Source organism: Ovis aries, chromosome 12, assembly GCF_016772045.2.
Source record: "Ovis aries strain OAR_USU_Benz2616 breed Rambouillet chromosome 12, ARS-UI_Ramb_v3.0, whole genome shotgun sequence".
Lineage (NCBI taxonomy): Eukaryota > Metazoa > Chordata > Mammalia > Artiodactyla > Bovidae > Ovis > Ovis aries.
Window position 1 is genome coordinate 690,039 of NC_056065.1, and position 142,047 is coordinate 832,085.

A 142,047-nucleotide genomic window follows, 5' to 3' on the forward strand; every position below is an offset into this window, starting at 1 on the left:
TTTTATTTGGGGCAAACAAGAGGACCATAGCCTGGGAAACAGCTTCTCAGATAGCTCTGAGGAACTGCTTCAAAGAGGTGGGTGGGGGGAAGTCAGGGTATATGTGATTTTGGTGAACGGGGATATGTGCGAACAAGCACACATTTTGGTAGAGGGTTGCTGTTAGTTATAAGGAGCAAATGTCTCCATTAGTGATTTTAGTGATTTTCTAGATATGAGAAGATGCAAGAAACTGGGCTCATAGAATCTTCTTCTGAAAATATCTGACTATCTGTTTGGCCAGTTTTTCCCAGAGCACAGAGTACCATTCCTGATCTCTGTCTGAACTCCTGAGCTGAAGATCAGTGACTGCAGTGGCTAGTGACCTAATCTTTGTAGAGGCAGATGGCACGCAACAATTTTTAGTTGGCAGGGACTCCCTCATGGTTATAGATTCAGGCATGATTTCTGGAGGCTTGTCATGACCATTTTGCCCCATGGTGCTAGGTCAGGTGAGGACTTCATTGATAGGCCACTCGATGTGATATTACTGGACTATAGAGGACAGAAATTGTATGGAGCAAACAGAAGTAGGGCTTCCCTGGTGGCTCAGAGGGTGAAATGTCTGCCTGCAATGCGGGAGACCTGGGTTTGATCCCTGGAGAAGGAAAGATCCCCTGGAGAAGGAAATGGCAACCCACTCCAGTATTCTTGCCTAGAGAATCCCATGGACGGAGGAGCCTGGTACGCCACAGACTACTGGGTCGCAAAGAGTCGGACACGACTGAGCGACTTCACTTTCACTTTCCAACAGAAATAGAAGATATTAAGAAGAGGTGGAAAGACTACACAGAAGACCTACACAAAAGCGATCTTAATGACCTGTACCCATGCTTGCATGCTTGTACCTCTCATGCTTATCTCTCTCCCTCCTGTCTCCATCCTTGGCTGCATCTCTGAGTCCTGCCCGAGAGACCATGGCAAGATGGACCATTAACTTAAGTGGATTATGCAGATTTTCTTCAAATCCAATGACCAAGATTCACCACAAAGTTTCAAGAACTAGCTTCAAGGATTAGTATCTTGGAAAAATGTGTATGCTTAGTCGTTCAGTTGGACATCACTGAGCAACTGACTGGTGCCCAATAAGCTACTGGAGAAGAGTGGAAAAATTACTCCAGAAAGAATAAAGAGATGGAGCCAAAGCAAAAACAACACCCAGGAGTAGATGTGATGGGTGACGGAAGTAAAGTATGATTCTGTAAAGAACAATATTGCATAGGAACCTGGAATGTTAGGCTCATGAATCAAGGTAAATTGGAAGTGGTCAAACAGGAGATGGCAAGAATGAACACCAACATTTTAGGAATCAGTGAACTAAAATGGACTGGAATGGGCGAATTTAGTTCAAATGACCATTATATTTACTACTGTGGGCAAAAATCCCTTAGAAGAAATGGAGTAGCCTTCATAGTAAACAAAAGAGTCCAAAATGCAGTACTTGGGTGCAATCTCAAAAATGACAGAATGATCTCTGTTTGTTTCCAAGGCAAACCATTCAGTATCACAGTAATCCAAGTCTATGCCCCAATCACTAATGCCAAAGAAGCTGAAGTTGAATGGCTCTATAAAGACCTACAAGACCTTCTAGAACTAACAACCCAAAAGATGTCCTTTTCATCATAGGGGACTGGAATGCAAAAGTAGTAAGTCAAGAAATACCTGAAGCAACAGGCAAGTTTGGCCTTGGGGTACAAACTGAAGTAGGGAAAAGGCTAACAGAGTTTTATCAAGAGGACTTACTGGTCATAGCTAACACTCTCTTCTAACAACACAAGAGACAACTCTACACATGGACATCAACAGACGGTCAATACTGAAATCAGATTGATTATATTCTTTACAGCCGAAGATGGAGAAACTCTATACAGTCAGCACAAACAATACCAGGAGCTGACTGTGGCTCAGATCATGAACTCCTTATTGTAAAATTCAGACTTAAACTAAAGAAAGTAGGGAAAACCACTAGACCATTCCAGTATGACCTAAATCAAATCCCTTACAGTAATACATTGGAAGTGACAAATAGATTCAAGGGATTAGATCTGATAGAGTGCCTCAAGAACTATGGACACAGGCTCATAAAGTTGTACAGGAGGAAGTGATCAAGGCCATCCCCAAGAAAAAGAATGCAAAAAGGTAAAATGGTTGTCTGAGGAGGCCTTACAAATAGCTGAGAAAAGAAGGGAAGTTAAAGGCAAACAAGGAAACGAAAGATACACCAATCTGAATGCAAAGTTCCAAAGAATAGCATGGAGAGATAAGAAAGACATCCTCAGTCATCAATGCAAAAAAAAAAATTAGAGGAAAACAATAGAATGGGAAAGACTAGAAATCTCCTCATGAAAATTAGAGATACCAAAGGAATATTTCATGCAAAGATGGGCACAATAAAGGACAGAAATGGTATGACCTAACAGAAGCAAAAAATATTAAGAAAGAGTAGCAAGAATACACAGAAGAACTATACAAAAAAGATCTTAATGACCCAGATAACTTTGATGGTGTGATCACTCACCTAGAGCCAGACATCCTGGAATGTGAAATCAAGTAAGCCTTAGGAAGCATCACTACAAACAAAGCTATCAGAGGTGATGGAATTCCAGTTGAGCTATTTCAAATCCTGAAAGATGATGCTGTGAAAGTGCTGCACTCAATATGCCAGCAAATTTGGAAAACTCAGCAGTGGCCACAGGAGTGGAAAAGGTCAGTTTTCATTCCAGTCCCGAAGAAAGGCAATGCCAAAGAATGTTCAAACTACTACACGATTGCACTCATTTCACATGCTAACAAAGTAATGCTCAAAATTCTCCAAGTCAGGCTTCAACAGTACATGAACTGTGAACTTACAGATGTTCAAGCTGGATTTAGAAAAGACTGAGGAACCAGAAATCAAATTGCCAACATCCGCTGGATCATCGAAAAAGCAAGAGAGTTCCAGAAAAACACCTATTTCCGCTTTATTGACTAGGAAAATCTTTGAGTGTGTGGATCACAACAAACTATGGAAAATTCTTAAAGAGATAGGTATACCGGACCACCTGACGTGCTTCCTGAGAAATCTGTATGCAGGTCAAAAAGCAACAGTTAGGACTCGACATGGAACAAAAGACTTGTTCCAATTGGAAAGGAGTACGTCAAGGCTGTATATTGTCACCCTGCTTAATTAACATATGCAGAAGGCTGGATGGCTTCAAGCTGGAATCAAGATCGCCAGGAGAAATATCAGTTACCTTAGATACGCAGACGACACCACCCTTATGACAGGAAAGAGTGAAAGTGAAAATGAAGTCACTCAGTTGTGTCTCTTTACGACCCCATGGACTGCAGCCTACCAGGCTCCTCCATCCATGGGATTTTCCAGGCAAGAGTACTAGATGTGGGTTGCCATTTCCTTCTTCGGGGGATGTTCCAGAACCAGGGACTGAACCCAGGTCTCCTGCACTGCAGAGAGATGCCTTACCGTTGGAGCCACCAGGGAAGCCCTTATGACAAAGTGAAGAAGAACTCAAGAGCCTCTTGATGGAAGTGAGAGAGGAGAGTGAACAAGCTGGCTTAAGACTCAACAGTCAAAAAGCTAAAGTTATGGCATCTGGTTCCATCACTTCATGGCAAATAGATGGGGAAACAGTGGAAACAGTGAAAGACTATTTTATCGGGCTCCAAAATCACTGCAGATGGTGACTGCAACTATGAAATTAAAAGACCCTTACTCCTTGGAAGAAAAGTTATAACCAACCTAGACAGCATATTAAAAAGCAGAGACATTACTTTCCCAACAACGTCTCTCTAGTCAAAACTATGGTTTTTCCAGTAGTCATGTACAGATGTGAGAGTTGGACCACAGAGAAAGCTTAGCACCGAAGAAATGGTGCTTTTGAATTGTGATGTTGGAGAAGACTCTTTAGAATCCCTTGGACTGCAAGGAGATCCAACCAGTCCATCCGAAAGGAGATCAGTCCTGAATATTCATTGGAAGGACTGATGCCGAAGGTGAAACTCCAATACTTTGGTCACCTAATGTGAAGAACTGACTCATTGGAAAAAACCCTGATGCTGGGAAAGATTGAAGCTGGGAGGAGAAGGGGATGACAGAGGAAGAGATGGTTGGATGGCATCACTGACTGGATAGACATGAGTCTGAGCAAGCTCCAGGAGTTGCTAATGGACAGGGAGGCCTGGCATCCATGTGGTCACAAAGAATTGGACATGACTGAGCGACAGAACTGAACTGAGACCTTATTAATGGTAGCCAAAAATCTCTGGACAATTTGTCTTACTAGTCTGTTATGGTCCAGGAGCCGATTCCCTGTTGCTTTTTTTCCATATTAAAGTTACACTATTACAATCATTCATATATTACTACATAAGTGGTGAACTGCTTCATCTAGTCATTATTTTTCAGAGGCTCAGCCATACATCTGGTAGTGCAGGAAACAACAATTTTGTAAATCAGGGAAAATACAAATGCCAAGAACTTCCATTAGGTGTAGCCTAGTATATCCCTAGGTCATCTGACTTATTCTATTCTGTACCAGTCGTATCTTTAACAGAAATTATGTATTATCATTATTCATAAGGCACCCAACCCAATGTCCTACTGTTAGGACTATACTCTTTAATCCTTCAGTTCTGTTCAGTTGCTCAATCATGTCCAACTCTTTGCGACCCCATGAACCACAGCATGCCAGTCCTCCCTGTCCACCACCAACTCCAGGAGTTTACCCAAACTCATGTCTTTGTGTCGGTGATGCCATCCAACCATCTCATTCTCTATCGTCCCCTTCTCCTCCTGCCCTCAATCTTTCCAAGCATCAGGGTCTTTTCAAATGAGTCAGTACTCTGCATCAGGTGGCCAAAGTATTGGAATTTCAGCTTCAACGTCAGTCCCTCCAATGAACACCCAGGACTGATCTTCTTTAGGATGGACTGATTGAATCTCCTTGCAGTCCAAGCGACTCTCAAGAGTCTTCTCCAACACCACAGTTCAAAAGCATCAATTCTTCTGCACTCAGCTTTCTTTATAGTCCAACTCTCACATCCGTACATGACCTCTGGAAAAACCATAGCCTTGACTAGACAGACCTTGTTGGCAAAGCAATGTCTCTGTTTTTTAATTTGCTGTCTAGGTTGGTCATAACTTTCCTTCCAAGAAGCAAGCATCTTTTAATTTCATGGCTGCAATCACCAACCACAGTGATTTTGGAGCCCAGAAAAATAAAGTCAGCCACTGTTTCCCCATCTATTTGCCATGAGTGGTGGGACCAGATGCCATGATCTTAGTTTTCTGAATGTTGAGCTTTAAGCCAACTTTTTCACTCTCCTCTTTCACTTTTATCAAGAGGCTCTTTAGTTCTTCTTCACTTTTAATCTTTAGTATGGCTTAATTGTTCCCAACTTAAAGAGGACCTTGAACTTAAATGATTATATCTTGATGTTAGTCATATAAATCTATTCCACAACTGAGGGAGGTTACATTCCTTGGCTAAAATTTTACTCTGACAAGTTTGACTTTAGAAGAAAATTCCTATTTATGGTCAGAGTCAGAGCAGGTATTATTAAATAGCCAGGTGAGAGGAACCTACCTAATAATATGAATACTGGCTTGAACGGAACTATGATTTCTTTCTTGTAGAATAACTTTCTAAAGGCCTTCCAATTAGAGCCTTGGGGTAGAGAAATCAACAAATGCCACCCAGTTGTAGGTAACTTACCATAAACCTAATAATTGGATGAACTTTAACTCTGCATAAGATTGTGATAGACATTTGGTTCATAAGCAAAGGTGTGAGCAATTATCAAAGTAATTGGTATACAGGCCTGGTCCAGCATCTTGGGTCAGCTGTCTACTTCAGATGTTGTCTTCCTCTTATCCTGATCTGGTAGTTTCTTCTCTGTATGAACATTGATTTAATGTAATTTTAAGGTCAGAAGTCCTCTCTATAGGCCAGTCCAATGCAGGGGCACTTTCTAAGAGGAAATAGTAATCCTAGAGTCAATTCTCTTCAATTTCCTGTGTATGAGCTAGTTAAGAGTACCTGATAAGGGTCCTTCCTTCTGATTGGAGATAGTCTTTTAAATGACATCTTTTCAAGTGTGCATACTCCCCTAGTTTCAGGTCACAGGGCCTCTGATCTTAATCCAAAGACGGATTAATGAGATAACCTTCAGAAACAAACCTAGAGTGTCATTTTAATAATTCAATTAAACTTTACAAGAATATAACATAATAGCAAAGAGCTGCGTGTGAAGTGAGTCTTAGGCAGTAAATACAGACCTCAATTAACAAATCTAGAATTTAATATCGACTGAAACACTATCTTTCTCTAGAATTACCCTCATTTCTAACAAATACTACAAAATTGACTATTTGCAAAATAAATCTGGTTTCAATAAACTTGGCCTGATTACTTATATAATTGATCATATAGGCTTTTTAAAAATTTGGCTTTGCTGGTACTTGTCAAAAAGTTCTTGCTAGGGACTTCCCTGATGATCAGTGGTTAAGAATCCACTTTCTAACCCAGGGGACTAAGATCCCACATGTCACACTAAGACCTGATACAGTCAATAAATAACTAGATAAATATTTTTTAAAGTTATTGCTATGAGTCTTCTTGAAGAGGAAACATTTTTGCAAAGGCATAAGTGTAAAACAATGACTATCAATGAGTGACAAAAGAGACTTGAGAAGGTACAGTTAAGTGCCTGATTATACAATGCTATTGACAAAGAAACTCGGTTACTGCTGTGACATTCAATGTTTTAAGATAATAACTAGAATTATGACTGATAATAGTTTATCAGAACATACCATATTTTTAGAAATTCCATATAATTTTTAAAATATCTATATTAAAAACAGTAACCCAGGACTTCCCTGGTGGTCCACCAGTTGAGAATCTGCCTGCCCATTCAGGGTACATGTGCTTGCTCCCTTGTCCAGGAGGATTCCTTGTCCATGGAGGCAACTAGGCCCATGTGCCGGATCTACTGAGCCCATTCTTCCAGAGCCTGTGCTCCACAACAAGAGCAGCCACCACCACGAGAAGCCCTTGAAACACAATTAGATAGTGACCCTCACTCATAGCTAGAGAAAGTCCACATGTAGCAACAAAGACTCAGCACAGCCAAAAAACTAAATAAATAAATTTTTTAAAAGATGAGGTTTCCCTCATTAAAAAAGGATTACCCATACCATATAACCTAAGAAGATTTACTACCCATTTGACAATCTTTCCCATTAATTAACATACCAAATGAACCTAGTTAGTTTAATATCTTTGGGATGTTTCAGGGCCCCTTAAAGCATACCAAAGTAAGCTAAATAAACTTCATTGCAATTTTATTTGGGGAGTCTGTCAAAAAATATCAAAGAAGTTTTAAAATTCTTGGTCAAATAGGATCATAGGTCACTGTGAAAAAATACTTATTCACTTAACCAATGTGACAATAAAATATATCAGAGGCAAATACAGAGGCAAATCACTTAAAAGGTAAAGAAACTTGAAATCTGTTATCAAAGCAGATCAACATTTTAAGAAAACTTTGTTCTCTTAACAGAGAGAAAAGCCAAATTTAAATTTCCACAGTTTACTTTTTAAATTGATTTACTCAAATTAATTCAAAATTTAGTCAATCCTAATCATGCACAAATCTCTTCTCAGGGCTCCTTATCCATCACTTTCTATGTCCATATTAGTTTATCCCTTATTTTCTCTATCCAGAAGCAACCAGCTCTAGGACAAAATTTCTTTCCCTTAATGAAATGCAATTCCATTCCTCATATCTTCTTTTATTGAAAACGTACATCCTACTTTCTTACTGCATACTGAAACTTTTATTATTTCCAGTAGCTTTAATGACATTTAAATTAGAATCCTCAACTCTAAAAACCTTAATTTCTAGTGAAAACTAAAAAGTAAGCAACTGTGAATTGTCTACTACATTAGCATTCTGTAGACTGGAACATATAAATACTGATAACAATTGCTGAGAACATGTACTTTTTTATATCAATTATCTCAGTATGGTACCAAATATATGCATTAATAGTACTGAATACCTTTGGTTTCTCTGAAAGGAGGCTGATGTTTAGTAATTAAAGTTTCAGTATCTTATTTTATTTGAGAATGATAAACTTCTATCATTTAACTTAACTTAGCACAACTCTACAATTTTAAGTTACCAAATACCTGGAGAGATTATTTTTAAGTAAACATTCCTGGGGGGGGGGGGGCTTTTCCGGTACTCAGCTGCTAAAGAACCTGCCTGCCAATGCAGGAGATGCAAGAGTTGTGGGTTCGATCCCTGGGTCACTTAGAGAAGGAAATGGCAACCTCCTCCAGTATTGTGCCTGGAAAATTCCATAGACAGAGGAGCCTAGCAGACTACAGTCATGACATGACTGAACACACATACACATGCACAGATATTTCTAAAATATAATTGCTCCAAAAGAGTTCACCCAGAAGCTCTTACCTTGTTTATATTTTACTTATAAAAATTTTATCATACCAAGTTACTTCTCTTGCTGACAAATTTGCAATAGATGTTAAGACCTTATTTGACTTCTATTAAGCGTAGGTACAATATGAGCAGTACACTAAAATATTGATGTCTCTAAAGACATGTCCATATTCATTAAATCAACAAGCTTTATTGTTCATTCACTCAGTTGTGTCCGAGTCTTTGCAACCTCCTGGACTACAGCATGCCTAGCCTCCCTGCCCCTCATCATCTCTCAGGATTTCCCCAAGTTCACGTCCATTGAGTCAGTGATGCCATCCGACCATCTCATCCTCTGTCATCTCCTTCTCCTCCTGCCTTTGTTCACAGCATCAGGGTCTTTTCCAATGAGTTGGCTCTTCACATCAGGTGGCCAAGGTATTGGAGCTTCAGCTTCAGCATCAGTCATTCTAATAACTATTCAGGGTTTAGTTCCTTTAGGATTGACTGGCTTGATCTCCTTGCTGTCCAAGGGACTCTCAAGAGTCTTCTCCAATACCTTAGTTCAAAACCATCAATTCTTTGGTGCTCAGCCTTTTTTATTGTCCAGCTCTCACATCCGTACATGACTGCTGGGAAAACCATAGCTTTGACTAGACAGACCTTTGTCAGCAAAGTCATGTCTCTGCTTTTTAATATGCTGCCTAGGTTGGTCAAGCTTTTCTTCCAAGGAGCAAGTATCTTTTAATTTCATGGCTGAAGCCATCATCTGCAGTGATTTTGGATGGTATTAATTTAATACTAGGTAACTCAGCTGGTAAAAAATCTGCCTACAATGCAGGAGACCCCGGTTGGATTCCTGGGTCTGGAAGGTTCCCTGGAGAAGGGATAGGATATCCACTCCAGTATTCTAGGGCTTTCCTGGTGGCTCAAAACTTTAATCAGTTCAGTTCAGTTCAGTTCAGTCACTCAGTCGTGTCCAACTCTTTGCAACCCCATGAATTGCAGCACGCCAGGCCTCCCTATCCATCACCAACTCCTGGAGTTCACTCAGACTCACGTCCATCGAGTCAGTGACGCCATCCAGCCATCTTATCCTCTGTCATCCCCTTCTTCTCCTACCCCCAATCCCTCCCAGCATCAAAGTCTTTTCCAATGAGTCAACTCTTCGCATGAGGTGGGCAAAGTATTGGAGTTTCAGCTTTAGCATCATTCCTTCCAAAGAAATCCCAGGGCTGATCTCCTTCAGAATGGAATGAGTTTTATATTGTAATACGTGATTCATGGCTAAGTGTTAAAATAAAGCTATGAGATCTCTGGTTGTATCTGTCTATATGTCTGTTAATATCATCTAACTTTGGATGATATTAGCTCTACTTAATTGGCTTAAAGAAAATTAAGAGCTTATATAAATTTCTCAGAATAAAAAACTGCCAGAATGAATTTTGTATTCCCATGAACTAGGAAAAAAAGAGATCCAACCAGTCCATTCTGAAGGAGATCATCCCTGGGATTTCTCTGGAGGGAATGATGCTGAAGCTGAAACTCCAATACTTTGCCCACCTCATGCGAAGAGTTGACTCATTGAAAAAGACTCTGATGCTGGGAGGGATTGGGCAGGAGAAGAAGGGGATGACAGAGGATGAGATGGCTGGATGGCGTCACTGACTCGATGGACATGAGTCTGAGTGAACTCTGAGAGTTGGTGATGGACAGGGAGGCCTGGCGTGCTGCAATTCATGAGGTCACAAAGAGTCGGACACGACTGAGCGACTGAACTGAACTGAGAGTGCCTTGTTCTTGATCTCTGCCCCGAACTCCTGTGTTGAAAGTCAGTGACTGCAGGGGCTAGTGACCTAACCCTCGTAGAGGCAGATGGCAAATGGCAGTCTTAGTAGGCACCCACCTCACAACAGAACCCCTCTCTTGACATCCTGAAACCCAACAAGAGTGTAGTGACCTCAGGGACTGGGGTGTGGCCAGGTGGTATTGGGCTCCCCCCACTTGACTCTTTGCCCTTCCAGAGCTCTTTTCCAATATCCACGAGCAAGGACTTCTCAGGTCAGGATCTTAGTAAGGCACCCGGTCTGAGTGAGCGTCTTCCTTGGGGTGGTCCTGAGGCAGTACCAGTGGCCCACCTAAACTGAAACTGTGGCAGGAGATCTTCAAGAGAGGGGTCAGGATGGAGGACAGTGGAGAGAGCACTGTGCGGGGAGTCAGCAGCCTGGCTTCTTACTCCGGTTCTATTAGGACTTGCTATGGTAACTTAAGAAAGTCTCTTTCTTCCCCGGCGGGCTTCTTTATCAACAGCACGTGGACATTGGACTGGATACCGGTGGTTTATGTACTGTGCTATGAAGAGGGAGATAGAGAAAAGAAAGGGGGCACAAGAGGAGGTGGCACTGATGGAAATGACCTTGTGAAGCCAGGTCACTTCTCTGGGTCTCAGTGCCCTCATCTGAAAAATGGGAATTGCTAACAGATTAAAAGGTGTTCTGAAAGATAGAGGTAAAGCGGACATGTTGACTCAGGATGGAGCCTTCAAAGCAACGTCTGCTGGAAGAACATTAGCGCCTGAGAAAATGCAGGGGCTGGTTTCATGGGAAAGGAGGGTTTCCGGGCTGAGGGGTAGGAGAGTGTGCCAGGGCTTCCAACTGACTGTTGAGGCAAATGGAGAAGGGGAGTCCTAGAGACTCGCAGGTGCCATGCCCTGCTGTGATCTGGATTCGCACATCAGACCCTACGGAAAGGTCACGTCTTCCAGCTTCTCTCACTCAGAATTACGGCCTTTGTTTAGAGGAGGGGATGAGGGAGGAGACAGAGGCCCAGGAGGGAGGGGCCGGGGCCGCCCCCGCCGCTCCGGCTGTGCGGAGCCGGGCAGCCTCGCTCCCGCGCCGGGGCGACGGAGGCGCCGGGCGCCAGAGTTGAGTCTCAGCCAGTTACTCTCCCTCTGGATTCTTCAAGCATCCCTGGAGCGAGCGGCTGCGCACGGCGTGGAGCTAGGAGGGCGCTTGGACAGAGCCGTTCAGGTGGCTCGGAGCTCTGCCAGCTTTGGTAAGTCTGTACCTGGTTCGCCTGCCGGTCATCCCCACTGGGGATGGAGGAAAGTGCTGACAGGGACTGCTAGAATCCCCCCTCCCCACCCGGGACCGAGTGTTTACGAGGGTCCCTGGCAGAGCCGGACCGGGACTGGGGACTGCTAGGAAGCAGGAGCCAGCCGTGTCTCAGGTAGAGGGCCGTATGGCATGCATGCGCGGCAAGGTGGGAGACGGGGATCCCCGCACCCTGGCCGCTGCTGGGCTTAGTTCTCCAGACCCGCGTCTGCCAGACCAGTCCCAGGTGCGAAACTGGAGCGCTACCTCTTTAAAAGCGTCCAGTCTGAGCCTCTGCTGCACCATGTGATTGCTTGAAAGGCAGGGCTGGGAGCCTGGAGGATGGGGAACCGCTGCGCGGGGGCCCAGAGCCCAGCCCTGTCTGGCGCAGCCTCTAGCCTCGGGAGGCACCAGGTGCCCAGAACTTTGGGCACCGCCTCTGGGACTCGCTGGCCACCAGCAGACAGGATCGTGAGCTCCCTGCATCCTGTTCTATGATCATGGGTAGGTAGAGCCAGGCACCGGGAGCCCTGTGGGTTGTGTGTGTGCTGGGAACTGCCTCACACCTGATAAAAAAAAAAAAGCCAGTGGAGGAGTGAGTGCTGCTATTTTAAGTTGCTGAATGAATCCTCTGGGGTTGACAAGGAGAGGGGACAGAGATTAGGCAGAGAAAGGGTTAGCGTATCCCGTCAGCTTGGGTAGGCACTACATGTGCCAAGTGGGGCACATCTCCAAAGGGCAACTGGAGTTCCAGAGCTGCCTGGTTCCCCTCCCCCCAGGCAGGCCTTCCCACCCTAGGCTTCCGTGACCACAGGTGCTTGCCTCCTGCCCCTTGGCGCCTGTCTGCTGATGTGCCCAGCCTGTGCCCACCATGCCGCCCTCCATCTCAGCCTTCCAGGCTGCGTATATTGGCATCGAGGTGCTCATCGCCCTGGTCTCTATACCTGGGAACGTGCTGGTGATCTGGGCGGTGAAGGTGAATCAGGCCTTGCGGGATGCCACCTTCTGCTTCATCGCGTCACTGGCTGTGGCTGATGTGGCGGTGGGCGCGCTGGTCATCCCGCTCGCCATCCTCATCAACATTGGGCCGCGGACCTCCTTCCACACCTGCCTCAAGGTCGCCTGCCCTGTCCTCATCCTCACTCAGAGCTCCATCCTGGCCCTGCTGGCAATTGCTGTTGACCGCTACCTCCGTGTCAAGATCCCACTGAGGTGAGTCTAGAGCAGCTGCAGGTACCCCATGCCGGGAGGCTCGAGGGCCATCTGAAGAGGCGAAAAGGTAGACCATAAAACCCCACGTGAGCCGGACTTTCCTTGGGCCGTTATGCCCCAGCCCTCACTCTGCAGCACCAAGCTGAACTGAAGCTGAAGCAGGAAGGGGCTGGGTGGTTGGAACAATGTGAACCTAGTAGCGCTTGGGCCCCCAGAGCTGAAGCTGCTGCTGCTCTCCTGATCCGGCCAGGGCACCTGAGGCTGCCTGTCTGGCCTGCTGAGGCGGTGGTGGGGAGGGGCTAGGTGGTGGAGCTGAGCTCCACCAGTTTGAGGCAACCAGTGAAGAAAGAGCAGAGCAGGGTGCTCGGGTGGGCTGAGGGTGATGCACAGCAGAGAGGGGTGCTGCTTCTCTAGCCAGACCTAAGAAGGCTTCCTAAAGATACTCCATAGCTCTCCTGTTCTCCAGATACCCCTGCACAAGCCAGCTCCAAGCTCCAGGGCTGTCCTGTTGAACCCAAGCAGTCTGATTATCTCTGCCCAACTCCCACTTACGGAATCTCTGTTGCAGGCAGGAGCAGACAAGCTCTTAATGATCCCATTCTGTTGTGAAACTGGTGTTCCTCCAGTCACAGCAGAGGTCCTTACACTGTGTCCAGGCAGCACCAGAGTGGGTGGCCCAATAACGGCCGTCCTCTCATGCAGGTGGCAAGCCCACACTGGGGTTCTGTCCCTGGGCCTGCCAGGCCATAGGCTCATCACCAGGCAGTGCCTGGGCCACCAAGTACCAGCAAATGCCTGGGCACACTGCCAGTGCTGCCTTGCTGGGACATTCTTGTGAGGCACGCTTGCCTCCTCCTTAAATCTTCTCACTGGTAGATTCCCTCTCTGCTGTGAAGTTCTAGCCATCTTTGTCACCAGCCATCCCTGGAGTAGCTCCCATACCTGGGATATGGTGCTCCTGGCCTCACTTGATAATTTGCCCAAGCAAGCCTAGACACCCACATTTGTCCTGTTTGTACATTCAATTTTTCAAAGCTTCTTTAATGCACCATTTTTTTCCCCTCTTTTCAACATGATTCTGTGAGGGAGGTGAAATAGAACCTGGCCAAGGGGAAGCAGATCCAGAGGCTCTCCTGGGGCTGGCTGGGAACGCAGCCTTAATCCCGCAGCCTCCTTTCCTTCCTGCCCCCGCTGTGTCCTGCCCCTCCATGCCGCGCTCTCTGCCTTGTTTACCCCCTCACAATACCCTTCCCAGGGAAGGTGAAGACTGCTGCTCAAGCGAGAAGGGAAGGCAGCCCAGAAGGCCTGTGAGCTGAGGGGCCTTCATGCTGTTATTAGCCCCAGGTCATGGCTGGCCTGTGCTGATGAACCTGGTTTCAGTCCATTAGAGTGGGCTGGGCCTCTGAGCCTGGCCATTACAACAAAGTGTTGCCATAATCGGAAAGTCATGCAGATTTGTGAATATAGGAAAGCTGCTTAAGAAATGTGGTCTACTGAGTGGGTGCCAAGGTGAGACAAAGGCCTCGCCATGATGTAGCAGTGATCACAGACTCACAGAATGTGCCCAACTTGTCCTGTGGGGGTGGGGGTGGCTGTGCTGGCAGGAACTGCAGGCTCATTCCTGCAGAAGGCAGCTTCTGTCACTCCTTGCTTCAGCCTTGAGGCGGCGGGGTGGCGGGTGAGGGTGAGTGGTCTTTCGAAGCTATCACTGGAGGGCCAAAGCAGAGGCTTTGGCATAGAGGTGAAGACTGCAGGCCTCGGTTCAAATCCTTGTTATGAATTCCTAGCTTTATGACTTTAAGAAAGTCACTTATTCGCCTCCTTCATTTTTAATTTCCATGTCAATAAAAGGAGACATTAAATAGTACCTTCCTTCTAGGGTGCTTGGAAGAATATAATAAATTCCTACATATAAAGCACTTAGTACTGTATATACTTACATTATATGCAGTCCTTAAGTGGTAGGTTTATTTTGTTGCTTTATTGTCATTATTAACATATGGGTCTGAATAGACAAGCCCTGTACTCCCATCCCCCACACTCATGCTTTTATATAATAACACATATGCCCACACACACATGGGCACACACACATGGGCACACACAACACACCACATTCCCCGGGAGGTGTCAAACTGCTATGAAATTATATTTATACATGTTTCTTCCCCCTTGCTAGATTGTTATGGCTCAAGGGTGGCAACCTAGCAGTGACCGCATTTTGTTAATTCTTACAGATTCTCTAAAATGCCTAGCATAGTGTCTGGCACATTGAAAATGTCTACTCAGTAAAAGTCGATTGAATTGGATGAGTATTCAGAGTCACACGGTGAAGCCTCAGGTAGGCCTCCCAGAGGTCTGACCTCTAACCATCCTGCTGTGGCCTGTCTTCCCGGCTTTCCAGCTCAGAGTCAGGATCACAGCTGCCCATACCAGCTCAGGCAGCTGCTTCAGAACCACGTATCGACAGTGCCTGTGAGAGAAAGACTGCCAGGCCTGGCTTCCGAAGCTGGGATCCCAGAGGCTGGGCTGAGGTGACAGACCCCTCCAGGTCCTTGCTGGTCACTGCCTGGGTCCCTCCTGCAGGAGGAATAGCATGCGTGGCTCCGCTCTGGGCAGCTGGAGTCAGCAGGCTACTGGGCTGGGAGAACACCTCTCAGCCAGAGGCCCCCAGGTGCCTGATTCCTTGCCCTGACAAGCCAGTCTGAGGTAGATTGGGCCCTGGGAGCCAGGGAGTAGCATTGCCCAAGCATTGGTGAAGCATGTATGGGGCATTCAGTGACAGGAGTTAGTTGGACCCCTCGCTAAGCAAGTATGATTGGACCAGTTAACCACAGCTTTCATTCCCTTCCATTTGGAAGTAACAGCAATTTTAGTTTATTTTATTTCTTTAATTTTTATTTTTACTTTATTTTACTTTACACTAGCGTATTGGTTTTGCCATACATTGACATGAATCCGCCGCAGGTGTACATGAGTTCCCAATCCTGAAACCCCCTCCCACCTCCCACCCCATATCATCTCTCTGGATCATCCTCGTGCACCAGCCCCAAGCATCCTGTATCCTGTATCGAACATAGACTGGCAATTCGTTTCTTATATGATAGTATACATGTTTCAATGCCATTCTCCCAAATCATTCCCCCCCTCCCTCTCCCTCAGAGTCCAAAAGTCCATTCTATACATCTGTGTCTCTTTTGCTGTCTCGCATACAGGGTTATCCTTACCATCTTTCTAAATTCCATATAGATGTGTTAGTATACTGTATTGGTGTTTTTCTTTCTGGCTTACTTCACTCTGTATAATTGGCTCCAGTTTCATCCACCTCATTAGAACTGATTCTAGTGTATTCTTTTTAATGGCTGAGTAATACTCCATTGTGTATATGTACCACAGGGAAGTAACAGCAATTTTAAAGTTTAAATTGTTGATTCATCAATAACCTGTGGTTATTTACATGTATTTTACAGGTTATTTGTGTAGTACCTCCACATGTTTGGCAATGGATACCCTATCCCCCTCATTACCTGCTTCTAGGGAACCCCTGGGTCTTCTTGGTGGTACTGTGTCATCTTGATACCTACACCAGGGGCTTGTTATGGTGAGGAGTGCCACTCCCCAGCCACCAAAGCCCTCTCTGTGGAAGGGGGATCTGAGCACGCTCTGTCTGTCATCAGATGGGTTGGTGTGGGGGGGAGGGGTGATGGGTATTATAAGAAATACAAGAGTTTGAACCTTGCTCTGTTACAAACTAGCTGTGCAACCTTTAACAAGCTATTTGATCTCTCTGAGCCTCCTCTTTGCCACCCCACCCCCTGCTACCTGCCTTCTGGATTTGAGGTCTCTGAGGTTCCTTTCTATGGATATTTCTTATCATGACTCCTCCCAATACTGTGTTGAAAGCCTAGGAAGATTGTGTTGTGTTTATTAGCTCCTAGTGGTGATGAGCTAGACACAATACTATATTTTTATGTGTGTGTGTGTGTGTGTGCATGTGTGTGCACTAAACCGCTCAGTCATGTCCAACTCTTTGCTGCCCCATGGACTGTAGCCTGCCTGGCTCCTCTGTCCATGGGATTTTTCAGGCAAGAATACTGGAGAATGTTGCCATTTTCCCCTCCAAGGGATCTTCTCAACCCAAGGATTGAACCTGCATCTCCTGCATTGGCAGGTAGATTCTTTACCACTGGCCCCCTGTGAAGTAGTCATATTTTTTTTTTGAAACAAACAAACAACTTTATTATATATATATATATATATATATATATATATATATATATATATATATCCATAAGGTTTTTTTAAATTCTTACTCTCTCTTTTTTTTTAACTTTACAATATTGTATTGGTTTTGCCATACATCAACATGAGATAAAGCATAATGCTCATAGTTTCCTGCTGATAGAGATTATTATCCCCATTCTAGATACTTCTATAGATAAACTAAAGTCTAAAGCTCAGAACATTTCAGTAATTTGCTCAAATGTCTTATTAGGAGCAGAGAAAGGATTTGAATCCAGGTCTAGTGCATGGATGCTAAGTTGCTTCAGTCGTGTCCAACTCTTTGTGACCCCGTGGACTGTAGCCCACCAGGCTCCTCTGTCCATGGGATTCTCCAGGCAAGAACACTGGAGTGGGTTGCCATTTCCTCCTCCAGGGGATCTTCCTGACCCAGCAATCCAACTTTTGTCTGTTATATCTCTTTCATTAGCAGGCCAATTCTTTACCACAAGTGCGACCTGGGAAGCCCTTAACTAGTGAGCCCATGTGTATTTTGAGTCAGCCTCTAGAAGCTGTAGGATTTATGGAGGAGTTGCCTCCAGGCTGTCAGTGGGGGTGATTTTTCTCCTCTTATTTTTGCCATGGACTCTACACTCTGCTCCAGCCCATGCTTGACGCCTCTCTCTGCCTCCTCACCTTCTCTCCAGTGCGCATTTGAGCCTCAGGCAGCCCTGCCTTTGTCCACAGCTGGAGGCCTGCCCAACTGGGCTGCTGACCAGGGAAGTACAGCAGAATGTGGGGGAGGCCAGATTACTGGACCAGAGCTCTGACAGGGAAAAAAATTTGATAGATTAAGGTATGTTTGCTCTTAGGCATCAATTTAGGCAACCCCAACTCTCCAGCTTCCCTGGGCTTTTCTGGACAGGTTATGTGCCTCCTGCTCTTGTACCAGCAGGCGCTCATCTGCGGCCTCAAGGTCCCAGAATAATTGCTCTTCAGTGGTGCCATCTGCTTTCAGGAGACATAGGTCACCTCTAGCTCCTCTGTCTAAGGAAGGATTAGTCATTGACTTAGAGTGTCTGAGACAGAAGAGGAGTGATAGCAAGCCCTGAAGCCCAACTCCTTCACATTTGGAGAAGAGGAAACAGAATTCCAGCGTTTTCAAGGTCACTCAGCCACAGGCTCTTTTCTCCTCCTAATTCCGACTGTTGCTCCCCAGCCTTTGATGTAAAAGGCAGTCATCCTCAAGGAACAGAACAGAGAAATTCAGCCTCTACAGCTTGCCAGCAAATTAATCATGGGTCTAGAAGGGAAATGTGATGGAGAGAAAGAAGTAGTTTCTTTGATTGGACTAAGGATAGCCTTCAGATGGGTTATGTTAAAGATCGTGCTAAGCACTCTGGATTAGATTCAGTGGTGAAAGCTTCCGCTAGCTGGCATTGGAATGGCATCTAGGAAGCCTCCAAGTGCTTTAGGAGTAAGATACCCTGGTGGAAGTGCTGCTTGGAAGCAAGAGAATGGCCAAGATACCTTCTGGAGAACCCCTCTACCCAGAGATCATGAGGTCGAGTTTTAGAGGCTGTGCCCTGACATATTTATTTCCAGGCATAAAAGCAATCCATATTTATTGTAAAAATTTTGAGAAATATAGAAAAGAATAAAGATGGTAAAGTGTTAGTAGCACAGTCATGTCTAACTCTTTGTGACTGTAGCCCACCAGGCTCCTCTGTCCATGAAGTTCTCTGGGTAAGGATACTGGAGTGGGTAACCATTCTCTCCTCCAGGGAATCTACTTAACCCAAGGATCAAACCTGGGTCTCCCACACTGTGGACAGATTCTTTACCATCTGAGCCACTCAGGTCTCCAAAATTACCAGTAATTCTGCCACCTGCACATCACTACTGTTAACTTTCTGGTGTTCCAGAAAATTTTCCCACATAGGTGATAGATGGATAGAAAGATAATTATTTTATTGTAGTTGAGTACATCAATGATTTTTATATCCTATTTTATTCACTTAATGTTATAAGCATTTCCCCCTATCAATAAAAATATTTTCTGAGGATTTTTATAATGATATAATATTGAATTGGCTTTTTACTCATCTTTTAGGTCTTAGCTAAAACAGCACCTTCATAGAGAGGCCTTCTCTGACCCCCTCCTCAGCTAAACCGGTTTTATTTTCTCTGTTATTTACTCAGGTTGGATATATTTTTCCTTCCCATCTCTCCTGGCCCAGGTAGTTCTTTCTGGACTTAGTAAGCACCGAAAGGGCAGGAACACATCTGCTCACATACTGATGTCTATCCCATGCCTGGCACAGAGTAGATATGCTGTAAACATTTTTTAATAAATGATTATCACATCTTATTGATTCATTCCTATCTTCCCTGGTGGCTCAGAGGTTAAAGCATCTGTCTCCAATGCGGGAGACCCGGGTTCGATACCTCGGTCAGAAAGATCCCCTGGAGAAGGAAATGGCAATCCACTCCAGTATTCTTGCCTGGAGAATCCCATGGAAGGAGAAGCCTAGTAGGTTACAGTCCATGGGGCCGCAACAGTCAGACACAACTGAACAACTTCACCTCACCTTATAATTTTGACTATTTAGATTATTACTGATTTTTAAATGTTTACGACTAACACTGCAGTGATATCCCCAGTTCAAACTGTTTGTAGGATCAGGGCCAAGCCTAGAACTCTGGATTGTGCCTCCTAGTAAATGGCACAGCTTCTATCTGTAAGAGATTTTACAACTTTAAATATTCCCCAACTCCTTGTCCTCCTACTCTCCCTGCTCCTCCTGCCCAGTTTCATGAAAACTGCAAATCTCCGTAGCTGCATCTGGCATTTCTCTGCTCATCTGCCCTTCTGGGCTAGGTAGGGCAGGAATGACTGGGCCCCAAGACCAGTCCACAGGAGGCCTGGGAATCCTGTTTCTTTGTGTCTTGGTGAGGAGAGCACCCCCTAGAGGAGAGAGCCTTGGAGTATGGTACTTCCTAGTTGGCCTCATCTGGCAGGGTGGGCACAGGACAGAGAGGAAGAAGGATACCTGACTCCATGAACTGCATGAATCACCTCTTCAGCCTCAGTCTCTTAACTCAAGCCCAGAGGAGGCTATCAGCTGCTGCAGAAGAAAGAAAAGGCTAGCAGCTGAAGGTGGGGTGGGATACAGAGAAGAGACAAGTAGGTGGGCCTTGGTATTCATTTCTCCTTGGAAACACTGGCTTGGGGGTGGGCAGAGAGAGTGGGGAAGCTGGCAGTGGGCTTCCCTGACCCCTTCCCCCAAAAATGGAGATCAGACATCTTATCTTGCAATATTCCTCACTTTGGAATTTTTTTCTTTACCAGGATCGCAGGGAGCTGTTCAGTTAGGGAGCTGGTTATATCCATTTATCTATTTCATAAACATACATTTTTGTACTGACCATTTATTGGGTACTTTGTGGGGCTTGGGGATACAGAGATGGGTGAGTTGGTTTGGTCTCTGTCTCTGTCTGGGGTGCTTAGACGCTGCTGAAGTTGTGGATTCCTATATACCAAGGGGGCCGAGTAGAAAATCCCAGCCCGTCTAGCTGGTGGGAGTAGGAGTGGCTGGAGAGCTGCAACCCAGCCCCTGACCCCTTGCAGTGCTTGGGCTGGGCGTCTGGGCTTGACTCCACATCCACTCTTTGCAGGCCTGGTCATGGTAGAGAGGGCCTTTGGAACTATCTTCCTACCACCTGCTTTCAGAACTCTGTTCTTTGGGAGAGGAGGGTAACTGATTTGTCTAACCCTAATTTGTCTCCACACAGGGCCATAATTTAGAGATATCTGTTCACTCATTCATAGGAGGCATCCTATGTGCCAGGCATTGTTATGGACACTTGAGATACATCCATTAATAGAACAAAGATTTTCATGGAGCTTGCAGGCTAGTTGGGTTGGTAGACAGATGCTACATAATAAACATAAAACCTAATATGTAAAGTGTTAGAAGGTAAAACACAGGGAGCCCAGCCTGGCACTCTGTCACAACCTAGAGGGGTGAGGGAGGGAGGCTCGAGAGGGAGGGGATGTGTATAGAGTTATGGCTGTTTCACGTTGCTGTATGGCAGAAACCAACACAACACTGCAAAGCAATTTTCCTCCAATTGAAACAGAAGAAAAGAGCAGGGCAAATGAAATTGGAAATGCCAGGATAGGGGTCAGTGGCGGTGGGGGAGGGTGGAGTTAGTTTTGCAATTATAAATGGAGTGGCAATTGAGGCTTTCTTGAGAAGGTGCTATTTGAACACAAGCTTGGGGCTGAGGAACTCTGCCATGCAGATATTGGGAGAATAATCCATGCTGAGGAAATAATTAGAGCAAAGTTTCTGGGGAAGAAATGTACCCAAAGTGGTAGCAAGGAAGTCTGTGCAGCTGAGATAAAAGGAGAGAGTGGTTGAAGATAAGGCTGAAAAGTTTATAAACTGCTGGCTTGGAAGCCACTGGAAGGACATTGGCTTTTACTCTGAGGGAAATGGGAAGCTATTGCAGGTTTAGAACAAGGAAGTGACATGATATTAATGACTTAGGTTTTCAATGCTCACTCTGACTGATGTGTGGAAATAGAGTGGAAAGCAGAAATTCAGGCAAGAGAAGAGGAAAGTGACGTGAATCAGAATGATAAAATAGCAAGCAGAGGAGATGGTAAGAAGTGATTAATTCTGGGTGTGCACTTTCAAATTTTAGCTTTTTCTATTGTTTTTACTGTATCCTTCCCTGGTTGGCAGAGATGGTAAATAATCTGCCTGCAATGAGGGAGACCTGGATTCAGTTCCTGGGTTGGGAAGATCTCCTGGAGGAGGGCATAGCAATCCACTCCAGTACTCCTGTCTAGAGAATCCCTATGGACAGAGAGCCTGATGGGCTGCAGTCCATACAGTCGCAGAGTCAGACATGACTGAGGCACTAAGCACATCCTTTTTATTGGGATAAAATATTCACACAATAAAGTACATAGTCTTACATGTACAGCTCAATAAACTATTTCACACATGGATGTATCTATGTAACTACCACCCAGATCAATATTTGGAACAGTTTCAGCATCCTAAAGGTACTTTCCAAAAGATAATCACTATTCTGTCTTTTATCTCCGTAGACTGATGTTGCCTGTTCTTGAAATTTCATAAAGGGAATTGAGTAGTATATCCTCCTTTCTGTCTGGCTTCTGAAGCTTAAAATTATGTCTGAGATTTATCTGTACTGTTGAATGAAATAGTAGGTTTTACTTGTTTTTTTTTTTTTTTCTCATTGTTATTAGAATTCCATTGAATGAATATGCCATGACCTGTTTAAATTCTGGATATATTTGGAAGAAAGGAAAATTTGTTTATGGCTTGAATGTGGAGTGTGAGAGAAAACAGAGTTGAGAATGACCAAGATTTTAGTTCTAAGCAACTGGAAGTATGGAATGTGCATTATCCAAGGTGGAAAAGGCTATAGGTGATACAAGTTGTGGGACCAATAAAAGGAGTTCAAATTTAGACATGTTGGATTGTCTGTATCTATTAAATACCTCAGTGAAATGTTGAGCAGGCAGCTGGATGGATATACGAGGATGGAGTTCAGGAGAGAGGTCTGGGCTGGGGATGTGAATGTGAGTGCCATTGGCATGTAGATAGTGGTTAAATTCATACGGCTAGATGAGATCACCAAGACAGAAAGTGGAAATAAAGAAGAGAGTGCAGATGATGTGATGCTATACATAGAAAATTCTAAAGACACTATCAGAGTTCATCAATGAACTTGGTAAAGTTGTAAGATACAAAATTGATATATAGAAATCGGCTGCATTTCTACACACTAACAATGAAATATCAGAAAGAGAAATTAAGAAAACAATCTCATTTACCATTGCACCCAAAAGAATACAATACCTGGGGATAAACCTACCTAAAAAACAAAAGATCTGTAGTCTGAAAACTATAAGACATCGATGAAAGAAACTGAAGATGATGCAAACAGATGGAAAGATATACCATGTTCTTGGATTGGAAGAATTGATATTGTTTAAATGACTATACTACCCAAGGCAATCTACAAATTCAGTGCAATCCCTGTCAAAATACCAATGTCACTTTTCACATTTGTATGGAAAGACAAAAGACACAGAATATAACCTTGACACAATCTTGAGAAAGAAGAACAGAGCTGGAGGAATCACATTCCTTGCCTTACGTAATCAAAACAGTATGGTACTCACACAAAAACACACACACAGATCAATGGAACAGGAAGAGATCCAAGAAATAAACCCATGCACATATGGTCAGTTAATCTGCGACAAAGAAGGCAAGAGTACATAATGGAGAAAAGATGATCTTTTCACAAGTGGTTCTGGGAAAAGTGGACAGTTACATGTTAAAGAATGAAATTACAACATTCTCTAATACTGCATACAAAAATAAAGTCAAATGTAAGACTGGATACTATGAAACTGCTAGAGGAAAAACATAGGTGGAACACTCTTTGCCATAAATTGCAGCAATATATTTTTGGATCCATCTTCTAGAGTAATAAAACAAAAAACAAAAACAACAAATGGGACCTAATTAAAGTCTTTTGCACAGCAAGAGAAACCATAGGCAAAATAAAAAAGCAACCTACTGAATGGGAGAAAATATTTATAAATAGTGTGAAACAATATGGGATTAATATTCCACATATATAAACAGCTCACATGACTCAACGTTAAAAAAAAAAGGTAAAAAAGTTGGCAGAAGAACTGAATACACATTTTTCTAGAGAGGAAATGCAGATGCCCAAAAGGCACATAAAAAGATGCTCAACATCACTAATCATCAGGGAAATGCAAATCAAAACCACAATGACACAGCAACTCACACCTGTCCCGAATGTTGTTGTTGTTGTTCAGTTGCTAAGTCAAGTCTGACTCTTTGTGACCCATGGACTGCAGCATGCCAGGTTTCCTTGTCCTTCGCTGTTGCCTGGAATTTGTTTAAATTCATGTCCACTGAGTCAGTGATGCCATCCAAACATCCCATCATCTGTTGCTCATCCTCCTCCTGCCCTCAGGCTCTCTCAGCAGCAGGGTCTTTTCCAGTGAGTCAGCTCTTCCAACAGATAGCCGAAGTATTGGAGTTTCAGCTTCAGCATTAGTCCCTCCAATGAATATTCAGGGTTGATTTCTTTCAGGATTGACTGGTTTTAATCTCCTGTTGTCCAAGAGACTTTCAAGACTCTTCTCCAGCACAGCAGTTTAAAAGCATCAATTCTTTGGTGCTCAGCCTTCTTTATGGTACAGCTCTCACATCCATACATGACTCCTGGAAAAACCGTAGCTTCGACTATACAGACCTTTGTCAGCAAAGTGATGTATCTGCTTTTTAATATGCTGTCTAGGTTTGTCATATCTTTACTTCCAAGGAGCAAGTGCCTTTTCATTTTGTGCCTTCAGTCACCTTCCACAGTGATTTTGGAGCCTAAGAAAGTAAAATGAGTTACTGTTTTTACTTTTTCCTCATCTATTTTCCATGAAGTGATGGGACTGGAGGCCATGATCTTTGTTTTTTTAATGTTGAGTTTTAAGCCAGCTTTTTCACTCTCTTCTTTCACCCTCATCAAGAGGCTCTTTAGTTCCTCTTCACCTTCTGCCATTAGAGTGGCATCATCTGCATATCTGAGGTTGTTAATATTTCTCCCAGCAGTCTTGATTCCAGCTTGTGATTCATCCAGCCTGATATTTCACATGATGTACTCTGCATATTAGTTAAATAAACAGGGTGACAATATACAGCTTGTTGTACTCCTTTCCCAATTTTGAACCAGTACATTGTTCCAAGTGCGGTTCTAACTGTTGCTTCTTGCCCTGCATACAGGTTTTTCAGGAAACAGGTAAGGTGGTCTGGTATGCCTAATCTCTTTAATAATTATATACAGTTTGCTGTGATCCACACTCAAAGGCTTTAGTGTAGTCAATGAAACAGAAGTAAATATTTTTATAGAATTCCCTTGCTTTTCCTATGATCCAGTGGATGTTGGCAATTTTATCTTTGTTTCCTCTGCCTTTTCTAAATCCAGCTTGTACATCTGTAAGTTCTCTATTCATGTACTGTTGAAGCCTAGCTTGAAGGATTTTGAGTTTGCCACCATGTGAAATGAGCACAGTTGTACAGTAATTTGAGCATTCTTTGCCATTGTCTTTCTTTGGGATTAGAATGAAAACCGACCTTTTCCAGTCCTGTGGCCACTGCTGAGTTTTCCAACTTTGCTGGCATATTGAGTGCAGCACTTTCACAGCATCACCTTTTAGGATTTGAAGTAGCTCAACTGGAATTCCATCACCTCCACTAGCTTAGTTCGTAGCAATACTCCTAAGCCCCCTTGACTTCACACTCCAGGATGCCTGGCTCTAGGTGAGTGATCACACCATCATGGTTATCTGGGTCGTGAAGATCCTTTTTGTTTTGTCCTTCTGTGCATTCTTGCGACCTCTTCTTTAGGTCTATACCATGTCTGTCCTTTATCGAGCCCATCTGTGCATGAAATATTCCCTTGGTATCTCTAATTTTCTTGAAGAAATCTCTAGTCTTTCCCACTCTATTGTTTTCCTCTATTTCTTTGCCTTGATCAGTGAAGAAGGCTTTCTTATCTCTCCTTGCTTTTCTCTGGAACTCTGCATTCAAATGGATTTATCTTTCCTTTTCTCCTTTGCCTTTTGCTTCTCTTCTTTTCTCAACTATTTGTAAGGCCTCCTCAGACAACCATTTTGCCTTCTTGCATTTCTTTTTCTCGGGGATGGCTGTTACAAACTTCCATCCATAGTTCTTCGGGCTCTCTGTCTACCACTTCTAATCCCTTCAATCTATTCATCACCTCCACTGTATAATCATAAGGGATTTGATTTAGGTCATACCTGAATGGTTTAGTGGTTTTCACTACTTTCTTCATTTTAAACCTGAATTTTCCAATAAGGAGTGGATGATCTGAGCCAGTCAGCTCCAAGTCTTATTTTTGCTGACTATATAGAGCTTCTCCATCTTTGGCTGCAAAGACTATAATCCATCTGATTTTGGTGTTGACCATCTGGTGATGTCCATATGTAGAGCCATCTCTTTTGTTGTTGGAAAAGCATGTTTGCTATGATTAGTGCATTCTCTTGGCAAACTCTGTTAGCTTTGCCCTGCTTCATTTTGTACTCCAAGGCCAAACTTTCCTGTTACTCCAGATATCTCTGGACTTCCTAATTTTACATTTTAGTCCCCTATGATGAGAAGGATATCTTTTTTGGTGTTAGTTCTAGAAGGTCTTGTAGGTCTTCATAGAACCATTCAACTTCAGCTTCTTTGGCATTAGTGGTTGGGGCCTAGACTTGGATTACTGTGATGCTGAATCCTTTGCCTGTAAGAATGGATTTCATCAAAAAAAGCCATTGTTGATGTTGATTTTCACATGTTGGAAAGGATGTGAAGAAAAGAGAATCCTCCTACATTTTGGTAGGAAGGCAAATTGATGAAACCACTGCGGAAAACAGTATGGAGGTTTCTTAAAAAACTAAAAATAGAACTACCATTTGAACCAGCAAATATACTACTATATTATTTCAGAGTATATATCTGAAAAAAACAAAAACACTAATTCAGAAAGATACATGCATCCCAGTATTCATAGAAGCATTATTTACAGTTGCCAAGATATGGAAATAACCTGTGTCCATTAACAGATATGGATAAAGATGTGGGGTGTGTGTGTGTGTGTGTGTGTGTGTGTGTGTGTGTGTATGTGTACATATATATATATATATATATATATATATATATGCAATAGAATACTGAAAGTGTTAGTCACTGTTGTGTCTGACTCTTTGTGACCTCATGGACTGTAGCCCGACAGGCTCCTCTGTCCATGGAAATCTCCAGGGAAGAATACTGGAGTGGGTTGCCCTTTCCTTGTCCAGGGTAACTTCCTGACTCAGGGATCAAACCTGGGTCTCCTGCGTTACAGGCAGATTCTTTTGTCAGAGCCACCAGGGAAACCCAATGCAATACTACTGAAACATAAAAGAGAAACACAATTTTGCCATTTGCAGCAACTTAGATGGATTTGGAAGGCATTATGCTGAGTGAAATAAATCAGAGAAAGTCAAATACTGTATATCACTTATACATGGAATCTAAAAAATACGAGAAACAAGTGAACATGACAAAAAAGAAGCAGACTCGTAGATACAGAGAACAAACTGGTGGTTTCTAGTGTGGGGAGCGGGAAGGGTGAGGGCAACATGGGGGTGGGGGAGTGGGATGTACAACCTATTGGGTAAAACATAGGCTTAAGGGTGTATATCACAGCATGGGGGAATATAGCCAATATTTTGTAATAACTGTAAATAGAAAGCAACCTTTCAAAAGTGTATATTTTTTTAATTTAAAAAAGGAGAGGAAAGGACCAAGGACTGAGCATCAAGAGGTTGGGAGATGAGACACCAGCAACCGAGACTAAAGGAGAGCCACAGATATAGGAAGAAACCCCAAGTCCCTAGCGTGGTGTCCCAAAAGCCAGCTAGGGAAGGGGGTGAAGGGGGACCAAGAGGCTGGCCACCACATGCTGCCAGGGTGGCAAGGGAGGCGAAGACTAAGAATTACTGTCAGCAGGAGCAATGCTAATTGACGGTGGGAGAAAAATGTCTGATTGAAGAGGACTCAGCAGAGAAGACAAACGGAATCGAAGGCAGCTGGCATAGGTTACTCCTTTGAGGAATTTTGTTGCAGAGCGCAAAGGCAGGAGGCAGGAGCTGCCAGGGGAAATGGGAGCGAGGCGTTTTGCTCTGTTTTTGCTGAGGAGGGACATTGGTATGTCTGTGTACTTACTGAGACAATTTAGTAGACAGTGCAAAACTAACAATAGGGCAAAGAAGAGAATTTCTGGATTGATGTTGTTGTTTAGACCAACAGAGCAGGGGCCCGGGCAAACTCAGAGGGGTTGGCTTTAGAGGAGCATGGAGGTCATCTACCAGGCAGGAAGGCAGGCTGTGGGTGCTGGCAGGTGAAGTTCTCTTCTGAGTGTTTCAGTTTTCTTAGCAGTGGGAAGCAAGGTCATCACCTGAGAGGAAGGAGGTGATGGAGAGAGTAGAAAGTGTGAAATAATTCTTTAGGAAATGGGAAAATGACTAGATTCAGAAAATCTAGTACAGTTGGAGGCAGTGTTAAGGGCCCACCTGAAGTTCATGGTGATCAGTATGAGTGTTCAGCTGCATGGGCACAGGCATAGAGCCGGTGAACAATTCATTCTTTCACTTAATCAGAAGTGCCAGATTCCTTGCCAGGCATTGTGTATCTTACAATGGCCAAGAAGTCAGCCCTGATCCGTGCCCTTGTGGAATTTAGAGGCTAGTGGGAGTGAACCAAGACCCAGATAGTATTAACGCATATATATGGAATCTAGAAAAATGGTACAGATGAACCTATTTGCAGGAATAGAGACACAGATGTGTAGAACAGCCTTGTGGACATAGGGTATGGGTGGGGGAAGGAGAGGGTGGGACGAATTGAGGAGTAGCTTTGACATATATATACTACCATGTGTAAAATAGATAGCTAGTGGAAAGCTGCTGTATGACCCGGGAAGCTCAGCTCGGTGCTCTGACAAACTAGAGGGATGGGGTGGGATGGGGTGGGATGGGGTGGGATGGGGTGGGGTGGGAGCCAGATTCAAGGGGGATATATGTATATATATAGCTGATTCACCTTTCCTGGTAGCTCAGTTGGTAAAGAATACACCTGGAATGCAGGAGACCCTGGTTCAATTCCTGGGTTGGGAAGATCCCCTGGAGAAGGGATAGGCTGCCCACTCCAGTATTCTCGGGCTTTGCTTGTGGCTCAGCTGGTAAAGAATCCGCCTGCAGTGCGGGAGGCCTGGGTTCAAGCCCTGGGTTGGGAGGATCCCCTGGAGAAGGGAAAGGCTACCCACCCCAGGGTTCTGTCCTGGAGGATTCCGTGGACGGTATAGTCCAGGGGTCACAAAGAGCTGGACACGCCTGAGCGCCGTGCACTGGCATGGCTGACCCGCTTTGTTGTGCAGCAGGAACGAATACGGCATTGTGAAGCAATCGCGCGCCAATAAAAAGTTTCAAAAGCAAAAACAAGCAGATAGCTACAGTTGCGACTTCAAAGAATTTGAGGAAGGAAGCCATCCTGGGATTCACTGTAGCTGCACTTGACTTTGGCTTCTGCAGACTCTGTGTCAGTCCAGCTCGCTTGGGGTCCAAGGACTAAGGCAGGACCTTGGAGGCCCCAGGTGGTTCATGGTCAAGAGTTTGGTTTGGATTCTAGGTACACAGTGAAGCCTTTGAGTGCTTTAAGCAGGGAATGACATAATCCAGATTACATTTTTTAAATGTCAAGTCCTTAACAAAAGAGAAGCAAATCAAATTCAGTGATACATAAAAAGGGTAACATATCACAGCCAAACAGGTTTTATCCCAAGTATTCAGGTATGGTTTAACATTTGAAAAAAATGAATATCTTTACCACAGTAATGTAAGGTCACTCTGCCTGGTGTGTGGAGAATGGCTTAGAGCGGATAAGAGGAGACAGTAAGAGAGCTTGGCTCAGGCAGGGGTTGGGGCCAGCAGACTGCAGGCATGTTAGCGTTAGAACCAGCTGGTAAAGAGCTGGATGTGCAAAGTAGGAGAGGGATCAGGTGTGACTCCCCAAGATGAAGGCTGAAGCCACGGGGTAGATGGTGGTGCCGCTTCTGGAGACAGGGAATGGTGAGGAAGCGAGGAGTTGGGGAGGGGGTGATTCAGATCCTAGTAGGTATTCAAGTGGAACTGATGCAATGGCGGGTCTAGTGGTCGTCTCTCTCTTGCTGGTTCACCAGCTTCTGTCCTTTTCATGTGGTCCAACAAACAGCCTTTTGGCCTCAAACCGCCTTCTTTAAGGAGTCCCTCAAACATCAAGCAAGCTTCCCGGGTGCCTCCAGCTACTGCGTCTATTGTTCCCACCTCAATTCTCAGGGGGAGACTGGCTTTCTTAGGCTGAAACCCCAGAAATAAGGACATGCGAGAAGGAGATGGCAGAGTTGGGGGTTTGTCCTTCTTGCCAGGCTTTACTTAGAATGATGCACAGTGGCTTCTGTGATAGCGAAGGCCACCTCGAGTCTCTGCCCATCCTCAGTCAGCCAGGCACTCTCCATAGATGCTCTGCGTCCACGGCCTCATTTCCCACCCTCATCGCCGGAACCCGACAGTGACCGGGCATTGCGCTGCCGCTGCTCACTCAGTCGTGTCCAACTCTTTGCGACCCCAGGGACAGTAGCCCGCCGGGCTCCTCTGTCCATGGGATTCTCCAGGCAAGAATACCAGAGTAGGTTGTCGTTTTCTTCTCCAGGTCTAGCAGTGTGGACTGTGTTAATCCTCTGCACAATGGGTGTTCCTCTCCCACTCCACAGCAGGGTCCTCTCACAGCTGCTATCTTGGGCCCTGGGGGCCTGGTTTTAGCTAACACAGTAAAGGAGATGGTCAACCAGTAAGGAGGCAGTTATCAGCTCCAGACTAGCCCTAGTGGGCAGAGCAGGAGGGCTGGGGAAAGCCCCAGGCTGGCATGGGTCACACAGGGACAGGGTCTCTGTCGCCATGGACTGCTTGGTGGAGCACTATTAACTCTTCCATGCAGAAACAATCTCCTTTAGCCTTGTGTAGCAGAGAAAGCTTTGCAGTACAGTTTGTGGGATTGGCGCCGGCCATGCACTTGTTCTTAGAGTTCACAGGCTTCTGGTTCTCTGCTTCCCACCCCTGGGAAAGCAGGGACAAAGACTATAGGAGGGCAAGAATTACTTCTTAGTCCTTGTTTTTCTAGCCCAGTGGAACCGAGTGCTCTGAAGCCTACCTACCAGTTGGAATGGGAATGTATCCGGCCATGATTCTCTTGGGGGCACCAGAGGGAAACGTTTCTTGGAAAAGAGCCTCTTACCCCAGATATATTTCATTTTTTATTGAAGTATAATTGATTTACAATATTATATTAGTTCCAGGTGTACAACATAGTATTTGATGTTTTTATACATCATAAAACAGTCACCAGGATAAGTCTAGTTGATTTTTTACCATACAAAATTATTACACTATTATTGATGATATTTCCTATGTTGTATATTACATTCCCATGGCTTATTTTATCCCCAGATATTTAAAATTTTTATTTATTTTTAATTGAAGGATAATTGCTTTATAATATTGTATTGTTTTAATTTTATTTATTTTTAGTTGGAGGATGATTGCTTTACAATATTGTGTTGGTTTCTGCTATATATCAACATGAACCAGCCATAAGTATATGTATATCCCCTCCCTCTTGAATCTCCCTCCTACCTCCCACCCCATCCCACCCCTCTAGGTTGTTACAGAGCCCCAGGTTGAGTTCTTTGAGTCCAATAGCAAATTCCCATTGGCTGTTTTATGTGTCATAGTGTGTATGTTTCCATGTTTCTCTCTCCATTCATCCCACTCTCCTCCCCTGCCCCCTACATGTCCATAAGTCTGTTCTCTGTCTGCATCTCCGCTGCTTCCCTGCAAATAGACTCATCAGTACCATCCTTCTAGATTCCACATGTGCACATTAATATACGATATTTGTTTTCCTCTTTCTGGCTTCACTCTGTATAATAGGCTCTAGGTTCTTCTACCTCAGAATGAACTCAAATGCATTTCTTTTTATGGCTGAGTGATATTCCATTGTATATATATACCACAGCTTCTATCTCAGATATTTTTAATGATCACCTTTTCAGAGAAACATCTCTCTGGTTCTGCTTTATGGAAGCACTCGAGTAGAATGAGGGGCAAAAGCAGTATCCCCAGACAGATAGTTCAGGTACTTAGAACTAGTCATCTTGGAGTAGCTACTTAACCTTTCTGATTAAGGTTACTTAACTTTAAGGTCAAAGCTAGTGGAGGTGATGGAATTCCAGTTGAGTTGTTTCAAATCCTGAAAGATGATGCTGTCAAAGTGCTGCACTCAATATGCCAGCAAATTTGGAAAACTCAGCAGTGGCCACAGGACTGGAAAAGGTCAGTTTTCATTCCAATTCCAAAGAAAGGCAATGCCAAAGAATGCTCAAACTACCGCACAATTGCAGTCATCTCACATGCTAGTAAAAGTAATGCTCAAAATTCTCCAAGCCAGGCTTCAGCAATACGTGAACCGTGAACTCCCTGATGTTCAAGCTGGTTTTAGAAAGCACAGAGGAACCAGAGATCAAATTGCCAACATCCACTGGATCATGGAAAAAGCAAGAGAGTTTCAAACAAACATCTACTTCTGCTTTATTGACTATTCCAAAGCCTTTGACTGTGTGGATCACAATAAACTGTGGAAAATTCTGAAAGAGATGGGAATACCAGACCACCTAACCTGCCTCTTGAGAAATCTGTATGCAGGTCAGGAAGCAACAGTTAGAACTGGACATGGAACAACAGACTGGTTCCAAATAGGAAAAGGAGTATGTCAAGGCTGTATATTGTCACCCTGCTTATTTCACTTCTATGCAGAGTACATCATGAGAAATGCTGGGCTGGAAGAAGCACAAGCTGGAATCAAGATTGCTGGAAGAAATATCAATAACCTCAGATAGGCAGATGACACCACCCTTACGGCAGAAAGTGAAGAGGAGCTAAAAGCCTCTTGATGAAAGTGAAAGAGGAGAGTGAAAAAGTTGGCTTAAAGCTCAGCATTCAGAAAACGAAGATCATGGCATCCGGTCCCATCACTTCATAGGAAATAGATGGGGACACAGTGGAAACAGTGTCAGACTTTATTTTTTTGGGCTCCAAAATCACTGCAGATGGTGACTGCAGCCATGAAATTAAAAGATGCTTACTCCTTGGAAGAAAAGTTATGACCAACCTAGATAGCATATTCAAAAGCAGAGACATTACTTTGCCGACTAAGGTCCGTCTAGTCAAGGCTATGGTTTGTCCTGTGGTCATGTATGGATGTGAGAGCTGGACTGTGAAGAAGGCTGAGCACTGAAGAATTGATGCTTTTGAACTGTGGTGTTGGAGAAGACTCTTGAGAGTCCCTTGGACTGCAAGGAGATCCAACCAGTCCATTCTGAAGGAGATCAGCCCTGGGATTTCTTTGGAAGGAATGATGCTAAAGCTGAAGCTCCAGTACTTTGGCCACCTCATGCAAAGAGTTAACTCATTGGAAAAGACTCTGATGCTGGGAGGGATTGGGGGCAGGAGGAGAAGGGGATGACAGAGGATAAGATGGCTGGATGGCATCACGGACTTGATGGACGAGAGTCTGAGTAAACTCAGGGAGATGGTGATGAACAGGGAGGTCTGGCGTGCTGCGATTCATGGGGTCGCAAAGAGTCGGACACGACTGAGTGACTGAACTGAACTGAAGGTTAACTGCTCAACCTTTCTGATTAATGGCGGCTATAACTATTGTCAAATAACCCAAACTTGGTTTCACTTACCACTTGCCCTTCTGTGGCCACTCTGGTCCCGCAGGGAGGAAGATCTTACTGAGACACGTTGCCTGCTCTCTGAGAGAAGGATGTGGATCTCTTCACCTGCCTCACTGACTGTATTCCAGGACCTAACAACGCGTGCCTGATTGGCACTTAGTAGGTGCCTGAATCAGTGTTAGGTGGGGGAAGGAAGCATTAGTGGGGCAGATTGAGTAGCTTGATTGAGAAGAAGTCAGTTGGATATTTTAAATTCACCTGCAGAGTGCAAACGCAGGTACTGGAGAGTGAAGTGTTATTTTATTAAAACATCCCCAGGAGATCAGAGGAATAAAGGGTCTCATCAAGCTTATCTGGCAAGTTAGGGGGAGTATTCTGGCCTCCTGATCCCTGGCTCAGCTTGCGTTGGTCTCCATGCTCCTGTTTCTATAAGGAAAGGGTGTGAAGAGTCCCTCCTGAGCTCTGTTTACCTTCCCAAGGCCTCATCCTTCCCTTTCTGGAGGGCTGGCCTCTGAGGGAGCTGCAGCAAGGGCTCCCTTGGGGGCTGGCAAGTCCATAAATCCTCTCTGGGGAGGAAAACATTCAGTGTGTTAGAGGCCCACTGTGCTCAGCAGATGCACCTGATGTGGTGCCCTGTCCTCTGCGAAGTAAACACAACTCCGCACCCCGTGTTACGGGCTGCTGGTGCCGCCTCGATGCGGACGGTCCAGCAGGGCTGGGGAGAGATACAGTCACCACTCAGGCCCTGGGGCTGACAGTCTGGGAGCAGCCAGCACGCCAGCGAAGGGTGTGAAGGCGTGACACCCCTTCCATCATCACCATTAGTCATGACAGGAGGCCCCGGTGCTTTTAGGCTCTTAGTGGTGTGTGTGTGTGTGTGTGTGTGTGTGTGTGTGTGTGTGTGTGTGTGTGTGTGTGTGTGTGTAAGGAGCTATAGCTTTTTATTTTTTAAGGTCAAGAAATCATATTCTGGATTTGCAGCCCTTTCATTCAATTCTGCTTGTTCACCCCTCCTCCCTCTGATTCCAGTCCTTCATTCAAGGCCTAGGGAAGAGGCCCAGCAAGCTAATCTCTTTTCTGTTTGTGCCCTCACCCAATCCTCATGCCTCACCCCCACCTTCCTGATGTGGAAATACAATGTGTTCAAGTCAAGAAATGTTTTTTTGACAGCACAAGTCCTGCCCTCAAGGGCACAGCCCCATCGTCCCATGGGTGAGCCTGGCAGTTTAGGCCGGAGCAGCCTGGTTCACACACGAGCACACAGGGCCAAGGCTGCTCCCTCAGCCTAGATACTCAGCCCCATCCCTCTTTTTACCTCAAAACTTTCTTTGCCTCCTTGCCAGTTACAGCTTAATCTGTCCAAGCCTTGGAGTTGAGGAGAAATATAACAGGATATTTAACATATAAGAACATGTCTTAAACAAATACACACACCCCTCAGAAAACTATCCCCTTCTCTTTTCTAATTCCTGCTCATTCCATAATAGTCAACTCAGACGACACCTCCTCCAGGAAGCCTTCCTTGTTTTGTCATGTTTACAGCTCCCCATGCTCCTCTGTTACACAGCCCTTGTCAGATTGCACTGAGGTAACCTCCTTAGTTGGCTAGTGAGCAGCTTGAGGGTGGGGCCCAAGCCTGTTCATCTCTCCTTCACAGTGTCCAGCATAGTTTCTGCCCATTTTTGGTATCCAATGCCTGATCAATAAATGAATGGTAATAGTAGCAAGTGACTCTTGAACACCTAATATTTGCTAGGCCCTGTGCTAAATGCTTTGTGTGGATTCTCTTATTTAAATCCTTACACAATTTTATGAAGAGGAGCTAATAGTATTTTATAGTAATAGTTATAATATGTTCCTCTTTTCCTCATTTTCTGGGGAAGCTGAGGCTCAGAGAGGTTAAACAGCTTGATATTAGTCACACAGCAGCAAAATGTAACTGGGGTTGTTGAATGAGCAGCAGAACAGATGAATGAAAAGACCTGTCTTTGAGCTTTGGCTCCACCGTTGGCACTGGGTGGTTTTGGATAAACCACTTACCTCTTTGGTTTCAGTTCCCACATTTATAGAATGGGTGCAATTGCCAACCATACTGCAGAGAGCTGTCTGTAGGACGGTGCTCTCAGAAGAGAAGAGGACAAGGCTCCTTGCTCAGGGGTCAGCTGGCTCTGGGTGTGTCTGGGGGGAGGCAGGACCCCCAGTGCTCCAGCCCGCCTGTCCTCTGGCCGCAGCACAGAGGAGGACCCGTGAGTTGGGTGGCCGAGCACACAGAAGGGGCGAAGGAGCTAACGCTGGCGGCAGGGCAGTGGCTGTGCGAGGGGACAGGAACGCGCGAGGCCAACACAGCTGCCACTGGGAGGCGAGAAGGCAGGAGGCAGGTGCTGCCACGCACCTGTCTGGGGCTTCGCGTGTCTCTGGAGCCGACGTTTAAAAAGAGCACCTCTTCCCTCTCAGGTGTCGTGCCGTGCTGTCTCCCCTCACCAGAGTGGACACAGCTTCTGGCTGCTGGGAGAGGGCCATCCACCTCCAGCACGGTGGACTGGCGGCTCCACACTAACAACTCCCTGACCACATGAGGTCAGCAGGCACCTTGGGGCTGGTGGGGGGAACTCAGCCACTGGACGTGCAGGCTAGCATTGAGCTTGAAGTCCTCAGTGTTGAGCAGCTCTAGAGCCTCAAGGGTCTGCAGAGGAGCGGTTGTCACCTCCCACTGCTGACATCCACAAAGGCAAGAAGGCGACACTCTTTGGGCTCTTGTCTTCCAGTCAGAACGTGGCCTGAGTCTGAGCTCAGTCTACTGTTGATTTGAAGAAAAGAAGGGAAACACTTGGGAGGAGAATCAAGGACAAGGGAACCCCTCCCCAACCAAGGAGACTTGATCCCTTCATTTTCCGAGGGCAGAGAGAGGCTGGGAGCCAGCAGTCCTGAGGCTGGAACTCAGACTGCACCCATCAGACTGCACCATCAGACTGTACCCACCATCAGACTGCACCATCAGACTGTACCATCAGACTGTACCCATCAGACTGCATCCATCATCAGACTGCACCCATCGTCAGACTGCACCCATCATCAGACTGCACCCATCAGACTGCACCCATCAGACTGTACCCATCATCAGACTGTACCCATCATCAGACTGTACCCACCATCAGACTGCACCATCAGACTGCACCCACCATCAGACTGCACCATCAGACTGTACCCATCATCAGACTGCACCCATCAGACTGCACCCATCATCAGACTGTACCCACCATCAGACTGCACCATCAGACTGCACCCACCATCAGACTGCACCACCAGACTGTACCCATCATCAGACTGCACCCATCAGACTGCACCCATCATCAGACTGTACCCACCATCACACTGCACCCATCAGACTGTACCCATCAGACTGCACCCATCACCAGACTGCACCCATCAGACTGTACCCATCATCAGACTGCACCCATCATCAGACTGTACCCACCATCAGACTGCACCATCAGACTGCACCCACCATCAGACTGCACCATCAGACTGCACCCACCATCAGACTGCACCCATCATCAGACTGCACCATCAGACTGCACCCACCATCAGACTGTACCCACCATCAGACTGCACCATCAGACTGAACCATCACACTGCACCCATCAGACTGTACCCATCAGAACAAGCCACCCCGCTTCTCTGGCCCCACATCCCCACCAGGAGCAGGGACTCGCAGCCCCTACTGACCTCGCAGAGTGGCTGCAGGGACCCAGGGGGCAGCTCGTGTGCTGAGTCCGAAAAAGGGAGGCAAGCTGGGAGGTGCAGAACTGCGTGTCTCGGGAGTCAGGCTGGCAGGGCTGGTTTCCTCGTCCTGACTCTGCGGCTCACTTGTTCTGGGATCTTGGCAGAACTCTCTGAGCCTCAGTTCCTACATCTGAAAAATGAACATAAGGATATCTACCTTACTGACCTGTTGAGAGGATTACATGTGAAAATAATGTAAACCCACCATCTTTCTCTACCACAGGGCTTGTTCTTCCCCTTTCCTGCTGTCTCATGGAAGGGAGGAGAATCGATGGATAGCAGCATGGGTGTGTGTATGTGTGTGTGTCTGTCTCTGTTGCAAACGGGGTGGACAGTTAGCACACGCCTGCACCACTGTGTCTTGAGGGCTCCTTCACAAGCTTCCCGTGTTTAGCTTGGGGAGGTGGTGCGGCAGGCTGGGAGGCGCGCTGAGTGTGAGGTGGCGCTCTGTCACTGCTCTGGGTACAGTGCCCGGGGCTCCTCCCTCTGCCTGAAGCTCCTCCGTGAGCCCCGAGCCTGTCTGACAAAGGGTCCCGAGGAAGGAGGCGTGTGGTCTCGAGGGGAGGGGAGGCAGCTGCGTGCTAAGTGTCTCCTCAATGTCAGGAGCAGCATTGAGGGACTTCTTTGGCAGCATATTTAATTTTATTTACCTGTGCAAGGCTGGTATAAACATCATTTCTACAAATAAAGAAACAGAGAACCAAGCAGGTAAAGGAACTTGAAAATTGCTATCCAACTAGTAATTAGCAAAAGTGGAGCTTGAACACCTGCCTGCCAGACGCCAAAGTGAATGCTGTTTGTGATACACCCATCACCCGGCCACTGTCCCCAGGGATTTCCAGGGGAACCGCAGTCCCTGTCCTCAGAGAGCTTCTAGGCAGAGACGGAGCTAGAACACAGAAGATTTTTCAGATAAGAGAAACCGGCTGAGAGGGCTGAGACTTCCGGGACAGGGGCTGATAGCAGCGGGTACAGGCCCGGCCTGACCCACCGCCTGGTTTCCTTTAGGCCCTGCCCGCTTTCTCTCAGGTCCCAGAGCCTGCGTGTGCTCATCTGCACAGCTCCTTTAATCACAAGTGCAAGGAAGCTAAATCAGGAGGTGTTGCTAGCCTCATGACAGCAGAAATAGTCCAGTGAGGTCTGTGGAAGTGAGAATGGAGGAGATGGGCTAAAGAGGCAGCCCAGCAGACGCTGGGCTTGGTCCTAGGGCTTAGTGTTATGAGAGATTCTGGGAAACTTTCTCTGCCACCCGCTGGTAGCAGGCAGCCTGCAAAGAGCACTGGGCCACAGTCAGAGGAACCTGGTTAAGTCTTTATTTGTCAAAATGATGTTTATACCAGCCTTGCATGGCTGAACCCTCTTAGGCCTCAGTTTCCCTAACTGTGAAATGTCAACAACAAAAGCTGTCATTTCTGTCAGGCAAGATAATGTGTGCAACAGGGAGGATCCTTGGTTGGAGGTGCTTTGTGAGAAGAAAGGTTCCACCCCACTGTCATTTCGCTGAGGTGGAAACCTCTTGCCCTTCTCCCGTTCTGGCTCCCTGCCTTTGCTCCCTCCATATGGTGGAGGTGGCTCTCCATAAAGAGAAGCAAGTCACGCAGGTGGTTTGCAGGGGACTTGGCATGGATTTGAGTTCCTATTTCCTACAGGATCCAAGACAATGCCTTTCTTTTTCCTGGGCTGCTCAGACAGGCTTTTGCGCAAACAAGGGTGGAAAGGGTTACTTTTGTGCCAACCATTCAGCTGAATGCCATTGGCCTTGCTCCTTCGACACACACTGAAGTCTGAGAAGCTTGGACAGTGAGGGACACTGGGGACGTAAGGCTACAGTCCCTGCTCTCAGGGTCTGCCCTGCCTCACGGGGCTATGACTGTGTGAGACACCAAACCCTGGTCTTGGAGGGAGCTGACCTGAGGTGCAATCCCAGTTCTGACCACCAGCTGTATGACTCTGAGAGAGTTACCCAGTCTCATCTGTGGAGACGCTGCCTTCTTCCCAGGAAGACTGTGAAAAGAGAAAGGAGAGACTGCACGAAGGCTCAGTGCCAAGTGGTTACTATGGAAACACTGGAAGGTGGGTGAGGCAGCTATCAGCTCCGTTTGATATCTGCCTCGCTAAGATTCTGAGAGGTGATGCAATCTGCTAACACAGCAAGTTTGAGTCTGATTCGAACCCAGGCCCTCTGATGCCTGTCACATGCCTGCCAGTGCTTTGTTATCTTGAGCTTCTTGCTTCCCTGGCCAACTGGTGTGACTCTATTGCAGATAGTGGTACCAGCTTCCCCAGGAGAGGGGGGTGGTCAGATCCCTTTGTGGAGCGCTTGAGTTGGATCTTCCAAATGGCCCAGATTGTTGGTATTAATATCAGCTGGGAGAGGAAAGCCACTTTGGTGTTCCCACCACGTGCCTGGTATGCCTTTCCTACCGAATTCTTGCCTGGTTGAGTCCCCAGGGTCCATTATTGCCCACAATCTGCCTTTTCTTTTTGCGGCTCTGAGCCCAGCACTTTGAAGTTTTTGTGAATGGTAGATGGGAAAAAAGGCTTTGATTTTTAATAAGCTTCCTCCTCTCCCACATACATCATAATGTGAGATTCCCTCATCCAGGGTTGTGGCAGATGTGATTTATTAGGCTTTGCAGAAGTGGCAAAAGTGACTGAAAATGAGGTCACTGATCAAGGCTCCGAGAAGCTGCCTCACCAGGTCCCTGCTCTGGGATGCTGCCAGTGGCTCCACGCTGCTCCATTATCCTGATGCAAGTCACGGGGATGTAGGCCAGCTTGCTGAGAACAGACTGTCCCCTACTTCCACCCAGGAGCAGCTGTGAGAAGAAAGTCTAGTCCTGCAGCAGGAGGAAGTGTAGTTAGACTCTAAATAGGCTAGAATCACCTGATTAAGTAGCTTAATGTATTAAGCTGGGTGACTTAGAATGGGAAGTGGGCTGGGTAACTGGCGCAGAAACGTAGGACTGGCAATCTCAAGGAGTCTATGGGAGGCTCCTCAGCTGGTGGGCTGGTGCATGCTCTGTTCTTCTTCCAGAAGGGATGTTGTGGCAAGAAGCAGAAAGCCTCAGAGCAGCTTCCTCTTCCTCTTCTTCTTGCTTTATTCCCATTTAAAATGGTCGGTGGTATCACTGGCCATCTTCCACGTTAGCACTGTTTTCTATTCATTGCATCTGTTGTTTCGCTCCCACCTTCTCTTTTTCTGACTTCTCTGGTTTTAATTGAGCATTCTATGTGACTCTGTTTTCCTTTCTAAAAATATTATTGTGTGCCCACTGAGTACCTGTACCATGGCAGGTGCTAGGAATACAACACTGAACCAGACCTGACTCCCGTCACTGGGGAACTTGCAGTTATATGCTTAGGGAGGAAAGCATAGTTTTAGTGATTGCCCCGCCTGGGGAAGAGGAGGGTATCCGCCTCCACCTTGATCCAGGTGAGTCAACTGTGAGAAGGCCTGGGAAGGGGACTCTATGCTTGGCCTGCGCCTACCTGGGCAATGCTGGGTGCTTCCCCTTCTCTCACTGCATCAGGACCCTCCTTCTCCTCAGCCCATCTCTGGAGGTGCTACAGGAAAGAGGAGAAAAGCCTCAAATCCAAGCAGTCGGAAAGGCAGGATGGGGCAGGGCTCAGGGCTGACGCCGTTGCTGAACTTTTCTGTGTGCTCCTGCCTGGGTGGCTGCGCTGGCTCCGGAACGGGGCCTGGCCTGCAGCTTCGTGTGAATGCGCTGCACACTGCAGGGATCAGTGAGTAGGCCTGGGTGGGGCTCAAGACAAAGGAAGCCTGAGAGGCACAAAGGAGGGACAATGGGAAGCTGCTAGGTGCTGGAGTTCTTACTGCTCTAATTGGGGCCCCACATTTCCACCAACCCGAATGTGAGGTGGGAGCAAGGGCAGGGCTTGGGAAAATATGACTGCAGCTTCTTCCAGGTCCTGAGAGCAGTACTTCCTTGGGTTGGGATACAGCAGGAGGGACTGAAGTTAGATCCTGGGTAGGACTTTCTGGTATAAAAGTACAAGCTATGGAATAGAGGCCTGCGGGTGAGATGGGCCTTCTCTTTGAAGAGATTTCCACAGAGGAGGGGTCTTCCTGTTCTCCTGCCCCTCTCCCACGTCTGTTGCGTCTTTCCTAGAGTAGAGGGCTGATGCTGTGACTTTAGGGAACCCTGAAAGCCCAAGCAGCTTTCCTGGTGGTTCACTGGTAAAGAATCACCTGCACTGCAGGAGACTTGGGTTCAATCCCTGGGTCGGCAAGATCCTCTGGACAAGGAAATGGCCACCCACTCCAGCATTTTTGCCCAGGAAGTCCCATGAACAGAGGATCCTAGTGGGCTACAGTCCATGGGGCCGCAAAAGAGCTGGACGTGGCTTAATGACTAAACAACAGCAATGAGGCCCAGGCGGCTAAAGCAGAGTAAGGACCCGAGTCCTCGAGAGCAGTGACCTCCGCAGGGCGAGCGCCCCCCGCCCCAGGCCAGGGGAGGGCTGGGGGCGCCCCTGTGACTCCATGCTCTGATCTGCTTTCTGGCCTCAGTGGGCTACCGCCTTCGGGCTGCTCTGGACTCTGCTCACTGTCTCTCTGCCCAGGGTGGGTCATGGCCCCTTGAGGGAAACAGGCCTTCGGGCGGATGTTGAGTACTCTACAGTTCCCAACAGACTAGAAGATGAGCAGAGAGGGGTGGGAGACAGCACTGGAGCCCCCCAAGACTGTCCCCCCATCTCCACTTTCTGCACTGGCTGCTACTCACAAGAGCTTTCCTGGACTTAGCCAGGAATTAAGGTTTCTCCAGGGCCCCGTGTGGGGTGCAGTGCTGGGCTCAGCAAGCTCCCCGTGCACGTCCGCCCCCCACCCAAAGAATCAGACACTAGTCAGATCAGGGGACACAGACTAGTTCTGTGCCAAGGCTGAATTCAGGAGGGGAGCTGAAGTGAAACAAGTAACTTTTTGTTTCTCTGAGTTGCTGCAACCTGTTTTGTTTCTCTTCAGGAGCTGACTGTGTTTTCTGGTAGAGCCAGGGGTGTCCTTGGGAGAGGGGTGGTGGTAACAGGAGGCACCAGTTGCTACTATTCACAGAGGGGCCTTGTGGTCACAGTGAGCTTGCCAAGTAGGTCCCCTCGTGCCAGTGTGCTGAGGACAAAGCAAGGCTCAAGGAATTGTTGCTTGGCCAAGGCTACAGATTATTAACTGGTAGAGCCAAAGCTTAAACTCAGATCTGACTCCATAGCATTCTTCATTCACTGGAGAAGAGTTTCACCAAGCTCACTCCCTCCTTCAAAGCCTGGACCAGAACTCAGCTCTGTTTTCCTATAACATCAGGTCTTTCCACTCTGTTGGAAAAGAATTTGACACCCTTTACCACTGTGGTCAAACCAGGAAGGCCTCACCGTGCCAACCACTCATAGGTCATTAAATCTATATGCAGACAGGATTTTTTTTTTCCATGCCACCAAATGAGTCAGAAAGTCTCCCACAGCAGGTGGGGTTATCTGGCCCTGATGTTTTCACCATCCTGGCCTCATCCCAAGAATTGGAGACAATCAAATCTGAGGGCAGGAAATGGCCAGGAATGCTGAGGTCTGGATCCTGTTCTCCTGAGTCTGCAGTTCAGGTGAGACACTCTCCTCCCTGAAGACCACCCTGCTCCTGGGATGCGGGGCTTCACTGGCCTCAGGAGTCAGAGTGCTGGGCTGGGGAGAAAGTGACGGCATCTCAAAGTCACCCAGGGGACTGTGTCAGAGCACCGTCCCCGGTCTCCTGTTGCCTGCGTGGGGACGTTCTGATATGCCCGGGGCTGCGGGAAAGGGTTGGGGATGTAGGCAAGGTTGGGGCTTCCCTGGGGGCTCAGACAGTAGAGAATCTGCCTGCACTGCAGGAGAACCAGGTTCAATCCCTGGGTCAGGAAGATTCCCGTGGAGAAGAGAATGGCAACCCACTCCAGTATTCTTGCCTGGAGAATCCCATGGAGAGGAGCCTCGTGGGCTACAGTTCCTAGGATTGCAAAGAGCAGGATACGACTTAGTGACTAACATTTTCACTTTCACACTTTGAGCGCATGCCCACCCTGAATCTGCGAACCTTCCTGCCTACATCCCACCCCCTGCAGCGTCCTCCGCATCAGATGCTCTGAACAAATCCCAACCCCTCTTTGTAAGGATGAGAGGACACAGCCAGAGAGGAAAGGGGCTTTGTCATAAGCTCATAGGCCTCTAGAGGCGCTTGTGATGTCAGTTACCTGGACTACTTTTGCGTCTGGGGTTGAGGCCAGGAACTTTGGCCTTGTAGGTTTTATTCAGCCTGGACTGCTCTTCCATCAGAGACGCAGGAGCTATACCTCCCCTGTCAGAAGGGGAGTTCCCTTGGGGCAGAGAATAGCATATATCTTCCACTCATTCCCAGATTCAAGGAAGCTCTGAATCTGAAGCAGAGAGGGTGGGGGAAGTTGTTTCAGAATAGAGGATGTTACTGGGTCACATACATAGATATGATTGTTTTTCCTACCAGTCTGTTGAATTGTTTGTCCTCAGAACATGACCAGGAGTTATTTCCAAGGTCCATTACACTGCTAGCATAATTAATTTCTCCAGCTTTGTTCTTTCAAGGAGTTTCGTGTCTCCCCCACTGTCTGTAGCTCTGCAAAGTTGCCCTGAGGGTGTCAGATGGATCCCCCTTTTGGGGATTGGTGACACTGACATTCAGAGGTGGTGGGTAATGCCACAGGGCCTAAAGCAAGCAATATTCAAGGCAAGATAATTAGGACCCAGACATCCTGGTCCTTCCCCAGGGCTTCTGATCCAGACTCCTGTGGGGAATGTTACTATTAAATATTTTGTCCCTGGAGTGTGCTTTTGATTGTATATGGTTTCCTGTTTCCTCTGAAAGGGAGAATTTCTCTGCAGGAAGTAGTTTAATAGTCTGAAAGTCTTACGTCCCTGATCTTGAGATCCAAGTTTCCATTTATAAGTAGCTGAGATCTGTGATAAGAAGGGAGGCAAGGAAAGAGGTAACCAGAGCTGCGGAATATCACTCCTTCTCAGACGGCAAGAAAGGGAAGGGAAGATGGAGGATTCAGCCTCAGACTGTCCAAACTGCCTGTTGCAGAAAGGTGTGGACCCCTCCAGTCCCTGCTCAGTCTGCATGCCCAGGGCCTTGGTGAGAGGAAGGTGGCGGTGGCCTGCAGACCCTGCCCCGGTCTCAGCAGTTCACAGGATACTTCATCACCCCTGCCTCCAAACAGAACCACGTGTAGCCTTTTCCACACTCATTCCTTGGATTATCTCTCTTCTTTTGAGTTCACACACATTTATTAAAAGTCTGGCCAGGTCTTTCGTCTCTCTAGCAGGGAGTTCTTTGTGATAATTCAATTGTTCCTGCTCCAGCTTCACCCCTGAACCACTGGGATCTAACCCGGAACACAGAAATTATTAGGTGTTTACAACTGAGGGCTTTTAATGCCCACATTAGGAACTGGTAACATAGGTCATGAAGCATCTGAAAAGTCAAAGAGGGGATAGTGAGGTAACTCAGACATTAGCAACAACAAGAAGCTACCCCTAGGCTGAAGGGCAAAAGAAGCAGGTGGTCCCAAAACCCAGGGGCTGTGGACAGTGAGTGGAAGCTGGAACCAGTGGGCCTGCTAGTGGGAGGTGGAGCCAAGGAAGAGATTTAACCACTACCTGAGACCCGCCTGTGACAGAGAGGTGGGTGGAAACATCCTTCTGTCTCCTTCCTCCAGCAGTCCAACGCCTTCGATGAACCCAGTGACCCAGGGCCTTGGGAGATGCAGGCTGCAGGAGTTAGACCCCATCCCCTGTGACTCAGAACAGGACAGGGTTGGCGGGGGGGGGGGGGGGGGGGGGGGGGGGCCGGGTAGGGTGCCCAGCTTGAGGACCAGCACTCCCAGTCTTGTCTGTGCAGGGATGGAGCAGCTTCTCTGAGGACCTGGCTCTGGTGGCCAGTTCTTTGTCCACCAAAGAGTTTCTGAGGATCTGTTTCCCTCCCTTCTCTTTTCTTTGTCCAGCGCATCTTTCCTGCCTAGGTCCCCCGGTCTCTTTATCACCTGGTGGCGTTCTGAGCTTTTCCTGTTCTAAGGAGCTTACTGTTCATGATCTCATAATCCGCCTAAAAATTAGCCCACAGCAGTGTACCTGAAGAGCTGTCCTACGACGCTATAGGCAGACAGAGGCCAGCCCTCTCTGCAGTCGGGTCTCCAACCCATGAAGAGGGCTTATTCATAATGCAAAGGGCCAATGCAGAGCTCAGGCATGCTCATAGCTCCTGCTGGAATTTAGCTTGAGATGGAAATGCCTCTGCTCTGGGAGACTCTGGGGAGGCTGGTTCTGGCTGGGGAAGCCTCTGCTGGTCTCACTGTGTGTTGGGAGCAGGGCTGCTGCGTGTGTGTTAGAGCCTGGCCGGTGGCCTGGTGGCACTCGCTCATACCGCTCAGAAGAGGCCCTCGTCCTCAATCAATCATGAATGGTCAAATGAATCATTTTTGTTTATCGCTGAATAAAATGTGGTTTCCATTGCATAAACCATAAAGATTGAATAAATGGATATATGGATTCATGTGTCCATTTTTGTGTGTATTTATTCATGTTGAGTTGTTGGGAAAGGAGAAGGGCCCCTGGTGAGAGAGGGGTCAGGCTGAAGGCAGGGTGCCTCTGTCCCCTCAGTGGTTGGGATCAGAAACTGAGCCTCAGCCTGATGGTGCTCTCTCTCACCTGGACATCCAAACTCAGCAGCAGGTCCTGTGGGCTCTACTCCCAACACCTCTGACAGCCGGGAGCTCCTCCTCACCCCCACCATCACCTACCCGAGGTCACCACCTCGCCTCTTGCCTTCATGCGTGTGTGTCACTTCAGTCATGTCTGACTCTTTGTGACCCCATAGACTGGAGCCCACCAGGCTCCTCTGTCCGTGGGATTCTCCAGGCAAGAGTACTGCAGTGGGTTCCATGCCCTCCAGGGGATCTTCCTGACCCAGGGATCAAAGCACGTCTCTCATGCCTCCTACATTGGCAGGTGACCTCTTTACCACTGAGCCGCCAGGGAATAGGGAAGCCCTGCCTCTTGCCTGGACAGCTGAAGTAGGCTCCCTGTGGTGTTCTTGCTTTCCCCGCTGCACACAGCACACTCCACACCACAGCCCGAGGTATCTTTTAAAAACAGAAACTGGATTATATTCTTTCTTTGCTTACAACGAACGGCTTTCCCTGCACAAGAACAAAACCTTGAAATCTTTCATGTGACCAGCCCAGCCCAGGGGGCCACCCCAGACCACAGCTCTGACTGCCCTGCCTGGTGTCTTGGCCTCACTAGGCTACAGGGGTGGGCAGGGCTCTCCCTGGTTCCTTCAGTGATGTCTTCGAACGGCTGCCCACCCCGCTCGCCCGCGGTGGGGCCCCACGTGGTGTTTCAGTGCCTTGATGCTATTGCTTCCCCATTGTCTGGGGCAGTCATCTCTCTGACTAGGTCTCAGCACAGCCCCAGGGGTGATGAGGCCTTAGACCGTGACTTGGCGGGGACAAGCACTTGTCCTGTTGAACATGCCCCACCCCACGTGCACCCCAGAACTTGCAGCCTCTGCCGTTCTTTCCCGCATGTAAGGAGAGGTGAGTTTTTCTCCCAGCCCTGGGAGGTAGCCCTTCCTGTGAATGCCTGCCCCTACCCCACCAAAGTTCTGAGTCTAACCCTTTCCCACTATGGAAAAAATAGCAAGAAAAACAGATGCGAACTGATACCCTAGGCTGCAGGGTCTGCTGGGACCTGGTCCTGGAGGAGCCCCAGGAAAGCTTTAACCCCAGGGCTCCAGGCAGTTGAGAAGGGTGTGGGGAGGAGGAAAGGGGGGCACCTCTTTAGCCAGAAGCTGCCTTCTCCTTGTCTCCCAGCTGGGACACTGTCAGAATTCATCTCCTCTCTTGGTGGGTCATCATTGCCCAGATGTGAGTCCTGGGCTAGGCACCCCCTCCTCCAGTCCTCAGGCTGGGTGGCAATACCAGAGCTCACCGTGTCTACCCTTCTTTCTCCAGGTAGTACCGCCTGTGGACAGGCATTTTAAAGCTTGTCAGAAAGGGATATTCTGAATCTGCTTATCATCCACAAGTAAACAACCCATAGTCAGCCTGCAGAGTGGTCGTGTGGATTACCGAGACGTGAATGTGAAAGCGCTTTATAAGTAATACACATGCTGTGAACACAGGGGTGATAGCTGTGACGGGATGCCCGCCTCCATCCTTCCTGCTGCAGCTGCAGCCCCGTTTGGCCCTGCTGAGGCGCACGCCAGCGCCCTGCCGCCTGCTTGTGACAGCCGTGACCGAGTGCCTTTCTCTTTTGTAGAATGATCTTCACTCCTTTAGTCACACCCCGTAGACTCTCCCAGAACTTCTTTCACCATGGGGTGCGTGGGAAAGCAGTTGGAGCTCATCGGAAACAAATCCTGAGCCAGATGATTGCAGACACGTTGGGCTACGTGTGCTGAACATCTAAAGATAGCAGGGTTTCCCAGGTGTGTGTGTGTTTTCAGGAGCTTTGGAGGGGTAGGAGCTCAGGCACAGGAATGTTGGTGGGGTGCTTACAGACTACTTCACATATATTAACTCATCTCAAGTAGGTCCCATAATCTCATTTTACAGAGGAAGAATTGACCAAGTAGGTTGCAGACCTGGGGCTCAGATATGGATCTATGACTCCAAAGTATGCACCAGGCTTGCTATTCTGCTGGGGATTCAAGAGGCGGAAATGGGCTTTAGTTATAGCAAGAATGCAAGGATTCAGTTCAGTTCGGTCGCTCAGTCGTGTCCGACTCCTTGTGACCCCATGAACTGCAGCACGCCAGGCCTACCCTGTCCATCACCAACTCCCAGAGCTTGCTCAAACTCATATCCATTGAGTCTGTGATGCCATCCAGCTATCTCATCCTCTGTTGTCCCCTTCCCCTCCCACCTTCAATCTTTCCCAGCATCAGGGTCTTTTCAAATCGGTCACTTCTTCCCATCAGGTGGCCACAAAGCATTGGAGTTTCAGCTTCAACATCAGTCCTTCCAATGAGCACCCAGGACTGATACTGATCTCCTTTAGGATGGACTGGTTGGATCTCCTTGCAATCCAAGGGACTCTCAAGAGTCTTCTCCAGCACCGCAGTTCAAAAGCATCAATTCTTCGATGCTCAGGTTTCTTTCTAGTCCAAGTTATTTCTCACATCCATACATGACTACTGGAAAAACCACAGCTTCAGATAGGCACAAGCAATCTGGGCAGCTTTCAAGACTCCTCGGAGCTCTGGGGACACAAGATTACAGAGTAGGGGAGGGTTACCACGCTGTGGTGTTGGAGTGTTCTAAGGGCCTCAGTTTCCCCACTGGGATGATGAGATTGGAAACGAGGTTCCCAAGGTCCCTTCTAGTGCTCAGTTTTTAGACGGGGTGGGAGTGGGTCCAGCTTCTTGCATCCCCCAAATCATTCCCCTTTCCACTCCAGTAAAGTAAATATGGAGGAGAAAGCTGCAGATTCTCCAGGCACAGGACAGAAGAAAACGGAGCTAGAAGGAGGCCTCCACCTTCACACCCGTGGGCTGCAGGAGCTGTTTACATGCTCAGGAGGCCAATCCATCCATTTCAGAAGCTGCATCGGAAAATAACAACTGGGCAAGCTGCTGGCCCAGAGCCAGGCAGGCCCCAGCCTTTGGCACTCATCCCAAGGCCAGTGCATGGGCCAAGGACATGCCGGCTGCTGGCTGAATTGGTTTAAAGGGAAGTGGGGAGCCCCTCTAGACTGCATCTCCTCAACCTTGGGGACAGCGGCAGAGAGAGGGGCATGGCCGGCGGGCAGCCGCGTCCATTCTCGGGGCCCTCCTAATGGTTTCATATCTGAAGAGGGTGTTACGGCCTGAAGAGGGTTGGGGGCTCTGCCCCTCAACATGGTCCGGCTTATTTTCTTCAAAGGACATATCACAACCTGTAGCTGCATTATTCCTCTCTTACTTTTATGTTTTCTGTTTCTTCACTCAAAATATGAGCTATGTAGAGGAAGGGGTTCTTTATCTTAGTCCCAGCACAGGGGCCAACGCCTGGCACGGAAAGCACTCAGAAAACGGATGACCACGCCCAGGCATGCAGGCCCGAACTGGGGTCCCCTGCATGCAGTCCTCAGTGACCGTCAGTCCTCTTTCTTGAGAATAATTCCCAATTAGTTTGGGGGAGGAGAGCTGGTTCTTGAGATGAACCCTTCAGGAGACAAGCATTGTACAATGGCTGAAAAAGGAGGGGAGGTTGGGATGGGGGTGGGGAGACAGGACGGAGCCATGGGAGGCAGGTGTGGGGGAGCTTTTTATGATAGTGAGTCAGCTGGCCCAAGGGGAGGGGTGGTTTGTTAATCATTTTGCTGTGCGGTCAGCTAGGAAGCACAGGATAGCCTGCACCCTCCACGTGGCCTCGGGAAGAACACTTGACTACCTTGAGCATCAGTCAGTGGGCCTTCATTCTGATGGTGCTTTTCCACCACATGGGGACTGTCATGAAGCCATGATGAGGTCACCAGTGGGGGTGTGCCAAGTGCATATGAACAATTTTTACTTTGGTAATTTTAGTAAAACTCCTAAAAGAGTTCGTCTGTTATTTTCTTCTAGATTTTTCCCACCCTCAGCAGGCGACATGAGCCAGTGCATTACAAGTTCTGGCCTAAATTTTAGATCCCAAAGACTTTGCCCTCTAGCCAAAGACATGCACCTCCCCACTTACTGGGCCCTGGCTGAGTAAGGAGCTCCTCTTAGAGACCCCCGGGGTTGGGTGAACCGAGGAGGGGGCCTCACACTCTGCCCTCCTCTCCCTCAGGTACAAGACAGTGGTGACTCCTCGAAGGGCTGTGGTGGCCATCACTGGCTGCTGGATTCTCTCCTTTGTGGTGGGCCTGACGCCCATGTTCGGCTGGAACAACCTGAGAGCCGTCGAGCGGGACTGGCTGGCCAACGGCAGCGTGGGCGAGCCTGTGATTGAGTGCCAGTTCGAGAAGGTCATCAGCATGGAGTACATGGTCTACTTCAACTTCTTCGTGTGGGTGCTGCCCCCGCTGCTGCTCATGGTCCTCATCTACATGGAGGTCTTCTATCTGATCCGCAAGCAGCTCAACAAGAAGGTGTCGGCCTCCTCCGGAGACCCACAGAAGTACTACGGGAAGGAGCTGAAGATCGCCAAGTCACTGGCCCTCATCCTCTTCCTCTTCGCCCTTAGCTGGCTGCCCTTGCACATCCTCAACTGCGTCACCCTCTTCTGCCCTTCCTGCCGCATGCCCAGGATCCTCATATACATCGCCATCTTCCTCTCGCATGGCAACTCGGCCATGAACCCCATCGTCTACGCCTTCCGCATCCAGAAGTTTCGAGTGACCTTCCTTAAGATCTGGAATGACCACTTCCGCTGCCAACCTGCGCCCCCCGTTGATGAGGATCCCCCAGCAGAGAGGCCTGATGACTAGACTCTGCCTCCTGCCCCCCCCCCCGGCCCGCATCTGGGGTGTCTCGGCCCAGGGCTCCCCTCCCTGCTATTTCACTTGTCTCCCTTGTCTCTCCCTGCTGTGGGCTATGGGCTGTGGGCTGTGGCTGAGACCCACCCCTCACGGTGCTGGGGGAGGTTTGGGAGGTCAGTCCACAGGGAGAGAACCAGGTAACCTGAGGGAAAGAGGAAAGTGGCTTGGGCCTCCCCATCTGCCTGATCAACCCAAGGCAGCCCAGTGCTGCAGCCTGAGTGGGCCTGAGACCCTGAGACTGCCGTGGGACCACACAGGCCAGAAAAGCAAGCTCAGCTCCCACAGCAGGCAGGACAGCGGCGTGTCTGACTTAGGTGCTGGGATTGCAGCCCTGGGACCCAGCTTAAGGAGAGAAGCACCCTGCCAAGATAGAGAGAAGGAGAGAAAGTGGATGTCCTGGCCTTGTTTTCTCTCCTGTTCTGCAGGAGAAGGTGGCCAGAGCCACCGACAGGCAGGAATCAAGGAGCCTTTGGTCCCCGCCTTCCACAACCCTGTGTCCCTGGCCATGATGCTTGCCAGGGTGCCTGCTCTTCTCACCCCAGGGATTCCAAGGTTATACTTGTGAGAGGCAGAAAGAACAGGTCCAGAAATCATTTCCACTATTTGCTTTGTTCTCCACTTGGGCCCTGAGTGGGAGCTCTGTGCTCCCTGGAACTAGAGTGGAATGGCAGGTGTGGGCCTCAAACAGCCACAGGGCAGACGCATTGAGCCCTGATTCTTGCCCTGAGCACCCCAAGTGAGAGAAGGAAGCGTCATGGCTTGTCATCTAGGCCACCAGCTCTATCCGCTCCACCCCTCCTCTGTGCTGGGCACCCTCCTAGGTGACACCCCTCTTTGCTGCTTCTGGGGAACTCCAGACCTGTCAACTCTTGGGAACACACTGCCTGCCTGGGGAGGAGATGAACAAGGGAAAGTGGGCTGCCATGGGCACCGTGGGATGAGTGTGCCAGGCTGCTCAGGCCGGAGCAGACGCCCCTCTGGAGCGTGTGGACAGGAAGGTCCTGCCAGATTTTAAGTGCCCTCAGCACCCCTGGCGCTAGCACTATATTCACGGGCTTTAGGCTCTGTTGCAGTGTCTAGGCCTTTAGACTAGACCCTTTGGGAAGGGTCTACTCTTGGCCCAAACCTAAGCTCCTTATACAGAGGAGTGAAGGGCCAGGTTCTAAGTGTGAACAGCAACTCCAGGGCGGATTCCAGGCCCTTCCCTCTCTCAGGTGGAATGTCCCCTCGCTCCCAGGGAGGTCACTTGAGTAATAAAAGACTGTCAACCCTCATGGATAATGCACCCCACCACTGAGGGCAAGAGGCAACCTCAGCAGATAGAAATTGGTAGTGGTGTCTGGGGAGAAATTGACGGAATGGGGAGGGCATGGAGGTGTCTGGAGCAAGGAGGGTCCAGAGAAGGGAGTGTTTGTTCCTGTAGTCATCCTCTAAGGGCAGCAAACTCTGAATGTGAAACGAGATCCTAAAAGATCTCATATCTGGAAAACCCCCATGAGATCACGAGACCCCTCCCACTGGACCTTCCTCACGGTGTCAGAGGTAGAGACTCCATCATGGGGACATATTCAGCCCACCCTCCTGGGGACACAGTGCCCATCACGCTGACTCTCACTGTCACAGAGGCACTGCACCATAACACCAAACACCTTTATTCAAGTGCTTCCCGCCCAGCATATGACTCTTTGCAGGAGGGCTCCGATCTTTGCACCTTCCAGGTCTCCTGGTGTCTAGAAGCCTGTCCAGAGGCCTGCTCGGCCCGCTCCCAGTGGAGGGACAGAGGCGAGGCAGGTACCGAGGAGCAAAGCCATCAGCTGTCGCTGTGGGGTGAATACCTCCGGCCTCTGAGGCGCTTGATTCTGGGCCTGGCAGCCCTGGCCCCTCAGGCCTGTGGCACCTGGCAGAGAACGTTTCACGAGTCCTGCTGGTAGGCAGAGCTGGGCAACGTGCGCCTGCTGAAGAGGTGATATGGGGGAAAAGTCCTCCCTTCCTGGCTCCCCTCCCCTCAGGCCCTAGACCCACAGCCCGGGCTCCAGCTCTGGCCCCCGCAGCTCTAGGATACACCCTCACCCATCCAGAACCTCAGATCCACCTGGGAAGGGCAGTCAGGGCACGGTTGTTTCTGCTACCTTTCTGGCTGAGGAAATTATCCCACGGGGATGCCCCAGCCTAAGGTCATTCAGAGTCGGGACTAGACCCTGTCCTGTGCCCGTCCCCTGGATGCCCATGCCTTCCAGGCCTTGCCAGCATCACACTACCGTGCTGGGTCTCCGGAGCACCACCGGGACTGTGCGGGTATCTTGCCTGTGGCTGCAGATTTATACTCAGAGCTGACTGCCACCCTCCCTTCTTAAGCCCACCCCTGCTCCAGGCCTCCACCCCCAGAGGCAGGAGAGAGGGTGCATGCAGTTACTTACCTTTCTCCTCTTCACAGCTTCCACCAGAGGCTCCTCAGTGTGTGGCTGAGGCTGGGAGAGACCTGAAGGTTAGAGCTCAGGGAGGGGGCAGGTGTCTGCTGGGGACCCAAGTGCAGGGTGGGAGATAGTGAGTCTCACACCCTCACCCCGTGAGCCGTGTGTCTGTGAGGCAGACTCCAGCCCTCCTTTTCCCACACTGGGCCACCCTCCCTCTTGGAAAGTCCTCCTGAGAGTCTGACCTCTATCTTTACTATCCTCATCTTGCCTTGATTTTCAGCGCTCAGCCTCATCTAGTCCAGCAGGAGAAAAGATGGCTTCTCCTGGTCTCCCATACATCAGAAGATTCCTAAAAAGCAACCTCTCTCAGTCCTCACCTTTCACCTCCAGCCGGCAGTCCACAGACGCCTCCCCCAGCACATTGATGGCCTTGCAGGTGTAAACTCCAGAATCAAAGGGGCTGGGTTTCCGGATCTCTAGGGTGCAGACACCTTGCTCAGAGAGAGCTCGGTATTTGGGGTCACCCTGGATGTCCATCTTGTTTTTCATCCAGATAATCTTGGCCTGGGGGGGCAAGGTCAGAGAGAGCTGGGAAGGGTGTGGGCCAGGATGAAGCCCCGGAAGGCCACCCTCAGGCTTAGGCAGAGTAGTCTGGAAAGATTCTTCACCTCACCTTGGGTGAAGCTCGGACACTGCAGGAGAGCTGTGTGCTGTAGCCAGGGGTGGAGGTGTGGTCAGCCAGGGGCTGAGTGAACGAGGGGGCTTCTGAGAAGTCTCGCTCGACAAAGCTTTTAGGTTTGGCAACAATATCTGGTTTCAGAGGAGAAAGACAGGATGAATTTGAGGTTACAGGAGGAGACCTCTTAAGACTGACCTCATCTGTTTTCCTGAAATAATCACTATAGCTTACACCTAGGTTTCCCATCTAATCTACACAGGATTCCTTTGGAAGGGTAGGTTTATCACCCCAGCTAACAGATGGAAAACTAAGACCCTTCATGGATGAGGGACTTGCCAATCTCACATAGTGAGTTTGTGGCTTAAGAGGTGGAAGGCCACATGCTGGTCGTGGCTCTTTGAGCAGAGAGCTGGTGGTCTGGAGGAAGACTGAGGGCAGGCGACAGTCCACTTCACCCCTGCCTCCACCGCTGGAGGCCCATGGCAGGACCCCAGGCTCCTGAGATCTCCGGGAAGCCAACGTGCAGGAGCAAAGACAGTATCTCAGGGAGGCAGAGGAAAGCCAAACCCATGGGAGGACGGTGATACTGACTGAGGGGCCCTCAGTGGAGACTAAAAACCCAGCAAGTCCACGCATTATTTCTCTTTGTCTTCAGAGACTTTACTGGCTTTCTATTTTTAAACAAAACCTTTTTCCTAATTCTGTGCAGCTTAGGCTGGTGTTTAAAAGAGTGTGCTTTCTGTGGCCCACACGGACTGTGTAGGGCCCTTCGGCTCAACGTCCAAGTGACAGACAACGTGACAGGGAGAAAGGACTGGGAATTTCACGTTTGACGCAAGAGGACCACGTGTCTGTGTGGAAACAGTGAATATCCACATCTCTGTCGTCCATCTATGTGGTGCTATATTAGAGTTGGGAGTTTGCTTTTGGCAAACTCGCCAGTCTACCTAACCACACACATTGTCCTTCAGAGTGGTGCTCTTGGGATGCTGTACATGAGACCCAGTGACTGCTATGATGCCGGCAGCCACGTGGCATCTTTAGCATAAGTGCAGTCTCCCAAGGGGTTCTGTTCATTTGCGTGGTTTACTCTGATGTGTTTGTTGCGATCAGTCAACCACATTCATCTTTTATAGTCCCTCTGTGAATTGTGTGCGCATAGCGGTGGCCTGGGTGTGGAGAAGCAAAAGTTCTGGCAAGTGGACTCCTGTGAGACGCACCCAGGGAGGGGTGCCAGCACTCCAAGGGACGGAAGAGACAGGCGTGGCGATGCCTGGCTTGGTTTCTGGTCTTAGGCCCAGACCCACCTGTCTTTACGATGTGGGCGAGCTCCTTGGTGACGGCTGCTGAGGCACTGAGTCCACACAGGTTTTCTGAGAAAACTCGGAAGGAGTAGGAGTTGCCCACGATGAGGTCAGAGACAGTGCAGGTGGTGGGGCGGCAGCGCTCGATCACCGTGAACCATTGCTGCAAGAGCCCGGGCCTGCCATCCTCACTCCCCATGCCCTCACCCTCCCTGCACCCCGGGGCCTCCTCCTCTGAGGGGCTTCTGGAAGAAGGCGACCTCTCTGGGGACCTCAGAGAATTCTAGAACCTTACTGATCCAAGAGTGGCCAGATGACCTGCAAAGTAAGAATCACCTGGGACCTTCAGAGATGTGTAGGATCTCAGTCCCCACCTCAGACCCACTGAATTAAGGCCTGCATTTTAGCAAAATTCCCAGGTAATTCACATGTACATTACATTTTCAGAAGCACTGCTTTAGAGCTTGAAGGGCCCCAGAGAACAGTCCTTGCAGTCTTCAGAAGGAAACTGAAGTCCAGAGATGAAAGAGATTTGCCAAAGGCCACATAGCAAGTCAGGATCACAGTGGGCAGACCAGAAGGCCTCAGTTCTGTACTCTCTGTGAATAGGCCTTCCCCACCGCCTCGGCCACTTCCTCTCCCCAGACCCACCTCTAGTCAGGCCCTCCTCCCCACGCCACGCTGCTCGAGCAGGCCTCACCCTTGTCTTTCTGTCTGCCTTCTGCACCGTGTAGCCCAGGAGCTCTGTGTTGCCTGTGTCCTGGGGCGGTGTCCACTGGAGGGTAGCGTTGCAGTTCCAGACATCCAGCAGTCTGATGCTGCTGGGGGGTCCAGGTTTCTCTGCAGGACAAGAGAGTAAGGAGGAGGGCTGGGCTCGCAGCAACCCCACCCTCAACACGATCAGGCTCCTATTGCTCTCTCTTGGCCTGACCCCTCTGACCATCAGTCCTGGGGTGGGGGAACCTCAGCCCTTGCCTCCCCTGGTCCCATACCAATCACCAGGATGTTGATGGCTGCTTTGGCCTCCAGGCCTTTCAGCTGCACAGTGAGCTCATAGCAGCCTGAATCGGAGCGCTGGGCTGAGCGGATGAAGAGGATGGAGTCCTGGTCCCCAGTGCGCACGCTCACCCGCTGGCTGTCCAGGGCATGACCGTTGTGTGTCCACAAAGCCTGAGGCTTGGGATTCCCCTGGGAGAGAGAAACTCTCTGAGTGGGAGCAGAAGGTACCAGGCCCCACCACCGCTCCAGGGTTCTCTGGAGCTGTGCTCAAGGGAGCTGGCTGCACCAGCCTTGTCTAGGAAGGGCAGCAGCGGCTAGAGCCACAGGCGCTTCCTAGAGCCTCATCGTCCGGTTGTCCAGCCGGCCCCAGGGCCACCTGTCCTATTCGCTGGCTGGAGAACTGACTGAGTCATGTGTATCTTGATGGGTGGGTCTCAGCAGACCTCCAACAGAACCCTGACATTTTCTGGGCTCGTCTGATACACCTCAGGTGGGGCCCTGTATTTCCACCCAAGCTCTTACCCTGGGAGGGAGGCATACCCACCTGGAAGGGGATTTGCAGGTTAATCGACTCTCCCACCTGGCGAATGTAGGTCTGACGAAGGTGCCGGGGAACACGGATCTTGGGGGCCTCTGCATTAGAACCAGAGTCTAGGCTTAGCACAGCAGTGGGGCTACTGAGAGGCTTCTGTGGCAGGGGACGGGACAAACAGTGAGGCTGCGCCCCGCAGGAAGGCTCCTGGGATGCTCTGAGACTGCCTCCTTGTGGGCAGGGCAAAGCTCACTCCCCAGATTCAGGGGCCAGAATCCCCTGAGGCCCTTGGGGAGTTGAGAAACAGGAGGTTCCAGGAGGGCAGGGCCTCCACGGTGTGAACCGGTAGGCATCCTAGGCACTCCCTTGGTGCCCCAACCATGCCAGGCTGGGATTTGCCCTGCAGCCCTGGCATTCCTGGACTCCAGATGGGCCCTGCTGGCTCCCCGGCTCCCCCTGGTGGGGAGTGCGTGCGCACCTGTCGCCTGCATTCCCAGGAAGTGTGGCCAACTCTGTCTCCTTCCTAATGCCTCTGCCCTTCTGCCTTGCATCAGTGCAGGCCTTCAGAGATGCCCCTGTGAGACCCATTTGCACATTGCTCTGTCCCCAATCAAGTAAGAGAACTGGGGTCTTTCCCCTGCTAAAGGGAGCAAGAGCAGGCATACCCCCTTCCTTCTCTTTTCCCTCCCATTACCTTTCAGTCTGCAGTTGGGAGGTCCTTCCTGACACCTTACTTCCGACCTGTGCTGTAGTGGAGAACCACCTTCCTGACCATCACCTCATTGAGTGCAACCACTGAAGCTGTTGGGTGTTCCACGGGGAGCTGTCACACCCTCACAACTCTGCCTAGGCGGGATTGGGGTGGGGGTGGCCGAGGCCCCTCAGTGGCAAACAGGTGGCAGCAGTTGGTTTGCGGCGTGCAGGGTGGAGAGGGAGGAGACAGTGAGAAGGAACACGGTGTCTCTGAGGATTAGCTGTGCAGGCACTTGGCCCTGGGAGCACCAGGGGTGGAATGTTCCAGAGGCAGCTGCAGGGGGCCAGGAATGCTTGGCAGCTCCAGGTGGCTGAAGAGGGACAGCTGAGCAGCTAAGGACTCTAGACAGGGTCCCCACCCTGCCCTGCCCCTGAGAAGGGCCTGGCTGCTCCCTGTTTATTCACTATCTCCTCCTGCCCTCTTCTCTCCAGGAAATCCCCTTCTTTCCTGCCAGAGGAATTTAATGGAGTAGTGGGTGCTGAGTCAAGCTGACTCCTCCAATGTTAGGCCTTGAGGTCGAAGGTCCTGGCCCCAGCAAGCTCTCAGAGTCCGAGCTCCCTGTGCCATCAGGGAGGGTCCAGGGTGCCTGCTAACGCCCCCTTCCCAGCCAGGATGGCTCCCACCGCTTCCAGGCTAGAATCATACCGAGCTGCCAGGTGGGACCATGTCTCACCCAGACTCAAAGGATGGGCATGTACTCTGGTTTCGAAATTCACCAGAAAAGATTGCTTGCCACCTGGTGGGACAGGAATGGTCCTGTGTGGGAGTCAGTTCTGGAACTGCCACTAATAGTCTGGGTGACCTCAAGGGAGTCCTGGGGTGCCTTGGCTTGGCTGGACCAGCCATGACAGTCTATAATTCTATATTTCCTAGCCCTGTGGTTCCCACCTCTCTCAGGCCTTAAAGCTGAAAACTATCTCCTTGAAATATTCCTTCAATATTTCCCTCTTTCTGGAGGCCTGTCCGGGCTGCAGGGTGCCCCTCTGCCTCCGAGAGAGAGGAGGGCAGGACAAGCAGGAAGGTGGAGGCGGCCTCGGGCCACCTGCTGGCCCATGTCTCTTGTCACTCTGGGGCTCTGGGCTGTCCCCAGAGACCTTGGATCAGACCAAATGACTCACTGCCATTAACAGACTGAAACCTGAGCAGCCTTGGGAGGGGAGCAAGGGTAGGCTTGAGGCTAATGCACCCTACAAATAGAAATCTTAGCAAGGAGACAGCAGCTGGCCTCCTGGGTTTCCAGTTCAGCACTGGCCTCTGGGGATGGAGAAACTTTCACAGGTCTTTTGCAGGGTGTTTGTCTTCTTTCCACTAGGGACGTGGTACAGTAAGAGGCAAACAAAGACTTTTCTCTGTTCCAAAACCTTTGGGAGAATCTGGAACCCAGGTCATATGAAATGAGCAGAAAGTGAGCTTCTATGGCTGCTGAAGGGATTACGATTAGATAGGAAGAATGAAATGACTCTAAGCGTTGGGACTCTTGAGGCAGGTGACCAGGGCAGCGTGAGCTTTCGTTTCTGGGGGTGGGGAAGCCCTTCCTCCAATGCTTGAGAGCCGGACCAACCAGAAAATTGGCCTCTTTGACCTCCAGAGACTCCTTGCTGCCGAGGAACCTGGAACTTTCTTAAGGCAAGATGGCGCTAGCAGGTGGCTTGTGCACGTGAGTGTCGGGAAGCAAGTCTACCCATTGGCCTCCTTTTCTCCATCCACTAGCTACGGTGCCTGGGAAGGGCTGGGGAGCAGGGATAGGCTTTACCGATGGTCTCCTGGATGTGGACAAGCTGCTCCAGCACCGCTGGTGGGCCAGCCCCTGCAGAGCTCACTGCAGCCACGCGCACGAAGAACTTGTCACCTACAGCCAGGTTCCGCAAGGTCTGCTGGGTCACCATCATGGGCCGGGCATTCACAGGCACCCAGTCCAAGGCTGAGAGGAATGAAGACAACACAAGGCCCTGGCCCCATGGCCGCAGGCACCCTTTCTCAGTGGGGCTTCCCTTCTCACTGATGGTCTGAGGAAGCTAGCCTCCCTTTCCGGGCCTTATATTCCTTTTGCTCTCCCTCCTGGACTTCTCATGTGCCAAATGGCATCAAAGACACCTTGTGTCAGAACCCTTGAGTGGTGGCCAGAGATGGGGTTGCTGAAGCCCAGAGAGGCTTGGACACGTTTGCCAAGTCACACAGTAAGGTGGGGGCAAAGGCAGGAGCCACACTGAACTTGCGTGTCCCCGAGGTGGACAAGATGGCGGGGGGCAAGATGGCGGCATCAGGAGCTTGGCCACAGCCCCGCTCCTTCTCCTCACTGTTTCTTGTTCTAACTTAGGCCTCTCCCTCAGCTCTACAAGCAGGGTCCTCTGAGACTCAGCACCTCCTTAATTCTTACAGAGGAGAACCGCAGTGTCACCGACCCTTTTATCCTTGTTGCTCAGAGGCTTCCTGAAGCTGGAGGACAAGGCACCTGCTGAGGCCCGTTGGATGCCCTCCTGCTTTCAGAGATGTGTAGGTGAACCAGACGCTGTCTTGAGGCTTAAGCAGACTGCCTCCACTCCCGCTCTGCGTCTCCCTCTGGTCTGACTCAACTGCAGCGTCTGGGGGCTTGACCCTACTGCCCCCCAGGCCCACCTCCCCTCCGCATATGAGGGCTTAACCCGGAGCTCACCTCCCTCTCGACGGAGTTCCAGCACATAGCCCTGAAGCCCCAGCCTCCCCAGCCTCTCTGGAGGCTCCCAGCTCACAGTCACCGAGCTCTCACTCACATCCTCCACGGCCAGCAGCAGCGGGGCACTGGGGACATCTGAGAGAGAAGCAGGGGGTGGTGAAGGGGTTTGCAGCCGAGACCTCGCCCCCCACCGCTCCCTGCCATGGCTGCCTCCCCCCTCCGCCCGCCCCAGCTCTCATCACCTTCACGTGGAAGTGCAGGGTCAGTGGCTGTGGGGGCTGCGGGGGCTGCAGAGGCTGTGGGGTCAGGAGGCTGATGGGCAGACTCCTGTGGCTCAGAAGCCTGCTGCCCCCCGGGAGCCTGCTCCCCCCCAGGAGCCTGCAGAGCTGCCGTGTCTCCAGAGGGCTCTGTAGGGGGCACACGGGCAGACTCAGAGGCGGTCTCCTCCAGACCACAGGCAGGGGCCTCCAAGGTGGCTTTTTCTGTCATTGCGGTGCCTGATGGAGGGTCAAGCTGGAGTGTGCAGGGGTTTGCACTGGAGGAGCTGTGCTTCCAGGGTGCCTGGGACTACCTAGGTCCAGTCTTATATAGTCAGGGGGCTGCCCCACCCCCAAGCAAATGTTCCCAGCTGTGGGGTCAGGTCAGGCAGGGGGACCGAAGGGAGAGGGAGGCGCCTAGGCCAGGAATAGCTCTGGGGGAGGAACTTCAAGGGTCCCTTGAGGAACGCACAACCTCGTCCATCATCCCGATTGAATCTTAGAGACAGGGTTCTTGTGCCCAGATGGGAGGAGGGCACAGATCAGTGAGATGGGACGTTGCCGGGAGCCTATGCCAGGGGTCAGGGCATTGGGAACAAGAGATTCTATCTGGATAATGAACCCAGATCAGGCTCTGTGTGTTTGGCCTCTGTGGGGCCACTTGTGCTCAGGGCTTCTCGGCTTAGGTGCACACAGCTTGAAGCAGGCTTCTCTTAGAGCACTCCCAGCTTTGTTCCTGGGCTCCCACACTCCCCTAGTCCTTACAATCCCCGGGAATTTTCACTTGGGCTGTATGAGGCTGAGGGCCTAGAGAGGGAGGGAGCTGAGATGCCCAAAGTGGGCTGGATTGCAGGAAGTCTTCTAACAATGGGATCCCAGGAAGGGAGTCCAAGGCTCCAGGTTACCCAGTCTCTCAAATTCCTGCTCTGGACCTCAGTTTCCTCATCTGTTACAGAGGGCACTATGACAATCCCCTAGCCCTTGGGGTGAAATCAAGTCGTAAGACAGATCTGGAAGAGATCTTGGAGGAGGACAGCACTCAGAGACCTCTAGAGTCCTCGAAGCAGAACATGGCACGGACATTGGCATGCCACGGGGAAAATGAGGCAGGTATGGCCAGATTCCCAGTCACTCAGTCATTCATCCAATAAAACATTAAGATTTGTTGCTGGCGGGACTGTAGATAGGAGCACTCTCTTTGAAAAAAGTGAGATGGTATCCAGCCGAACTGAAAACATGTGACCCAGCAGTTACAGTCCCAGGAACATGCATGTAAACATTCACAGCAGCATTGTTGATAACATTAAACTTGGAGAACACAGCTCTGCCTCAGCAGAGGAATGCATAAATAAGTGGCGTATATGTGCACCTATAAACCAAAAATGAAATAAAATGAGCAAACTTCAGCTACACGGTTGATCAAACAGACATAACAGGGAGCGAAAGAAGCTGGGCACAGAGAGTGATGCGACCCCATTCATACTCAATTCAAACTCGGGCAGCACCAGCTCTCTTCTTCAAGGGGCATCTTTAGGTGATAAGACCACAAAAGAAGGCAAAGAAGATTAGGATAATGCTTGCCTCTGGGTGGAGGGACAGAGATATGGAGTTTCAGAGGCATGAATGAGGTCTTGTTTCCTGTCCTGGGTAGTAGTTTTACAGGCTTTCACTATATAGTAATTCTTTAAATTTAAAAAAAAATACATTTTGTGTGCTCTTCAGCATGTATGATATATGCTACCATTTTAAAATCAATGCCCGTGTAATTTATTTCAAGCCATCAGTCGCGTTCACACTCTGCCCCTTCCCCAGGGCTGAGGAGTGTGGCCACGTCCCACAGTGGCTGTCCTTGTTGGGAAGGGCAGTGGAGGGCCTCAGGAGCCTCTCGATCCTGCCCTGCTTGTGTGCCCGGGCCCTCTGCTGGGTGAGTCAGAGTCCTGCTGGGCGGGATTCAGGTGCTCGAGACCCAATCCCCATCCCTGGCCTCTGACTCTGCAGCTATAAGTGAATGTGACTAACTCTGCGGGACCCTGAGTCAGCCCTGCAGAGCCTGTCCCAGGATGGGGGAAGGGTGGCCGGGGGAGGTGGGGAGGGGGTTAGCTGCACTGGAGGACTCACAGCTCCTGGGATTTCAAAGACCCCCATGTGGTGGGAGGGCCGCAGGCACAGATTTGGAATGCTGGGCCCACTGGCCAGCAGTGAAATGCCAGGCAACCTTGAAGCTCTGGCCAAGTTCTCACTCTCTTTGCCTTTAGCTTGGCAGTGACCTTGGGATTAGTTGCTTCTGTCCTGCTCCAGCTAGTTCAGGTTTCAGGGAGGCCGATAGGTATTTCCTTTCCCCACACCTCAAACTAGTGCCACAAGCCACTGGGCCAAGTCACAGATAATTCAAACATCCAGGAATCCACAAATAAATTCTCTTTGATTTGGGACCATGCAGATGAACCCTCTTTGGATACAAGGCTCTTGGAGTGTGCAGGAACTGTTAAGAACATTTCTACTTCATGAAGGCTAGAACCCTGGCTGATCTTCTGAGCTCATCCTGTCTGACCCACACTGTCTTATCTGGCCCCCACTTCATGTCCCAGGCTGGGCCAAGGAGCCTTGATTTCTGCATGGGCTGAGGGCTGAGTGTGTCCTGAGAGGAGAGAGACAGAGGGCTAGGCTACAGCCCTATGACATCTGACCAATTTCAGTCCAGCAATGAAAAGGGCTCTTCTAAGGTGATGAGCAACTGGTCACTGAGAGTGGGGAGCTTGGAAGGCCAGCTCTCAAGATCTGCAGAGACTCTAGACCTGGGATTGTGGGACAATGTGTGAGGTAACGTTGGTGTCTCCTTCTAACCCTGAGTCCAGGGTCACGGCTCTCTCTAACCTGGCCCTATATTGGCTCCTTCCCCTCCCCAGGGTGAGAAGAGATGAAGGGCTGGGATTAAAGGGTTTCCTTCCTAGTGTCTGCTAGCCCCTGGAAAAGGCTTCTTTCAACAAAGAATCGTATAGAGAAGTCTGGATGACAATGACTTTAAGATCTAGAAGGCCTCCAGCACTCTCGGGTTAAGTCCACAACTGATGAATCTGGTGATGCTTGCCGCTTTGGGGGATGCCCTGGAGGCAGCAGAGGACAGGGTGGTCTCACTCTCTGCACCTAGGGGCTCCCAAGTCTGAGAGAAAGGAATCCAGAAGAGAGATGGGAGGTGAGCCCAGTGGGGCCACAGATACTGAAGCAAGCGCCAACAACAGGTGAGCCTTGGTGCTTTATTGAGCAGGTGCAGAACCAGCAAGGGGAAGTGGGATGGAGACACAGTTATGTTCCCGGGAAAAGGTTTCAAGCTAGGCTTTGCAGACGGTGTAATTAGTGTGGTTGCTGCTTCTTGTAAGGCTGCGTGGCCGCAGAGCTTGCCAAAATGGCGTCCTTGGGCATCAGGCCCCAGGAGTAAGCAAGGGGAAGAAATCTCCTGGTGTCGGGCTTGGCGCTGCTGAGCATTCTCGTTCGTCAGCAGGTACGCGCTGACCCTGCACCGTGCGCTGTGCTGGCCCCGCAGCCCCACCCTGGCCTGCCCCTGAACCAGAGCTGAGCTCAGACTGCGGAGCCGTGGCCCTCACATGGGCCCAAAGAAGGGAGGCTGAGGCTCAGCGGGGCCCCGGCAGGGCAGGAGATCAGGCTTCTGGTCAGTCAGAGCCAAGTGTGAGCGGCATCTCTGCCCCACTGTGAGCCCAAGGGCAGAAGGCTACCCCTCAGCAAGCACATCCTTGACGGCACTCGTGAGAGGAAAGGTCAGGTTCTGCCCACAGAAGGTGCCCCGGAAGTCATCCAAGTCCAGGGCCCACACCATGGCGCCAGCCAGCTGCCTGTTCTTCAGGTACCGCGCCTGGTGGGGAGACCCAAGGCGGGCGTGGCTGGGTTCCCTGTGCCAGGGTGCACACGGGGGCATGCTATCTAGACTCCTCCGCAGAGGAGAGAAAAGCAGACGCTGGGACCCGAAACACCCCTGTAGCCAAGCCCCACCCTCAGTGCAGGGGGCGTCCCTCTGGCTTTTTATCTGGTGGGTGTGGCCTTGTGAACATACCTTGTTTTTGACGCTCTCCTGATCGTCATATGCCACCCACTGGTTGCCCTTGGTGGCATAGGGGACCTGCTGGTCACGGAATCTGTGGGTGGTGGCTCCGTGGAGGAAATCACAGATCTGAGCAGAGAGAGAACAGGGCAGTGGTGGCTGGAGAGCTGTGCTGAGACGTTGCCGGTCTCTGTGGGGATGTTACCCCACCCCCCAAATCTATTGCAGCCCCTTGCTTCATCCTGCAGCTTGCACCTGCCCCTAGAACCTGCAGATTTCAGGCAACTTTATTTAAAATAGATGCAAATATCCCGGGGTTCTGTGGCTGTTCTGCACTGACACTGAGGATTGGCCAAGGCAACTCAGAGCAGCAGAGGTTGGGTCAAAACAAAAGAACTTACCTCTTGGCCGTTGCTTTATCCTGGGCTAAAAGGAAAGCCTCAATTTGGTGGCCAGAGGGGATGAAGATGTGATGTGCCTGCCCTCCTCCTCCCTCCTCTCTACAGTGCTAGGTCTGCTGGAATTTATTTATTTATTTATTTTAATTTTCAAAGGAGTAAAGTGGGGGTGATTTGGAGGGTCACCTTCCCCAGGGCTGCTGATGCTGTGGGAAATCTTACCTTCTCCCTAGCTCATACCTCATAATAGGCAAGAATCCCTTTCTCCTTGGTGAACCGGCCTGGTATTCCTGGCCCTGAGATGGGGGCTCCCACATCTGTCTTGGAAGAGGCCAGAGTGAAGCTCCTCCCGAAAGTGGGGATGCCCATCACCAGCTTGTTGGCTGGAGCCCCCAGCCTCAGCATGTAGCTCACCGCGTAGTCCTGGGTGTGGGCAGGGCAGGACAGTTTGAGCAGTTAGTCTCGGAGGGAGAAGGTTGTGCAGTTCCCACTGCTGCCTTGAAAGGAGTTCCAGGTCTAGATGCATCTGGAATTCCCTTCCTTCTGGGAACTTATAATGTCAGTCTAAAAAGCACTGTACAGTTTCCATCCCAAAGGAATCCTCTTAGGTGTAGGAAGAGATGCTGTTTCGTAGTTGCAGAAACCAGGTGACCGGCTCACATTTCACAGCAAGCAAGTGGCAGGGCTAGACTAGACGCGTGGCTTCTCGGCCCCCAGCCCTCGTTTGCTCTCTCCCATCTGCCCTGTGCCTCCACCCTATAGGCCTGTCAGGAGATATCCTGATTCTTTATTTAAGTATCACCTCCTCAGTTCCCAGAGCTATGGAGAATGAATGAACTTCGTGCCTCAGATTCCTCATCTGTGAAATGGGCCCCTAACCCCTCCCTTACAGGATTACCAAGGAATGGAGAGGTTGGTGTGTGAGCTCCAGCAGGTGGCAGGTCTTTGTGGCCCCCTCTCAGCCTTCCCTCCTTCGGGACACTCACAGCATTACTGAATCTGTCAGAACTTGCATCTTCCTGGCCTCGAAACAGGGGGCTATGATGTCCTACTGTCTGGCGCCAGGCTCCATGAAAGTCATAGGTCAAAAGGCTGATGAAGTCCAAGTGTCTATAGAAGAGCGGATGTAGGGCAAGGAGAAAAGTTTAAAAGCACACCACCCCAACAGAATGTGAGCAAGAAAAACAGGCAGTCATTAATCTAAAATCTGGTAGAACCCAGTGACCAGAAATAGGCTGCTGGATACAGGCTCTCACTCAGGGCCCCACAGGAGCATTCAAAGCAAGAACAGGGCTCTTCCTATCTGCTCGCAGGACACAACCAGGAGCTGCCCTCCAGCACATCTCAATCCCTACTCTCCAACCACATTCATCTTTGAGAAAGCAGATTAATATCATCAGTAACTAGCCTTGTGGGGAAAGAGCAGGACCAAAGGATGGCCTGAAACTATGATTCCTTGTAATAGGGAGTAAGCTTTCTATACACACAGATTAGGGGTCTCCAGATGGATTGCATGAATATGAGCTTTAGGTGTTTGGGGCAAATGATTGAGAGCCACCTCATTCCCACCCTCTAAGTGATCAATGATCACTTGACCACTGTCAATGATCAAGGCAAAGAAATAGAGGAAAACAATAGAATGAGAAGGACTAAATATCTCTTCAAGAAAATTAGAGATACCAGGGGAATATTTCATGCAAAGATGGGCACAATAAAGGGCAGAAATGGTATGGACCTAATAGAAGCTGAAGATATTAAGAAGAGGTGGCAAGAATACACAGAATAACTATACAAAAGAGATCTTCATGACTCAGATAATCACAATGGTGTGATCAATCACCTAGAGCCAGACATCCTGGAGTGCAAAGTCAAGTGAGCCTTAGGAAGCATCACTATGAACAAAGTGATGGAATTCCAATTGAGCTATTTCAAATCCTAAAAGATGATGCTGTGAAATTGCTGCATTCATTATGCCAGCAAATTTGGAAAACTCAGCAGTGGCCACAGGCCTGGAAAAGGTCAGTTTTCATTCCAATCCCAAAGAAAGGCAATGCCAAAGAATATTCAAACTACAGCACAGTTGCACTCATTCCACATGCTAGTAAAGTAATGCTCAAAATTCTCCAAGCCAGGGTTCAACATTATATGAACTGTGAGCTTCCAGATGTTCAAGCTGGATTTAGACAAGGCAGAGGAACCAGAGATCAAATTGCCAACATCTGTTGGATCATCGAAAAAGCAAGAGAGTTCCAGAAACACATCTACTTCTGCTTTACTGACTATGCCAAAACCTTTGGCTGTGTGGATCACAGCAAACTGTGGGAAATTCTTAAAGAGGTGGGAATACCAGCCCACCTTACCTGATTCCTGAGAAATCTATATGCAGCTCAAGAAGCAATAGAACCAGACATGAAATACCAGACTGGTTCCAAATAGGGAAAGGAGTATGTCAGGTTCTATATTGTCACCCTGCTTATTTAACTTATATGCAGAGTACATCATGTGAAATGTGGGGTTGGATGAAGCACAAGCTGGAATCAAGATTGCTGGAAGAAATATCAACAACCTCAGATATGCAGATGACACCACCCCAGAAGAAGAAAATAAAGAGCTTCTTGATGAAAGTGAAAGAGGAGAGTGAAAAAGCTGGCTTAAAACTCAAAATTCAAAAAACTAAGATCGTGGCATCCAGTCTCATCACTTCATGGCAAATAAATGGGGAAACAATGGAAACAGTGAGAGACTTTATATTTTGGGCTACAAAATCACTGCAGATGGTGACTGCAGTCATGAAATTAAAAGATGCTTGCTCCTTGGGAGAAAAGCTATCATCAATCCTAGATTGATTAAATTAAAAAGCAGAGACATTACTTTGCCAACAAAGGTCCATCTAGTCAAAGCTATATTTTTTTTCCAGTAGTCATGTATGGATGTGAGAGTTGGACTGTGAAGAAAACTGAACACCGAAGAATTGATGCTTTTGAACTGTGGTGTTGGAGAAGACTCTTGAGAGTTCCTTGGACTGCAAGGATTTCCAATCAGTCCACCCTAAAGGAAATCAGTCCTGAATATTCACTGAAGTACTGATGCTGACGCTGAAGCTGAAGCTCCAATACTTGGGCCACCTGATAGGAAGAACTGACTCAATTGAAAAGACCCTGATACTGGAAATAATTGAAGGCAGGAGGAGAAGGGGATGACAGAAGATAAGATGGTTGTATGGCATTACCGACTTGATGGACCTGAGTTTGGTAATGGACAGGGAAGCCTGGCATGCTGTGGTCAATGGGGTTGCAAAAAGTCAGACACGACTGAGTGACTGAACTGAAGTGATCAATTAAAGCAATTATAGCAATTAAAGCAATGAATCTACATGTGCCTGAGACCCTAAAGAAGATTCTAGTCAGAGTGAAGAGTCTTTGTTTCTTACTCTTCGGTTTCCTAAGATCCATGTCTTGTTCCACCAAGAAGCCAAGCTGCTTGGCTGGAGACTGCTCATCGCCACATGCATAGGAGGCAAGGCGAGGAGAAGGGACGGATGGATAAGAAAGGGGAGTCTCTGCAAGACAGAGTCCCTTGAGGACTCTCCAGGGCCTAGAAATGAAAGGTATTATTAACTGCTGCTTTGCCCTTCTAGAGACTAGTGACTGGCTCATTTGTATAACTTTCTCTACTTCTTTTCCCGCCAGCATACATTCATAACAATTTTCTCAACTGATCAGCACAATCTCCCAAGTGAAAAGAAAAGATAGGGATTATTATACCCCTTTTGACAGATAGGAAGGCTAAGGCACAGAGAAGTGATGTGACTTGCTCAAAGTCACGCATCTCTGGAGAAATTGGGACCAAAAGCCCAGTCTTCTGATTGTACATAGACTGCAAAGGCAGAGTAGGTCAGGAGACTTACCGGGATATCTGGGCAATGTCATAGCCTCTGTCAATAGCAATCTTCCCTGCGGACACTGCTGCGCTGAGCAGGAGCTGCTCTGTGCCTGCTTGGGCTTCCCTTATAAACTCAGCCTTCATTTCCTGGTGGGGAGAGAGGCAGGTGAGTGACAGCAAGCCTTGTGGAGAAAGATCTTTGAGCATGTCATTGGCCTTCCCTGTCTGCTGTAATCTCCAACCAGACTGGAGCTTAGTGGGAATGATAAACTGGTCCCATCTGCAGGCTCACCCATCCTTTTCCTAAAAACAGTTTGGGCTGATCTCATCCCTACACCCCATGTATACTCATCAATATTCAATTTTTCTTTATCCTGCAGGGACCATGAGAATAAAGAGTGATCCCACTTAGCCCACAGATAGAGCTGGAAGACATTTGCCTGTTGGTCTGTGCTTTGTTCAAGGTAGTAAATGAGAAGACAAAGTTACAGTGATTCACGTTGATTGTTGTTCAATCTGTTCTACTCTGTTCAGTCACCAGGTTGTGTCTGATTGTTTGCGACCCCATGGACTGCCGCACGCCAGGCTTCTCCATCTCTCACCATCTCTTGGAGTTTGCACACGTCCATGTCCATTGAGTCAGTGATGCCATCCATCCATCTCATCCTCTGTCACCCGCTTCTCCTTCTGTCTTCAATCTCTCCCAGCATAGGGTCTTTTCCAATGAGTCGGCTCTTCACATCAGGTGGCCAAAGTATTGGAGCTTCAGCTTCAGTGTCGGTACTTCTAATGAATGTTTAGGATCAATTTCCTTTAGGATTGGCTGGTTGGATCTCCTTGCAGTCCAAGGGACTCTCAAGAGTCTTCTCCAGCACCACAGTTTAAAGCATCAATTCTTCAGTGCTCTGCCCTCTTTCTGGTCCAACTCTCACATTTGTACATGACTACTGGAAAGACCATAGGTTTAATTATATGGACCTTTTTCGGCAAAGTGATGTCTTTGCTTTTTAATACACTGTCTAGGTTTGTCATAGCTTTCCATCCAAGAAGCAACCACCTTCTAATTTCAAGGCTGCAGTCACCATCCACGGTGCTTTTAGAGCTCAGGAAGAGGAAATCTGTCACTGCTTCCACCTTTTCACTTTTTGTTTGCCATGAAGTGGTGGGACTGGATGCCATGATCTTGGGTTTTTGAATATTGAGTTTTAAGCCAGCTTTCTCACTCTCTTCTTTCACCCTCATCGAGAGGCTCTTTGGTTCCTCTTTGCTTACTGCCATTAGAGAGGTATCATCTGCACATCTGAGGTTGTTGATATTTCTCCCGGCAATCTTGATTCCAGTTTTTAATTCACCCAGCCCAGCATTTTGGATGATGTGCTCTGCATATAAGTGAAATAAACAGGGTGACAATATACAGCCTTGTCATAGTCCATTCTCAATTTTGTACCAGTCAGTTGTTCAGATGCTAACTGTTGCTTATTCACCCACATAGTTTCTCAAGAGACAGGTAAGATGGTCTGGTATTCCCATCACTTTAAGAATTTTCTGCAGTTTGTTATGATTCACACAGTGAAAGGCTTTATTGTAGTCAATGAAAAAGAAGTAGATGTTTTTCTGGAATTCCCTTGCTTTCCCTATGATCCAGCGAACGTTGCTGATACTGTGAACAATTTGTTTGATTGCTCTGCCCCTAGGGTAACTAAAGATGCTTGCGCTGCCCCCAGATGGAGTTGAGTATCCTGATTTAGTGCATGCTTGGGAGTGTGCGGTGTCAGTTTGAGAATGAATAGAGGACAATGATGCTCGACTAAGTGGCAGTGAGGAGTAGGTGCTCTGGTTAGCGAGCGCTGCCTCTTAGAACCCCAGCCCACCTCCCACTGTTCAGAGGATGTCTTCCCTGCTGTGTCAGACCTCAGGACACAGACCTGTATGTCTCACCTTTGGCCCAGATCTCAGGACTCTGCAGCAAGGAGGCTTCAGTCTCCCCTTTCCTGCCTCAGGAGAACGTGCCCAAAGATAGCTTCCGCCCTCCCCACTCCTTGGTGCTCCCCACCTCCATGCCCCTTTCCCCGGCCCGACCAGCACCTTGACCAGAGCGGTGAGATGCCGCTTGTCTCTCCGCCCGGGGTACAGCCATGCTAGGTCCAGTCCATCAAAGCCATGGGTCCGCAGAAATGGTGGCACTGACTTGATGAAAGTCCTGCGACTCTGGGTCTTGGAAGCTATTTTGGAAAATCTAGAACCAAAATCACCACAGTAGAGTACTCAGCACCAAAATGCTGGGTGCCTTGGCCCTTTGGAGTGGTCTCTGGGGCATGTGCAGCTGGGAGCCTGAACTCACACAGCTATAGGAGAGCATGGGTGGGACAGGACCCACTTCTAATCATCTTATTAATAGAAAGAACATATGCATTATAATCAGATATCGCTGGCTCTGTCACCTAGTAGCCAAGCCATTTTGAGCAGATTATAACCTAAGCCTCAGTTTCCTCATCTGTAAAACAGGTATAAATATAATATGTCACAGTACTATTATGAGGATTACATGTGATAATGGTTGGACAGGATGCCTGACACATAGTAACCACTCAATAAATGAGAGCTGTTCTAGCCATTACTTTAACTCTTTTTAAAGCTGCTCCAATTCTACCCACTCCAGGAAGTCCTCCCAGGGTCTCCACTCCCAAATTCCCATTCATTTCATCTCACTCCTTCCAACCCTTAGGACAGTATCCCCTCAAATTTCTTTGTGTTCATGTCTGAGAAGTAGTAAAAAAGAGCATTGGCAAGAAATCAGAACATTGGCTGCCGTCTTGCTGTGTGTCTCTTGGGAAGCTCCTTCCCCTTTCTGGGCTCTGATTTCATGATTGCACATGGTGCAAACTCCTGACAACCATTCACATCCCTGTGCCTGGCCATTCTGGGGTCCCTGTGACCTTCATCCCATGGGTGTAGAGAAACCTATACTTCCTCTTATCCCATCGTCCTCTGGGGGATGCATCCTACCTTTCAGGACCGAAGTTCCATCCTCCAACAGATAGGAGGGTCTTCAGCTTGGGGTTCCTGTGGGGCACAGAGAGGCAGGAAGGCTGGTGTTGAGTGAAGTTGCTGTGACACGGGGTGGCCCCATGTTTAGGAAGCTGTAGTAGGCTTCTAGCTTCGGGTAGAGGCTGAATCAGGCCTCCAAGGCCCTTCCAACATTGAAATTCCCTACTCTAAGGTTTTCTAGGTGTCTGTGGCACTTATTCTGAGACGTGTTGCCCATTTTTGTTCCCTCCAGTGGGAAGCCACGATATGGCAAAATAGAACCATGAACATTTTCTCTGTGGAGAGGTACCTTCAGGGGACAGAGAGAGTTTCTTCTCCCAGGGGAGTCCAGCTATGCCTTTTTCTGCAGGCTTCTTCTATATCCTGACCTCTGCCCTCATCACTTCCTCCCATTTGAGCCAAGGCCCTCCAATTCTCCACCCAGAAGTGAGTCCCGGGGACCTTGCCCATCCCCTTGCTCAGGGTACTCTACCCTGAAACCAGCCCTCCGCACCCTCCATCTTTCTCCTGCCCTAGCTAGCCAGTGGCCCAACCTGTTCTTGAGTGTGTTCAGTGTGTCATAGAGCGTCACGTCATTCCACTCCCAGGTGTCGATCTCATTGTTGCTTATGTTGGCAAAGCTGTAGATGACGTGGGTGCACAGGAAGGGGTCGATGGCATCTGGGAAGCAGCTCCCATCACCCTCCCGGTACTGGGACCAGCTGGTGTAGTAGCAGATTAGCTTGTATGCAGCACCTGAGGAGAAGGCTAGGGTGAGCCCCGGGCCACGGCTGAGCCAGGGACCCTCTGGCTGAACCCTGAGCTGAGCACCAGTGGGGTTTGGGGGCAGGGGTGGGATGGACAGGTAGAATTGTAAGCATAGTTAAAATTCTCAGTGAAAGGAACTGGCTCAAGGGAGTTCTCTGTCTGGTGAAAATAAAACCTATTTTGAAAATGCTTAGGAAAGATCAAACATGGTATATAAATATACTGCAGACTAAGAGCAGAACACTATATGGAGTGAGAGGGCCCTGATGGATAAAGATAAGATGGGACTTGGTGCAAGTGAGGAAGGTTTCCTGGAGGCTTTGAAGGAGAGGAATGGCCTAGCCCCAAAGAGCCAGTGTTAGAAGACCTTTGCCTTTCAGGAGTCCTTGATCTGAGAGGCTCTGGCCTGTCTCTTCTCTGCCTTCATGGGGGAGGTACCCCTGACTTGTATCCCACCCAGAATGGCAGTCTCCGGGCCCCTCAGTGCATCCTCCTAGCTGGGACACAATAACCCAGTGGACCGGAAAGTCCCCGCTCTCTTCTTTTTCTAATTTCTGCTGCCGCGGAGCAGGCCTCTTCTGCCCTCTTGATTGGAGTGGGCATCACTCATGCACACTGTTCCTGGGCTCCTGCTAGTGGTTCCCACTAGGCTATTGGTTGAAGGCTTCACTGAACCTGAGCCTTTGAAAGTTTTTAATTTTGAAAAATTTTAAATATACAGAAAAGTAGAGCATAGTATAATAAACATCTATATACTCATCACCTTGGTTTAACAAATGCTAATGTTTCTGAGCCATTTGACTCACAGAAGAAACTGGGAAAAAGTGCCAAGTTCTCTTCCATATAACCCTCACCACACCCCCACCTTCCATGACTTAAAAGAAGGTTACTTACAGCTCTGGAGCAGCACCAGGACCACAAAACCTGAAGGGAAATCCAGGATGAGACCCTCTGCAAGCACCTCTGGCCCTCCCTCCTGCTCCCTGCACCCGCCCCACCTCCAGGGAATCCAGGGCCTCCTCACATCAGGCACCTCCTCTCTCTCCCCTGGCTCTGCACTGCCCCTTCTCCCGCCCACTGCCTCTCCCCATAGCAGGTAGGAGGCCAGCCTCTGCAAGCAGCAGCTCTGCGGCCAACCCAGAGACCTGTCCGAGCCGCCCTCAACCCCATCCTGGCTGCGGCAGAGGAGGGCATGCGCGGCCTCTTCCTCCGGTTCAGGTTCCTGCTCCCCAGCTGCCTTAGCAGGCCGCTTCCTGGGCCTCCAGCTTCCTCTTATATGTACCCTTCTCCACTCCCCTGCACTGCAATCCTCCCTTTACAGGAAACCGAGCTGTGTGTCAGTGAAGGAACTGGCAGACCGAAGTGGCGGGGGAGGAGCACTGTGGGCCACCAGAGGTGGATTGGGAAACCCTGGAAAGTCTTGAAAACTTGGGCCAGGTCTCCCTGAGGCATCTGCCGGTAGAACAGCCATTAGAGGGATGATCTGGGGGCTCCTGGGGCCAGTGACTCAGCCTCCCGCTCACTTTTCTCCAAAAGCCGGCAGTTCCCCTGCTTTTCTGGCAAGCCCTACCTTTGCCTCTCCAGCCCTCTGTCCAGGCCCTCGGCCAGGCTGAAACTGGGCACAATTGAATTCTGCAACGCGCAGCACCTCCAAACAAGGCTGTTATTTCTTCTCTCCCTGACCCCGGCATCACCCTGCCTGACCCTCTCTCCTCCTCTCTAAGCCTGTTTCCCATAGCAGCCTGAAGGTCAAGGTGAGGGCCACAGAGCCTCTCAGCGACTGACATGCTGATTGTTTAACAAGGAAAGCTAGAGAGGAGTGAGAAGTTGCTGGGTGGCACTCTGAGACCTGCTGCTGCTTTCCCTCCTTTTGGAATGCCAGTTACAATGAATGAGAAAGAATTTGGCAAGTCTGAGGCTTTGGTGAAGTACCAAGAGGTAAAAATGCAGACAACTCAGTTTCCCCCAGGAGCAGATCATCTCAGAAGATCAATAACCTCCATTCCCTCAGCTCCTCTCTTTTGAAGCCCAATGATACCACCCCTTTCTAGATCCTTCGGTGATAAATTTTTTTTTTTTTTTTTGTCACTCTTCAGATAAGAACAAAACTTAACAAGGCTCTGCATGATTTGTCCTATTTGTGGATACATTTTGAGCCAAAGATCCTGGACAACTCCATTCTTCGTAGGCTGTAAACGAACTAATAGGCAGGGAGTGAAAAATTCAGAACTCCAGTTGCTGGAATAGGTCAGAGGGCTTCTCAATAGATACCTTTACTTTTACACTAACATTAGGTGCTAATCCGATGTCAGCCACACTGCTTCCACAGCCCTCTCTTGGTGAGGTCTGTCCCTCTGTGCACATCTCTTCCTTCCTCTCCCTGTAAAACTGACACAACTCTTCACTGAAAGGAACAGTCAGAGAGCAGTTTGTCCAGAGTCATACTCATGAAAACTAAAGGGTCATTGCTTCACCCTTTTTAGGCAAATAGCCTTCTTTTGTACCCTAGATAATTGACAGAAATGATAGTTCATAATAACCTTTCTTGGTTTGGGGCACTGGGAAATAGACTTCTTCTAATGTCTAATGGAAATATTACAGTGGTAGGTATGTGAAAATTTTCATAACAGGGTGCAGGATGTTAAGAAAACATCTACTTTCACTCTCCTCCTTTGTTAAAAATTATATCATAGGCTTAGATTGGCCCATGCGCTCCCCTAAACCCAGTTCATTAGTTCCACACTGTCGTGCATGAAAGTGGCCGGAAGTGGCCAAGACATTCCCTGGGGCTGCCCCAGCAGGACTGGCCGAGGGTCGCCGGGCACCTCCCAACCTCATCTCATGCCCTGCCCCCTCCACCCCCTGTAACCCAGCCATTCATTCCATCTTTCTTTTTTTACTTTTTGTCTACGCCACGTGGCATGTAGGCTCTTAGTTCCCCCACCAGGGTTCGAAACCAGTGGAAGCACAGAGCTTTCACTGCTGGACCTCCAGGGAAGTCCCAATGCCTTCTTTCTTGAACTTTCTTATATTTGCTCTGCTCTCTTCCACCACACGGCTTTCGTATATGCCATCTACTTGCATGTCAATAACTATGAAGGGCCTGAGATTTTATACTACTTGCAAGCTAACGAGATACACAGCCACAGTCTCATGGATTCCGACAGAAGACACAGAACCTTAGGGCAGAGACAAAGGCCTTTTCATGTCACAACAAGCAGCATGAACTTCATGTCTGCATCATTTCTTGTGATGAGGCAGCTATTTTGAGTTAAGCATTTTACAGTATGACAACTCTACTTACACCCAGAATCTGGCAATTTAGATAAGAACCTGAGTTTAGGATTCCAGCCACAAGGTCCAGCTTTGCATTTCCCCGGGCACCTTTTATAATAAAATTTTAAAGTTGATCCCTCGAAAAGTAAAGGATGAATAAGTGTGTTAAGTTGAGAATATGCAGATTATGACCTGCGGCCCGAGGAGGCAGGAGCCGTGCACCCAGGGTGGGCAGGAGGCTCCTTCACTATCAGCTTTGACTTTGGGGAAATGAAAACCCTGGGGCTGTTTTGATTGAAGGCACAGTTTCAATACACAAAGGAAGTGAAGTGGCAGGATTACTTACAGACTCCAGAAACAGAGGAGGGAGGTGGTGCTCCTCAACCACCTTGTAAGTAAAAGTCCTTGCTCTCTGTCTCCTGCAGGCTTGTGAGCTAGGACAGAGCACTGCTCCCACCCCCAGCTCATTGCACGCCTCCCTGTTTCTGGAGTCTAAGTAATCCTGCCACTTCACTTCCTTTGTGTATTGAAACTGTGCCTTCAATCAAAACAGCCCCAGGGTTTTCATTTCCCCAAAGCCGAAGCTGATAGTGAAGGAGCCTCCTGCCCATCCTGGGTGCACGGCTCCTGCCTCCTCGAGCCGCAGGTCATAATCTGCATATTCTCAACTTAACACACTTACTCATCCTTCAGACTGCAGCTCAGCAAGCACCTTCAGAAAAGGCAGACTCCCCTGTGAGGGAAGATCCCTATTGGGGCTGTCAGAGTACTTTGTACCTCTCTTCCTAGCACATGACTCTGTTATAATTTTACATCTTGTGTCTGAGTGAGGATGTCATTAATGTCTGCCTCCCTCAGTAAAGGCAAAGACAGGGTCCTGTTCTACTCACATTTGTGTTCATCCCTAGTGCCTGACACATGCTTAGTAAAGTATTTATTAAGTATTTATTAAGTGACTGAATAAATGAAAAAATGATCTCAGGATGGTACACAACTCCAAAGTCTTCTGCTTTGAATTTGGAACCTGAGGTGCTAGACATGTCATCTTTTTCAATAGTTATGTCACCTTGTGAATAACCAACTCTGGAGGCACAATGAAAACCCAAAGAAAGCACCCTGACCATTTTTCCCTGATCCAATCCTTCTAATCATCTGCTCTTTTCATTCATTTACTCATGCAACCAATGCTAATTGAGCGCTTACAGTTGCCCTGCACTGCGGGAGGCGGGGGAGGCAGAAAACCGAGTGAAATCAGAGAGTCAGCGCCTGTCCTCATGAAGCACTTGGTCTGCAAAGAATATGGACATTAAACAGCGGCTCATATAAAGCAGTAATTTATTACAACTGTGAAAAGCTCAACAACATACTTCTGAGGGTTAGGAGAGTTTATAAATGCTGTGGGTGGTCAGGGAAGTGTTCCTTGGGAAATGTTGTTTCAGTTGAAAGGGGAAGAACAGGTGCTAACCTGGCAAAAACATATGAGGCAGGAGAAACAGAAAAAGCCCATGATGGGAAGAGGCTGCCATGTTCCAGGACATGGATGGATTTAAGAGGTTGAAGCACGAAGTAGGGTAAGAGAGGCACCATGGTGGCCCGGACAGTAAAAAATCTGCCTGCAATGGATGAGAACTGGGTTTGATCCCTGGGACAGAAAGATCCCACGGAGAAGGGAGTGGCTAACACAGCAATTCCAGCATTCTTGCCCAGAGAATTCCAGGGACAGAGGAGACTGGCAGGCTGCAGTCCATTGGGTCACAAAGGGTAGGATGCTACTGAACGACTTTCACTTTCTTTCTTTCACTTTGAAGAATGAAGTAGGGCAATGAAGGCACAGATAAGGCTGGATCAGGAGGCTGTGGGCAGACAACTATGTCAGAGGACAACTTTCTGGATCCCAGGGATAGCCGCTCAGGCATAACTGTTTTGAGGATCCTTTCCTTTTGCATGGAGCACCAGAACAAATCAAGATAATGTTAACATCCTACCAAGTATTTGAGGGGAAGTTCTTTATTCACAGTCAGGTCTCTTCCTCAAATTCATTTCCAAATCCTCAGCTCCAGCATGGTGTTAGTGCCAGCACATACTAAATGCTGTCAAAGACTCAGACACAGAAACATTTGGACAAGTAAACAACTGCAAGAGTAACTTCAGAAAGAACACTTTGTTGAATACAAATTGCAACAAGTATTTAAAAAGTGAAAAAAGATGACTAAGGCTACCATGTTCATAGAAATTAACAGCTTTCTTAGTGTCCATCATATTCAGTTTATCTTCACTTGTTAGCATGGTAAAAATCAAGAAGAAAATAGTTTTCATCAAAAAGTCCATATTTATGAGAAATAGTCCGAATTTATTATTTTGGAGTCTGAAACCAGTCAGGATAGCTGTTGTTTTTGATTTATCTCCATATAAAGAACTTCTTTCTGGAGGCTTGTGAAACTCCTAGGCTGGGAATTACTTTTATGTGTCACAGAAATTTTACCATCCTTATTAGCACTATTTTCTCTTAAATTCCCATGTCTGTTAATATGTCTGCCAATAAATGAAGTTTTGGAATTTCACAAATCATAAAGCTGTCCCAGAAAAGTTTTCCTGAGAAGACTTCATAGATATCATCCTTACATGAAAAATGTAATCTTTGTTCCTTCAAAAAGGGCTTATCACACCTAATTAAGTGGAATTTTTGGCATAGTCAATACTCAATTACATTCTGGTAGGAAAAATGGGATAGATTCTTATTGAGCCTATATAAATAACCTACACAAGTATTAATTCTCTCCAAAGGTAAATAAGCCATATCAGTTTGGTTACATTGCCTCAAACTTGTAAAATACGGAATTTGGCCATGAAAAGTATAGGAAATCAGTAAAGGCACTTTCCATACTATTTAACCTGTGTTATCATTGTTCTGTAGACAAGCCAAATCAATACATGTCATTACAATTTACAAAATTGTTCTTTTTAAATTGTGCTAATGATATATCAGCTTATAATATATTTAAGATCACTCAGGTTTGTTTTTTTTTTTTTCTTTTGAAATCTGAAAGTTCAACTGGGACAAAATGACATTCAAAATGTAATTTAGTAGGCTCTAAAGTATAAAACTCGATGGCCGTGAGTCTGAGTGAACTCCGGGAGTTGGTGATGGACAGGGAGGCCTGGCGTGCTGCGATTCATGGGGTCGCAAAGAGTCGGACATGACTGAGCCACTGAACTGAATTGAACTGAAAGTATAAAAATAAACACTAGATTTAAAATAAAACTGAAGACAGAGAATTTAAAATATAAGCTATCTGTAATATTTTTTGCCTTGATTATATGTTGGAATTCTAATATTGTGGATTACATAGGGTTAAATAAAATATATTACTTTTAAAATTAAGTATATTCTAAATTGAGGGTAATAAATAGATTAAAAGGAAAGGTTTTATCCTTATGCCAATTAATATAAATATTAATCATATGAGATCAGTCCATTTAGTCTATTTAACTGTAGGTAATTCATTTTATTTTATTGACCTGGGGTTAGGTAGTCTATTTCTGGAGAAGGAAGTGGTAACCCACTCCCGTTTTCTTGCCTGGAGAATCCCATGGACCCCTGATGGGCTACAATCCATAGGATTGCAAAGAGTTGGTTACTGCTGAGTGACTTAGCCACAGCAGCAGTCCATTTCTACAAAGTTTTATACTTTTAGGTGAGTTGCATGCCTTGTATGTAACCACTGAATTCTGCTGTTGCAGGATGTGAGCCATAGATAATAGTGACTCAGCGAGCATGTTGTTGTTTAGTCGCTAAGTCCTATCTGACTCCTTTGCAACCCAATGGACTATAGCCGGCCAGGCTGCTCTGTCCATAGGATTTTTCCAGGTAAGAATAAAGGAGTGGGTTGCCATCTCCTTCTCCAGGGTATCTTCCTTACCCAGGGATGGAACCTGCATATTCTGTGACTTCTGCATGGTAGGGGGATTTTTTTTAACAGTTACCTACCTCATGCACCCCTCAATGTGCATGACTATGTTCCAAAAAAGTGTTATTTACAAAAACAGACAGCTAGTTGTATTTGTCCTGAGGGCCATAGTTTGCTGACCCTTATTCAAATCTAGACCAAAGTAATTCTAGAGAGTCTGACTCTGTGACTTGGCTCAGTCTGATAGAGGCCCAGTGTCCATTTATTTAGGGAGATAATGCAAAGAAATAGAGGGAAACAATAGAATGGGAAAGACCAGAGATCTCTTCAAGAAAATTAGAGATACCGAGGAAACATTTTATGCAAACATGGGCTCGATAAAGGACAGAAATGGTATAGACCTAGCAGAAGCAGAAGATACTAAGAAGAGGTGGCAAGAATACACAGAAGAACTGTACACAAAAGATCTTCACAACCAAGATAATCACGATGTTGTGATCACTCACCTAGAGCCAGACATCCTGGAATGTGAAGTCATGTGGGCCTTAGAAAGCATCACTACGAACAAAGCTAGTGGAGGTGATGGAATTCCAGTTGAACTGTTTCAAATCCTGAAAGATGATGCTGTGAAAGTGCTGCACTCAATATGCCAGCAAATTTGGAAAACTCAGCAGTGGCCACAGGACTTGAAAAGGTCAGCTTTCATTCCAATCCCAAAGAAAGGCAATGCCAAAGAATGCTCAAACTACCACACAAATGTACTCATCTCACATGCTAGTAAAGTAATACTCAAAATTCTCCAAGCCAGGCTTCAGCAATACATGAACCATGAACTTCCAGATGTTCAAGCTGGTTTTAGAAAAGGCAGAGGAACCAGAGATCAAATTGCCAACATCTGTTGGATCATCGAAAAAGCGAGAGAGTTCGAGAAAAACATCTATTTCTCCTTATTGACTATGCCAAAGTCTTTGACTGTGTGGATCACAATAAACTGTGGAAAATTCTGAAAGAGATGGGAATACAGACCACCTGACCTGCCTCTTGAGAAACCTATATGCAGGTCAGGAAGCAACAGTTAGAACTGGACATGGAACAACAGACTGGTTCCAAATAGGAAAAGGAGTACGTCAAGGCTGTATATTGTCACCCTGCTTATTTAACTTAGATGCAGAGAACATCATGAGAAATGCTGCGCTGGAAGAAGCACAAGCTGGAATCAAGATTGCTGGGAGAAATATCAATAACCTCAGATATGCAGATGACACCACCCTTATGGCTGAAACTGAAGAGGAACTAAAGAGTTTCTTGATGAAAGTGAAAGAGGAGAGTGAAAAAGTTGGCTTAAAGCTCAACATTCAGAAAATGAAGATCATGGCATCCGGTCCCATCACTTCATGGGAAATAGATGGGAAACAGTGGAAACAGTGTCAGACTTTATTTTTGGGGGGCTCCAAAATCACTGCAGATGGTGATTGCAGCCATGAAATTAAAATAGTCTTACTCCTTGGATGGAAAGTTATGACCAACCTAGATAGCATATTGAAAAGCAGAGACATTACTTTGCCGAATAAGGTCTGTCTAGTCAAAGCTATGGTTTTTCCAGTAGTCATGTATGGATGTGAGAGTTGGGCTGTGAAGAAAGCTAGGCACCGAAGAACTGATGCTTTTTAACTGTGGTGTTGGAGAAGACTCTTGAGAGTCCCTTGGACTGCAAGGAGATCCAACCAGTCAATTCTGAAGGAGATCAGTCCTGAGTGTTTATTGGAAAGACTGATGCTGAAGCTGAAACTCCAATACTTTGGCCACCTCATGCAAACAGTTGACTCATTGGAAAATACTCTGATACTTGGGAGGGTTTGAGGGCAGGAGGGGAAAAGGACAACAGAGGATGAGATGTCTGGATGGAATCACCGACTTGATGGACATGAGTTTGAGTGAAGTCCAGGAGTCGATGATGGACAGGGAGGCCATGGCCTGCTGCAATTCATGGGGTCGCAAAGAGTCAGACATGACTAAGTGACTGAACTGAACTGAACTGTACCTGTGAGTGTATGTCCTATAGGGTTCAACTCAAGAGTAGCAGATTCAGGGTTTTGTTTTGTTTTGTTTTTTTAATTGATGTTCCTTTGTTAGCTATTTCTTTAGAAGACTGAATTTCTGATTTTTCAGCTTATAGCAGGGGCCTTTAGTAGATGCAAGGAAAACTAGTTTGCATTTATGATTAATAAACTATCATCTGTAATAATAAGATTACAGGGTTCTGGTTAATCAAAAGATGGGGTAGGATTGTAGAGCCTTTTTTATCTAAATATAATATTCAATCCATTTATGTAAGAGAGTGAATGCAGAGCTGCATGGATGTCTTATACCATAGCCAGGAGATGGTTCCTTTAAGGGCTTTCAACACTTAAACAGGCAACTAGAAACATCTATAGATCCTCCATTCTTAGAATCTTAAGCCAGGCACTTTGGACTAAGATAACAGTCTCTTTTGGAGCCTGGGAAATTGATGAAGTTTGAAAAAAGTAGCTTATACACTAAGACCATTGCAGTAGACAGAATACAGGTTCCCCAAAGATAGCCGTGTCCTAATTCTTGAACCTGGGAATACAACACCTCACACACAAGAAGAGCTTGGAAGATGGGTCTAAGTCAAGAATCCTGCAATGGTGAGATTACTCTGGATTATCCGGGTGGGCCTGATGTAATCATAACAATCCTTCAGACACAGAAAAGGGGATGTGACGATGGAAGCAGAGGTTGGAGTGATCAGCTCTGAAGACGGAGGAAGGGGCCACAGACCCAGGAATGCGGTGGCTTCTTGATGGTAAAAAGGCAAGAAAATGGACTCCATCCCAAAGCCTCTAGAAGGAGTACAGTCCTGCTGACACCTTGATTTTAGCTCCACAAAATTTACCTCGAGAACTGTAAGAGAATAAATGTGCCACTGAAGGCTGTGGGGACTTGTTGCAGAAGCAGTAGGAAACTAGCACAGAGGTGGTTTTCTCCAACTAGCAACAAGGAAATAGAACAGCCGAATTCCCAGGGCATTCAGCCACTGTGACAGAGCCTGCCCAGACTTCAGTTTTGCCCCGACAGGCACAGCCTAAAGCAGGCCTGAGCTCAGGGACTGTGAGGCCATGCCTGAAAGTGAGGGCTCTCCTGCACAGCCTTGGGAGGTAACTCCTGCACAGCGTGAAATGAATGCCCCTGGAATGTTGAAGGGGCCACTGCAGCTCCCTTAATAAAAGCAAACTTCAGGCAGCACTGCCTGAGTTGGCGCTGGAAGAATTCATACACGGGAAGGGCAACTGGACCACGTGATCCCACCTTGAGAGGCTATCAGCAAGTGGCCTTGGGACACTGGTTGTCCTTCAATGAATACTCTAGCCCAGGAGGTGGCACACCATCCCTCTGCCGAGTTGGGTCTGAGTCACTACATTTAACTAAGACATTAGAGGCAGCTCCGGGGTGTCAAAGGGAAGTGAACACGAAGAGATGCATTCCAGAGGAAGCAGACCCTCCCGCTACGGTCTCCCGCTGATGCTGCGGGAAGGGTGCCATCTCACAAGCACTTTTCAGGGACGTACCCCTGTTCCTGAGCTGGGGTTAAGAGAACCAGGCCCAAAAGACTGGACATCCTCTACTGTCTGCCTAAGACCAGTCTTAGGAGCTCTGATTTCCAATAAAGATTTGCCCTTTCCCTGCTAACGTGCAAACCTGAGTCCCTGGAAGAAAAAGTCCCCGCACTTTCTTCCTCTCCTCAGGGAGACCGAACTCCTGCCCTATAGACGTGACCTGGCTCACAATCCAGCCCACAGGAATGTACCAGTCACCCAATGCCATATCAGTTTCACGTGTACACTGGTCAAAGCACTAAACTCTTCACTGGAGCCTAGGATTCTGTCATACCATTTATCCATTCTGAGGGAAATGGGGGCACTTTTTTATGGGTTCCAAATACTTGGCGCTTATTATGCCAGTCACCACTTCGGCAGTTCCTGGAATGGAGGTATTGTTCTTATCCTTATTTTGCAAATGAGCAAACTGAGACATGAATTTCCCCAAAGTCACACAGATTTTAATGTGGCAGAACAAGGGTTTGGACCAGACTGTGGCCTTTCAACTGCTGAGAGCTGGGGTGGTTTAAGAAAGCTTCCTGTCTTGGGAGAAGAGCAGGAAGAGAAGGTTAGAATGACCGTATGGTAATAAGACTCATGGTACATAGTCAAACACTAGAACAGAATGGTGGAAGTCAGGGCTGTCCTAGATAACTGGGGGGATCTTGCCAAGAAAGGCAGTCAGGAGCTAACTATAGAGCACGACCACGTCTCCGGAAACTGCATCGGGCTCTGAACTCAGCCACTTCTCCCTGTTGGTGATTTTCCATTCTCCCCACCATTCCCCTGCAGTGACTAGCTTTTAAACCTGAAGCTGAAGGTGGCAGCCAGGAAGCAGATAGCAAAGGAGTCTTTGTCCAATTTTGCAGCTAATTTTGGAGGAGAAAGAAATCCTACAATATGGTGCTTGTGTGGGCGTTTGAGAAACTGTAAAAATGTGGGGAGAGTGCTGAATCCCTGGTGGTAAGGAAGGAGGAAGAAAAGAACTCATAGGAGATGGGACCCAGGGCTGCACCTACCATCCTTTCAGGAGGTATTACTGAGCCCTATTAGGTGCCAAGTCCTGTGCTAAGTGGTGTGGGTAGGAGTGGTGAGTGCGTGGAGGGACTTACTTTACCTTGCATGGCCAGGGAGGTCTCTCTGGAGAGGTGAGCTTAAGATTAAATCTGAGGGATAGGAAGTTAGCCATGCCAAGAAATGGGAAAGTGAGCTATAATACCATATGCAAAGTCCTGGGGTGAGAAACAGCTTTGATATTTTTTTTTAAGTAAGAGAAAGAGACAGTCACTGTGGCTATGGCAGACTGATCTAAGGGGCACAGAGGCAGGAGGCCCAGTGGAGAGAGACAGGAAGCTCTGGGTCAGCGGGACCTTGTAACCCAGGGGCGGAGCTTACTCTGTGTGCAATCAGATGACACTGGATGTTTAAGCAAGGAGGTATGTGGTAGGATTTGTGTTTTTAAAAGCCACTCTCATTGCTCTATAAAGACTAGATATAGAGTGGAAAGAGGTAAGCACATAAATAGCTACTAAAGAGTTCAAGCAAGAGACGTCAAAGCCTGCACCAGGCTGGCAGAGACGGAAATGGAGATTAGCGGGCAGATTCCAGACATTTATTGGAGGGGAATTAACAAACTTACTGATGAGTTGGATGTAAATGGGTGATGGAAAAGGAGGAATCAGGAACCACCTTGGACTTCTAGCAACTTGGAGAGGATTGTGGTAATTTTCTAAAGTGAGGAATACTTGGGGTGAGGATAGGTTTTAGAGTAAAGAGTTCTGTTTCAGACATGGTAAAGATGAGCTGTTTACACTTCCTCTGAGTGGAAATAACAAGAAGGCTTATGGATATACATGTCTGGAGCTCAGAGGGGAGCCTTGGACTAGAGAGAGAAGTATGGGAGTCGTTAGCATAAACATGCTATTTAAAGCCATGAGAACAGATGAGATCTTCCAGGGATGGAAGGGCAGCAAGCCCCTGTCCAAGCCCGGTGACGGTTAGAGATCAGGTAGGGATGGTAGCACCCAGAAGGTACAGCTGCAGCCGCTTCATTCAGCCACTTTATCCAGCCTACAGGCTTGGCTGCACAGATGCTAGAGACACCAGAGGAGGAGGACACAGCCCCTGCCCTCAGAGGCTCACAGTGTGTGTGAGCATGTATGTGAGCCTGTAATTACAGTACAGTGTGGTAACGTAGTTATAGAGATGGGCCCAGGAGAAGGAGCTGAAAATGTCTGCTGGTCTCTGAACCTGGGAGTATGGCTGAGTCTACGGGAGGGGCCATGAGCCCCTGGAAGATGAAGAGAAAGGATGCAGAGGCTTGGAATTGTTCCTGATCTGGTGGATCTCCCATGAGACTCCCCAAGTCTCCTGAACTTCAACTTCACCTCCAACTTCACGTCTCCCCAGCCCTCCACATCCTAGTCTTCCTCCAGCAGAATACCCACTGTCCATGCCAGCTCCAGACAGATCACTCTTAGTTTCCACCCCTGTCTCCAGCCCCAGGTCTCCACCCCTTCCCAGACAGGCTAGTGCCCTTACAAAGAAAACTGCTTTCAAAAACAGGATTGGCTACAGAGCAAAATTACTCTGGCACCTTGCCCTCTCTCAAGGCAGGATGTTGTCTCAAAAGCTGTTGCTTAATTTCCTACTGTTGAGAAATCGTGCATGTGGACCAGCTTGTTTTTCACGCTGCTTGAAGAAGAGAAATGTGTCTCACTGAACTGCTCAGAGAGAAGCCAGTTCAGCCCCCGCATGAGTGCAGGTGAAGACCCTCCTCTGCCCACCCTCCCCCCGCCCATCCACTGCTGGGGGAAGGGAGCCTGGCTGCACTTGCTCACTGCTTCTAGGTCAAGGCGCCCTGTGGCTCACTCTCCCTCGGCTAGGTCCAGTCCATGAACTTGCACAATCCGGCCCCGCCTCTACTTCCATCATTGTCCTGTGTGTGCCTCCTTCGTGTGTGCCACGTCCCGTCAGCCTGGCCGTGCCCTGGGGATCCTGGCACTCAGTCCCTGCTTGGGTAATGCTCTGCCTCTGGGATTGAGGAGGGTCTGAACCCACACCCAAGGCTCAGTCTCAGTGCTGGCACCTCTCTTAAAGCCCTCACCCACCACCCAACCAAAGAAAATTCCTCTTTCCTTTGAACATGTTTAGTTTCTTCCTCTTTGATTCTTTATGGCATTTTAATCTTGAAGTATAATGCTTCAGGCATGCGTGTTGCCCCTTCAGACTCTATAAACTCCAGGAGATCAAGCCTTGTGTCAGGGGTCCAAATCTCATTTATCTCCATCCACAATCTCAGCAGAGATCCTGTAAAGTTTGTGGAATGGATGAGTTTTGATTAAAGTTGTAGGGGGATCCTTGAGATGATGTGGGAAATGCAGCCTAAGACTTCATTTTATTGGTTCTCTGGGAAAAATTCATCTCTCTGCTAAAAGCAGTATATAAAGGGATAATATCCATTCATTCATTCACCCATCCATTCATTCATTCACCCATCCATTCATTCAACAAACAATTATTAAGCATCATCCATGTGCCAGAAATAATGTTAGATGCTGGAGAATAAGCCTGGTAAGTTCTTACTCAGGTAGAGATTCTGTTCTAACCCATGGAAACAGATTATAAGCAAGGAAAACATCACTTAGTGGTAAGTGCCATGATAAAAAAAACAATAAGTCAGAATGATGTGATAGTGTGACTGGGAAATGAGTGCCAGGGCTCTCTGAAGAATTGGGTCTTAAGGAAAGACCTGAAGGATGAACACGACTGGCCACAGGAAGGCTGAGCAAGAGCAGTCCATGAAGGGGGCGACACAAAGCTCTGAGACTGGGGAATGTGGGAAGAGAGACAGAGCGGGTCTAAAGGCTGTGAGGGCTAGAAGGAGGGGAGAGTGACTGGGCCACGGGAAATGAGTGTTCAATAGGGAGCTGAGAGTGAGATAGCCCATAAAGGACGGTGCAGTATATAGAGCTTTAAAACAAAGGATGAATTTGAGTCCTGATTCTAATTATTAGTGGTGTGTGAACTTGGACAAATTTTCTGGGTCTTAATTTCTTCATTTGTGAAAGATCTCATTTTTAGAGTTCTTGTGCAGTTAAGTGATGTGATAGAAATAAGCATCTACATGTTGACTCTTTACAAATGGTAGATTATAACCCAGGCAGTGGCGTAGAAAGAAGCTTAATAAGGTTAGTGATGGCCTGGAGCATGAGCTCAGAGGGCGGCGTGCTAGCAGTTGCCCTAATAAGTCTTCCCTGCTCTCCTAATTCCATCTCCCTCTTCCTCCCTGCCTTTTCTCACTCCTTCACCTTTTTTCTTGCCCTTTATTTTTCTTTCTTTTCTTCCATCACCAATTTCTTATTTGTGCTTTCCTTTACATTATTTCAAGTCATATCATCTCAACTAACCAAACCTTTGATTAAAGACATATTTTAAAATATTGATTATTTAGTATAGCTTTGCTTACCTTTTAAAATTAGGTGTGTTTAATGCTTATACATCTCTTTAAGCTAAAAAGGAGCAGCAGCAGCATCCACACCTAACTTAAGCAATTTTATATGATTATATGACCCACGGATGTTTTGTTTTTTCCACTGAGGTCACCGTCTCTTAATAGAAAATGGTCCAACCTACTGGATTAAAGGATTGGAGAGAGATTGTTTCAAGGCATTTGAGGACTGGTGTGCTGAGAGATCTCTCCACCACTGGGGAGTGGAGGTCTGGATGTCCCCCAGAGGCCAGTGACCTCAGAATCACTCCAAGGATGCTCTGGAACACAGCCAGAACGTTATGCTCAGCTGTTGGCTGGCTTTGGCTCTGAGGCTGCCCCTGCAGATGTGGAACAGGGCAGAGGCAAGGGCAAGGAAGGCCTGGCTGAAGTCTGCTAGCAGAGATGGAGACCCTGAGAAATATGTTAAGACAGATTCTGGCATGAAGGATTTTGGAAAACCCCCATCCTGGTGTTGCAGCTCCTTTGCTTGGCCAAGGAAGCACAAATTTTCTACGTGTGTGTGTGTGTGTGTGTGTGTGTGTGTGTATAGGAGAAATTCACAGAGCACGTCCCCAACATTCAGCTCAAGACTTATATTAAAAGTGGCCTTTCAGGTGGAAGAACAGGGTGAGGGGAAAATATTTAAGCCAAAAGGAGGTTCTGGCCTCCCCATGCTGTTTCCTGGAAAGAGGTGTTCGGTGGTTGGCGGTGGCTGGTTGCAGCCAGTAAGTCTCACCCACCCACTGTCAGCAAGACACTAATGACTCAGGATCAGAAGTGACTTGCCCAAGGCCACACAGGGCGGCCGAGGTAAAGCCTGCTATACCTTCCTCCTCATCAAGTCACTTTTCAGTCTGGGTGAGAGTGGTAGGAACAAGATGGGGTGACGATCTCTCTGTACTCTGACTTTAGGGGTTCCAGACGTCTGGCTTCAAATCCTGCCCTGGCTCGTGTTACAGAGTCTGAGCTCCGCATATTTGAAGTCTGCCTTTCAGTGGGGCAAGGGTGAGTGAAGGAGCCTTGGGCTGCACACTGGAAGGGAGCCCAAGTTACACACAGACACGGAGAAGCCAAGGGTGCAGATTGAGGGCTTACTTTAAAAATCAATGGGGTGAAGGTTTCCAGACCTACAGAGGTCCAAGTAAGGTCGCATGAATTATTGCTATAGCTCCAGGCACTCATATTTAATGCTAGGAAGGATCTTAAGGAAAACAAGACGCAAAGCCTGTAGTCTGGGCTGGTTTAGACTGGTCTGGCTCCTCAGTACCACAGCTGTTTTGTCTCAGAGGAAAGCCAAGGGCAAGTCACAGTGACAATGGAAGTTCTGGACACGGAGTCCCTCTGCCCTTTTCGTCCAGGTGCCTCTCCTTCTGAGGTTGCCCCTTCAGTTTCCTTTCCTGGAGCGTGGTCTCCAGGATATGAAGGGGCTGAGAGGATGGGAGGACTGGGAGGACATGCTCAGCTAAGCCTGGGCTCCTGGCTGCTTTGAGCTGTCAGTTTGCTATTGGCTCGGGCAACAGTTGGAAATAGCGAAGATACTCTGAAATGGACGATGCTGGGGCCATCCTAAACTCCCAGGATTTCACATGCCGTATGGTGGGGGCCGAGGAGGGGAGGGGAGTGCCAGGAAAGTCTGTGTGTTTTCTTCTCCCTACTCCCAGTGCTAAATAAAATGAGGCAAGGCCCAAGAGAATCTGAACAGTCCGTTTCAGAAGCTATGCTTTTCTACTTGCTGCTGCTGCTAAGTCGCTTCAGTCATGTCCGACTCTGTGCGACCCCACAGACGGCAGCCCACCAGCCTCCCCCGTCCCTGGGATTCTCCAGGCAAGGATGCTGCAGTGGGTTGCCATTTCCTTCTCCAATGCATGAAATTGAAAAGTGAAAGTGAAGTCAGTCGCTCAGTCATGTCTGACTCTTCGCGACCCCATGGACTGCAGTCCACCAGGCTCTTCCATCCATGGGATTTTCCGGGCAAGAGTACTGGAGTGGGGTGCCATTGCTTTCTACTTGAGATGTATTTAAAAAACACTTTTTTTGTCTGAATGACTGAGTTAATTATTGGCTTAATTAATATGTGACTGGCTATTTTCACTTTGCACCAAGATCTGAACATGAGGAAATGGGTTTTCTTACCAGCAGAGAAAGGTGGAGTGAACTCCAGGAGTGCTTGTTAGAAGGGATTCCACACTGACCTGTGTGGTGGCATCCAGTGAAGATGCTTAGCAAAAGGACTGTATTAATAGCTGTCTGGGCAGCATGACTCGGCAGGGGTGCCCAGGGTCCTTTAGTAGCCCCCAACTCCTGTATGCCCTCCGCTAGCCTCTTAGAGGCAGCTCTGTCTAAAATGCCTTTCCATACCTCTCCACTCGTAGCTCTCATGGCGCTGATCCCTTAGGCACAATCCCTTCCAGTTTTCCCCAAACTCAGCAATAGCAGGCCCTGAGGTCAAGGGAACTGCAGGTGTTTCCCAGGTGAGAGTCTAACACTGGAGGGAAAGTGGCATCCGGAGGGTTTTGCCTTCTGGGTGGGGGTTGGGGTCAGGGCAAAGGAAGGAGGCAGAAAGGCATACAGGAAGCTAGTTCTTTGAGCCTGAACCCCCTGGAGATCCCTGGGGGTATCTGAGAACTCTTTAGCGGGAGGTGGTAAGGATGGTGCGTCTAGATGAACTGCCTTTCCAGGAGGCTTGTAACTGTCCATGGGACCTTCAACAATCTCAGTCCACGCCACTGACTTCTGAGATTATGGGTGTGCAACCTGACCCAATTCTCTCCAGGGTCACTTGGTAGGGACAGATGGGAAAAAGAGAGAACCAGTAACCTCCCCAACTTTATCTCAAATGAAAGCCATACCAGGAGCACAAGGATACTCTGAGTAAATAAAAGCAGGCTCTAGGGCCACAAGATACAACTCTCAGATTCACTGAGGAGGGAGGGAAGAACTTTGGCCCAGAGAATAATAGAGTTTCAGCCATCAATCTACTCAAGGAAAACTACAAAGTTCAACAGTCCTGTAACCAAAAAGAGACATTTAATTAGCAGTTACGAATCATCCTCTGTGAAAGTATGGGGCAAGCATTCAAGAAATGGATGAGTCCTTCAATAAAACTCAAGAGAGTGGAAAGATAGAACCTCCCCAACTCATTTTATAAGTTTAGCAAAATTCAATTTAAGCCTAAAAGGCAGCAAGAGATGGCAAGGACATCCTAGAATGTAAGATGCGGGCCCATCTTATTCATTAATAAATAAGTGCAAACACACGAGGCACAATATTAACCATATCCAGCAATACACAAAAACTGTAATCTATCAAGACTCAGATTTGCCCTAGGAATGCAAGATGTCATCCCCTTCTTCTCCTGCCTTCAGTCATTCCCAGCATCGGGGTCTTTTCCAATGAATTGGTTCTTTGCATCAGGTGGCCAAAGTAATGGAGTTTCAGTTTCAGCATCAGTCCTTCCAATGAGTATTCAGGGTTGATTTCCTTTAGGAGTGACTGGTTTGATCTCCTTGAAGTACAAAGGACTCTCAAGAGTTTTCTCCAACACGACAGTTCAAAAGCATCCATTCTTCAGCACTCAGCTTTCTTTATGGTCCAGCTCTCACATCCATACATGACTACTAGAAAAACCACAGCCTTGGCTAGACGGACCTTTGTCAGCAAAGTAATGTCTCTGCTTTTTATTATGCTGTCTATGTTGGTCATTAACTTTTCCTCTAAGGAGCAAGCATTTTTTAATTTCATGGCTGCAGTCACCATCTGTGGTGATTTAGGAGCGCCCCCCCCCCGCCACTCCCCGCCAAATAGTCTGTCACTGTCTACATTATTTCCCTATCTATTTGCCATGAAGTGATGGGACCAGATGCTATGATCTTAGTTTTCTGAATGTTGAATTTTATGCCAACTTTCTTACTCTCCGTTTTCATTTTCATCAAGAGGCTCTTAGTTCTTCACTTTCTGCCATAAGGGTAGTGTCATCAGCATATCAGAGGTTATTGACATTTCTCCTGGCAATTTTGACTCCAGCTCCCGCTTCATCCAGCTGAACATTTCCCATGATACACTCTGCATATAAGTTAAATAAACAGGGTGACAATATACAGCCTTGATGTACTCTCTTCCCTATTTGGAACCAGTGTGTTGTTCCATGTCCGATTCTAACTGTTGCTTCTTGACCTGCATACAGATTTGTCAGGAAGCAGGTAAGATGGTCTGATATTCCCATCTCTTTAAGAATTTTCCACAGTTTGTTGTGATCCATACAGTCAAAGACTTTGCTGTAGTCAATAAAGCAGAAGTGGATGTTTTTCTGGAACTCTCTTGTTTTTTGATGATCCAGCAGATGTTGGCAATTTGATCTCTGGTTCCTCTGCCTTTTCTAAATCCAGCTTGAACATCTGCAAGTTCATGGTTCATGTGCAAGTTCACAGTTGAACCCTGGCTTGGAGAATTTTGAGCATTACTGTGCTAAAGCTTGAAATGAGTGCAATTGTGCGGTAGTTTGAGCATTCTTTGGCATCGCCTTTCTTTGGGATTGGAATGAAAACTCACCATTTCCAGTCCTGTGGCTTCTGCTGAGCTTTCCAAATGTGCTGGCATGTTGAGTGCAGCACTTTCACAGCATCATCTTCTAGGATTTGAAAGAACTCAACTGGAATTCCATCACCTCCACTCGCTTTTTGTGTAGTGATGCTTCCTAAGGCCCACTTGACATTGCACCCCAGGATGTCTGGCTCTAGGTGAATGATCACACCGTCGTGATCATCTGGCTCATGAAGATCTTTTTTGCATAGATCTTCCATGTATTCTTGCCACCTTTTCTTAATATCTTCAGCTTCTCTTAGGTCCAGACCATTTCTGTCCTTTATTGTGACCATCTTTGCATGAAATATTCCCTTGGTATCTCTGATATTCCAAAGAAATCTCTAGTCTTCCCCATTTTATTGTTTTCCTCCATTTCCTTAAATTGATCACTTAGGAAGGCTTTCTTATCTCTCCTTGCTGTTCTCTGGAACTCTGCATTCAAATGGGTATATCTTTCCTTTTCTCCTTGCCTTTAGTTTCTCTTCTTTTCTCAGATATTTTAAGGCCTCCTCAGACAACCATTTTGCCTTTTTGCATTTTTTCCCTTGGGGATGGTCTTGATCACTGCCTCCTGTACAATGTCATGAACTTCCGTCCATAGTTCTTCAGGCACTCTGCCTCAGATCTAATCCCTTGAATCTATTTCTCACTTCTACTATATAATCATAAGGGATTTGATTTAGACTCAATGGTCTAGTGGTTTTCCCTACTTTCTTCAATTTATGTCTGAATTTTACAATAAGGAGTTCATGATCTGAGCCATAGTCAGCTCCTGGCCTTATTTTTGTTGCCAGTATAGAGCTTCTCCATCTTCAGCTGCAAAGAATATAATCAGTCTGATTTCAGTATTAACCATCTGATGATGTCCATATGTAGAGTCATCTCTTGTGTTATTGGGAGCAGGTATTTGCTATTACCAGTGGGGTCTCTCGGCAAAACTCTGTTAGCCTTTGCCGTGCTTCATTTTGTACTCCAAGGCCAAATTTGCCTGTTACTCCAGGTATCTCTTGACCTCCTACTGTTGCATTCCAGTCCCCTATAATGAAAAGGACATCTTTTTTGGGTGTTAGATCTAGAAGGTCTTATAGGTCTTCATAGAACCATTCAACTTCAGCTTCTTTGGCATTAGCGGTTGGGGCATAGACTTGGATTATTGTGATATTGCCTTGAAAATGAACAGAGATCATTGTATCATTTTTGAGACTGCACCCAAGTACCGCATTTTGGGGGGCTCTTTTGTTGACTATGAGGGCTACTCCATTTCTTCTAAGGGATTCTTGCCCACAGTAGTAGATACAATGGTCATCTGAATTAAATTTGCCCATTCCAGTCGACGTTAGCTCACTCATTCCCAAAATGTTGGTGTTCACTCTGGCCATCTCTTGTTTGGCCACTTCCAATTCACCCTGATTCGTAGATCTAACACTCCAGGTTCCTATACAATATTGTTCTCTACAGCATTGGACTTTCCTTCCATCACCAGTCACATTCACAAAGTTATTTTCGCTTTGGTTCCATCTCTTCATTCTTTCGGGAGTTCTATCTCCACTCTTCTCCAGTAGCATATTGGGCACCTACCAACCCAGGAAGTTCATCTTTCTGTGTCCTATCTTTTTGCCTTTTTGTGGGGTTCTCTAGGCAAGAATAATGAAGTGGTTTGCCATTCCCTTCTTCAGTGGACCATGTGTTGTGAGAACTCTCCGCCTTGACCCATCTGTCTTGGGTGACCCGACACAGCATGGCTCATAGTTTCTCTGAGTTAGACAAGCCTGTGGTCCATGTGATCAGTTTGATTAGTTTTCTGTGACTGTGGTTTTCATTCTGTCTACCTTCTGATCAGAATAAGAGGCTTATGGAAGCTTCCTGATGGGAGAGACTGACTGTGGGGGAAACTAGGTCTTGTTATAATGGGCAGGGCCATGCTCAGTAAATTTTTAATTCAATTTTCTGTTGATGGGTGGGGCTGTGTTCCCTTCCTGTTGTTTGACCTGAGACCAAACCATGGTGGAGGTAATGAAGATAATGGCGACCTCCTTCAGAAGGTCCCCTGCACCCACTGCTGCGCTCAGTGCCCTTGACCCTGCAGCAGGCCACTGCCGACCCATGTCTCTGCCGGAGACTCCTGGGCACTCACAGGCAAGTCTGGGTCAGTCTCTTGTGAGCTCACTGCTCCTTTCTCGGGGGCCCTGGTGTGCACAGGGTTTTGTTTGTGCTCTCCAAAAGCCTGTTTCTCCAGTCCTGTGTAAGCTCTGTAATCAAATCGCAGCAGCCTCCAATGTCAAATTCCCTGGGAATTTTCAGTCCCTTTGCCAGATCTCCAGGTTGGGAAGTCAGGTGTGCATCCCAGAACTTTCTTAACAGTACGATAATTTATTTGGGATAACCGTTCTGCAGTTTGTGGGGTGTCTGCTTGGCAGCTCTATGGTGGGGCTGATGGTGATCTCCTTGAAGAGGCTTGTGCCACATGCTGTGTGATCCAGCTCTGCCACACCCAGAGCCCTGCCCATGTGGCAGGCCACTGCTGACTTGTACCTCTGCAGGAGGCTCTCAAACACTCAAAGGCAGGCCTGGCTCAGTCTCTGTGGGGTCCTGGTGAGCACTAGGTTTTGTTTGAGCCCTCTGAGTGTCTCTGGTGGGTATGGGGTTTGATTCTAAACTTGATTTTTGCCCCTCTTGCCTTCTTGCTGGGGCTTCTCCTTTGCCCTTGGATGTGGAGTATCTTTTGGTTGGATCCAACATTCTCCTGTCGGTGGCTGTTCAGCAGCGTGTTGTAACTTTGGAGTTCTTACAGGAGAAGATGAGAGCACACCCTTCTACTCCACCATTTTATCAAGGCTCTGCCCCTGAAAACCACACCACAAATCTGAACTCTTTTTCTGTGAGTTTGTTTGGGAGTTTTTGAAGTAGAATTGACTGACAACACTAATTTAGTTCCCATTAAGTGACATACTGATTTGATATTTCCATATATCTTAAAATGATCATACCGTAAGTCTAGTTATGATATGTCCCCATACAAAGAGACAACATTGTTATTGACACTGTACCTTTCATACTGGTGACTCATTTATTTTGCATCACAGCCCGTCTTATGAAAATTCTCGGCAGAGTAGGAATAGAAAGAAACTTCCTTTGTCTTATAAAAGGGATCTACAAGAACCCTACAATAAATAGCATACTTAAGATTGACTGTTGCAAACATCTTCTATCCAGCCAGAAACAAAATAAAAATGCCCACTGTCACTGTTTTTATTCACCACTGTACTGGAGGTGCAGACAACAAGAAAATTAAACAAAAGTCATAAGGTTCAGAATATACAAAACATTCATGGAGACGGTATGATTGTCTACATAGAACTTTTTGCAGAATAATCACTGAAATTAACAAGAAGATTGGAAAAATTTCAGAGCATAACATCTATATCCAAACATCACTGACATTATTATACACTAGCAACAATTAATGAAAAACTTTAATTTTTAAAAAGGATAAAATTTATCAAATATTAAAAACCTAGGAATAAGTATCATAAGAAATGTATAAGATCTTTATGAAGAAAATTGCAAAATTTTATTGAGCTACTTTTAGAAGATAAAACTAAATAAAGGGATATACCATGTCTTTAGAATAGGAAACAATAAAAATACCAATTCTCCCTAAACTAACCTATAAATTCAATGTAGTTCGTATTAAAATCTAAACAGAATTTCTAATGAAATTTGGCAAAGTGATTCTAACATGTACATTGAACGAGTTACGAATAGCCAAGATGTTCCTGAAACAGGAAACAAAAGGGTTTACTGTCCCATCTACCAAGTTGGGGGGCCAAGATATGGAGCTTCCCTGGTGGCTCAGATGCTAAAAAATCTGCATGCAAGGCAGGAGACCCGGGTTTGGCCCCTGGGTCATGAAGGTCCCCTGGAGAAGGGAATGGAAACCCACTCCAGTATTCTCGCCTGGAGAAATCCGTGAGCAGAAGAGACTAGCTTCATACAGTCCATGGGGCAAAAAGAATTCGACAACTGAGCAGCCAGCGCACGCAGGAAGAAGGAAAAGCCAGACCTCAAACTGGGAGAAAATATAGTCAGATTTGTAAAGATGTAAGGATCTGTGTTCGGAATATGTAAAGAACTCATGCAATTAATTTGAAAGAGACAAACAACTGAACAGAAAAATGGGCAAGAGACACTCACTCTACTCACAGAAGAATGAATGCAAATAGCTGATGACGCAGGCAAGTATTGTAAAATAGTGAGGAGTCATGAGAATGTGATTTAAACCTCAGTGAGATACCTATTTGCACCTCCTGGATTGGTAGAAAGGATGGAAGGAAATGTAAACTTTTCAGTGGGGGGAAAACTTGTATAATCACTTTGAAAAACCATTCACCAGCACCCAGTGAAAATGAACTTGAGCATGCCTCAGGCCCTATCAAGTCCTGGACACACTCTCTACACTCTCAGCAATAGTCATGCTCGACATGCCTCAGGCCCTAAAAAGTCCTGGACACACACTACTCACACTTATCAGAAGTCATGCTCAACATGCCTCAGGTGTTGTCAAGTCCTGGACACAGCCTATGCACACTCATCACAAGTCATGCTCAAGAGTGTTCATACCAGTATTGTCCACACTGGCCCAAAGCCGGAAGCAACCCCAAATGCCCACTGCCAGCAGTACGCATGGGCCGTGGTGTAGTCGTGTGAGGGAATACCGCAGAGCAGTGAAGAGCTTGCAGCTCTGGGAAGCACAGCAGTGGGCCACAGAAGGCGCCACACGTATGTTTCTATTTATTTAAAGTTCAAAAATGGCTGGACTAAGCAATATCTTATTTAGGAACATACACACAGTTGGTAAAACTGTAACAAAAGAGAAGGGACGACTAAGCAAAGCCTGGCCAGAAGAGTGTCTCTTCAAGAGGGGCACAGGGCAGCTTCACAGCTCCTGGTAATGCCGCTTCCTTGCCTCCCGTGACTGATTTCTGGAAGACACCGAGCATTCGTATCTTAAACACTCCTTGCTCGTGCGGCAGATTTCATCACTGGAACAACAAGAAGGCAACAGTGCCTCGGGCTGCGTGGCTCCGAGCGAGGCGTGGCACACTCAGAGGCAGGCCGTGCTGGGGCGACACTGTGGCCCACCCAGAGAGCTGGGCCCCGGCCTGGGTAGGGGCTGAGGACTCACCTGTGCAGCAGGCGTGTGAGGCCTGCTGGCGAGTGCTCAGAGTGTGCTCAGAGAGGAGACGAGAGGAACTCCTCTAGGGCGCTCACAGCGGGCACTGCTGTTAGGAAGAGTGGTCTGACAGCAATTCATGGGCTAAGCCATGAAAGCATAAATGACCCCAAATTCCTTTTTATATAAACTGTGCGGCTCAAAGACAAGCAAATTCTAATATTTCAGGCAGCATTTGCACCTGACTTCAAAGGCCTAGTTTATAAAATGAGCAGTGGATGGGTGGGGCAGACTGGTGGATCAATGGAGACAGTCTTGTTTAAAGCAGTATTTGCTATGGGGCAGGGGCTCAGATTATAGGAAGACACAGACATATGATGCTAGACATCAGGGGATCCTATATGAGAAGCTGGCATGTCTGAGGTTAGCACTGACCGCTGGGGTACCCGGCAACCAAACTGGAGTGGGATGATAGATGTGAGAGCAGGAGGAGGGACTAGGGCCTGATGGAAGGTCTTGGCACTTGACAGAGACTTTATGATTTAGGCAGGAAGAAGTTGTTGGTAGTTCTTGGGCATGGGAGATGAAAGGATTAGATTCCTAATTTAGAAAGACCAAGCTAGTCACAGTGAGGAGGTTGGACTGGCTGAGAGGTACAAGAAGCAGACAGCCCAGTGAGAAGGCTGGTGGGAGGCGTTGCTGATCACGTTGATCCAGCTAACGTGTGCTTAACGCTCACCCACCCTGCCAGCAGGACAGACTAGGACACTGACCTCCCATTTCTTCGCCTAAACTCACACAGCTAGTAGGCGGTGGGGCAGGAAGTCAGCTCTGCCCTGCCTGGTGCTCCCCCTACCATAAGGACACTTCCATTCTACACTCCATTCTGAGCAGGTAGTTAAGTCTCAGTTGAGACCTCAGCAGAAAGAACATGGGCAAAAGCAGACCTGTGCTCTGGACTGAAGAAGAGCAGATTTCAGAAGGCCCGCGCACAGGCAGGGGATAAAGGGGAAGTCACTGCTCAAGGGATCTGGTGCTGCTTGCACCCATGCAAAGAGTCAGCTCATCTCTCTCCCTACCTGTCTCTATCCTTAACTGCCTCCCTGAGTCTGCCCCAAAAACAGCCTTGGGTGGGGGCTCCCTACCTGTCTCCATCCTTAACTGCCTCCCTGAGTCCTGCCCTCAAAACAGCCTTGGGTGAGGACACAACAAAATGGATCATTAGGTTAAGTGGATTATGCAGATTTTATTCAAACAGAATGACCAAGATTCAACCCAAAGCTTCAAGAACTAGCTTCAAGGATTAGTATCCTGCACAAAAGTGTATGCTTAGGCATTCAGTCGGACATGACTGAACAACTGAGTAGTGCCCAATTTGCTAAGGGGGAAGAGTGGAGAAATGACTCCAGAAAGAATGAAGAGACGGAGCCAAAGCAAAAACAACACCCAGGTGTGGATGTGCCTGGCAGTGGAAGTAAAGTATGATGTTATAAAGAACAATATTGCATACGAATCTGGAATATTAGGTAACTGGTCCACATATCAAGGTAAATTGGAAGTGGTTAAACAGGAGATGGCAAGAGTGAACATCAACATTTTAGAAATCAGTGAACTAAAGTGTACTAGAATGGGTGAATTTTATTCAGATGGCCATTATATCTACCTCTGTGGGAAAGAATCCCTTAGAAAAAATGGAGTAGCCATCATAGTCAACAAGAGTCAAAATGCAGTACTTGGATGCAATCTCAAAAATGACAGAATGATCTCTGTTCACTTTCAAGGCAAACCATTCAATATCACAGTAATCCAAGTCTATGCCCCAACTACTAATGCCAAATAAGCTGAAGTTGAATGGCTCTATGAAGACCTACAAGACCTTCTAGAACTAAGACCCCAAAAAGATGTCCTTTCCATCATAGGGGACTGGAATGCAAAAGTAGGAAGTCAAAAGATACCTAGAGTAACAGGCAAATTTGGCCTTGGAGTACAAACTAAAGTAGGGCAAAGGCTAACAGAGTTTTGCCAAGAGAATGCACTGGTGATAGCAAACACCCTCTTCCAGCAGCACAAAAGAGGACTCTATGCATGGACATCACCAGATGGCCAACACCGAAATCAAATGGGTTATATTCTTTGTAGCCGAAGATGGAGAAACTCTATACAGGCAGCAAAAACAAGACCAGGAGCTGACTGTGGCTCAGATCATGAACACCTTATTGCCAGATTCAGACTTAAATTGAAGAAAGTAGGGAAAACCACTAGACCGTTCAGATACGACCTAAATCAAAACCCTTATGATTATACAGTAGAAGTGAGAAATAGATTCAAGGGATTAGATCTGATAGACAGAGTACCAAAGAACTATGGACAGAGATTCATGACATTGTACAGGAGGCAGCGATCAAGACCATCCCCATGTGGAAAAAAATGCAAAATGGCTGTCTGAGGAGGCCTTACAAATAGCCGAGAAAAGAAGAGAAGCTAAAGGCAAAGGAGAAAAAGAAAGGTATACCCATCCGAATGCAGAGTTTCAAAGAATATCAAGGAGAGATAAGAAAGCCTTCTTCACTGATCAATGCAAAAAAATAGAGGAAAACAATAGAATGGGAAAGACTAGAGATCTCTTCAAGAAAATTAGAGATACCAAGGGAATATTTCATGCAAAGATGAGCACAATAAAGGACAGAAATGGTATGGGCCTAACAGAAGCTGAAGATATTAAGAAGAGGTGGCAAGAATACACAGAAGAACTATACAAACAAGATCTTCATGACTCAGATAATCACAATGGTGTTATCACTCACCTAGAGCCAGACATCCTGGAATGTGAAGTCAAGTGGGCCTTAGGAAGCATCATTACAAACAAAGCTAGTGGAGGCGATGGAATTGCAGTTGAACTATTTCAAATCCTAAAAGATGATGCTGTGAAAGTGCTGCACTCATTATGCCAGCAAATTTGAAAAATTCAGCAGAGGCCACAGGACTGGAAATGGTTAGTTTTCATTCCAATCCCAAAGAAAGGCAATGCCAAAGAATGCTCAAACTACTGCACAATTGCATTTATCTCACACTCTAGCAGAGAAATGCTCAAAATTCTCCAAGTCAGGCTTCAACAGTATACGAACCATGAACTTGCAGATGTTCAAGCTGGATTTAGAAAAGGCAGAGGAACAAGAGATCAAATTGCCAACATTCGATGGGTTATCAAAAAAGCTAGAGAGTTCCAGAAACACATCTACTTCTGCTCTACTGACTATGCCAAGCCTTTGTGTGGATTACATCGAACTGTGGGAAATTATTAAATAGATGGGAATTCCAGACCACCTGACGTACCTCCTGAGAAACCTGTATACAGGTCAAGAAGCAACAGTTAGAGCTGGGCATGGAACAACAGACTGGTTCCAGATTGGGAAACGAGTACGCCAAGGCTGCTTATTTAACTTATATACATCATGAGAAATGCTAGGCTGGATGAAGCACAAGCTGGAATCAAGATTGCCAGGAGAAATATCAATAACCTCAGATACGCTGATGATACATACCACCCTTATGGCAGGAAGTGAAGAACAAAACAGCCTCTTGATGAAAGTGAAAGAGGAGAGTGAAAAGGGTGGCTTAAAACTCAACATTCAGAAAACTAAGATCATAGCATCCGGTCCCATCACTTCTTGGCAAATAGATGGAGAAACAGTGGAAACAGTGACAGATTTTATTTTGGGGGGGCTCCAAAATCACTGCAGATGGTGATTGCAGCCATAAAATTAAGACATTTGCTCCTCAGAAGAAAAGTTAATGACCAACTCAGATAGCATATAAAAAAGCAGAGATATTAATTTGCCAACAATATCCATCTAGTCAAGCCATGGTTTTTCCAGATGTGAGAGTTGGACTATAAAGAAAGCTGAGCACCAAAGAATTGATGCTTTTGAACTGTGGAGCTGGAGAAGACTCTTGAGAGTTTCTTGGACTGCAAGGAGATCCAACTAGCCAATCCTAAAGGAAATCAGTCCTGAATATTCATTGGAAGGGCTGATGCTGAAGCTGAAACTCCAATACTTTGGCCACCTGATGCAAAGAACTAATTCACTGGAAAAGACCGTGATGCTGGGAAAGATTAAAGGCTGAAGGAGAAGGGGGCAACAGAGGATGAGATGGTTGGCTGGCATCACCAGCTCGATGGATATGAGTCTGAGCAAGCTCTGGGGGTTGATGTTGGACAGGGAAGCCTGGCGTGCTGCAGTCCGTGGGGTCGCAAAGAGTCGGACACAAATGGACAACTAAACTGAACTGCATGGAGCAACTAAGCGCACACATTTGTCAGCATAGTGTGTTATGTGCGCATGCCTTTCTGTTCCATAACGGTCGATTTAAGCCTTTGTTCTGGTCCCAGAGCTGGGTTGCAGTAAGTCTTCAGTTTAAATACCTGTGAAGTGAGGGTATTTTGACCCAGACTCCTCTGGCAACTAGGAGTTCCCCAGTGGCTCAGCAGTAAAAAATCTGCCTGCGAAGCAGGAGACTCAGGAGACAAGATTATGATCCCTGACTTGGGACGATCCCCTGAGGGAAGAAATGACAACGCACTCCAGTATTCTTGCCTGAAAAATCCTATAAACAAGAAGCCAGGCGGGCTACAATCCACAGGGTACAGAGTCAGACGTGACTGAGCGCACACATCTGGCAAAAGAGCTTAGTAGCAGGGGGTCTGGCTTCTCATTCTAAAGCAGAGAGACCGTGCTGCTGCTGCTGCTGCTGCTGCTGCTGCTGCTGCTGCTGCTGCTGCTGCTGCTGCTGCTGCTGCTGCTGCTGCTGCTGCGTCCCTTCCGTCGTGTCCAACTCTGTGCGACCCCATAGACGGCAGCCCACCAGGCTCCGCCGTCCCTGGGATTTTCCAGGCAAGAACATTGGAGTGGGTTGCCATTTCCTTCTCCAATGCGTGAAAGTGAAGTCGCTCAGTCGTGTCCGACTCAGCGACCCCGTGGACTGCAGCCTACCAGGCTCCTCCGTCCATGGGATTTTCCAGGCAAGAGCACTGGAGTGGGGCGCCAGTGCCTTCGTGAGCAGAGCGTTTAAGGCAGGGAAAAGCTATTTTCTACTGCCATCTAGTGTGCATCTGTGGAATAACAGTTGAGTGGAGGTTACCAGGAAAAGTTCTCTCCAAAGGCTTTTGAGCCAGGTCAGATCCAGGGCCATGCCCCAGATGCAGTCATCTGTACCCTGAGTGCTGCCCACTGGAAAGTGAAGTCTTCAAGGAGAGACTTAGAGAAGAACCTGACATACCCTGAATGGACCACCTTCTCACCGGGCTCTGACCTAGGCATACCTTTTGTCACCTCCCACTCTTGGTTCTCTGCCTTCCTTGGGTAGGTTTTGAACTAACAGATAGCCTCTGTAAATTATCACATCTGAGGACAGTGAGCTGCAAGCCAAAGATTTATTTTTAAAATAAGGCAGCCCAGGAAGAGCAGAACAGGGCTGCTGACAGAGGCTGCCCAAGGCTGAGAACAGAAAGCTTGGGTAAGGAAAGACGCAGGAAGGGAGCCCAACTGTAGCCACCAGGGAGCGCTAGGGAGGTGGGTTGTGGAATGGCCCGGGGCCATTACCCAGGTGCTGGGGCTGAAGGGGCCTTGGAACTTCAACTCCAGGTGCAGAGTTTGCAAGAGGAGCTGAACACCGGGCTCCTCCGGCTGCTTTGCTGGAACAACCACCCCCCTGTACAGCTGTAGCAACTGGACCGGTCCAGAGGGTTGGGATGAAGCCCATCGGCTTTGCCCTGGCATGAAGCGTCTTGTCCAAGGCTGGAACTGTGCTCAGGTTCAGAGGGCTGGGATGGTACCGGAACATCAGGTTCTGGGGGGTCTAAAGGCATATACAGAAGACCTGGGGAAACAGCAATGATTCAAACAAGACTCCTCTGAAAGATCTCTACCCCATAAGCCAACACACAGGCAGCATAGTCAGTAGACCATAGTCAGGCAGCAGCTCAACACACCACAGCCTAGGGACAGGGAAAGTCAGACACCCCAGGCAGAGAACAGCCACTCCCACAGCTGGAGCACAGCTCTGCAGGAAACACCAGGGCTGCAAGTGCCACAAGCAGTCAGGGGCCATCATACGCAGACCCAACCAAGTGACGGCGAGGGCCAGCGGGGGCCACACTGAAGGCTGAGCACAGGCTTCCTCCCTGAGAAGAGAGGCTGAGGGCCCTCTACAGGGAAGTGCTGGTCGCCAACACCCTCGGCCAGCACGGGCACAATCCTAAGGAGGAAGAAGAAAGTGTGAAAAGAGGACAGTTGCAACAGCTTCCTCAGCTCCTGGGGGAAGAATTTGGGAAATCACGGTACTGGGGCAGTTACTCCTTCGGAAGAAGCCAGAACCTAAGGTTCAGGGAGGTGGGGCGGCAGGGAGGGGTGTTCATACTTTACCCAATATTTTGCCTCTGGTTCCTAGCCCCTTACTCACTCAACTCCAACCGCAATGTCTTGATGAGGGGATACCAGCTCTGGTTACAGAAGAAACCAGCAAAATCATCCATGTCCAGTGTCCAAACCATGGCCCCTGCCATGCTCTCTGCAGGATCATGCTGCCTCCTCAGTTCCTCCAAGGCATTTTGTCTACAACTCCGGAAGAACCTGCCACTGTCCACCCTTCCTAACTGAGATGAGATAGGAAGATGAGCAAAGGCAGGCCCCTCTACAGGAACCGACGACCTCACTGAGGAGAAAGACGGGGAGACAAGTAAATTACTCAAGTCTTGAGCCACCAACTTTGGGCAGCAGTGGAGAGGGTGCCATGTAAGTAAATCAAAGGGTCTATAATTTGGACATTCAGCAAATATTGTCAATGGATTGAATAAAATGACATGCCATAGGGAGTTTCAAAAGGGAGGGGTTATGTGTATACCTATGGCTGATTCAGACTTCCCTGGTGGCTCAGATGGTAAAGCGTCTGTCTACAATGTGGGAGACCTGGGTTCATTCCCTGGGTTGGGAAGATTCCCTGGAGAAGGAAATAGCAACCCATTCCAGTACTCTTGCCTAGAAAATCCCATGGACGGAGGAGCCTGGTGTCCACAGGTCGCAAAAAGTTGGACACGACTCAGCGACTTCACTTCACTTACGGCTGATTCATGTTGAGCTTTGACAGAAAACACCAAAATTCTGTAAAACAACTGTCCTTCAATAAAAAATAAATTAATTTTAAAAATGATATGCCTTCCTGTACGTATTTTTCCTCTTACATGACTGCATAATATGTATTTAATAAATAGGAATGTTTTCAGAGTGACGCTCAGTGTAGAGGGGTTTTTGTCATTGTGTCTTTTCTTACCAAGTGATAAGTGTACCAAATGTTATCACATGGAGCTCTGTGAGATGCTGGGATATTTCTTCCTGAAGAGATAGCTCTTCTTAAAGAAATAAAAGGATATTTCTTCTTGTAGAAATTCTTAATGCTGTCATTGTTTTTGACAGGCCTTGGGCACAAAACCACCCTCTCCCAAAAGGGCTGAGTCTCACCTTAGTTTTGAAGCTCTCCACATCATCAAAACCTACCCACTATGCCGTGAAAGACATAGGGCACCTTCTGGTCCTTGATTCTCAGCAACACCCTTCCAGGAACAGACCTGTAGGAGAAGAAGGCAGAGCTGGAAAGGTGATGAGAGGCACTGCATGCGTCGTCTCCTTGTAATGAGGAGACTCAGTTCAGTTCAGTTGCTCAGTCGTGTCTGACTCTGCGACCTCATGAATTTCAGTGCTCCAGGCCTACCTGTCCATCACCAACTCCCAGAGTTTACTCAAACTCATGTCCATTGAGTCAGTGATGCCATCCAGCCATCTCATCCTCTGTCGTCCCCTTATCCTCCTGCCCCCAATCCCTCCCAGCATCAGAGTCTTTTCCAATGAGTCAACTCTTCGCATGAGGTGGCCAAAGTACTGGAGTTTCAGCTTTAGCATCAGTCCTTCCAATGAACACCCAGGACTGATCTCTTTATGATGGACTGGTTGGATCTCCTTACAGTCCAAGGGACTCTCAAGAGTCTTCTCCAACACCACAGTTAAAAAGCATCAGTTCTTCAGTGCCTAGCTTTCTTCACAGTCCAACTCTTACATCCATACATGACCACTGGAAAACCATAGCCTTGACTAGATGGACCTTAGTCGGCAAAGTAATGTCTCTGCTTTTTAATATGCTATCTAGGTTGGTCATAACTTTCCTTCTAAGGAGTAAGCATCTTTTAATTTCATGGCTGCAATCACCATCTGCAGTGATTTTGGAGCCCCAAAAAATAAAGTCTGACACTGTTTCCACTGTTTCCCCATCTATTTCCCATGAAGTGATGGGACCAGATGCCATGATCTTCATTTTCTGAATGTTGAGCTTTAAGCCAACTTTTTCACTCTCCTCTTTCACTTTCATCAAGAAACTCTTTAGTTCCTCTTCACTTTCAGCCATAAGGGTGGTGTCATCTGCATATCTGAGGTTATTGATATTTCTCCCGGCAATCTTGATTCCAGCTTGTGCTTCTTCCAGCCCAGCATTTCTCATGATGTACTCTGCATATAAGTTAAATAAGCAGGGTGACAATATACAGCCTTGACGTACTCCTTTTCCTATTTGGAACCAGTCTATTATTCCATGTCCAGTTCTAACTGTTGCTTCCTGACCTGCATATAGGTTTCTCAAGAGGCAGGTCAGGTGGTCTGGTATTCCCTTCTCTTTCAGAATATTTTCCACAGTTTATTGTGATCCACACAGTCAAAGGCTTTGGCATAGTCAATAAAGCAGAAATAGATGTTTTTCTGGAACTCTCTTGCTTTTTCCATGATCCAGTGGATGTTGGCAATTTGATCTCTGGTTCCTCTGTGCTTTCTAAAACCAGCTTGAGCATCAGGGAGTTCACGGTTCACGTATTGCTGAAGCCTGGCTTGGAGAATTTTGAGCATTACTTTACTAGCATGTGAGATGAGTGCATTTGTGCGGTAGTTTGAGCATTCTTTGGCATTGCCTTTCTTTGGGACTGGAATGAAAACTAACCATTTCCAGTCCTATGGCCTCTGCTGAGTTTTCCAAATGTGCTGGCATATTGAGTGCAACACTTTGACAGCATCATCTTTCAGGATTTGAAATAGCTCAACTGGAATTCCATCACCTCCACTAGCTTTGTTTGAAGTGATGCTTTCTAAGGCCCACATGACTTCACATTCCAGGATGTCTGGCTCTAGGTGAGTGATCACACCATCATGATTATCTGGGTCATGAAGATCTTTTTTATACAGTTCTTCTGTGTATTCTTGCCACCTCTTCTTAACATCTGCTTCTGTTAGCTCCATACCATTTCTGTCCTTTATTGAGCCCATCTTTGCATGAAATGTTCCCTTAGTATCTCTAATTTTCTTGAAGAGATCTCTAGTCTTTCCCATTCTGTTCTTTTCCTCTATTTCTTTGCATTGATCACTGAAGAAGGCTTTCTTATCTCTTCTTGCTATTCTTTGGAACTCTGCATTCAGATGCTTATATCTTTCCTTTTCTCCTTTGCTTTTCACTTCTCTTCTTTTCACAGCTATTTGTAAGGCCTCCCCAGACAGCCATTTCGGGTTTGTTTTTTTTTTGTTTGTTTTTTTTTTTTGCATTTCTTTTCCATGGATATGATCCTGATCCCTGTCTCCTGTACAATGTCATGAACATCATTCCATTGTTCATCAGGCACTCTGTCTATCAGATATAGTCCCTTAAATCTATTTCTCGCTTCCACTGTATAATCATAAGGGATTTGATTAAGGTCATACCTGAATGGTCTAGTGGTTTTCCCTACTTTCTTCAATTTAAGTCTGAATTTGGCAATAAGGAGTTCATGATCCGAGCTACAGTCAGCCCCTGGTCTTGTTTTTTCTGACTGTATAGAGCTTCTCCATCTTTGGCTGCAAAGAATATAATCCATCTGATTTTAGTGTTGACCATCTGCTGATTACCATGTGTAGAGTCTTCTCTTGTGTTGTTGGAAGAGGGTGTTTTCTATGACCAGTGCGTTTTCTTGGCAAAACTCTACTAGCCTTTGCTCTGCTTCATTCCGTATTCCAAGGCCAAATTTGCCTGTTACTCCAGGTGTTTCTTGACTTCCCACTTTTGCATTCCAGTCCCCTATAATGAAAAGGACGTATTTTTGGGGTGTTAGTTCTAAAAGGTCTTGTATGTCTTCATAGGACCATTCAACTTCAGCTTCTTCAGCGTTACTGGTTGGGGCATAGGCTTGGATTACTGTGATATTGAATGGTTCTCCTTGGAAATGAACAGAGATCATTCTGCGTTTTTGAGACTGCATCCAAGTACTGCATTTCAGACTCTTTTGTTGACCATGATGGCTACTCCATTTCTCCTAAGGGATTCCTGCCCACAGTAGTAGATGTAATGGTCATCTGAGTTAAATTCACCTATTCCAGTCCATTTTAGTTCGCTGATTCCTAGATTGCCGACGTTCACTCTTACCATCTCCTGTTTGACCACTTCCAATTTGCCTTGATTCATGGACCTAGCATTCCAGGTTCCTATGCAATATTGCTCTTTACAGCATCGGACCTTGCTTCTACCACCAGTCACATCCACAACTGGGTATTGTTTTTGCTTTGGCTCCATCCCTTCATTCTTTCTGGAGTTATTTCTCCAGTGATCTCCAGTAGCATATTGGGCATTACCGACCTGGGGAGTTCCTCTTTCAGTATCCTATCATTTTGCCTTTTCATACTGTTCATAGGGTTCTCAAGGCAAGAATACTGAAGTGGTTTGCCATTCCCTTCTCCAGTGGACCACATTCTGTCAGACCTCTCCTCCATGACCCACCTGTCTTGGGTGACCCCACATGGCACGGCTCAGTTTCATTGAGTTAGACAAGGCTGTGGTGCATGTGATCAGATTGGCTAGTTTTCTGTGATTATGGTTTCAGTGTGTCTGCCCTCTGATGCCCTCTCACAACACCTACTGTCTTACTTGGGTTTCTCTTGCCTTGGATGTGGGGTATCTCTTCAAGAATGCTCCAGCAAAGCACAGCCGCTGCTCCTTACCTTGAACGAGGTCGCCTGTCTGACCTTGAACGTGGAGTAGCTCCTCTCGGCCCTCCTGCACCCGTGCAGCCGCCACTCCTTGGATGTGGGATCGCTCCTCTCAGCTACTCCTGCGCCATCACAGCCTGGCACTCTTGGTGCCATGAGGAGACTGCTGCTGCTGCTGCTAAGTCGCTTCAGTCGTGTCCGACTCTGTGTGACCCCATAGACGGAAGCCAACTAGGCTCCCTCATCCCTGGGATTCTCCAGGCAAGAACACTGGAGTGGGTTGCCATGTCCTTCTCCAATGCATGAAAGTGAAAAGTGAACGTGAAGTCGTTCAGTGGTGTCCGACTCTTAGCGACCCCATGGACTGCAGCCCACCAGGCTCCTCCGTCCATGGGATTTTCCAGGCAAAAGTACTGGAGTGGGGTGCCATTGCCTTCTCCGCATGAGGAGACTAGAGACTAAAAATTCATGTCTGAAAAGCCTGGAGAACTGAGGAAGTTCTAGACTGAGTGATCTAGAACTGTGGATTTAGTGAGGCATCTGGGCTTAAGGATACAACCAAAATGACATACATGAGATGGAATTTATCAGACCAGAATTCAGAAGTTATGGGAGAAGGAGCCCCTGCTCTTCACAGCACTCAGGGTGGTTGTGGGTTTTCTTACTTCATAGCAAGCTAGCAGTCTTTGGTTCCCCTCCCTCTTTGGTGGAGGGGCCACATGCCCCGTGGCTTGAGCCCCCACTGTGGTGTCCAACGAGGAGGCCAGGGTAAAGGATTGCCCGTAGGTGGGCATAGCCACCATTGTGCGGCAGAGTCCTGGTAGTGAAGCAGGAGTGTCAGGGTTAATTTTCTTTGCCTTCAGACTGGGTCTGCTCATCCAAGGCTGGTGGCTCCAGAGGACTTTCATGAACCTTTACTAGGGCTCCAACCCTGCCCCCATCTTCTTTAGATCCTATCTTAGACCCTCAACCCAGGGAGAGAAGCTACATGGACCTATCACCAAGAGCTTGGGCTCTGGAGTCTGATGGTCATTGACTGAGTAAATACTTAGTGAAGGTTTGCTGTGTGCCAGGTACTGTCCTACATGCTTGGGATAACTCAGTGAGCAAAGATCCCTGCCTTACTCAGCAACTTATTTGATTGCTAAGCCTTAGCCTTCCTACCTATAAAATGGAAGTAATAAAAGTATTTGTCTCTAAAAGCATTGTGAAAATTAAAAGATATAATGCATGTAAAAGATCTAAGACAATGCAATAAAGGGGAGCTGTGATTATGATCACTGCAATCACTGCTGTTTCACCTTCAGTACAAGAGCGAACAATTCTATTTATCTCTGTATCCCCAGTGCCCAGAACAACACTTGACACTGAGAGGTGCAAATAGAGAGAATAAATGAGCACAGGGCTTCTTCACCACCTCTGCACAAGACCTTCTCCCACCAGGTACTGCTTGACATAATACTCCCGGGCCTACAACATGAGGAGGTACACTATACAGCCCTGTAAAATAACCAAATAATGAAGACTCTTCCTTGCCAGGATGACAGGATCAGTTTCTCCAAGAAGCCATTCTGTTTTAGTCCAGATTTTCTAGTTACTCTAGCAACCTCTTAGCACTTAGATTACTTTCACTGTACTGACTGACATGTATTTCTTTTTGATGGTCTGTAAGACTTACCTCTTTGATCAAACTGGAGCTTTCCAAAAGCAGACATCAGAGCACCCTGCTAAGCTCTGTGGCATTTTTATGCAAATTTGGAAAATTCACCCCTCTGATCAGAAGCAGTCTGACAGGGCACACAGTATGCAGAGTAGAAGGCCTCTTTGTAGGAGGAGAAAGGCCTCCATCCCCCCGTATTGATCCAGAGCACACAGTTTGGAGGGCACCATGCCAGTGGGGGTTCTACTCCCTCACCTCTCAACTGAAGGGTTTTGTGTGTCTCCCCACATGCCTGGATTGGCTTCCCCTGGGACCCATACAGTTTTCCAGATGGGAGTGGAGGGTTGGGCTGTGTGAGATCTAGACACCTGGCCCCAGTGCCTAAAGAAGTATACTTTATTTGTGAAAAAGTCACAGAAGTCCTAAACTTTCCACCTAGCTGACACACAAAGATGTGGGCTCCTCAGAAATAACAAATATTTTATTTTATTTTATTTTCTCTATTGTTTTTCTGCTTTTAATTTTATTGGTATCTGCTTCAATGTTATTTCATTTTTTAATTTTTATTTTTACTTTATAATATTACTTTTCAAAAAAAATAACCCTATTTTTAAAACAAATATTTTAATTTAGGACATTTTGTTGTTCTTGTTTATGTTAAGGAGAAATGATATGGCCAGTCTTGACTTTAAAAACATAGAATGGGCTTATAAAACCATCTAGCCTGCTCAGTGAGGAAGAGCTGGGCAGGAAACCCACCCACCCACCCCAGTCTGCATTCAGGTCTGCCCTTTCCAGGGACTGGGGTGGGGTAGGGGTGGCTCTTCCCTGAGTGATGTCCCCTGAGATGCTATCAACTTAGGAAAGCTCTTGCCTCTGAAAGCACTTTCCAGAACGTCAGTTAGTGACAAGGAGCAAAAGTTATCCATTATTTTGAAGGAAATGGGATTGAGGGTGTATGAAGGGAGCAGGAACCATTTGGACTGGAAACTTGAGCTCAAAGACAGCCTCCCAAATAGGCACTGGTTTATATGATACCGTTAGATTGGTTTATTGTGTCTAATATAAGCCAAGATGCTACATATTCTGTCACATCAAGAAGAAGAAAATACCCAGGAATAAATCTACCTAAGGAGACAAAAGACCTGTACTCAGAAAGCGTGAAAGCTGGCTCCTGCATAGAACACTAAAAACCAACTTTTTAAAGAAGTGCCTATCTTCTGAATGTTAGTGAAGACTTTAAAGGAAAACATGACAGTCTGGTTGAAAAGGTAAAAGACTTTTTGAGCACTTTGTGATCTTGCTAAAGGCTACACGCAGCCAAATGACTCCACCTTCTTCAGCTTTGTATCTGCATGGGTCCATTCATATGCCTCTCTTCTAAATCCAAGTTTTTAACTACTTTTGTTCCAAAAATAATTTTTTAAATGAATCCTATACAAAAGTTTATAACTAGCTTTTTTTTATCTCTCTCCAAGGACATTTAAGTATCCCTTACAAGGAGTCTGGGGGTAGGTGGTTCCAGAATCATTATAGTAATTAAGCTACATCATAAAGGATCCAGCCTCCTTCTGTCTTTCCTCTATTATCCTCCTCAGATGGTTGACTCTTTCTTTTTTCCTGGTGCTTCTCATCTCACTAACCAGTTCCTTAGCTCGAAACTTTAATGTTACATAGCAAATGGTAATATGTCCTGTGTAAGTAAATTAGTGTATCTATTAAAATTGAATTTAAGGAATCCCTTGTGGCTCAGCTGGTAAAGAAACCACCTGCAGTGTGGGAAAGCTGGGTTTGATCCCTGGGTTGGGAAGATCCCCTGGAGAAGGGAACGGCTACCCACTCCAGTATGCTGGCCTGGAGAAGTCCATGGACTATATAGTTCATGGGGTTGCAAAGAGTCAGACATGACTGAATGAATTTCACTCACTGAAAACTATAAGATGCTGATGAAAGAAATCAAAGAAAACATAAACAGATGGAAAGATATACCATGTTCATGGATTGGAAGAATTAATATTGTCAAAATGACTATACTACTCAAAGCAAACTACAGATTCAATGCAATCACTATCAAATTACCAACATCATTTTTCACAGAACTAGAATAAAAAAATCTCAAAATTTGCAAGGAGAAACAAAAAACCCCAAATACCCAAAGCAATCTTGAGAAGGAAAAATGGAGCTGGAGTAATCAAGGTCCTGGTTCAGACTATACTACAAGGCTACAGTCATCAAAATAATACAGTGCTGGGGCAAAAAAATAGAAATATAGACCAATGGAACAGGATAGAAAATCCAGAAATAAAACTATACATTTATGATCAATTAATCTATGACAACAGAGGCAAGATTACAATATTGGAAAGATCCCTTCAACAAACATAGTGGGAAAATTAGACAGCCACGTGTAAAAAAATGAAATTAGATCTTTCATTAACTCATAAATAAGGTCAAAATGGATTAAAGACCTAAATGTGAGACCAGACACTAAAGATCTCCTAGAGGAAAACATAGGCAGAACACTATCTGACATAAATCACAGCAACATCTTTTTCAATCCATCTCCTAGAACAATGGAAATAAAAGCAAAAATAAACAAATGGGACCTACTTAAACTCAAAAGTTTTTCTTTTAAAAACTTAATCAAGTTTTCAAAAGAAAACAATAAACAAAATGAAAAGACAGCCCACTGATTGGGAGAAAACATTTGCAAATGATTTGACTGGTAAGGGATTAGTCTCCAAAATTTACAAACAGCTTATAAGGCTTAACAGCATCAAAGCAAACAATCCACTCAAAAAATGTGTAGAAGACCTAAACAGATATTTCTTAAAAAATAAAAAAATACAGATGGTCAATAGGCACATGAAAAGATGTTCAACATCACTAATTATTAGAGAAGTGAAAATCAAAAATACAATGAGATATCACCTCGCATCAGCCAGAATGGTTATCTTCAAAAAAATCCACAAAAAGTGCTGGAGAGGATGTGGAGAGAAGGGAACCCTCCTACACTGTTGGTGGGAATGTAAATAGGTACAGCTACTATAGACAACAATATGGTGGTCCTTGAATAACTAAAATTATAGCTACCATTAGATAAGGTGTTATGTCCAACTGTTTGCAACCCCAAGGATTGTAGCCTACCAGTCTATGAAATTCTCCAGGCAAGAATACTGGAGGGGGTAGCCATCCACTTCTCCAGAGAGCTACCATATGACTCTGTAATCCCACCCCTGGGCATATATCCAGAGAAAAACATGATTTGAAAAGATATGTGCATCCCAATGTTCATCGCAGCACTGTTTACAACAGCCAAGACATGGAAGCAATCTAAATGTCCATCAACAGATGAACGGCTAAAGAAGACATGGTGTGTGTGTGTGTGTGTGTGTGTGTGTGTGTGTGTGTGTGTATGTGTGTGTGTGTGTGTGTAATATTACTCCGCCATTAAAAAGAATGAAATGATGCCATTGGCAGCCACATGGATGGACATAGAAAGCTCATATTGAGTGTAGTACGTCAGACAGAGAAGAGGAAATATCTTATGACATCCCTTTTGTGTAGAATCTAAAAAGAAATGATACAAATGAATGTACTACAAAATAGAAAGAGACTCACTTAGAAAATGAGACATGATTGCTGGGGGAAAGGATAGTTAGGGAGTTTGGGATGAACATGTACACACTGTTATATTTAAAATGGATAACCAACAAGGACCTACTGTATAGCATATGGAATTCTGCTCAATGTTATGTGGCATTGGATAGGAAGGGAGGTTTGAGGGAGAATGGACGGACACATGTATATGTTATGGCTGAGTCCCTGTACTGTCCACCTGGACCTATCACAATATTGTTAATCAGCTATTGCTGTTCAGTTGCTCAGTCATGTTCGACTGTTTGCAGCCCGATGAACTGCAGCACAACAGACTTCCCTATTCTTTACCATTTCTGGGAGTTTCTCAATCTCATGTCCATTGAATTGGTGATGCCATCCAACCATCTCATCTTCTATCATCCCCTTCTCCTCCTGCCTTCAATCTTTCCCAGCATCGGGCCCTTTTCCAATGAGTCAGCTCTTTGTATCAGGTTGTCAAAGTGTTGGAGTTCCAGCTTCAGCATCAGTCCTTCCAGTGAATGTTCAGGGTTGATTTCCTTTAGGATTGACTGGTTTAATCTCCTTGCAGTAGAAGGGACTCTCAAGGGACTCAGTTAGAAAGCATCAATTCTTTGGCACTCAGCCATTTTTATGGTCCGACTCACATCTGTACATGACTACTATAAAAATCATGGCTTTGGCTATACAAACCTTTGTTGGTGAAGTGAGGTCCTGCCTTTTAATACTCTGTCTAGATTTGTCATAGCTTTCCTTCAAAGGAGCAAGCATCTTTTAATTCATGGCCACAGTGGTTTTGGATTAAAAAAATAATAAAGTCTATTACTGTTTCCATTGTTTCCCCATCTATTTGCCATGAAGTGATGGGACTGGATGCCATGACCTTGTTTTTTGAATGCTGAGTTCTCAGCCTGCTTGTTCACTCTCCTCTTTCACCTTCATCAAGAAGCCCCTTAGTTCTTCTTCACTTTCTGCTGCAAGAGTGGTAACATTTGCATATCAGAGGTTATTGATATTTCTCCCAGCAATCTTTATTCTATCTTGAGCTTCATCCAGACCAGCATCCACATGACGTACTCTACATATAAGTTAAATAAGGAGGGTGACAACAAATAGCCTTGATACTCCTTTCCAAATTTTGAACCAGTACATTGTTCCATGTCTGGTTCTGTTACCCCTTAACCTGCATATATATTTCTCAAGAGGCAAGTAAGGTGGTCTGGTATTCCCATCTCTTTAAGAATTTTCCATAGTTTGGTGTGATCCACACAGTCAAAAGCTTTAACAATGAAGCAGAAGTAGATATTTTTCTGGAATTCCCTTGCTTTCTCTATGATCCAATGAATGTTGGCAATTTGATCTCTGATTCCTCTGCCTTTCCTAAATCCAGCATGTATATCTGAAAGTTCTTTGTTCACAAACTGTTGAAGCTTAGCTTGAAGGATTTGAAGCATCACTTTGCTAGCATGTGAAATGACTGCAATTGCATAGTAGTTTGAACATTCTTTGGCATTACCCTTCTTTGTGGTTGGAATGAAAACTGACCTTTTCCATTCCTCTGATCACTGCTGAGTTTTCCAAATTTCCAATGGCATTTTGAGTGCAGCACTTTAATAGCATCATCTTTTAAGACTTGAAATAGCTCAGCTGGAATTCCATCACCTCCACTAGCTTTGTTTGTAGTAATGCTTCCTAAGGTCCACTTGACTTCACACTCCAGCATTTCTGAATCTAGGTGAGTGATAACCATTGTGGTTATCCCGGTCATTAAAACCGTTTTTGTATAGTTCCTCTGTATATTCTTGCCACCTCTTCTTCATATCTTCTGCTTCTGTTAGGTCCATACTGTTTCTATCCTTTATTGTGCCCTTCTTTTCAGGAAATATCCCTTGGTATCTCTAATTTTTCTTGACGAGATCTCTAGCCTTTACCATCCTATTGTTTTCCTCTATTTCTTTGTGCTCTTCACTTAAAGCCTCCTTATCTCTCCTTGCTATTATTTGGAACTTTGCATTCAGATGTGCATCTTCCTTTTTCTCCTTTGCCTCTAGCTTCTCTTCTTTTCTCAGCTATTTGTAAGGCCTCCTTAGACAACCATTTTCCTTTTTGCATTTCTTTTTCTTGGGGATGGTTTTGGTCACTGCCTCCTATACAGTGTTAAGAACCTCTGTCCATAGTTCTTCAGGCAATCTGTCAGATCCAACCCCTTGACTCTATTTGTAACTTCCACTGTATAAGCATAAGAGATTTGATGGAGGTCATACCTGAATGGCTTAGTGGTTTTCCTTTCTTTCTTCAACTTAACTGTGAATTTTGCAATAAGGAGCTGATGATCTGAACCACAGTCAGCTTCAAGTCTTGTTTTTGCTGACTGTATAGAGCTTCTTTACCTTTGGCTGCAAAGAATATAATCATCTAATTTTGATATTGACCATCTGGTGATGTCCATGTGTAGAGTTCTATCTTGTGTTGTTGGAAGAGGGTGTTTGCTATGACCAGTATGTTCTCTTGGCAAAACTCTGTTAGCCTTTGCCTTGATTCATTATGTACTCCAAGGCCAAACTTGACTGTTAATACAGGTATCTCTTGATTTCCTACTTTTGCATTCAAGTCCCCTATTATGAAAAGGACATCTTTTGGGGGTGTTGGTTCTAGAAAGTCTGTTAGGTCTTCATAGAACTGTTAAACTTCAGCTTCTTTGGCATTAGTGTTTGGGTATAGGATTGAATTATAGATGTTCAATTCCAGATATTCAAGCTGGGTTTAGAAAAGGCAGAGGAACCAGAGATCAAATTGCCAACATCCGCTGGATCATTGAAAAAGCAAGAAAGTTCCAGAAAAACATCTATTTCTGCTTTATTGACTATGCCAAAGCCTTTGGCTGTGTGGATCACAATAAACTGTGGATAACTCTTAAAGAGATGGGAATACAGACCACCTGACCTGCCTCTTGAGAAATCTATATGCAGGTCAGGAAGCAACAGTTAGAACTGGACATGGAACAACAGACTGTTCCAAATTGGGAAAGAAGTAAGTCAAGGCTGTATATTGTCATCTTGCTTATTTGACTTATATGCAGAGTACATCATGAGAAATGCTTGACTGGAAGAAACACAAGGTGGAATCAAGATTGCCAGGAGAAATATCAATAACCTCAGATAGGCAGATGACACCACCCTTATGGCAGAAAGTGAAGACGAACTAAAGAGTTTCTTGATGAAAGTGAAAGAGGAGAGTGAAAAAGCTGGCTTAAAGCTCAACATTCAGAAAACGAAGATCATGGCATCCGGTCCCATCACTTCATGGGAAATAGATGGGGAAACAGTGGAAACAGTGTCAGACTTTATTTTGGGGGGCTCCAAAATCACTGCAGATGGTGATTGCAGCCATGAAATTAAAAGATGCTTACTCTTTGGAAGGAAAGTTATGACCAACCTAGACAGCATATTCAAAAGCAGAGACATTACTTTGCCAGTGAAGGTCTGTCTAGTCAAAGCTATGATTTTTCCAATAGTCATGTATGGATATGAGAGTTAGACTATAAAGAAAGCTGAGCATTGAGGAATTGATGCTTTTGAACTGCGGTATTGGAGAAGACTCTTGAGAGTCCCTTGGACTGCAAGGAGATCCAACCAGTTAATCCTTATGGAAATCTGTCCTGAATATTCATTGGAAGGACTGATACTGAAGCTCCAAAAATCTGGTCACCTGATGCGAAGAACTGACTTATTTGAGAAGACCCTGATGCTGGGAAAGATTGAGGGCTTTTTCTGCATCTATTGAGATGATCATATGGTTTATATCTTTCAGTTTAATATGGTGTATCACGTTGATTGATTTGTGTATATTGAAGAATCCTCGCATCACTGGAATAAATCCAACTTGATCATGGTGAATGAGCTTTTCATTGTGTTGCTGAATTCTGTGTGCTAAAATTTTGTTGAGGACTTTTGCATCTATGTTCATCAGTGATATTGGCCTATAGTTTTTTTTTTGTGTGTTGTTTTTGTCTGGTTTTGGTATTGGGCTGATGGTGGCCTTGTAGAACGAGTCTGGAAGTGTTCTTTCATCTGCAAGTTTTTGAAAGAGTTTTAGAAGGATAGGCATTAGCTCTTCTCTAAATGTCTGATAGAATTCTCCTGTGAAGCCATCTGGTCCTGGGCTTTTCTTTTTGGGGAGATTTTTGATCACAGCTTCCATTTCAGTGCTTGTAATTGGGTTGTTCATAAGTTCTACTTCTTCCTGGTTCAGTCTTGGAAGATTGAACTTTTCTAGGAATCCGTCCATTTCTTCCAGGTTATCCTATTGTCATATAGTTGTTCATAATAGTCTCTTATAATCCTTTGTATTTCTGCACTGTCTGTTTTAATCTCTCCTTTTTCATTTCTCATTTTGTTGATTTGATTCTTCTCTTTTTTTTTTTTTATTCCCTGATGAGCCTGGCTAAAGGTTTTTCAGTTTTGTTTATCTTCTCAAAGAACCAACTTTTACTTTTATTAATCTTTACTATTGTTTCTTTCACTTCTTTTTCATTTATTTCTGCTCAGATCTTTATGATTTCTTTCCTTCTACTAATTTTGGGTTTTTTTCTTCTTCTTTTTCTTCTTCCAGTTGTTTTAGGCATAAAGTTAGGTTGTATCTTTGATGTTTTTCTTTTTTCTTGAGGTAGGATTGACTTTCTATAAACTTCTCTCTTGGAACTGCTTTTGCTGCATCCCATAGGTTTTCAGTTGTTGTGTTTTCATTGTCATTTGTTAGTAGAAATTTTTCACTTCCTTTTTGATTTCTTCAGTAATCCATTGGTTATTTAGAAATGTCTTGTTTAATCTCCATGTGTTTGTGTTTCTTAGTTTTTTTTCTTGTAACTGATATCTAGTCTCATAGCATTGTGGTCAGAGAAAATGCTTGATATGATTTCAATTTTCTTAAATTTACAGAGGTTTGATTTGTGACTCAAGATGTGGTCTAACCTGGAGAATGTCCCATGTGCACTTGAGAAGAAGGTGGATGCTTCTGAGTTTGGATGGAATGTCCTGAAGATATCAGTGGGATCCATCTCACCTAACGTATCATTTAAGACTTGTGTTTTCTTATTAATTTTCTGTTTTAATGATCTGTCCACTGGTGTGAGTGTGGTGTTAAAGTCTCTTACTATTATTGTGTTACTGTCAATTTCTCCTTTTATGTCTGTTACTGTTTGTCTTATGTATTGAGGTGCTCCTATGTTGGGTGCATAGATATTTGCAATTTTTATGTCTTCCTCTTGGACTTATCCCTTGATCATTATGGAGTGTCCTTCCTTATCTGTTGTAATATTCTTTATTTTAGGATCTATTTTGTCTGATTTGAGGATTGCTACTCCAGCTTTATTTTGTTTTCCATTTGCATGGAATATATCTTCCATCCTCTCACTTTCAGTCTATGTGTGTCTTGAGGTCTGAAGTGGGTTTCTTGTGGACAGCATATATATGGGTCTTGTTTTTGTATCCATTCAGCCAGCCTGTGTCTTTTGGTTGGATCATTTAATCCATTTACATTTAAAGTAATTATTGTTACATATGTTCCTATTTCCATTATCTTAATTGTTTGGGGTTGATTTTGTAGATTTTTTTTCCTTCTCTTGTATTTTCTCACTATATAAGCCCATTTAACATTTGTTGTAAAGCTGGTTTGTTGATACTGAATTCTCTTAACTTTTGCTTGTATGAAAAGCTTTTTATTTCTCCATCAATTTTGACTGAGATCCTTACCAGGTACACTAATCTTGGTTGTAGATTTTTCCCTTTCAGTACTTTAAATATATCCTGCCATTCCCTTCTGGCCTGCAGAGCTTCTGCTGAAAGATTAGTTGTTAAGCATATAGTGTTTCCCTTGTATGTTACTTGTTCCTTCTCCCTTGCTGCTTTTAATATTCTTTTTTTGCATTTAGTCTTTGTTAGTTCAATTAGTATGTGTCTTGGCATGTTTCACTTTAGGTTTATCCTGCACTTTGGGGACTCTGCACCTCTTGGACTTGATTCACTATTTCCTTTTCCATGTTTGGGAAATTTTCAACTATAATCTCTTCAAATTTTTTTCCCTTTCTTTTTCTCTTCTTCTTCTGGGACCCCTATAAATTAAATGTTGGTGCATTTGATATTGTCCCAGAGGTATCTGACACTATCCTCAATTCTTTTCATTCTTTTTACTTTATTCTGCTCTTCAGAATGAAGTTATTTCATTTTGGTGGAAATAGATAATTTATAATGGTTGAAGTTATTTCCACCATTTTATCTTTCAGCTCACTGATTCGTTCATCTGCTTCAGATATCTGCTACTGATTCCTGCTACAGTATTTTTAATTTCAGTAATTGTGTTGTCTGTCTCTGTATGTTCCTTCTTTAATTCTTCTAGGTCTTTGTTAACTATTCTTGCATTTCCTCCATTTTGTTTTCAAAGTTTTTTACTTCATCTTTACTCTCATTATTCTGATTTCTTTTTCAGGTAGTTTGCCTATTTCCTCTTCATTTATCTGGATCTCTCTGTTTCTAGGTTGTTCCCTCATTTGTGCAGTATTTCTCTGCCTTTTCATTATTTTTGGTAGCTTATTGTGTTTGAGGTCTCCTTTCCCCATGATTCAGGGTTGAATTCTTTCTTCCTTTTGGTTTCTGTCCTCCTATGGTTGGTCCAGTGGTTTGCGTGGTCTTCGTATAGGGCGAGATTTGTGCTGAGATTTTTTCTTCTTATGGGCAAGGGTGAGTGAGGTGGTGCTCCTGTCTGCTGCTGACTGGGTTTGTATTTTTGTTGTGTTTGTTGTTTAGGTGAGGCATGCTGCACAGGGTGCTACTGGTGGTTGTGTCATACCAGGTCTTGTGTTCAAGTGGCTTCATTTCTGTGAGTTCTCACTATTTGATACTCCCAAGGGTTAGTTCTCTGGTAGTCTAGGGTCTTGGAGTCAGTGCTCCCACTCCAAAGGCTCAGGGTTTGATCTCTGGTCAGGAATGAAGATTCCACAAGTGGTTTGTTATGACATTGACATTGACATTGAAGTCGCTCAGTTGTGTCCAACTCTTTGCAACCCCATGGACTGTAGCCTACCAGGCTCCTCCGTCCGTGGAATTTTCCAGGCAAGAACACTGGAGAGGGTTGCCATTTCCTTCTCCAGGAGATCTTTCCGACCCAAGGATCAAACCTGGGCCTCTCGCATTGTAGGAAGACGCTTTACCGTCTGAGCCACCAGGGAAGTCCCAAACAAGAAACCAAAGATGAACCCCACACAAATGGCAATTACAAAATCAGGCAAATAATAAATAAAATAATGGAATATACGCATACACATGTACACCCATGAGCAAAGTCTAAGCAGTCCAACAAAAATAAAGTACAACAGATTGACCTAGAGAACAAAGAAAATCAAACAATATATTTACCAGTTAAGAACAAAACTAGCTAAAGCACAAACTGGAAAACAAAACTAAAGCAAGGTGCTAACTGGAGAATAAAGCAATGAAAATAAAACTAGCAAATATGTTGAGAGGAAAGGAAAAAAAGAAAAGAAAAAAAGAATAGATACGCAATGTTAAATAGAGGTAGATAAAGAAAATTTATATATATCAAAGGGTAACTGCAAGGGGAAAAGATCAATAGGAAGAGCAAACAAAGGAATAAATTTAGAAAATAGAATAATAGATTTAAAAAATTAAAATTAAAAAGGAGGAAAACTCCACAGAACTGCAAGAGCCTAATGTAGAGGCAGAGGTTTATAAAATCAATAAAAATTGCTGACTGAAGAAAAAAAAAATGAAAAAAGAAGGCTCAAAACCTTGATCAGATTTCATAGTGCCAATAAAGTCAACAACTACAACAGAAGGGGAAATGAAAGAAAAAAAATTCAAAAGAATCTACAGAGCAAGTCAAAACATAATATTCTTATTTATTATTCCATAAATGTTTTTCTTGAGTCACTGCTGTTAGAGTCCTTTCCTTTGCTGGGAGTCACTGTCCACCTCACCTCCCTAGGATGCCCTCCAACACTGTGCCCGTCCCTGGACCTGCTGTGGGGGCAGCTTAGATTCTAATCTGGTCCTTCTCCTGTGTGTCCTTGCCTCCAATGCCCACAGCTATCAGAACTAGTGTGTTTTCTTTTATGGGAGCTCTCAATGGCCTTTTATATATTCCATAGACACCGAGTCTGTCTAGTTGACCGTGTGGATTTAATCTGCAGCTGGTGGGAAGGTTTTGGGTCTTCTTCCTTAGTCACACTGCCCCTGGGTTTCAATTGGGCTTTTATTTCCACTTCTGCATGTGGGTCAGACTTTCCGTGTGGCTCAGACAGTAAAGCATCTGCCTACAATGTGAGAGACCTGGGTTCGATCCCTTGGTTAGGAAGATCCTCTGGAGAAGGAGATGGCAACCCACTCTAGTACTCATGTCTGGAAAATCCCATGGACAGAGGAGCCTGGTAGGCTACAGTCCATGGGGTCGCAAAGAGTCGGACACGACTAAGCGACTCACTTTCGCTTTTCACTTTCTGCATGTGGGTAGTCCACTGGGGTTTGCTCCCGAGGCTGCTCTGAGGGACTTTGGTTTGAAACTGTGAGGGCCAGGTGTGGAGGTGGTGCAGCTGCTTGGGTTGCAGGGGTTCTGGCAGCACCAGGTACTCAGAGGGGTTGGCAGCTAGAGAAGCAGGAAATACAGTGCTCTAGAAGGGTATGGCAACCAGTATTGGCCAATGTGCTCCAGTATTCTTGCCTGGAGAAACCCCTCCCTGACAGAGAACCCTGGAAGGCCACAGTCTACAGGGTCACAAAGGGTCAGACACTACCAAAGCGATCCTGCGCACATAGACACAGGACGTTTTCTGCCTGTGGCAGCTCTGCCCCAGGGACAGTTGAATGTGAAGGTGGTGCAGCTGCTTGGCTTGTGGGGACCCTGGTGGCACCAAGTGTGCAGGGACACAGACTGCCTCTGACACAGGAGTTATGGCCCTGTCACAGTCTTTTTTCAAGCCTCTTGTGGCTGGTGATCAGAAGGCCTCTTTGGCCAGTCTTTCTCCATAGCTCCATCTGTTCAGGCACTTAGAGGGCTCCCTTGCCTGGGGTCCTTCTCTGTTGTTAGTGTGTCAGGCACATAGAGGGGCCCCCGGCTGAGGTCCTACTCTGTAGATCGGCACATCAGGCACTTAAAGGAGCAGAGCACAGGGCTCCTGCTCTGTGTTCAGTGCGTCAGACGTTTGATGGGCCAGCCTCTCTATTGTTCAGCTGCCGATGCTGGCATGTGGGGAGAGAGAGGCTATGGGGATGGCTCCACCCCATACATGTGACTCAGCAGTATCGCCTTGCTTCCATGGTGCCTGGCTTTCCTCCACAGGCATTTCCCACCACTATCTCCTCCCTCGCATCCCCTCGGTCTGTCTCTCCACAGTCAACAGCAGCTCTCACCCTGAGATTTCTCCACAATCCCCAATCTCCAGCTCCCAGCCACTGCCCCTTCCAGGGGACCAGCGTTCCTGTCCAAGGTATGTATGGCTGCTGCAAGGACTGTCTGATTCTCATTCCATTTAGGCTGCCACAGATCAGCTGTTTCACTCTCAGCCTTAAATGTTTCTCCCTTGACTCAGACAATTGCCCCTATACGGGGATGGGACCCCTGCCTCAGTTCCCCCACCCGCCGAGGGCAGGTCCAGTCCTACTAACACTCACGCTTTTCCCCCTGGCTCCTTCATCCTCCCGAGTTTTGCGTGGGTCTACAGATTCTTTTCCACTGGTCAGGTCCTCCTGTCCACTCTCAGCTGGTGTTCCGCTTGCACGTCTGTGTCTGAAGGTGTATTCCTGATGTATCCACAGAGAGAGATGTACTCCACGTCCACCTACTCCTCTGTCATCTCGTTTGTAGAATTTTTGATGATGGCCATTCTGATTGGTGTGAGGTGATATTTCATTGTAGTTTTGATTTGCATTTCTCTGATAATGAGCGATGTTGCAATGGGGTGAGAGGGGGGAGGGAGGTTCAAGGGAGAAGGGACATATGTATACCTATGGCTGATTCATGTTGGTGTATGCAGAAACCAACACAATATTGTAAAGTAATTCAGTTCAGTTCAGTTCAGTCGTTCAGTAGTGTCCAACTTTTTGTGACACCATGGACTGAAGCAGGCCAGACTTCCCTGTCTATCACCAACTCCCAAAGCTTTCTCAGACTCATGTCTATCGAGTTGGTGATGCCATCCAACCATCTCATCCTCTGTCATCCCCTTCTCCTCCTACCCTCAATCTTTCCCAGCATCAGGGTCTTTTCAATTAAGTCAGTTCTTCCCATCAGGTGGCCAAAGTATTGGAGTTTCAGCTTCAGCTTCAGCTCTTCCAATGAATATTCAGGACTGATCTCCTTCAGAATAGACTGGTTGGATCTCCTTGCAGTCCAAGGGACTCTCAAGAGTCTTCTCCAACACCACAGTTCAAAAGCATCAATTCTTCAGTGCTCAGTTTTCTTTATAGTCCAACTCTCACATCCCTATGTGACCACTGGAAAAACCATAGCTTTGACTAGACGGACCTTTATTGGTAAAATAATGTCTCTGTTTTTTAATAGGTTGGTCATAGCTTTTCTTCCAAGGAGTGAACATCTTTTAATTTCATGGCTGCAGTCACCATCTGCATCTTGAGAACCCCATGAACAGTATGTAAAGTAATTTTTCTCTGACTAAAAGTAAATGAAAAATTTTAAAAGTACATGGAGTTTGGGGGAGATTCAGCAAGGGCTGTAGCTCAACTATGTGGGGTGTGGGGGACCAAAAAAGTTGAATTCAACTTCTCTAAAGAACTATGGCTTGAAAAATAAATAAGTTAGACTTCTGGGGAAATCATCTTCTCTCTCTTCCCCATGTTTGTTATTTCTCTGGACCCAAGCTGTTCCCTCCTGTGACAGGAAGAAGGAAAATGTGGGCCCGATGGCACAGCCTCAGGATGAGGGCCTGGGCACAGGGAGCGGGGTGGGATGGAAAGGGAACCCAAGAGTCCAAGTTGCTAAACATCACCCTGAGAGTTCTCTCCGGTCTTGCACAAGAAGGAGCCCTCCTGGTTCTCTCAAATCCCACATGCAATCAGTTCAACAGACACAGAAAGAGTGTGTTTTCCTTACTGAGCCAAGGGGCTAGAACATAGAGCTGGAGGAGACTTAGGTTTCTTACTTCCAGTAGCTCAGAGCCTGAAGTGGCCAGGATAGGGGATACCTAAGCCAATAATTAGAAACACTGATATATGCTATAAAATGTGTTCAGGTGCTATCAGAGCAGAGAGGTTGAAGCAAGTGACTCCAGAAAAGACTGGAGAGAGGCTGACATTTAAGCTGGCCCCACAGACATACAGGAGTTCAGCTAATGGATAAGGAGGCTAGAACTTTCCCCAGCAAGGCCATTAGGGGGACAAGGACCCTTGCAGGAGGCTGAGCTTTGGAGGAGAGAACCCACTGAAATCTGGCAAGAGCTCTTGGGGTGGGGGGAAGGATGGGGGAGTGAGTGGGAGAGTGTAGCAGAGTCCAAGGAATGAGGCTGAGGGAATCCAGAGATGGCTTCAAGAGAGGCACCACTTACCCCATTTACCATCAGACTTAAACAGCACAAACAAGAGGGCAGAGGTTAAGATATCATTCTCACTCTCCCAGGCCCTGTGTGGCTACAGGAGTGAGAAGTGGTCAGGGAGCAGGGGGCTCACAATAGTTTACTACAAATCCAGCTTCCTCTGCCCATGAGGGTACTGTGCCCTTCCCTTCATCCAGGCCAGGCAGCAGGACTCCCACCTGGCCTGGGCTAGTTCCAGAGCTGATGGAAGTTTCCATGAGCTGAGGCTGCTCCCTCTCTAGAGTATCAGTGGAGCAGTGTAAGTTTAGGAAGATTCTAGGAAAACCACTAACTGAATGCTTTTAGAGAGAAAGTTTGTCTTTTGAAACAAGCAGAAAACCTGTCCGGGGGTTGCAAAGCACCAATTTGGAAGGGCTAGGCCAGAGAGTCCATCTCTCAATGAGGCTTCTGGTCCTCTGCTCACAGACACAATTTATTACTTCCTGCTGATTTCCTGCCATAACCCACCAGAGGTTGGCTGAGTTATCAACATCCTTAGAGACCTAGGGCTCAATGTGACTCCTTTAAAAATCTTTGTTTCATCTTTCTGGTGACTTGGGTTTCCCCATTAACCTAATAAAACTTGCCTGAAAATTTGTAAGAACACCCAGGATCATGGCCCCTGGACTGCCTCTGCAGGGCAGCCAGCACGAGGTTGGGAAGACTCCTTTGGCAGTAGGGGCCCCTGGGAAAGTAGTAGTCTCAGAGCACAAGAAAGACAAAACCAGCCAGAGCTGATGTACTTACCCTGGGCTCCCAGAACAAGAGGAAAAGTCATTTTTAGCCTGTTAAGAAAAGCTTTTGCTTGCAATACAGTGGCTCTTGGGCTGAAAGACCTCAGGGGGAGCCCACAGGGACTGCATACCAGGTGGCAGAGAGAATGGAATGGAATGACCCTCCTAAATTCTCCTGAAAGCTTCTGCTTCCTTACACGCAGCACCAAGCAGCCATTTCCCACACACATCCCCGCTTCCCCACAGCTTCCAGGGCCCAGCCCACGCTCCCCAACAGCACCCACTCACCTGCCCAGGCCACAGACTACAGCATGGTGCTGGCTCAGGGACGGACTCCAGCCCTAGCAGCTCGCCCTCCTTTATCAGGGCTCCCTGTTGCCCTACAGCCGGGGGTGTTGAAATCAGGCGGGGGCAGAGGCAGGACACAGGGGGCAGGGATGTGACACGGAGGTCTAGGTGTCGAGTAGCCGGATTGGCAAACCTGACACAATGCCTTTGAACAATCCCTGGTTTTCTGGAACAAGCATGGAGTAAATTGGGCTCTTATCATTGCCAAACCAGGAGACAAATGGAGGGAAAAGAAAAGTGCTTCTAAACCTTTTGCTGGGCAGGCATGACTCTGATTTTCTCGGGGTAGGCTGGTAAGAACCATAAGCAGTCACAGACTTAGGTTTCAAAAGAGGAGAAACACCTCCTGAGTCAGGGAGCTGGCTTCCAGCCCAGCCTACCTGCTTGTTTCAACATAGCCTTCTCCAAAACTCAGGTAACCTCTCTGTAAGATAACAGTGTTGCAAATATAATCTATATACCACAATAGTAATGTTTTTATTACTGTCCTCATGATAGTAATATTTTTATATCCATTGAGAAAAATATATAGTGACAAATAGCAACTATGAATTTACTAATGTTTTTAAATGCCCATGTTTCTTATAAAGAATTGTAGGGACCTTTATTAGTTTGCCACAGCTGCTGTAACCAAATACCTCAAACTGCTGGCTTGAAGAAACAGAAATTTATTCTCTTACACTTCAGGAGGCTAGAAGATTGAAATCAAGGTATCAGCAGGGCCATCTTCCTCCAAAATTTCTAGGGAAGAATCTTTCCTTGCCTCTTCCATCTTCTGATGGCTTCTGGTGTTCTTTGGCTTGCAGCAGCATCACTCCAATCCAGGGTGATCCCATCTTGAGATTCCTACCTTAATTACATTTGCAAAAAATCCTTATTCAAGTAAAGTCACATTCTGAAGTATGGTAGAGATACTGTGGGATGGGCAGCATTTGGCCACTGCAGGACCTACTGGGACACGTTACTTATTTTGTCTGAAGACAATGGCCAGTGATCGCATCACCTCCAGGGTCCCGGTAAGACTCTGAGCTTCTCAGGGGTCCGCTCTTTGGTCCTTGGCCTTAATGTGAGTGCCCTGAATGATTGAGTGGGAATGTCCGGCGGCAGCAGGCTCTGGAGTCAAGTTGCCTGTGTGTGAATCCCAACTTTGCCGTCTACTAACTGTGTAGCCTTGAACATGTTTCTTTAATTTCTCTGGACTCCGGTTTCTTCTGCTATAAAGAGAAGTCCTCGGAAGATGGCCGTGAAGGCACTGCCTGCCGGTCACTGTCATTCCTGGGGCTGCCTGGCCCTGATCCTTCTGCCCAGTCTCTGTGAATGTCAGAGATCAGGGTTCTGGTCACTTCTGTGAGCTCTCTGAGAGGGCAAGACTTCTGTGCCCTTCTCAACTTCTCTTTCACATGGAGATCCTGCAAAGGAGCCTGTTCAGAGTCACCCGGGATCTATAGAGGTGCCGCAGATCCTGCAATGTGGGAAGAAGTAGGAAGTGAAAACTAGGAGACTTTGAGAAGCTTCTCCAGAGAGCCAGGTGGCCTCCTTTTCTTGCCCCCGACTCCCATACACACAGCTGACCTGTCAGCTTTGAGGTTTTCTGACTGTGCTTTATGTCACCAAAAGAACCCTGCATTGGTGGTACACTCAGGATTCTGTTCTTGTTGTTCAGTCTCGAAGTCCAACTCTTTGTGACCCCATGGACTGCAGCACAGCAGGCTTCTCTGCCCATTACTATCCCCCAAGTTTCCTCAAACTCATGTCCAGTAACGCCATCGAAACATCTCATCCTCTGTCACCCCTTTCTCCTCTTGCCCTCAATCTTTCCCAGCATCAGGGTATTTTCCGATAAGTCAGCTCTTCGCATCAGGTTGCTAAAGTCCTGGAGCTTCAGCTTCAGCATCAGACCTTCCAATGAATATTCAGGACTGATTTCCTTTAGGATGGACTGGTTGGATCTCCTTGCAGTCCAAGGGACTCTCAAGAGTCTTCTCCAGCACCGCAGTTTGAAAGCATCAATTCTTTGGCACTCAGCCTTCTTTATGGTTCGACTCTCACATCCATACATGGAATGTATGGAAAAACCATACTGGAAAAACCATAGCTTTGACTCTTCAGACCTTTGTCAGCAAAGTAATGTCTCTGCTTTTTAAAATGCTGTCTAGGTTTCTCATAGCTTTCCTTCCAAGGAGCAAGTGTCTTTTAATTTTATGACTGCAGTCATCATTGATTTTGGAGCCCAAGAAAATGAAACCTGATACTCTTTCCACATTTTCCCCATCTGAAAGTTCTCAGTTCACGTACTGCGGAAGCCTAGCTTGAAGGATTTTGAGCAAAATCTTGCTGGGGTGGGGAAAGAGTGCAATTGTATGGTAATTTGAATTTGGGATTGAAATGAAAACTGCCTCAGGATTCTGAGTCACTCTAGACGCTGAGCTGCCCCAGTCACCCAGGGTCTCCACTGTGCCTAGTAGCCCCACCATTGTCATCAGCACCTTGGTTAGTGTAGCTACTTCTTTTCTTTCCCCTGATTACCTCATTCCTGTTACTCTCTCCTGAAGCAGCCTGCTCTTTTCCTTCCTGCTGCTGCTAAGTCGCTCCAGTCATGTCTGACTCTGTGCGACCCCATAGACGGCAGCCCATCAGGCTCCCCCTTCCCTGGGATTCTCCAGGCAAGAACACTGCACTGGGTTGCCATTTCCTTCTCCAATGCATGAAAGTGAAAAGTCAAAGTGAAGCCACTCAGTCGTGTCTGACTCTTAGCGACCTACCAGGCTCCTCCATCCATGGGACTTTCCAGGCAAGAATACTGGGGTGGGGCGCCATTGCCTTCCTAGCCCTTATCCTAATTTGAAATTATGTACTTATTTTTGTGAGTTTATGTATTGCATGTGTGTCTCTCTCATTCGACTGAGAGCCCCAAGAGTGAGAATCATGTCTGTCCACTACTGTGTGTTGTTAGCCCCAGTGGTTTGGCACATAGAATAGTCCTTAAGAAATATCTGAAAATATGGAGGGAATTGACTATTGAGTATTATTTCCTCACTCCCCTCACCACTCAATGTCAAATGCTCAGAAAGGATCTCATTGATGAGAGAAGTGCAAACCTCCCCATAAAACCTCTTACTATTAATAGAGGCTGTTCTCCCATATTGCAGTTGAGGAAACAGATGCCAGATAACTTGTAAACTGCTCACTGCTGGATAAAACAGAGCCAGAGCTGGAGGGGAGGCTCCCAGGCTCTTTCCTTTCCTACCTGGGAATCTTCAGATGGGCGTCAGTCGCAGTCAGGGGCAGACCTTGACGCTGGCCACTGTGGCCATTAGTTGTGCAGAAATGCACGTCTGGGAGTCCCTACAACCCTCTGGCAATGAAGAGCACACTGAGCCCTCTCTGGCCATGCAGACTGTGATCTCATCTGTCCAAACGTCAGCTTGTTTCCTAATCCTGGGGGCCCACATCCCAGTGGAAGCTGCTTTCCTCACAGATAACAACAGGCTTGCATCTGAAGCAGCTGGCATGCCTTTGGTACCAGAACTGAGAGGTGAGGATTGAGTCTAGCTAGTGTGGGCCAAGGCCAGAACTATAGCCCATTCATTTCCCCATGCTTCTCCCCCACTTCCTCCTTCAGGCTCTGACATTCCATGTAGACACCTTCCTTCCTCATCCTCCCTTCTCTCTTTCTCACTCTATTTGGATCTCTCCTTCTATTCTTCTCTCCCCTGTTTCTATATATGATTATTAGTGTAAAGTAATTTTCATTCTATTTGTTGAAGCATTAGAAAACATAAACCTAAAATAGGTTTATGTGTTGCCTATTAGAGCCTGGAATTCTATACCTTATTACAAAGAAATAAAGACTTCCTCAATATATTGTTAAAGGGAAAAGCACAGTGTACCCATTGCACACAGCAGATCGAACAGAGGTGTTTACTCTCTTCTGAAACTCCCTCAAAATAGCAACTACAGAATTAAAATGGTATAAATCAACTGGGACAAAGTAAATGGAAGAGAAGACTAAAACAGACAAGAGATGTCAACAAGGGTTTGGAAGATGGAACAGAATGAATAAGTAGAACGCAGTCAGCAGACCTGAAAAAGGTGAACCCTCACACTGCAGGTGAGGCATGCGCAGGAGGTAAGGGGCTTATACCAAGGCCCCTGGAAGGTGCAGGAGTTGGCAGAAAACTGTGAAGCAGAATGAAGCTGACAACAGTAAGTAGGAGTGAACAGTTTAGACCCCCGGGATCCTCTTTTCATCCCCATAAAACACAAGATGAACTGGAGCGACTGTAGATTTGGAAACGTGTTGTCCAGCAGAGTGGAGTGGGGATGGGGTGGGGCGTACCAGACCGAAGACTGAGCCTGACAACTGGAGAGTCAAATGAAAGTCTCTGAAAGTTTCTGGGAAGCTCAGACCAACCAGGCCTTCCCTCCGCTAGATCCTCAAGCAGAGCATGAACAAACTCCTCTCAGGAAAACCAATCAGCCTTTAAAAAGTTACTAGAAGTCAGACTATCAAAACTCAAATGATGTCTTAAACTGAACAGCCATGTCCCTCTCCCATCACCCCCAAGGTGGGGGCCCTTAGATAAGAAGCCACCAAGCCCCCGGAGCTGCCAGTATTGATGACTCATTATTGCATATGGAAGAGAAGCCAGGATCACCAGATATTGGAGGAAAGATGCCCCACATGAAAGATGGATCAAAACAAACAGAAAAAAAGGAACTTGGAGAAATCAGTGAGGGCTTCTGATTTTCTAACCTTAAATGTATATGTGCTGACTGTTAACAATGAGCACATATTACCTTTACTTTTTTACTTTTATTATTTTAAAAAATTTAGTCTCCTTGCTTGCTGTATACCTTCTAGAGAACAAGTACCATGCCAGGCACGGGGGACCCCGAGATGAATTCACAGCCCCTGTGCCTGTGGAGCTTGAAACCCGTAGCATTAAGCCCTGCTTCTCTCTGGGGTCTTTTCTCAAAATGCAAATTCCCTGAGAGTCATCCACACTTCAGTTTCTTCTCACTAGTAGAAGAATTTTCCATCCCCACTATCGGTGCTGAGCCTTTTCTATCTTCCCCCAAACATATCGAAGCTGAGACTCCTCATTACTCGAGGCTTTACATGTGCAAGGGTGGTGGACTTTAGCTTGGGGCCAAGGCCTGCTGACTCCTCTGAGATGGATTCCACCTGGCCTCTGGAGAGCCTGACGGGGAAGGTTGGTCAAAATATTCTCCTTGTGGGAGCATCTTGGTTCTGGCCCATCGCCTCATTAATACAAAATTGCAATTCCTACTCCAGCGCTCTGCACAGGCTTCTATTTAAGGTACTTCTCCCCAGTCTCTGCCTGCTGATTCAGTGAGTCTAAGTATCTGCTTCCTCTAAGGTGAGTTCCCCAAGATCATCATGGGATGTGCTATCAGAAGCTCTGAACTGGGCTGGTCTGGGCCTGGTAAGACACATTGTACATTGTGCCCTTATATAAGAAAGTGAAGTCACTCAGTTGTGCCCGACTCTTTGCGACCCTATGGATAGTAGCATGCACCAAGTTCCTCCGTCCATGGGATTTTCAAATGGCAACTAGAGTGGGTTGCCACTTCCTTCTTCAGGGAATCTTCCCAACCCAGGGATCGAACCCGGTATCTCACATTGTAGACAGATGCTTTACTGTCTGAGCCACCATTCTCCCTCCTTTTTCTAGGCATTTGAATCTTCTCCTCTTTCATTAAATTAGCATTGCCAAGGCTTTGAGTATATAGCTAGTCTTTTAAAGGAAACAGACTCATATGTTTCCTAATAGATTCTATGATTTTTAATAAACTGGTAGGAACACTTGGTGATTGTAATGAAATGAGACTCAGGGCTTCCTCAGTGGCTCAGTGGTAAAGAATCGGCCTGCAGTGCAGGAGATGCAGTTTTGATCCCTGGGTGGGGAAGATCCCCTGGAGGAGGAAATGAGAATCCAGTCTATTATTCTTGTTGAGAAAATCCCATGAACAGAGAGGAGCCTCATGGGCTACAGTCCTTGGAATCACAGAGTCAGACATGACTGAGTGACGGAGCACTCACTCACTAAGTGTGACTTAGCTTGAGTTAAATGTTCCTGGAGACTCAGTCCAAGGTGGGGCACAATTTGTAGGCTTTACTTCCAGAAGCTCCACACAGTTCTCACATTAAAGATTGGGGGGGGGGGGGGGGCAGGGCGGGGGGGGGGGGGGGGGGGGGGGGGGCGGGAATCTCAAGTTCCCTGAAGAAGGAAAGGAAAAGAAACTATTTGGAAATATGCCTGGAGCATTGTCCATAACAAAGTCCTGTCCTTTAAAGGAAACCACTTTACCAGATAAAATCCTTATCTGACCTGGGGGGAATCAGCTAGCCAACTCTGTGCCCTCTAGCCTTCTTGCCTCCTGTAAGGGAATTAAACACAAAGGCTAAGAAATTCTTTTGAAGAGCACAAGCCAGAGACTGAGGTACAACTGAAAAGCTGAGATTTAATTATAAGATTGTAGAATGCGCCCCCTCCCCAACAATTTGCTGGCAAATCAACAAAGTTATAGTGGATTACAAATAACAGTGAATTACAAATGAAAGAGCTGCAAGACACAGGCTCTATATAAGGAGTCCCTGTAAAGAAACTGCCTGCAATGCAGGAGACCTGGGTTCAATCCCTGGGTTGAATCCCTGGGTCAGGAAGATCCCCTGGAGAAGGAAATCAGCTACCCACTCCAGTATTCTTGCCTGGAGAATTCCATGGACAGAGGAGCCTGGCAGGCTCCAGTGCATGGGGCTCTCCATGGCGTTGCAAAGAGTCAGACATGACTGAGTGACTAGTGTTTTCTAAAGGAAACCCAAAGACAAGGGAGGGAAAAAACAAACAAGAAAACTAGAGGACATCGAAGGCTCTGGAACTTAACAGCTACGTTAAACATGAAACTCAGTCCAGTTCCTTGCCCCATTAATATAAAATATCATGCTAAAAGATTTATTATTTCATTGCTATTACTTGATAGATCATGTCCAGCTTTCAACCAAAAATTACAAGTCATGATAAAAGGTAAGTAAAACCACAGTTTGAAAAGAACAGAACTCAGATAAGACACAGATCTTCGAATGAGGAGATTTGGAAGTTAAAATTACTGTGATTAATACATTAAAGGCTCTAATTAAAGAGTAGACAACATGTAAGAACAGACACAAGCAGCCAGGTGGAAATTCTAGAAAGAATCTAAAGGAAATGCTAGAAATCGAGAACACTGGAACAGAAAAGAAGAATGTCTTCTTTACATTTATTTTTAATTGGAGAATAATTACTTTACAGCGGTCTCTTGGTTTCTGCCATACAACAATGTGAACCAACCATAAGTATACATAGGTCCCCTCCCATCCCTCTAGGTTGTCATCCCTCTAGCATTGGGTTGACCTTCCTATACATCAGATTCCCAGTAGCTATCTGTTTTACACAGGAGAAGAAGAATGTCTTTGATAGTCTTATCAGTAGACTGAACACAGACAAGGAAAGAACCAGTGGTCTTGAAGATATGTCAAAGGAAACTACCAAAACTGCAAACCAGAAAAAAAAAAAAAAAAAAGATTAGAACATCCAAGAAATGTGGAACAATTGAAAAAGATGTAACATACACGTAATGGGAGAAGAAAGACAGAAGAAATATTTGAAGCAATAATATCTGGAAAATTTGGAAGTTAATGACATCAAAATCACAGATCCAGCAAACTCAGACAATACCAAGCAGGATAAATATTTTTAAAACTATACTTGGATATATCATATTCAAACTACAGGACAGCAAAGACAAAGAGAAAATCTTAAAAGAAATCAGAAGGAAAATATTCCTTATAAGGAACAAAGATAAGAATTACATCAGGCTTCTTATCAGAATCCACACAAAAAGAGACTGAGTGAAATATTTAATGTGTTAAAAGAAAAATTCAACGTAGAGTTCTAGATTTAGCAAAATTATCCTTCAAAAGTAAAGTAACTATAATTTCTTCAGGCAACCAAAAATTGAAGAAATCTATTACCTGTAAGAAATTTAAAAGTTTTATAGAGGGAAGGAAAATGTTATGGGTCAAAAACTCAGATCTATCTAAGAAAAGGCACAGCATCAGAGAAAGAATAAATAAATAAAATAAAGACGTATCAAAGTCTTTTTATTCTTAATAAATCTAATAGATAACTGTTCAAAATAATAATAGCAACAATGTGTTGAATGATTATATCATATGGATGAGTGAAATAAAGGACAATGTCTAGAAGACCCATGAGGGAGGAATTGGGAATAATGTTTTATAAGCACCTGCATTACTTATGAAAGGGTATCAGTTCGGTTCAGTCACTCAGACATGTTTGACTCTTTGTGACCCCATGGACTGCAGCACGCCAGGCTTCCCTGCCCATCACCAACTCCCAAAGCTTGCTCAAACTCATGTCTATCGAGTCAGTGATGCCATCTACCCATCTCATCCTCTGTCATGCCCTTCTCCTCCCACTCTCAATTGTTCCCAGCATCAGGGTCTTTTCAAATGAGTCAGTTCTTCCTATCAGGTAGCCAAAGTATTGGAGCTTCAGCTTCAACATCAGTCCTTCCAATGAATATTCAGGACTGATTTCCTTTAGGATGGACTGGTTGGATCTCCTTGCAGTCCAAGGGACTCTCAAGAGTCTTCTCCAACACCACAGTTCAAAAGCATCAGTGCTTCAGCACTCAGCTTTCTTTATAGTTCAACTCTCACATCCATACATGACTACTGGAAAAACCATAGCCTTGACTAAACGGACCTTTGTCAGCAAAGTAATGTCTCCGCTTTTTAATATGCTGCCTAGGTTAGTCACAGCTTTTCTTCCAAGGAGTAAGCGTCTTTTAATTTCATGGCTGCAGTCACTATCTGCAGTGATTTTGGAGCCCAAGAAAATAAAGTCAGCCACTGTTTCCATTGTTTCTCCATCTATTTGCCATGAAGTGGCCTTTTTCCCACTTTTTGATTGGGTTGTTTGTTTTTCTGGTATTGCGTTGTGTGAGCTGCTTGTATATTTTAGAAATTAATCTCTGTCAGTTGTTTCATTTGCTATTATTTTCTCCCATTCTGAGGGCTGTCTTTTCACCTTGTTTATAGTTTCCTCTGCTGTGCAAAAGTTTTTAAGTTTAATCAGGTCCCACTTGTTTGTTTTTATTTCCCTTACTCTAGGAGGTGCGTCATAGAGGATCTTGCTTTGATTTATGTCATCGAGTGTTCTGCCTATGTTTTCCTCTGATAGTTTTATAGTTTCCGGTTTTACATTTAGGTCTTTAATCCATTTTGAGTTTATCTTTGTGCATGGTGTTAGGAAGTGTTCTAATTTCATTCTTTTACAGGTAGCTGTCCAGTTTTCCGAACACCATTTATTGAAGAACTGTCTTCGCCTCGTTATATATTCTTGCTTCCTTTGTCAAAAATAAGGTACCCATAGGTGCATGGGTTTATTTCTGGGCTTTCTATCTTGTTCCATTGGTTTATATTTCTGTTTCTGTGCAAGTAGCATACTGTCTTGATGACTGTAGCTTTGTAGTATAACCTGAAGTCAGGAAGGTTGATTCCTCCAGTTCCATTCTTCTTTCTCAAGATCGCTTTGGCTATTTAGGGTCTGCTGTTTTTCCATGTGAATTGTGAAAGTTTTTGTTCTAGTTTGTGTGAAAATGACAATGATAATTTGATAGGGATCACATTGAATCTGTAGACTGCATTTGGTAGTATAGTCTTTTCACAATATTGCTTCTTCCTACCCTTTCCATCTGTTTATGTCATCTTTTATTTGTTTCACTAGTGTCTTATAATTTTCTGTGTACAGTTCTTTCATCTCCTTAGGCAAGCTTATTTCTAGATATTTAATTCTTTTTGTTGCAAGGGTGAATGGGATTGATTCCTTAACTTCTCTTTCTGACTTTTCATTGTTAGTATATAGGAATGCAAGTGATTTCTGTGTACTAATTTTGTATCCTGCGATTTTGCTATATTCACTGATTAGCTCTAGCAATTTTCTGATACTATCTTTAGGGTTTTCTATGTACAGATGTCATGTCATCTGCAAACAGTGAGAGCTTTACTTCCTTTTTTCTGATCTGGATTCCTTTTATTTCTTTTTCTTCTCTGATTGCTATAGCTCGGACTTCCAGAACTATGTTGAATAATAGTGGTGAAAGTGGACACCCTTGTCTTGTTCCTGATCTTAGAGGGAATGCTTTCAGTTTTTCACCATTGAGAATAATGTTTGCTGTAGGCTTATCATATATGGCCTTTACAGTGTTGAGGTAGGTTCCTTCTATGCCCATTTTCTGAAGAGTTTTAATCATAAATTGGTGCTAAATTTTGCCAAAGTCTTTTTCTGCATCTATTGAAATGATCGTGTTTTTATCTTTCAATTTGTTAATATGGTGTATCACATTGATTGATTTACATATATTGAAGAATCCTTGCATTCCTGGAATAAACCCAGCTTGATCATGGTGCATGAGCTTTTCATTGTGTTGCTGAATTCTTTCTGTGTGCTAAAATCTTGTTGAGGATTTTTGCGTCTATGTTCCTCAGTGATATTGGCCTGTAGTTTTCTTTTTCTCCGTTGTCTTTGTCTGGTTTTGGTATCAGAGTGATGGTGGCCTCATAGCATGAATTTGGAAGTGTTCCTTTCTCTGAGATTTTTTGAAAGAATTTTAGGAGGATAGGCATTAGCTCTTCTCTAAATGTTTGATAGAATTCTCCCATGAAGACATCTGGTCCTGGGCTTTTTTGGGGGAGAGATTTTTTAATCACAGCTTCAATTTCATTGCTTGTAATTGAGCTGTTTATAATTTCTATTTCTTCCTGGCTCAGTCTTGGAAGACCGAACTTTTCTAGGAATCTGCCCATTTCTTCCAGGTTATCCATTTCATTGCCGTATGGTTGCTCATAATAGCCTCTCATAATCCCTTGTGTTTCTGCACTGTCTGTTGTAACCTCTCCTTTTTCATTTCTAATTTTGTTGATTTGATTCTTCTTTCTTTTTTCTTGATGAGTCTAGCTAAGGATTTGTCAATTTTGTCATTTCAAAGAACCAGCTTTTAGTTGTATTAATCTTTACTATTGTTTCTTTCACTTCTTTTTCATTTATTTCTGCTCAAATCTTTATGATTTCTCTCCTTCTACTAATTTTGGAGGTTTTTCTTCTTCTTTTTCCAGTTGTTTTAGGTGTAAATTTAGGTTGTCTCTTCGATGTTTTTCTTGTTTCTTGATGTAGGATTGTATTGCTATAAACTTCCCTCTTAGAACTGCTTTTGCTGCATCCCATAGGTTTTGAGTTGTTGTGTTTTCATTGTCATTTGTTTCTAGAAATTTTTGATTTCCCTTTTGATTTCTTCAGTAACCTGTTGGTTATTTAGAAACATGTTGTTTAATCTCCATGTGTTTGTGTTCTTACAGGTTTTTTTCCTTGTGATTGACATCTAGTCTCGTAGCGTTGTGGTCATAGAGGACGCTCAATATAATTTCAATTATCTTAAATTTACTAAGATTTGGTGTGACCCAAGAGGCGGTCTATCCTAGAGAATGTTCCATGTGCCCTTGAGAAGAAGGTGTATTCTTCTACATTTGGATGGAATGTCCTGAAGATATCTATGAGATCCATCTCATTTAATGTATCCTTCAAGATTTCTATTTCCTTATTAATTTTCTGTTTTGAAATGATCTGCCCATTGGTGTGAGTGGGGTGTTAAAGTCTCCTAATATTATTGTGTTACTGTCAATTTCTCCTTTTATGTCTGTTAGTGTTTGTCTTATGTATTGAGGTGCTTCTATGTTGGGTGCATAGTTATTTACAATTGTTAAGTCTTCCTCTTGGACTGATCCCTCTATCATTATGGAGTGTCCTTCCTTATCTCTTGTAATCTTCCTTATTTTAAGGTCCATTTTGTCTGATATGAGGATTGCTACTCCAGCTTTCTTTTGCTTCCCATTTGCATGGAATATATTTTTCCATCCTCTCACTTTCAGTCTATATGTGTCTTGAGGTCTGAAATTGGTTTCTTATAGACAGCATATATATGGATCTTGTTTTTGTATCCATTCAGCCAGTCTGTGTCTTTTGGTTGGAGAATTTAATCCATTTACATTTAAAGTAATTATTGATATATATGTTCCTATTTCCATTTTCTAATTGTTTGGGGTTGGTTCTATAGATCTTTTTTCTTCTCTTGAATTTCTTGACTATACAGGTCCATTTAACATTTGTTATAAAGCTGGTTTAGTGGTACTTAATTCTCTTAACTTTTGCTTGTCTGAAAAGCTTTTTATTTCTCCATCAATTTTAAATGAGATCCTTGCTGGGTACAGTAATCTTGGTTGTAGATTTCCCCCTAACAGTACTTTAAATATATTCTGCCAGTCCCTGCTGGCCTGCAGAGTTTCTGCTGAAAGGCCAGCTGTTAACCGTATGAGGTTTCCCTTGTATGTTACCTGTTGCTTCTCCCTTGCCTCTTTTAATAGTCTTTCTTTGTGTTTAGTCTTTGTTAGTTTGATTAGTATGTCTTGGCGTGTTTCTCCTGGGTTTATCCTGTATGGGACTCTTTGTGCCTCTTGGACTTGATCGGCTATTTCCTTTTCCATGTTGGGGAAATTTTCAACTATAATCTCTTCAAAATGTTCTCACATCCTTTCTTTTTCTCTTCTTCTTCTGGGACCCCTATAATTCGGATGTTGGTGCTTTTGATATGGCCCCAGAGGTCTCTGAGACTGTCCTCAGGTCTTTTCATTTTTTTTTTTTTCACTTTATTCTGCTCTTCAGAAATTATTTCCACCGTTTTATCTTCCACCTCACTGATTCGTTCTTCTGCTTCAGATATTTTGCTATTGATTCCTTCTAGAGTTTTAATTTCAATAATTGTGTTGTTTGTCTCTGTATGCCTATTCCTTAATTCTTCAAGGTCTTTGTTAATTGATTCTTGCATTTTCTCCATTTTGTTTTCAAGGGTTTTGATCATCTTTACTCTCATTATTCTGAATTCTTTTTCAGGCAATTTCCTCTTCATTTATTTGTACTTCTGTGTTTCTAGTTTGTGTTTTCATTTGTGTAGTATTTCTCTGCCTCTTCTTTTTCTAAGTTACTGTGTTTGAGTTCTCCTTTTCCCAGGCTTCAAGGAAAGTTGAATTATTTCCTTGAAGAAGGTTGAATTCATTCTTCCTTTTGGTTTCTGCCCTCCTAAGGTTGGTCCATTGGTTTGTGTGAGGTTTGTATAGGGTGAGATTTGTGCTGAGTTTTTGTTTGCTTATTTTTCCTCTGATAGGCAAGGCTGAGTGGGATGGTACTCCTGTCTGCTGATGATTAGTTTCGAATTTTTGTTTTGTTTGTTGTTTAGATGAGGCATCCTGCACAGGGTGCTACTGGTGGTTGAGTGATGCCGGGTCTCGTATTCAGGCGGTTTCCTTTGTGTGAGTTCTCACTATTTCTACTCGCTAGGGTTAGTTCTCTGGTATCTAGGGTCTCGGAGTCAGTGCTCCCACTCCAAAGGCTCAGGGCTTGATCTTTGGTCAGAAACAAAAATTCCACAAGTGGTTTGTTTTGGCATTAAGGGAGAGCAAAACAAATATTCAAAACCGAGAAACCAAAAATGAACCCCAGACAAATGGCAGTTACAAACTCAGGCACATAATAAGTAAAATAATGGAATATATATATATACATATACACCCATGCACAAAGTGAAAACAGTCCAACAAAAATACAGTAGATTGACCCAGCAAACAATGGAAATCAAAAATTATATTTACCGGTTAAGAACAAAACTAACTTAAGCACAAATTGGGGGGGGGGGGGGGGGGGGACTAAAGCAAGGTGCCAAGTGGGGAATAAAGCAATGAAAACAAAACTAAAACAGATGTTGAGAGGAAAGGAGAGAAAGAAAAGAAAGAATAAATATGCAAAGTTAAATAGAGGTAGATAAAGATTTTTATATATTAAAGATTAACTGCAAGGGGAAAAGAACAGTAGGAAAGGCAAAAGAAGGAATAACATAGAAAAAATAAAAATTAATTTAAAAATTAAAAATTAAAATTATAAAGAAGAGACAGGAGGGAAAAAATGGAAGAAGAAAGAAAAAAGGAGAAAACAGGAAAACTCCACAGAACTGCTAAAGCCCAATATAGAGGCAGAGGCTTATCACAACAACAGAGAATGTGACTGAATATACACATATACATATGCGCTCATTCAGCTCAGCTCAGCTCAGCCGCTCAGTCATGTCTGACTCTTTGCTACCCCATGAACCGCAGCACACCAGGCCTCCCTGTCCATCACCAACTCCCGGAGTCCACCAAAACCCATGTCCATTGAGTCGGTGATGCTATCCAACCATCTCAGCCTCTATCATACCCTTCTCCTCCTGCCCTCAATCTTTCCCAGTATCAGGGTATTTTCAAATGAGTCAGCTCTTTGCATCAGGTGGCCAAAGTATTGGAGTTTCAGCTTCAACATCAGTCCTTCCAATGAACACCCAGGACTGATCTCCCTTAGGATGGACAGGTTGGATCTCCTTGTAGTCCAAGGTTAGCTCAAGAGTCTTCTCCAACACCACAGTTGGAAAACATCGGTTCTTCTGCACCCAGCTTTCTTTATAGTCTGACTCTCACATCCATACATGACCACTGGAAAAACCATAGCCTTGACTAGACAGACCTTTGTTGACAAAGTAATGTCTCTGCCTTTTAATATGCTGTCTAGCTTGGTCATAACTTTCCTTCCAAGGAGTAAGCGTCTTTTAATTTCATGGCTGCAGTCACCATCTGCACTGATTTTGGAGCCCAAAAAAATAAAGTCAGCCACTGTTTCCCCATCTATTTGCCATGAAGTGATGGGACCAGATGCCATGATCTTAGTTTTCTGAATGTTGAGGTTTAAACCAGCTTTTTCACTCTCCTTTTCACTTTCATCAAAAGGCTCTTTAGTTCTTCACTTTCTGCCATAAAGGTAGTGTCATCTGCATGTCTGAGGTGATTGATACTTCTCCCGGCCATCTTGATTCCAGCTTGTGCTTCTTCCAGCCCAGCATTTCTCATGATGTACTCTGCATAGGCAAAATTAAAACAGTCCAGCAAAAATTAAGTACAATAGATTGACCTGGTGAACAAAGGAAAAAAAAATTATATCTACCAGAACAAAATGAATTAAAGCATAAACGGGAAAACAAAATGACAGCAAGGTGCCAATTGGAGAATAAAGCAATGAAAATAAAACTAACAAATACGTTGAGAGGAAAGGAGAGAAAGAAAAGAAAAAAAAAATAGATATGCAAAGTTAAATAGAGGTAGATGAAGATTTATGGACATTAGAGATTAACTGCAAGGGGAAAAGAACAGTAGGAAAAGCAAACAAAGGAATAAATGTAGAAAATATAATTATAGGTTTAAAAATTAAAATTAAAAAAAGAGGAAAAAGAAGAGGAAAACCCCACAGAACTGCAAAAGCCCAAATTAGAGGGAGAGGTTTATGA

General features: G+C 46.3%; 4 protein-coding genes and 1 long non-coding RNA gene across 13 annotated transcripts; 1 reads left to right on the top strand and 4 right to left on the bottom strand.

Annotated features, from left to right (window-relative positions):
* Positions 1-10,099: 10,099 nt before the first annotated feature.
* LOC121820747 (uncharacterized) lies at positions 10,100-13,445 on the bottom strand. Its single transcript, XR_006061421.2, has 3 exons — positions 13,344-13,445; positions 12,524-12,842; positions 10,100-10,839 (listed from the first exon to the last, which is right to left on the bottom strand). It is a non-coding gene; the product is annotated as an uncharacterized LOC121820747 (long non-coding RNA).
* ADORA1 (adenosine A1 receptor) lies at positions 11,118-54,563 on the top strand. 4 transcript variants are annotated; one of them, XM_042256875.2, is made up of 3 exons: positions 11,118-11,541; positions 12,470-12,791; positions 50,081-54,563. In XM_042256875.2, exons 1-3 carry the CDS (start codon positions 11,193-11,195, stop codon positions 50,718-50,720), a joined length of 1,311 nt encoding a protein of 436 aa, XP_042112809.1. In that variant the 5' UTR covers positions 11,118-11,192; the 3' UTR covers positions 50,721-54,563. The 4 variants fall into 4 exon arrangements, with proteins under 4 accessions (XP_042112809.1, XP_027831981.1, XP_042112810.1 ...); XM_027976180.3 differs by having other exon boundaries at positions 11,440-11,541; positions 12,359-12,791; XM_042256876.2 differs by having other exon boundaries at positions 11,440-11,541; positions 12,394-12,791.
* MYBPH (myosin binding protein H) lies at positions 52,408-60,665 on the bottom strand. Of its 3 annotated transcripts, none has more exons than XM_027976178.2 (11): positions 60,349-60,665; positions 60,107-60,241; positions 59,207-59,374; positions 56,712-56,800; positions 56,161-56,356; positions 55,869-56,008; positions 55,172-55,331; positions 53,859-53,995; positions 53,563-53,749; positions 53,189-53,239; positions 52,408-52,668 (listed from the first exon to the last, which is right to left on the bottom strand). In XM_027976178.2, the coding sequence occupies exons 1-10, from the start codon at positions 60,593-60,595 to the stop codon at positions 53,223-53,225; spliced, it is 1,476 nt and encodes a 491-aa protein (XP_027831979.1). In that variant the 5' UTR covers positions 60,596-60,665; the 3' UTR covers positions 52,408-52,668; positions 53,189-53,222. The 3 variants fall into 3 exon arrangements, with proteins under 3 accessions (XP_027831979.1, XP_027831980.1, XP_027831977.1); XM_027976179.2 differs by having other exon boundaries at positions 52,408-52,723; XM_027976176.2 differs by having other exon boundaries at positions 52,408-52,726.
* Positions 60,666-61,415: 750 nt separating this feature from the next.
* Positions 61,416-73,748, bottom strand: CHI3L1 (chitinase 3 like 1). Of its 4 annotated transcripts, none has more exons than XM_012186898.5 (10): positions 73,638-73,748; positions 73,387-73,416; positions 72,279-72,480; positions 71,704-71,760; positions 70,783-70,933; positions 68,723-68,844; positions 65,802-65,925; positions 65,056-65,238; positions 64,430-64,546; positions 61,416-61,732 (listed from the first exon to the last, which is right to left on the bottom strand). In XM_012186898.5, exons 1-10 carry the CDS (start codon positions 73,684-73,686, stop codon positions 61,667-61,669), a joined length of 1,101 nt encoding a protein of 366 aa, XP_012042288.1. In that variant the 5' UTR covers positions 73,687-73,748; the 3' UTR covers positions 61,416-61,666. The 4 variants fall into 4 exon arrangements, with proteins under 4 accessions (XP_012042288.1, XP_004013590.1, XP_060251969.1 ...); XM_004013541.5 differs by lacking the exon at positions 61,416-61,732 and adding an exon at positions 63,604-64,231; XM_060395986.1 differs by lacking the exon at positions 61,416-61,732 and having other exon boundaries at positions 63,604-64,546.
* Positions 73,749-102,968: 29,220 nt separating this feature from the next.
* On the bottom strand, positions 102,969-109,492 carry LOC105613350 (chitotriosidase-1). Its single transcript, XM_042229536.2, is given in 6 exon segments — positions 102,969-103,419; positions 104,002-104,410; positions 104,994-105,096; positions 105,098-105,139; positions 105,141-105,163; positions 109,250-109,492. Coding segments are annotated over 6 exon segments (1,065 nt in total). The 3' UTR covers positions 102,969-103,174.
* Between the last annotated feature and the right edge of the window lie 32,555 nt (positions 109,493-142,047).

Bases quoted from the DNA above. Each gene is read 5' to 3' on its own strand.
- ADORA1 (XM_042256875.2), top strand. From the start codon at position 11,193: ATGCCCTGCTGTGATCTGGATTCGCACATCAGACCCTACGGAAAGGTC. The intron at 11,542-12,469 runs GTAAGTCTGTAC...CCTCCATCTCAG, and splicing joins TCGGAGCTCTGCCAGCTTTG to CCTTCCAGGCTGCGTATATT. The intron at 12,792-50,080 runs GTGAGTCTAGAG...CCTCTCCCTCAG, and splicing joins CGTGTCAAGATCCCACTGAG to GTACAAGACAGTGGTGACTC.
- MYBPH (XM_027976178.2), bottom strand. From the start codon at position 60,595: ATGACAGAAAAAGCCACCTTGGAGGCCCCTGCCTGTGGTCTGGAGGAG. The intron at 56,357-56,711 runs GTGGGTATGCCT...TCTCTCTCCCAG, and splicing joins ACCTGCAAATCCCCTTCCAG to GGGAATCCCAAGCCTCAGGC. The intron at 55,332-55,868 runs GTGAGGCCTGCT...GGGCTCTTGCAG, and splicing joins AGGCAGACAGAAAGACAAGG to CAATGGTTCACGGTGATCGA.
- CHI3L1 (XM_060395986.1), bottom strand. From the start codon at position 73,686: ATGCCCTCCTCTGCCGCAGCCAGGATGGGGTTGAGGGCGGCTCGGACA. The intron at 73,417-73,637 runs GTCTCTGGGTTG...ATTTCCCTTCAG, and splicing joins GTTGAGGGCGGCTCGGACAG to GTTTTGTGGTCCTGGTGCTG. The intron at 65,926-68,722 runs GTAAGTCTCCTG...GCTCTTCTATAG, and splicing joins GACATTGCCCAGATATCCCG to ACACTTGGACTTCATCAGCC.